The following is a 133,346-nucleotide window of genomic DNA, read 5'->3' on the forward strand; positions in this document are numbered from 1 at the left end:
GATGTCTAATAAAATAGAAGAAGTGTGTTTGTCATTAGCCTTAGCTGCCGTTCATTGTCTCCGCCGGAGGCGGAGAGTATGTTTTCGCTTCGTCCCGCCGTGTGTTCACCTCCCTCCTAGCCAAGCTAACATTGGTCAAGCTCCACGTGACACATGTCAATATGTTGACACCAATGCCTTTGATTGGCTAGAGGGACGCATGACGAAATAAAATCCTATAAATAGGTGTGTCACTTCAAAAAGCCATCATGTTTTTGAAGTGAGGTAAGACAGGATCAATCAGTCTTGATTGGAACAGTACCTTCCAGTACAAATCACCCGTCCGTGCGTGTGTGTGTCCCTCTGAGAACACCTAACATTGGTCAAGCAAAGGCGCAGAAGGCCAAAGCTAAGAAAGCATACTCATCTACAATAGTAACACAGAAGAGGACTATAGAGTTGAATTGATCCCACAACAAGGCCGAAGTCTTAATACTGTAACAATTGGCCACCTTGATCAACTACATTATGTAGCACTAGAGAAAACTGACATAGATCAAACACACCAATCAACTGCTGAAACTGTTCAAGACAATGAAGATGAAGAAGACAGACAAGCATTTGAACAAACCAGTCAATTACGAGGACTCCCATATGACACATTGCTTCAAGAAGAACATTTTTTAGATGCAGACACTACATATTCAGTCGCCCCTGCAGAACACCAAAAACCACGTGCATTCTACCAAGACGACCCGTTCTACCAAGACGACCCGTGCTATTGAAATAGCACAGGTCTGCTGGCGGAGACTTGTGCTCCGAGGAGCACATTTTCTAGTTTTACTTTCCTCTTCATATATATCCTCTCCTTTCCTCTCCTGTCCTCTCCTCTCCTCTCTAATATTTGCCTCTCCTCTCAGTGACGGATGTGAGAATGCTCCTTGATCTACCAGTGGAAGAGATTCTGAAGAATTCCCAGAAGGCAATGACTACCATGGGAGAGTGGGAGCTGATAGACATCACATACCATAAATACATCCTGGCTTTTGAGGATACCGGCATCGATGAGCTTGCATTCCATGTATGTTATATTCTGTGGAAAATGCTGATAGCGGATATTATCATTAATATTATTGTGATTTGTAGTAGTAATAGTGTATTGTTGAGGCCAATAGTTGGTTAGAATAAAGTTGCTTTGTCTATTTAAAAGTACAAACCCGCCAGCCCAGCAGTGAACCTATAGGAATGGTTTGTTTTTGTCCGTGTAGATCAGGGTGAGGCGCAGAGCTACTCTCTACGTGGTGAACCTCATCATTCCCAGCTGTTTCCTCATCACAGTGGACCTCTTCAGCTTCCTGCTTCCTCCCCAGAGCGTCGACCGCTCCTCCTTCAAGATGACCCTCATCCTGGGCTACACCGTCTTCCTCCTCATCATGAACGACCTTCTGCCGGTCACTGGAAACACCATACCTCTCTTAAGTCAGTATACAAGCTGTCACTGTCCAGGCGACCTGCATGAGAACAATGCTATGTTGTTGACTCCCAGATGCAGTAAGGTGCATCACTCCGTCTGCTCTCCTTCTCTCCCTTTTATCTCTCTCTTCCAGACGTGTTTTTGTCTCTCTGCATGGCTCTGATGGTGGCCAGCCTACTAGAGACCATCCTCATCACCAATCTCCTGTGTGACGCCAGTTGGAACATCACTCCGGTCCCCCGATGGGTCCAGGTGTTGGTCCTTCGTATCCTGGGCCCTCTCGTATTCCTTCCTCCAAAGCTCAAAGGAAACACAAACTCAGGTATGGGAATAGTATGGAGAGTTACTTGCAATTATGGGCATTCAAATGATATTTCGAAGTAAATCCTCCTGAGCATCCGCTGAATTGAGAGAAATGTGTGAGCCATGAGGGCCAGATGATGTCAGTTCAGAACTTTGCCATTTGTATAGACCCATGCAGTTCATTCAAAGTCAGTGATCAATTTAACTCCCATGCCCAGGTATGTAACATTAATGCCATGTCCCTAAACAAAACAAAATAGCCTTATCTCTAGTGACAGTGGTGGACCAGGCTGATGAGAAAGCTCCAGAGGAGAGGGGGCCAGAGGTGGAGGATAAGGCCCTGGAGGAGATGAGGAGGCTGGGTAAAGACCTCCAGGCCATCCGTCTCCAGGTGGACCAGCAGCTGACAGGGAACCAGAGCTCTGAGGAGTGGGTCCAGGTGGGTTTCATCATTGACCGCCTGCTCTTCATCTTCTACATCCTCTTCATAGCAGTCAGCTTCATTACCATCATCTGTATCTGGGCCAACTCATATGCAGCCAACCTGGCAGGGACATAAATGTTTGTTGAAATGGCTCAATATGTCATATTTTTGTGTTTGGCTTTATTTCTGTGACGGCTTTGTTGGCTGGAACTCAAGTTAACAATATTGGACACACACAGTCCCATAGAATTAGATTAGTAATTTAAAAACTATAAGTAATTTGATGTGGTGTCATTGACATGGTTTTGTGTACCATTGTAGAATAAAAGAAAACTAGTCAATGCTAAATAAAAGTCCTTGAAAACATTGTAATAGTTTTTGATGATTGTAAGAAGAAAATTCACACATTCTTTGACAGATACTGGATTATAGAATACATGAAAAACACTTTTTAATGGACAACATTTCCTCAGGTAAAACAGTAAGTGAAGAGTGACCTTTTATCACCATATCTCAGGGGTAAACGTACTGTATGTTGCATCTTATAACATCATGGCAAACTTTCTGTAATAGAATGATCCCAATGTTATGTGGATAATTAGCCAGCTCTTACTGATATCAGTGATAATAATAAAAAATAAGGAAAATAATTAAATAAACATAACTTACTGAATGAACAATTGAGCATCTGTTCATTTTAATCATTGCCTTTCTTGTGACACACCATGAATGCCAGAATTTGTAAAAATGGAAAACTACAAAAGGCAAAACAACACATATTCTACCGTGTAACCCATAACAATTGTTGTACTGTAATATCATTATTTTTAAATGGGTGCCACTATATGCAATGACATTTGCCATATGTTATCTAACTTCCCCAATGAAAAAGTATTTAAAGAAAAGAGTATTATTGTACTAGTATGTTTTGCTATATAACTGAATTAGAGGTAACTGGTTTAAAACTAAATGATGCATGCCTACTGGCTGCTGAAGCCATGATAAAGTAAAAGAGACCCTCATCCTGAGTTAAGTCAAATTAATTGTTCATCAGCTAAACATATATATATATATATATATATATATATATATATTCCACAAAGTAAGATACAGTATCCAATCACGAGGAGCCAGAAAAGTATTCGAAAACTGTTTTTTTTGTGGTTGTCTCCAAATCATATCACATTTTCAAAGACTAGAAGAACCGGTGTTCTAAAGCAAAAACTGAGCTCCTTTTTAGTATGGTGAGTGCAATTAACCTGAAAGTCATGACATTTCAATTCTCGTTGTTTGCAGTGTCGACGGATCACACAGGTAAAGATTTTCTTTTGTCTTTTCTATCCAAGATAGAGTAAATGCACTCAAGCTGGCAAGTGAATTTAAAATTCCCCAAATATTTAGACTTAAAGCTGCACTATGTAACATTCCTCCTGTACCCCGGATTTGAACCCGGTTTGCTGCGCAGGTGCAGATTTTTTTTTACCATTGAGCTAATAGAGCCTGCTTGCTCAGGCGATACATTGAATCTTGACTATCATGTCAAAATATGTGTCAGATCCTGTGTCTAGGTGAGACATGACCTTTGAGTTAACTGTTTTTAACTAGTTTTTATTTTGACCCTTTAGCCTATAAGGGCCCATGTAATTGTTTGGTTGCCTTTGCTGTTTTTATGCCATGTTTTTAAATCCTGTAGCACTTTGAGATTTGCAAGAATGTGCGTTATAAATAACATGTATTATTATTATTGTCTCCGCCAGGCCGAAAGGCATGGCGAGAGAGTATGTTTTTCCCCCTGTCCGTCCGTGTGTGTGTCCGTGTGTGTGTCCGTGTGTCCGTGTGTCCGTCTGTGAACAGCTAATCTCCGGCACCGTTGGCTTGATCGCAGCGAAACTGTGCACACACACTCCCTGGATGCCAATTCAGAACCTCTGCCCCAAATGTTTTGCATGGGCCTGTTATAGCGCCACCAGGAGGCCGCTTTTTGCAAAACACATTTTTTGACAGTACTCCTACAGATTTTGTCCAAACGTCACACAAATCGGTACACAGTATCTCTATAGTCATTAAACAAAACAAGTTTTTCATATTTTTCATATTCCATCCTGATTGGCTCAAAATGGCTTCCAAAGTTTGCAGAAGTGCTCCGTGTTGAACAAAATGCCTCAAATTTTGCACGTACATTCCCACTAGGCCGAGGAAGAAATGCCACTTCAATTTTTTCAAATCAGCCTCATGGTGGCGCTATAACAGGCCAATTCGTGTTTTTACCCTTAACTGCACCGATCTGTTTACATCTTTGTATGCGCACTCCCAACAGGTCAAGGAAAAACCTTTGCCCTGCATTTTTCACATCTGCCTTTTATAGCGCCACCAGGAGGCTGACTTATGTTAAACACATTTTTGGATATTACTCCTTCAGATTGTATCCAAATTTAACATAAATCGTTACACATGATCTCTATAGTCATGAGATCAAGACTGATCTGTTTGATTTTTCATATTCCATCCTGATTGGCTACGATTGACATCTAAAGTTTGCAGGAATGGCCCGTATTGAACTAAATGCCGCAAATCATGAACGCAGCGTCCGATGCACATTCACACTACGTTGAGGAACAAATGCCACCCTTTCAACATTGCCCTATTATAGCGCCACCAGGAGGCCGATTTTTACTAAACTTGATTCATCACGCAAACCGGTACACATTATCTCTATAGTCAAGTGATCAAGACGGATCCATCCGATTTTTCACATTCCATCCTGATTGGCGAATTCAGAACATTGCTGGTCCACACCTACCTGACCTGGCGGAGACCTGTGCTCCGAGGAGCACTTTTTCTAGTTATCATTATTATTATCATCATTATTATTTGACACAATCTGAATGTCTCAATAAAAGAGCAGGGAGATAAAATACAGCCACCCCAATTGTATAAGTTATATTAACATACTTAAAAAAAGGTTACATGGTGCCGCTTTAAATTAGATTTAGATTCAGACGGTGGAATTTTTCAAGGCTGAACCATACCAATGCGTTGCTACAGTGTACTCTAGTTGATAATGTGTACTCAATGTTAACGTTTTAGTGCCAGCTGCTGACTGTCAAGCATTCTCAGGTTCTGTTCATCTTCATCTCAGTGCTCACACTTGGTAAGTTTACTTTCCAAGACTTCCTTTATTGTTGCTATACTGATCACATTATGGGCCAAGAATTGGTCCAGCAACCCATACTGATTGATGGATACTGTAAATATAGATGATCAGGTTGGGCAAGGAGGTCAACGACAAATACTTGGTGATCATTCTTATCGCATACCTACAGTATAGGGCATAGCAGTGTCGGCCATTTTGTGGTGCCACAGATCGAAAGCCCATTCATTTGTCTCATAGAGATTTCCAAAAGTGTTTATATTCATTATTTTAAGCCTGGAACCAAGCCATCCAGGCTCCTGGTGAATCATGACCATAAAACATTTGATTCAGTGTCAAAGAATATTTGAAAAACGCAAAACAAAGGGTATTTATTAAATATAGCATATGATACAATTAAATATTCAAATATTTGTTGACACAGAATAAAATATGTATTGGTCATGATTCACCAGGAGCCTGAATGGCTTGGTTCCAGGCTTAAAATAATAGATCTCTCTGGGAAAAATGAATGGGCTTTCTATCGGTGTAACCACAAAATGGCTATGCTATGCCCTATAGCCTTACAATGATAAACGAGCATCGACACTGTAAGTTAATAGATCAACCTTATTGTCAGCGAGGAACTGCCCTAGTGAATGAAATTATATATATATCCACAGGGATTTTCCAAAAGTATAGGGGGGAGTTGGCTAAGAACACAGAAGTTGTTGCTGGCTTTCCTCGCCTTTGATGGTATGCATTGCTCCCAGTCTGTGAACCATTAAGGCATCTGTTTTCTACACAGTGTTTTGGTACTTTTGCATCCAGATAAACTCCAGTGTCTCCTCAGCTGAGAATTCTATCAAACTATTATAACCACCAGCTCAGTGGCCCTGTGGTTAGAGTGTCTGCCCTTCATTTGGGAGGCCGGGGTCCAATTCCCTGGCCGGGTCATAAAAAAGACTATAAGAATGCGAACCAATGCCTCTGTACTTGGCACACAGCACCAAGGGTTGGATTGCGGGTAAGTCCCTGCGACATACTAATGTCATGTCCAAGGGGTGTACTTGTACATCATGGCTGGGGATGTGCTTGTACTGTAGGTCAAGAAACAGGAGACAGGCTCCTGCCACATGGCTTGGCAATGCTTTCTCTCTTATTTATCAGAAACGGTGTTTGGCGGACGAGTTAAGTCCATGTTCGACATGGTAGTTCCTTAAGTAGCAAGGTTGCTTGTGGTGGCACTTTAGCTGTCCAGGTTTGTCAGCGGCCTTATAACCCCTAGGGAAGCTAGTGGTAGCTGACCGTTATCACTTCCCTAACCCAGAGAAAATAAAGAATGGGTATCATACATCCATTGTGTTCTGTCAGGATTCTGTCCAACATCAACATTCAGCTCGCCAATATTCATACACAAGGAGAAATACATGTAGGAACGTAAACTTCAAACATGTTTGGCCCAAAAGATTTGATCTTCTAGCAGCTCTCCCATTGGAGAGATTTGACACAACTGGTATGCTAACAAAGTGTCCTGGTTCTTCCCTCCATAGCTCCATGCAATGCCATGATGTTGAACTGTTCTCGACCTGAACTCCCTGCTCTCCTTGAGGCTCTTGGTCCTGTTTTCAACCTGAACTCCATAAGACCTGTCGCGAATATGTCTACACCAACAAATGTCAGAATTGGCTTCACTCTTTATGGCATTCTTGGAGTGGTAAGGAGATTTTTTTTTGCTGTGTGTTCTAGCTCATACGGTAGGTGCTGCATGTCCGTATAATCTGTAGTCTGTACAAAGCAGATGGACAAATTGAGCTGTGTTTGAATGCAGCACTTCATGCGGTAAATGAGATAACATTGAAAATGCTGAAATATCAATTTTAAATGATTTAAAGAAATTATGTATTTTTACGGCGTGGCTCTGCAAGATGCTGGCCGTCTATGTGTGTGTCTGTGTGTCCAGTGCTAATCTCGTAAACAACCGCTGGACCAATCAGTGCCAAGCTTTGCATGCACACTGCCAGAATGCCTATGTTTAATACTTTTAACTTTATTTTTTATAATGGAGGGTAATGGGGCTCTTATCAAGCTGAGATCCGGCAGGTCATACATCATTGATATGTCAGAGACCGGTGGTTCCCAAACTGGGGGTGTCCCCAGTTGATTAGCTTAATGTGCAACATTGTTTTCTCACTCAACAGTAAACAAACCAACATACCAACATACAACGCCTCCCACTGCGAGGCATTGTGAGCATGTAGACCGGCTACTTTCACAATATTTATCTGTGGAACCGAGTCAAACTAAACGTAAAGCCTATATTGTGCTTATAAGTGCTTGTCAGGGTGGGGGGTCCCCAGTTCAACTAGGATTATTTTGGGGGGTCACAGCCTTAAAAGTTTGGGAACCCTTGTCATAGACGACTGATGTCACTGACTAGCCACATGAAGTCAGAAATCCACATTGGAGCCATGCTGTGTGCATCCTGAAATCTACATTGGAAGTTGATGTGATGAATCTATTTGATTCTATTTTTCCAGGATGAAAAGGCCCAATTGCTGACAACATATATCTGGCAAGACCTAGTGAGTACTCAATCAATAAAGAAAATTCTCAGTCAGAATTGACTGAGTTTTTTACATTTTCAGCAGTCACCCAAACTCTCAGAAGTAAGCACAAAATGTTGCATACAACAAAAGCAATATAAGAATATTTTACAAAGGCCAGCTAGTAATAAAAATATCTATGCATGGTTTAATCCCAGAATTTACAGTGCCAAATGAGGTCAAAGTTCCTTTGAACAATAGCACCAAATATCTATTGGCATTAGTATCCTGGAAGTTTCCCATTTGTGATAAAAAAAAAAACTGTTTAAAAACCCCAAAGACATCGAACCAGTGCATCTAGGCAAATGCCTTGTTCAAGCCGCCTACAAGCGCCCTTGTAGGCTAAGGCAGAGTTCTGGCAATGTCCGAGCGAGTCAGCGAGTGATCAAGGTGTCTATTTGCTGCTCTCTGCTGGTAGATCTGTCTTATGTGTTTAAAACCGCAGTCAGACAATTTATTTGAATGAAAAATTACAAAATAAAAAAATAAAAAAACACGCAAATCGCTGGCACAGGGGTGAGTACATTATGAATAAACTCTGGCAGGCAATGTGTTAATACCAAATTGGCCAAAGTGTCAAATATTACATAAGAAAGAGGCAAACATTGTGAAAATAGCCAAACTACGAGCTAATGCCTTTTAAGACCTTTTTAATACCAAATTGGCCAAAGAGTGAAATATTACATAAGAAAGAGGCAAACATTGTGAAAATAGCCAAACTGCGACCTCCTTGAGGTCCCCAGGGCAAGAGTACCATACCCGGGGCGATAGAGCTTTTGCTTTCGCTGCCCCAACCCTATGGAATGCACTCCCCATTACTCTCAGAGAAGCCCCCACCCTCCAAACCTTCGAAACCGCCGTCAAAACCCACCTCTTCAATATGGCTTTCCCCAGCTAACTCCACCCATCCTTTCTCATCATTCCACTGTTTATATTGATTTTATTCCTTTGTCTTAGCTTTTCCTAGTGTATTTTTTCCCCAATTAAAGTAGTTTTTCCATGCCGCTATAATAATTTGAGATATTATTATTATTCATCGTGATTTGACCTTTTTCCCAAATGCACAGTGTTACATGTAATGGAGACAGACAAAATCGGCCACACATACATTAACATATCTGCAATTGTTGTCTGTTTTAGCTATGGAAAAATGAGTTTGTAAGCTGGGATGCAGATGAGTGTGGTACTGATGAAATTTCCCTGCCAAGAACAAAGCTTTGGATGCCAGATGTGGTGATCAATGAATTGTAAGTTTCATCTACTGTGCAGTTCAGAGTTATTTATATAGGAAACATACAGCCCAAGATCAAACTGTAGGGGCTGCAGCATCAGTCAAAATCCAAACCTAGGCCTAGATTTGACCCACAGTATTCTGTAAATGTCCAACTGAAATGTCAGCACTGCACATGCAGGTTTCAAAGAAATGTTGGACAGAGCCTGCAACCTCAAAGGAGTATTTCAAAAATCTTATTTTCTATCAAGTAGTACACACCCCAAGCCTTGAATTCATGGAGCTGTTTTGGTTTTTGAGTCGACTCCGCCGGTCATCAAAATATTGGCTCAGGAATGTGACAAAAAACTAAAAAAATCTCCAAAAATCTCCATCTCCATCCAGTAATTGTTTGGGTGAACTACACACAAGCAACGTGGGAAGCATCATTGTCTGCAACCAGGCCTATATGTCTGCACTCTGCAACCACATCACTCCATAAAATAGAATGCACCATCCACTATGGTGACTGGTACAGAAAGTGGCACAGTGGCCACCCATAGAGTCCCTGGAACACAAACCATGTGCTCCTTGTGAGCCACCAGGACCCAAGGTTGAATCCAAATCCTGGCCTTGTCTAGCCTGCGTCCCCTCTTTCTGCCATCATCAATGCTGTGTTCGCCTTCCTTGCAGTATGGAAGAGAACTCCGCTCCTTCTGTTCCAGATGTGTATCTGTACAATGATGGCACTGTGTATGATGCTCAGCCATTCAAAGTGATCAGCTCTTGTAATCTCAACGTCTACACCTTCCCCTTTGACGTCCAGAACTGCACTTTCACCTACAACTCCTTCATTCACCGTAGTAAGTGCTAAATTGTCCATAGAGATACTCAGTGTGGTTTTTCCACAAACCCTTTCATTACTTGATGTAAAAAATGTTATGAGCCACAAGAGGCCTTAAATGTAAAGTCTTCACATAGTTTAGAATATGGATTTAATAATATTGTTTGTGTTTTCCTCAAAAGACCACTGACTTGAGTTTTTCTTTCAGTATCTGCCATTCAGTTGGAACTGGCCTGGCCTATAGAGGAAATTCAGGTGTATTCTCTGGAAGTGCTTGCGACCATGGGGGAGTGGGAACTGGAGGACATTACCGTAGAGAAGCCACTGATAAGAGGCACTGATGATGACATTGACCCTTTTGATGTGATCTACTTCTATGTATGTATTTATTATAGTAGTATTAAAAGTGCATTTTTTTTACTTTTCTGTTTAGCTCAGTCCTGGTCTCCACTTGGGCCATAGTCGTAGGAATACAGGGAAAACATTGTTGGTGACATTTAACTTTTGGTTGCTTAAAATGTTGAGGATTTAGCATTCTGTAAGCTCATTCTACAGTTATTTTGTTGGAAAGAAAATTCAGAAACTAGTAATAATGTCAAACCTGGAGGCCATTATCTGTCGATATAAAATGTTTCTACATACCTACGTTTTGGGTAAATTCATATAATATCTCAAAGAGTATCCTCTTGTAGATGGAACATAACATCTCTCCATTCAGATCAGACTGAGGCGCAGGGCTACTCTCTACGTGGTGAACCTCATCATTCCCAGCTGTTTGCTCATCACAGTGGACCTCTTCAGCTTCCTGCTTCCTCCCCAGAGCGTCGACCGCTCCTCCTTCAAGATGACCCTCATCCTGGGCTACACCGTCTTCCTCCTCATGATGAACGACCTGCTGCCCACCACTGGAAACAACATACCCCTCATAAGTTAGTATTATTATCCAACAAGTAATTGTTGGATAATGAATTTTGTAAAATGATGACCCTTTGATCTTTGTATATCTTGCTACTGTTGGGTCGCTTATAACATTGGCGATCCTGGAATTTATGATCAATTGCTCCTCACTTGCACTTATAGCCTGTGCTTGACTCCTAACGTGAAAGAAAGTGAGACTGACATTTGGCGAAAATAGCTGTTATTTTCGGCAAATATATTTTCTGTAGTAATACTGTAGTTCTAGTAAAGACCCCTGAAGGACTCAGGTCAATTAAATAATAGGGCAGTAGTTAGTTAAGCCTCTCTTCTATCCTCTTCTTCCCAGATGTGTTCTTCTGTCTCTGCCTGGCTCTGATGGTGGCCAGCTTACTAGAGACCATCCTTATCGCCAATCTCCTGTGTGGGAACTTGTCTCCGGTCCCCCGGTGGGTCCAGGTGTTTGTTCTACACATCCTGGGCTCTCTCGTAGGCCTTCCTCCTAAGCCTACAGAGCAAGGAGGCACCGTCATCCAAAATCCTGAAGCACAAGGTAGCATGCCAGATGTAATTCATAGGGCTAATTACATATACTGTACTGTATATGTACGACCTTGTCATACACATATATGTATTCATATTAATTTACGAGCTACTGGTCCATTGATGTTGAATGTTACAACTCATTTGTCTGTCTACTCAGCACGCAAGGATACTCAGCACGCGTGCTTGTATTTGTAATGTTAACGTTTCTTGTGTCATATCAGTCATAGAGTAGGCCTACAGTATTTTTTCACAGTAGAGTTCAAAGACACATTAGTGCAATCTGACAGGTCTAATTGTGTGTGTGTGTGTGTGTGTGTGTGTGTGTGTGTGTGTGTGTGTGTGTGTGTGTGTGTGTGTGTGTGTGTGTGTGTGTGTGTGTGTGTGTGTGTGTGTGTGTGTGTGTGTTTCTTTTTTTGGTTGATATTGGTGTTTACTAAAGAATGAGAACCAACATGGGGCTTGGCATTATTTACTTAAAGCCCTTCCATTCTGGTATTTTTGTCCTAGTAGTCCTGTGTAAAGTAATAAAGGCCTTCCGTAAAGCTGCTCAGCATGTTTAAAAGTGTGTTATGATTGCTTGCAAATTTCAAGAACTCATCCATAAAGTGTGTAATAAATAGTTTCCATTATGTCAATCCAACCACCCTTTATAACACCAGTTGGTACTATATATTACAGAAGATCTTTGTGCAAATCAATGTAAACTGTCCATGCTCTTCTTTACACTGCCATGATAATGTGTTGCTCCGCTCTCCTCAAAATAGAAGCAAAAGCCTGCCCTCTAGTGGGAGTGGAGGACGATGCTGATGAGAAAGCTCCAGAGGAGAGGGGGCCAGAGGTGGAGGATAAGGCCCTGGAGGAGCTGAGGAGGCTGGGTAAAGACCTCCAGGCCATCCGCCTCCAGGTGGACCAGCAGCTGACAGGGAACCAGAGCTCTGAGGAGTGGGTCCAGGTGGGTTTCATCGTTGACCGCCTGCTCTTCATCTTCTACATCCTCTTCATATCAATCAGCTTCATTACCATCATATGTATCTGGGTGTTGTCATAAAGGAAGTTTTAAGTTCATGTTTTGACATGGTTGCTGTGCTATTTCTTTGGTAGAATATATATATATATATATATATATATATATATATATATATATATATATATATATATATATATAATAGCTGTAAAATAGCACCAGTGCTCAGCAACTTCCGTGGGTAAATAAAGATTAAAAAAAGATGGGGGAAAAAAATATCAAATGACAAATTAATAAAGCACTTAATTAGAATTTCATCACTCACTACGCATCCATTTTCACATTATTGCTATAATGTAGACAAAGCTTGGCTTAGCTTCAATAGTGTTCTTGTTGATTATATTCAGGTAGCCTGCAGCAACTGAAATAGCACTGCAGATGGGAAGTCTGTTTGTTTTGTGATTTTTCTCTTCATTTCTCAAACCTACACAAAATTTAGACATGGCATACTTGACTTTGCTAACTAGCACTGAGCCAAAATATTACTTGAGACCTGAAACTGAGACAGTGTACCTGGCTTTGGAATTTTGATTTACTGTAACATGAAAATGTAATTAAATTCTGTATGTCAGCCCATGTCTAGTGAAGACCTATAAAGGCCCACTACTCAGCTTTTGGACATTGGCTGTATTTGTCAAATTGGACATTTATCTCTTGCTCCTTGTTATGGTTTTTAGTCATGTTTTCCTGATTGTTTAGTTTTGTACCCTTGTAGAAGGTAAAGCGGACATCACAAAAGAATAAAGGTCTGCACAACAGCATTACTCCTAAGTGTTTACTTTAAAACACACATTTCGACCACAATTGGCCTTCATCAGGTGACATAATTTGTGACCCACCCCGTCCCTCCTCCCCTCACTTCCATCTCGTCTTTATAGTTGAGGAGACTGTCCTCAGGTGTCTCTTGTGTATCTTATTTTGTAGTAGTGTTCTTGTGTTTCCTGTCTACCTTTGTAGCACTAGCTGTTAGCTGTCTTGTTGATTATTAAGCCTTTGTCACCTGTGTCCTGTTCGCCTCGGCCCAGTGTTGATTGTACCTTGACTTCCACCTGTGTCTTGTCAGTTACCTGTGTATATAATTTGGGTTTTGTTTGGAAGTGGGTGTCTGTGTCTCATCAGTTCCTTTTACTATCAACTCCGATCTGTTTTTCTACTAATGGTGGAATTTTAGAAGAACTCTGGCTTTGAAGATAATGTAATGTTGATGTGCTGATGTACCCTAACTAGTGATATTTCATGAAATGTGGCGGGGGGGGGGGGATCAGCCATGCTGTCAGAGACTACTTCATCAGTAATGGATGCAAATGCAGAGATAAACATCTGGCGTGCACACACACACACACACACACACACACACACACACACACACACACACACACACACACACACACACACACACACACACACACACACACACACACACACTCTACACTTATACAGGTAATGCGTACGACACATTGGCCTAATCAAATATCTCTGAGGCTGTTGAGGGATTTACATACAGTGCAGACTAGTTTAGGCATTCATGAATATTGTTTTCTTTGCCATATTGAACATACAGTAAACACTATTTCAGAGAGCAAAATACACAGAGGAAAACAGATGGGGACTATACTTTACAATACAGGACCACTACACCACCAGTGTTCTCCACTCGTTAAATTGTGCAAGGAGGATTCGGAAAGACAAGTCATTCTGTCACCCTCGATTGGAGGAAGAAGAACCATAAATAAATAGAATGTGATTTGATCCGCTAACTTCTGCCATGTTTTACTTGCAGTCTAAGAAACCTGTCCTGAACACATTGAAATTTAAAAAAAAATTGCGCTCTTGTGGCAGATAAAATGCACCAGTTGGGCATGCATGAAGACATTAAGCGACCGGGCATTCTGCTCCAGCGCCCCATGCCTGTGGAATGCCCTCCCGACCAGCCCTACAATCCACCAATGTTTTTAAAAATGGATCCAAAACATACCTTTTTAACAAAGCTTTTGCTTAGTCTTTTTTTTTCCTAGATCTACTTTTTACCCCAAGAAGGGTCTAATGTTTTTTGTTTCTAGTTGTCTTGCCTTTGTTTTTCATGCCATGGTTTTTAAACCCTGTAGCACTTTGTGATTAGTAAAAATGTAAAGTGCGTTATAAATAATATCAGATGCACCTTATTTTAACATTGCATCGCAGCTTGCTTTTTTAAACACTGCTGGTGCTGCTGGTGCTTTGTGTTTGCCTGATGGAAAGCAGCAAAAACATTTGTCTCTGTTTTTGGATGGCCTCCAAATGCCGTCCATGTTTAGTAATCGTCTCACTTTGTACCCTTTTCTATTTAACCCTTTTTTTCTCCCCAATTTAATTGTTATGCCAATTAACACTGTAGAAATACAATAAATTCAAATTCAGGTTCGCACACAAACTGAACATCATCTCACCTCCAATTGTTCAGTTCTTAGACCAGGGGTCTTCAACAGGGGGTCCGGGAGTCCGGGACCATGGGGTCCTCAGAGTTACTACAGGGGGGCTGCCAAATCTTTGTGTGATAGGAACTTTTGATTCTTTTTATTTACATTAATCCTTTTGAAGACCCCTGGTATACAGTATATAACAGTGCAATATAAGTATGTTAAGTATATTTGACATCAGACTGTGACCTAAAGTTCCTAAATGTTTACTTCTTTGAGATTAACAAGGAAAGAAAAGCTGGTTTACCACATGATTTGTCTTAAGGTAAGTGATTATTTTCTGTTTATCAAAGAACTGGAGAGACAGGGAGACTCCCGTTACTGAACAAACACACTATATCAATCATTACTATCAGAATATACCCTAATATTACCCTACCATTCATTACTTTCAACCTGGTGTCCCTACTTTGGGCATGTCATCAAGATTGTTTGAAATAATTCAATATTTTAATCTCAATTATAATTCTTCACAATGCTTATTATGTTGTTAGATTAATGTATTAACTAATCAGTTAAATAATTAATGCATTCATTAATTGATTGATTATTTCAGTACAATCACATGCAGTGAGTACATCTATAAGTGCATATAAGTAGTGCGTACAAGTGCTATCAGGAATTACTGAGTGCTGTAGGTATTATTGTCAATCAAAACATAACACATTTTGTAGTGATTTTGTATTATCACTCTACGTTTGGTGTACACTAATGAAATGAATAACAACTAGAAAAAGTGCTCCTCGGAGCACAAGTCTCCGGCAGGTCAGGTAGGTTATTATGGCCTCCTGGTGGCGCTATAATAGGCCAATGTGAAAAGGGTGCCATTTCTTCTTAGGCCTTGCACGGCAATCGGACACTGCATTCTTGATTTGAATCATTTTGTTCCAAAAACGTGGTTTGCTAAATTAGACCTGCTGGTGGCGCTATAACAGGCCAATGTGAAAAGGGTGGCGTTTCTTCCTCGGCCTAGTGGGAATGTGTGTGCAAAGTTTCACGGAAATCGCACGCTGCGTTCATGATTTGAGGAATTTTGTTCAAAACGGACCTATGTTGCAAACTTTGGAAGCCAATGTTAGCCAAGTAGGATGGAATATGAAATATCGGACACATTCATCTTGATCACATGACTATAGAGATACTGTGTACCGATTTGCGTGATTTTTGGACAGAATCTGAAGGAGTAAGAGCAAAAAATGTGTTTTACAAAACTCAGCCTCCTGGTGGCGCTCTAATTGGCATATGTGAAAAATGCAGGGCAAAGGTTTTTCCTTGGCCTCTAAGGAGTGTGCGCGCAAAGTTTCACACAGATCGGTGCAGTTATAGCTAAAAACGTGAATCGGCCTGTTATAGCACCATCATGAGGCTGATCTGAAAGTTTTCAAGTGACATTTCTTGCTGGGCCAAGTGGGAATCTATGTGGAAAATTTCACGGAAATTGCATGCTGCGTTCATGATTTGAGGCATTTAGTTCAAAATGAACCAATCCTGCAAACTTTGGAAGCCAATCTTAGCCAATCAGGATGGAATATGGAAAATCGGACAGATCTGTGTTGATCACATGGCTATAGAGATACTGTGTACCGATTTGTGTGTTTTTTTTTGGTGAAAATCTGTAGGAGTAATATAAAAAAATGTGCTTTGCAAAAGTCGGCCTCATGGTGGCACTATGACAGGCTGATCTGAAAAATGTGGGGCAGAGGTTCTGCTGTGGCATCCAGGGAGTGTGTGTGCGCAGTTTCACAGCGACCGGGCCAACAGTGGCGGAGATTAGCTGCTCGCAGACGGATGGACGGACGGACGGACAGGGGGCAAAACATACTCTCTCGCCATGCCTTTCCGCCTGGCGGAGACAATAAATTGAAATGTAATGCAATTGAAATGGAGATAAAACATATCGTGGCTGTCGGTTGGAAACCTCATATGTCCAAAACTGTTACTTTTCAGGATTCAAATTCAAAAATAGCAAAAAATAGCAGCTCTACAAGCTCAAAAGCTTGTAGAGCAAGCTATATATACTTTTGTATGACACTGACTGTTGTATGATGAAGTATGGCATTAATGCCCTACAGCAACGATGTCAAATATGCCTATACTCCAAATATTAACTTTTTTCTTTTAACTATTTGTTGTACTTTTAACTAGGATTATGAGGAACACATTTTAAAGGGATAGCATGTCGTGTCTTCAGCTGTTGTCTTCCTGAGCCAACCCTTTTCCTTCTCTCTCTTCCTCTGTCTCCATGTCTCCCCTCAGTCCCTCCACCCTGTTTGTTTAAAGCATCACATGTCTGTCTGTAGGTGTGAACAGCCAGCGGTGATGTACTGTCATACCCTAACACTACAACCTGCTTCAGTGGCGCACTAAACAAACACAATAAAAACGACATCCTTGTTTGATTTTCTTTTATCAACATTCACTGGTCTTAAAAAAACATGAATAGATATGCATATGAAGCCGGATTGCGTGACACATTTTAAATTTGTCACGCAATGACTAATAGCCAATAATAATTATGGCTGTCAGATCAATAAGTAAGCAGTTTCCCCATGTCATCTAGTCCAACAGGAATTAGTCGTGTAAGTCAGTGGTCCTCAAACTTTTTCATGTCAACGACCCTCAAATGTATATATTTTGCCACGGACCCCCATCTGAAACTATTTCCTGCCAGGGACTTCATAAAACAATATTAGTCCATATTAGATCTGCTATTTTCAGATTTGCACTATAAAATAGGATCAAAGTGGTTAAACTGATTTTGATCTTAACTCATTTGGTTGGGGACCAACTGGACCCCTAGGGGTCCCGGGACCCCACTTTGGGAACCCGTGTCGTAAGGATTCTCCATCTTTCCGATAGATGTCATCTACCTGGCAATTCTTACTCCCCGGGTTCTATCACCCCGTAATCATACCTCCCCCAGATTGCCCTTTCCCTCTCTGTTCTAATATGCTATTAGATGCATTTTATGTCTTTTAATTACCTTTTTATGCTTTACGTAAAGCACTTTTGCATTTTGTGCATGAAATGTGCAAACAACGTTGCCTTGCTTCGGATGGTTTTGTGTTGACAGTCATGACAGCCAGGAATTTGGAATGTTGACATACATTAAACACCCAAGGCCTGAAGTCGCTCCAAGAAGCTTGTTGTGCAATCGAAATACTATTTACATACATTCTCATTATATGAACTGTGTACTGTATCAGGATTCAACCAGTTCTACAGGAACTAATATTAATATCAACTCATCTGCAGTGGCGTTTTGGTCGATACACGGGACACCACAGCGTAACACTGGATTTTTTTCACACGCACGCGCAAGGTAAGGCACGGTACGCACGTGCACGCTAGAACGCATGCCCCCTAGATTCACAAGCAGCTGTTATGCAAAGTCTACTTTGCATAACAGGTTTACCGGTGGCGGTGAGCGTCCCCATACACGGTATAAAAGCAACACAGCATTATGGCTTCAGTTCTGCTGTGGTGGTATCCTGTCTACACGCAACAAGAATGCCTCCAACAAAGAAGAAGAGATGTTTCCTACTACTACTTATACACCCGTAAACCTAAGTAAAATGTATTTTAATCACATACATTAAAGTCATTAGAAGATATTTTCTAATGCAGGTCTCCTCACGAGTTGACTCAAATCAGCTGTTCCGTGTGCATGTGCACATGTAGGCACGCGAGTGCATGTGACGTCATTAAAATGTCGTTCCCCTGAAAAAAATATCACCATTACACCACTGCTCATCTGTATGATAGAGTGAGACATTTCCGCACTGGTGTTGGGTGTGACATTGGCTGGTTGATGATGTCAATAAAGTTATTTGAAGCACACGGCCCAACATATTCTGATATCGATGTGATCTACCTTTCTCAGAAAGACAACAGACATCAAATGTATGGATTGTATGGTTTAATAACCTCTAACCTTGTGTGTGTGTGTGTGTGTGTGTGTGTGTGTGTGTGTGTGTGTGTGTGTGTGTGTGTGTGTGTGTGTGTGTGTGTGTGTGTGTGTGTGTGTGTGTGTGTGTGTGTGTGTGTGTGTGTGTGTGTGTGTGCGCGCGCCAGGGTGTTGCTGGAAATGAGCACTTGTGCTCAGCTGCTACCCTGGGTAAAATAAAATAAAATGACTGTAGTCGTATAAGTCTTGCACAGAAGATGGTGTTTTATTTTAATGTTTTACAACTTGAAAGTTTGTTTTCCTTTTTTTATGAACAACAGTTATTTACTATGTATATCCTTTGTCTGCCATTAATCACATAAAAATTGTGCAAGATTCATGTAGTATCAAAGGTTCTTGCATCAAAGGTTAATACATATATTTTAATAGTCTCTGATATGAGTAGGTTTAGGTTTATAGTTTATTGTCATTTTTATGGTTCACATAAAAACTAAATTGTGTATCGCACATCCACCGCAATATAAGCAGTGTACAATAAAAAAAACTACGTTCAAATTTAGCTTAAACAGTTTAAAATAACAATTAAACATCTAACCATTTAACTAATTTAATTTATTAAATTGTTTAAAAAAGAACAGTTAAAATGACTGTATATACATTGACACATGTTATATTTACGTTTGCAATTACTTTAGAGTTGCAATTACAGTTTATTTTAATGTAGGCCTACAGTACATTCAGCAATTCAAACCTGTCAGCCCTGTGACGTTTGTTTCCTTAGGGTTTAGCTACAGTAGCTGACTCAACTGACAGACAGGTAACCTAGTGGGGGGAGTGGATAGAGGTGGAGTTAACCACCTATCTCCACCCATTCCTTGGCTGTGAGAGGTGTGTAACCACCAGACCAACCAGAGAAATTTCTTCAACTATTTTCAGTCTAAATGTATGACACATCATGTGAAAGCTTAAATAAAAGAAAAAGAAAAGAAAAATGACTGAGCCCAACTTGGGGACCCAAGCACCAGCTGTTGTCACATGATGAGGTGAGTCTGACATGGCTTATAGTTTTAACATTACACTCATTACATTCAATGTTTCATGTCTGGTACGGAGACAACTTGCCATTATGATCTCTGACAAGCTGATGTCAAATGTTTCTAAATATTTTCTAATACATCTCAGAACTTTTATACTTGTGTACGAATGTCTATCATCTGCTCCTTTCCATGTGAATGGTGTGTGTCTCCTTATCTCTTTAATCTGTATATGAATGATTTATCATTCATACATCATCTTTAATTTATCCCCTTATACTGTATGTATGCAGATGATTTGGTCATCTTTAGTCCATATAGTGCTGGTATTCAAAAGCTTCTGAGAATAATGCTCTCTATAGGTTTGATTTTGATGTAGAATACAACACAAAAAAAGAGTAAGATCATGATTGTCCGATGTAGGGAAGACAGACAATCAACCATTCTTGACTTTACTGTAAATCGCTCTGGATTAAGAGCGTCTGCTAAATGCCTAAACTGTAAACTGTAAACTTGTATCTGTCCAGCACTGTCCTTATTGAGTGCAGTCAGTGAGATTATACATATTTGGGCCATATTATCTCAAGTGACCTATCTGATGACAAGGACATCCATAGACAGCGTCGGAAGCTGTATGCTCAAGCGAACGTGCTGTGTTGCAAATTTAACGTGTTTAATATGTTCAGTACCTTTTTAGAGCTTTTAGTACACCTATGTATACAGTACTGTTCCACCTGTGGTGTCGCTACAGACAAGACAGCATCAGACGATTCACAGTGGCTTACATCGACTGCATGAGGCTGCTGCTGGGAGCTCCAAGAAGCTCCAGTTCAAGCCATCTCTGTCGGGTTTAATTCAAAATCCAAAATAGCAAAACAAGCAGATCGACAAGCTCAAAACCTCAAACTTGTCGATCTGCTATTTTTTACACTTTTGTGTGATGCTGTATGATCAAGTAGGGCATTACTTTACGAAAAAAACACAAAAAGATAAAATTTGGAGAAGGTTTCTGCGCGACAGCAACAATGTAGCCTACTTTTCCCGTTCCTAGAAATGTGGTGGAGTCAAAAGTAAAGTATTTATCTTTGAAATGTAGTGGAGTGAAAGTCATGTATACAAAAATATAAATGCTCAAAGTTCAGATATTCAAAAACAGCAACGATATGTTTGTTAGTGTAAAGGTCACACCGGCGATTATGCGAATATACGTAAAATTCGGACTCGTTCCGAATAAATGAAAGACGCTTTTTCGCTCCGTGGAAGCTTGCATTGACTTTATAAGGTTTTTAAAAAAAACTTATTATTCGCATGAAAAAATCGCCCCCGGTGTGTAAGGAGCTTCAGGGCTACATGCTCTACTGTGCTACGTAATCTTCATCATCGCTGTCATAACCGACCCTATACGCAGTTCTGTCAGGTTCTCCTCTAGACCAGGGGTCTTCAACAGGGGGTCCGGGACCCCTAGGAGGACCTCAGAGTTACTACAGGGGGTCCGCCAAATCTTTGTGTGATATGATTTTTTTTTTTTACCTCAACCACTTGAACCCTAGCATCTCTTTTCTGAGGAGAACTTTAGCCAAAAATAGCCGATCTACAAGCTTGTAGATCTGCTATTTTTTGGCAAAGAGGTATAGAGGTGTAGAGGGAAAAAAGAGCAGATCAAGAAAACAAAAAAAGTTTAATCTGAAACACAATTTTATACAATATAGAGGGGGTCCCTGCTTCATCTGTCTCTCAGCTAGGGGGTCCTTGGCCTGAAAACGTTGAAGACCCCTGCTCTAGACTGTGGAACCACATGTCTGTATGCTAGAAGCTGAACATTGTGGGGTTTTTGTCCATTTCTTTTTTCTGTTATTTAATTGTGTTGTTGTTGTTTTTTGGTTTTTTTTATCGTGATATTGATCTCCCCTGGTTCTGAAATAAAGATTGAATTGCATTGAATATAATCGACTCAATTAAAATCTTTCTCAGACGCCAGAGATGACGGATCTAAGGAAACCTGTTGAGTTCGTGTTCATCGGTGTCTTGCTGCTTCACGGTAAGAAACACTGAAATGAATGTTGACCAATCTACAGTTTGGTACCTGGTACAGTCATTACGTAGGTGAATTGGCTTCTCAGTTTGTCTGATTGTCTCCACATTTTGGCCCTGGCTATTTAAGATACTACTGATGCTATGCAGGTGAAATGACAAAATGATTACTGTATTTATGTGGTGTCCTCCTCAGCTCAACACAATGACATTCCCCCAACTTAAAAACTGAAAATCATTGTAGATCCATTACAACTAGAAAAAGTGCTCCTCGGATCCAGGTCAGGTAGGCTATTGTGGCCTCCTGGTGGCGCTATAATAGGCCAATGTGAAAAGGGTGCCAGTTCTTCTTAGGCCTTGCACGACAATCGGACACTGACTGCATTCATGATTTGAGGCATTTTGTTAAAAATATTTGTTTTGCTAAATTAGACCTGCTGGTGGCGCTATAACAGGCCAATGTTAAAAGGGTGGCATTTGTTCCTCAACATAGTGTGAATGTGCGTGCAAAGTTTGACCGCAATCGGACGGTGCGTTCATGATTTGCGGAATTTTGTTCAAAACAAGCCAATAATGCAAACTTTAGATGTCAATCTTAGCCAATCAGGATGGAATATGAAAAATCAAACACAACCGTCTTGATCATATGACTATAGAGATCATGTGTACCGATTGGATAAAATTGGAAGGAGTAGTATAAAATAATGTGTTTTACATACATAAGTCGGCCTCCTGGTGGCGCTATAAAAGGCAGATGTGAAAAATGCAGGGCAAAGGTTTTTCCTTGACCTCTAGGGAGTGTGCATACAAAGTTTTACACAGATTGGTGCAGTTATAGGTAAAAACACGAATCGGCCTGTTATAGCGCCACCATGAGGCTGATTTGAAAATGTTCTAATGGTATTTCTTCCTCTGCCTAATGGGAATGTGTGTGCAAAATTTCACGGAAATTTCATGCTGTGTTCATGATTTGAGGCATTTTGTTCAAAACGGAGCACTCCTGCAAACTTTGGAAGACATTTTCAGCCAATCAGGATGGAATATGAAAAATCTGAAAAACTTGTTTCGTTTAATGACTATAGAGATACTGTGTACCGATTTGCGTGATTTTTGGACAAAATCTGTAGGAGTACTGTCAAAAAATATGTTTTGGACAAATCGGCCTCCTGATGGCGCTATAAAAGGCCCATGAGAAAAATTTGGGGCAGAGGTTCTGAATTGGCATCCAGGGAGTGTGTGTGCACAGTTTCGCTGCGATCAAGCCAACGGTGCCGGAGATTAGCTGGTCACACACGGACGGACGGACACATGGACGGACAGGGGGAAAAACATACTCTCTCGTAATGCCTTTCAGCCTGGCGGAGACAATAAAGGAAATCATACAGTAACACCTACGCCCAAGGCCTACTGTAGGCCTATGCAGCCTCTTATTTCTAACATACGTACAGTATATTACTTGAGCAAGAGGTTTATACTTTCCCACATTATGGTTCAGTCTGTGTCAGCTTGCCAATATCCCCACTGTCTCAGTGCCATAGAGTATTGGGATGATTAATGTGAATTCATGTCTGATCCATATATAATTAACTTATTGTTTCCCCATAAATCCAGGTTGGGCAGCAGCATTGAATTGTAGCAGTCCAACTCCTGAGTCTTTGTTTAAGGCCCTGGAGGATAGTGTATTTAATAAGAAACTCATACGTCCTGTAAAAAACTTCACAACACCAACAGATGTTTCCGTTTCTTTTACCGTAGTGGGAATTTTAGGAGTGGTGAGTACAGGTTCTTTTTTCTTTTTTTCCCAACATTTTCATTTCTGTACTTACAATAATCTTTGTTGTATTTTCTCTGTACTAAACATTGAAATTATTGTCTCATCTCTAGGATGAAAAATCCCAGTCACTAACAACATTTCTATGGCAAATTCTTGTAAGTCCTCTTGACCTTTTTATATTTTTTGCATCAGAATTGATAAAAAAAAAAAAAAAAACTTTAATGGAATCAAGTGGATCTCCGGATCCGCATGGGAACAGTGTAGCCTAAAAACATCCCTGTCCCATAAAACTAAAATACAGCGAAATGGCAATGTGTTTCTGCAGGTAGACACCACTACTCCAGTGGCTGATGACAGCTGGTATAGAGGGAAATAATGGGTAAAACATGTTTATATTGTTTTGTTATGTTAACACAGGGCAAAGTTACATGCAAAGTCTTTAAATATTTGGCACTGATCAGTTCAGCGGTTAGTGAGATGAGCTCCAGACACACAGAAAAACCTTTTATTTTTGATGTAACGTCCCCAGTGTTTCCTGTTGTCCTTGTAGTTGTTGTCTGTCTTGTCTCTACCTGAGTCACCTGTGTCCTGAATGCCCCAGCCAATCCCTGTGCTGATTGTCTTTGACTTCCACCTGTGTCTAGTTAGTTCCCTGTGAATATACAGGTATGTGTGTGTTTCTGTAGATGTTTGTCTCTGATCCTCTGTTTATTTGTTTTTGCCGTCTAGTCGGTTCTTCCACCCTGAGTTTTCTTCTTCACTTCCATTTGGACTCCAGAGTTTTTAGTCTGGGTCAAGCTTAGCTCTGGTCCAGAGAGAACTCGCTAACGCTCTGGACCAGAGCTAGGTCGAGCTTAGACAAACCCTGACAGGGGCGACGATTTTTGTCCACGCTATTGGGTGTGCAACGCATGCGCGCATGCATGTGCGGCCAGTGCTTCGCGGTTATTTTCCGGGTTTGTTACCTTTTGGGGGTGGGGGGAGTTTGTTACCTTAATGCGGTTAATTTGGTTAATTTGGTACAAAGAATGTACTCCATGAAGTGAAGATGTCAGAGGTTTTTTTTTTTTGTGATGAGTTTGTGATGGGTGCTCATCATTTCCCCTGGGTGCTTTAGCCCCGAGGCACCCACAGTATCGGCGCCCTTGAACCCTGACACCTACAGTAGGCTGCAGTTCATACTATTGACAAAGCACTACATGGATACTATAGTGCATTGTCAATATTTGCATAAGGTTTACTTTGAAAATATGGGACAGCTATCCTTGCTATTTTCAAATCTGTCTATTTATAAAGTTGTGCACACACATGTAAACAATAGTTTAATAATTTCTGATTCTATCTAGGAGTGGGACATTGAGGGTTTGAGCTGGGATGAGAGAGAATGTGGGGCTCGGAGAGTCTCTGTCCCTCGGGAGAACCTGTGGATTCCAGACGTCCGCATCGGGGAGTTGTAAGTTACTTCCCCCATTTTATGAGTTCTGAAAAAGGCGGCACACTCCTATTTCTGAGAAATGCTATGTTGACTATTAGTCAACAATGTTGACTAATAGTCAACATAGCATGTTGTGGCTGTAGGCTGAACTTGTAGTGCAGGTCTTCAGATGGGTGCTGCGCGGCCCGAACATCTAGTGTGACGCGTCGTACACTTCGCATCGCAGATCCACCTTACAGCCACCTCACAGTGTGAGCGAGAGTATTGCGTGAAAGTAGGGCGAAGTCGCTTATAATTGTCGGACATGGCAACACTGTGGTGAAAAGTAAGGCAAATTCGCCTATAATCAGAGGACATGGCAACGCTGAGTGTCCTGTGCTCCCCTCTTTCTCTGTCCCTGTGTGTCTGTCCCCCTGTCTGTCCAATAAGGTTCGGTCCCACATAAAATTGCCTAGTTGGGTTCCACCTAGGGCCCAGGTAGAACCCACCTAAAGCCCACATGGGCAACCCAGTTGGGACCCACCTCGGTCCCACATATAATTGCCTAGGTGGAGCCCACCTAAGGCCCAGGTAGAACCCACGTATAGCCCACACGGGAAAGCCCAAGTGGGCCCATATAGTTCAGCCCACCTTGAAACCATATGGGTCCCATGTCAGCCCCACATAAATTGCCAAATTGGGGCCCACCTAGGGCCCAGGTAGAACCCACTTAAAGCCCACATGGGCAAACCCAGTTAGGACCCACCTCAGTCCCACATAGACTTGCCTAGTTGGGGCCCACCTAGTGCCCAGGTAGGACCCACCTATAGCCCACATGGGCAACCCAGTTAGGACCCACCTTGGTCCCACATAGAATTGCCTAGGTGGGACCCACCTAAGGCCCATATAGAACCCACTTATATCCCACATGGGCATCCCAGTTGGGACCCAAGTGGTTCCCGCTGACATTGCTGACATTGGGCCCATATGGCTTAGCCCACCTTGAAACAATATGGGACGCAATGGGCGTGCTGGCTGGGTAGGCTGGCGTGAAAGTGTATAATATTTAGAGAAATTGAAAGTTTCAAATAGAGAAGTAGTAGTAGTAGTTGTGAATTAGCAAACTGGAGATTTAGTGATTTAGACTGAATGTTTCCTTTAGCCTCATTGTGTGCTAATGCACGCAACTGTTAAGGCAGGTTTTATTTTTGTTGTGTCTCATAACATCCTTTGTCCGTAAACAACATAGGCGACCCGTCTGTGCCTTGACTTCACCCGGCCCCCGCCCCTTTGCCTGCAGTGTGTGTCTCTCTCTCTCTCTCTCTCACACACACACACACACACACACACACACACACACACACACACACACACACACACACAGCACGGAGAAGTTCTACAGAGTTCTAATGAATTAATAAGATAATATAACAGCGTATCCGCGCGCCTGGTGTAGCCGGTATCATTGATAATCACTTGGATCTAAACAAACGCGCTGTACGCACCACGCATACGCTCGCTTTGAAAAGTCTGGTGTAGATCGATCGGCCGATCGATCGGCCGTGTTGTGCCCCCCCCGAGTATTTTTTTCTCTCCGTGTCTGTGTCTCTTTTTTAAATCGAATGCTAAAATTGCCATTTGAATGTAGTTTAAAAAAAAATACATATTTTTTAATTTAATTTTATTATAGTATTATATTTTTTTTCCTGACCTACCAATGCGAAATCATCATGTCATCATGTTTCCCCCTATAAACGTCACTTGAAAGTTACGTTTTAGAAATAGTTATCACAACATAGTTATCTATATAATAGTTATCACAACAGCGAACGCTGAAAATCAGCTGTGCAGCCTGTGCTTCTCCTGTCTGTCTGTCTGTGCACTCGTTGCGCACAGCTGTGTGTCGTTCCTTCATCAAGTGCAGGAGCTGTACTGTAGCCCCGCCCCCGGCTGATGCAATGCTGTGTGGCCTTGTAGATCAGCTGTGTTCTCTACGCGAGACAAAAGCAGGCACTTGTAGGCAGGAACACATGCAGACATTATTTACGTGCGGTAAGAAGTTGTTGCCTAATATTTCTCTCCTCTTATAAAAAAAACGAAAATGAACTAACTATATAAATTAAAACCATAACCATAACTATAAACTAATATAGTTGCTTTCACAATTTAGTTTAGCCTGTTATTTGAGCATTTGTATGTGTAAACGTATGTGTTTATTATTGTACTACCATACATAATTGTATATAATTATACATTATGTAAAATGTTCGAAAATATTCGAATATTAAAAATAATAAAGCATTGAAATTCGAATGGGATTATAGAGGAGAACTGACAGCTCTACTGTGTGTCCGTGTGTCTCTCTCCCCCCCCCCACACACACACACACACACACACACACACACACACACACATGCTCTCCTTGTCTCTCTCTCTCCTCCTCTCTCCCTCCCCCCTCTCTCTCTCTCCCCCTCCCTCTTTCTCTCGTGCTCTCTCTAACCCCTCTCTCTCTCTCTCTCTCTCTCTCTCTCTCTCTCTCTCTCTCTCTCTCTCTCTCCCTCTCTGTCTGTGTCGCTGTCTTGCACGTCAAAGGGTGCTCACTATCTCGCAGATGATTGGCTGTTCAAAACGGACCAACCGGAAGTAAATTGCGAGATGAAATATATAGCACTTTATGATTATTAGAGAAGGAGACACATGTGAAGGTGGAAAATGAAATGTAGGAGATTATATAGTTTTGCATGAGCGATTTTTGTGGCAAATTGTCAGTGCTTTGGCCGTGAGTTGTTCCTTTAGGTTCAGGTTCCAAAGGCGCGCGGGCTCTCTGATTGGTGTGGCAAGATTATAGTATGATGCATTTTGCTTCAGTGGAGGAAAAGGAAAGAAACCTTGTTTGTATTTATTCTCCAAAAGGAACTTTGCTGATTGATGAGATCAATAATATAGTGTGACAAAAAAAAAAAACATCTTCAGCATATTTCTCGAATATTGATGTCGCAAAACAGTGACTTAAAATGTGCCGTTGGCCCGTTTCACATCATCGGGTGAACATTCAGTGTGCAACATTTCACAGAGACATACATAGAACATAAGGTTGTTCTTGTTGTTGTTGATCTGCTCAGTTAAGAAAATTAAAGTTTTTCATTAATATGTTTTACTGTTGAACTTAAGCGTACATTAACCTAAACCTAACTGTCTTTCTCTTCCCATTCCTGTTCCATGCCATGTTTTCCTGTCCTGTCCTGTCCTGGTACAGTATGGATGAAGACCATTCTCCCTCCACTCCCTATGTGTACCTGGACAACAAGGGCCATGTATATGATGATAAGCCCCTCAGAGTGGTCAGTTCCTGTCGCCTGGAGATCTATGCATTCCCCTTCGACATTCAAAGCTGCAGCCTGACCTTTGGTGCCTACCTTCACTTTGGTAAGACTAAAAATCACAACGACAGGATAAGAGGAGGCTATATATTCTCTGTTGAAAAATGATGAGTTTGAATGAAAAAATATAGCTGCAAGTAGAAATAGAAGGCCCGAAGGGTGCCGTCCTAATAATAATAATAATAATAATAATAATACATAACAATAATGACACATTTAATTTAAAACACCTTTTAAGTCACCCACTTTACAGTCATAGCAAAAAAATCTGTCATTTTTGTTATCTTCTATTTTTGTAGCTGCTCATATTATGATGAACATCCTCTTTAAAACACAAATCTAATTAGTTGAATTGTTTTATTATTATTATGTCTGAGTGTTTGTTTGATCAAAGTACATTATTACATTATATTATATAAACAAAGTAGTGTTTGTCTTTATGAATCGTTTTGTTCACAGGAATATGTAAAAATGTTTCATACAATGATTAGAACAGTGTTTCTCACACTTTTTAACTTCAGGACCCCATAACTCTTAGAGTGTACAAATGGAACCAAATGGACCCGTAAGGGTCTTCCCTAACTTCCCTTTTACTCAAGTAAAAAATCTGAGTACTTTTTCCACCACTGACCACAACCTTCATCTCCAGAAGAAACACATTAGATAATTATGTATTAGACATAATTGTATTTATATATTATTCGTGTTTCAAATCAGGGGTTACCAAACCTTTTCAGCTCAAGACCCAAAAGATAGATTTGTTGTTAACTTAACACAACAATACATTATGAATCAAACGTTTAAAGCACCACTATGTATGCCACATTGGACACAAATAACATGGCAGCCAACATCTTTGACTTCATTACCCAAGAGTCTCTGTAAGCATGTCTGGCAAAGACGCACTGTGATTGGCCAGTCTTCACTTTGACTGGGAGTTCTGCCTTGGTGTTGTGGTAAACTGAGCCCATTTTGGAAGACGGAAGCAGACATGTTTCTCTGGGTGGTAATAAATCACAATCCTTTACAGTCCGAGGTAGTCATTTCCAACAATCTTTTTATTGTCAAAAAGGCAACAAATACAGGGTTCAATGTTGTATTTCGCATCTTTGTTCATGGGACCTGCTTTGTCCTGTTGAACGTGACAACTGTGTGCAGCCGAAAATCACAGAGAGTCCTGTTTTTCCCAATAGCACCATGTTATAAGCAACCAGATATTCCTCCTTCTGACCACTCACAACACAGATTTTATAGAACAATAGACCTTCTTGGGCAGGCCTTCTCAATCGGCACAAGGAATTAGCATCTCACTTGGTTTAAACATGTGACAATTTACTTTAACCCTTATCTATAAAACTGTACCTTTACACAAGCTCATATTATGCAATCTTTGTTTAACACCTTATTACCTTCAAAATAAGACCACACATATATGTATCCAACTTTGTATGAATGATTTAGACAAAAAGAGATGATTTAAAAGGGGACTTGGCGTTTTCCTTAGATTCAAGAAGAAAAGTCTACATGCAACTAACTGGCTTCTCCCCAACCACATTTGTTCACACTTGTGTACTTACTATAGAATAAGCTTTTACTGTGAGCTAGTTATAATTTACAATAATTCAGTTTAAGTCTATTTCTTTTAACAGCTGGCTGTAGAGAGAGAGAGAGAGATGGCAACATGCGTGATTAGATCGCATAATTACAATGCCTTTTTGGGAACAAAGAACTCGGCTGGGTGTGGTCTTTTAGGTTAGCACCTAAGACAATAGACAGGATAGCTAGACTGTTTACCTTAGTTAGATCACTAAAGCTGTTCTCCCCCACTCACAACCCTCTGGCCTCCTTGTTTTGGTCTCACTCTGACATGGAACTTCTTGACAATTTGTGTTCATAATGTATTAATAGCATATTAACTTCATATTCATCAGTCTTGAATACTGATACACGACATATTCCCCTCATGGAGATATATTAATACATCTCCACAAAAGGATATTCAAGACTGATGTCACTTGTGTAGGTATCAACTAGAATCTGTTTTAACCAAAAGACAACTTATTCTATTAAAATGGTCAATCCGTAACCCCTCAAGACTGTTGAATTATAAAAGTGACTCATCAACAAACATTGTACATCAAACACACAGAACTAATATCGCTGTACTCTCAGCTGGACTTCTTTTCACAAAACCCAAGAAAAAGTCAAGTTAATACAAACATCATTATTACAAGTTGGCAGTTACATTGTGTGGACAACGCGCAAATACAGAGACACAGCTCTGCTCTTATTTTTTCTATTCTAACGAAAGCAATTCATTCTTTTGACCGTCCATTTTGCACAATTTGACATGAGGCATAAGTACGAATTCCCTGGACATGCTGATATGCAATCTGCAGATTTGCACACATCATAGCCCAGAAAACCTTTTGGGAATTTTTGGGAATCACACAAGAATTGTCATCCTAAGGGTGTTGCTTCTGAACCGAATCACAGCTATTTCAGTACTTGACTTGATATTGACAATCAGGATTCTCTTATCCATACCTGATCCGTACGGGTGCCCCTCTTTTCATATGATCGAAAGAAAGTGTCATGCCTTTCAATTTGCAGATGCAACTTGATGTGTCACGGGTAACTCCTATAGGTACCTGGGACTTCCAACCGCTGCTGGTTTGTCAGAAACTATTGTAGATCTGTGACGACAGAGGTGTTGCACCCTGGCCTTGGCAAGGTGTTTTGCAGGGCCGATGATGATGAGTTGACAGGTAGCTGGTGGTCGCCACTTCCTGCTAGATCGGTAACGCGGAGATGAAACGGCTGTCAGGTCTGGAACTCTCTCCTCCGGTGTGGCCGGTTGAATCTCATGCAGGCTGTATCCCCACTTCTCCCCTCTCGACCATGGTCTGTGATGGTCACTGGTAGGTGGAGAGATGTGAAGATAGGGTAGCTGTGGTTCCCTGGAGGTAGAAGTCCAGGCGACCTCTGTTTGTTCCGGGTCAGCTATTCCCTTCTGCATTGTCATCCTGGTCCAGATGGATGGCTCCAATCTCAGCACCTGCTTTATTTCTCCTAGTACAAAAACAAAAGTCCACCTATACCTGCTCCACAGAAGCTAAACAGATACCTAACTGCTTTATTACTCATACATTCAGGGATTAGTCACTCATAGACGCACAGTTTAACTCATGCTGTTAAAATTAGAGAACCTATCATCAAATTGTTGACTGCTATCTGATTCTTTCAGACAGTATATTCTCCTGCTGATCCATTCGCTCCTTCATACATTGTACTAACTAAATTCCAATATTAAAGTGATCTTTCCCGCCTTATCCCTATTTTACTCTTCTAATTCCTGTTGTACTTTGTCAATCAATCGTTCCATTTAGTTTATTCATTTACCACAGCTTTCTCCTTTTTCCATATATGACTCTTGTATTTTCCTAATAATAAATCTCCTATTTTAAATCTTTTACTGCATCTTATTTTGCTCCAAATTTTCCTGACAATTATTTCCAAAGTTTGTAATTTATTTAAGGACAAATCTCTTAATTTACTGTGATTCTCTTAGAGTCCTGGTTAACTTACTATTTGTTTTCGTTTTTTAAGCATGTTCCAAAATGTATTTTGCCATGATTTGATAATTATGAGAATATTCCAAAACTGTGAAGTCTAAAGGACAACCACAGAACTATATTTTCTTTAAATGAGCATTTTTCCAAAAATAAACTGACAATATCTGCAACCTGCATACTCTATAATTTTGTTACAATTTAGTAGACTCTTGAAAGCATATTTTGCTAAATCATTATCAAATATGCTCCCCTCAGGCCACATTAATTAGTATTTGTTCAAATCGTTTCAGTCACAAACATTTGTCATTCTATTTCATTTTCTAGGCATACAGCTGTTTTCACAAAAATGTTAAATTCTCCTCTTACTATTCTGACTACTGAAAGTATGTTTTACACTGTACTTCCCTTCCTTGAAAATAAAACACAAACGATGGATACCATTATGTTGGTCACTTCAGAGCAGTTCGTTCAAAAGGAAACTAATACTAATGTAATATTGTATGAAAAATGTGTCATTCTACACAACACACAATATTCTACAACCAGTATTACATATAAACTTTTAAGCATTGTCAATACAATATAGAAAATGGGTGTGAATTTGGTCAACACATGTACACTCTATGTACATGCTGTAATACATGTATTATCGTGATTTCTGTTTAGAAGCTGTAGCAAATGTAAACAAAAGGTATTAGGCTATATCGCCAAGGATAGGAATTTTTGAAGCTCAATTTAAAAATACTTTAAAAATAATAACAATAATAAAAGGTCATTTTTCTAGAATTAAGACACTCTGGGACTACACTAAGCCCCTCTAGTTACTTCTAAAACTGAATCAAATACAAATCAAACATTCTGAGCGTCTAATAATTTTAAAAGTCTGGTCGATACATTACTTCTTCCAGACAGGAACTGTCTTTATTAAGCTGGCACAAGACACTCAAGCCATACTGACAATCATCACTTGTATAGGCCATCTATGAAATAAAGGATTAATCGTTAACACAACAGACAAACAATGTTAATTCAAGCATTCTTAACACACTAGACCTAAAAAATACTACTAAGGTAACCTCGTTAAAACTAAGAACTGTTAGAAGGAAGCAACTCTGTCACCATGAAAATAATGTCAAAAAGACCTAATCAACTGTCATTAATGGACAGGCTTCATATTTTGACCGCCAGGGGGAGCCAATCTGACAATGTCAGCTCAGCCCCCTCAGAGGTAAAATACACTATCATGTCGTCAAATAGATCACTACCACAGGCAACACGTCATCACGTAATGATCACGTGACGGTCCGTGCTTCCAGTGGGGTGAACTTGTAATTTCTCTTTACAATACTCTAACCAAAAAACGTATTTCAACTTATTCTTAGCCACCAGTGGTACGTCACAAAAATCGAGTATAATTACACGTTTGCAGCTTCAAATCCTACACATTCGTGTCATTAAAAATAGTAACATAGACTGGTTAACTGTTCATAAATTGTCATTCAAATTCGGGTTTAATCTATTTAAGAATATCTACTTTCCTTTAACATATCGATCTAAATAGGTTACTAAACGGTGTGATAATTCCTCTCATCTACCCGTTGGCAATGTCCATCAGTTTAAAAGGACAGAAATAGTCTCGAATGGTTGTGCCCCATCAAATAATCACTCATAATAAACAATTTTAATTTATACCTCTAGTAGGGTTTTAAAGCCACTTATAGCACCACTCTTAAACACCTTTCAGATATTATGGGAAAAATATCTCATTGTGGGTATTTAAGCAGGCACTCGTTTTTATCAAATTTATCCTAGCATTTACTATTTAGTTACAATCAAACAATTCGTTTTAAATTCGACGCATAATCACTTCTTCCCACAGCCCAGTGAGCCAAAATGCAATACATCTGTGAATTGAACCACACAGATGTAAAACACCTTAGCCCAACCTACAAAGTAACCATGACTAAGTTTAAACATATTACTACAGAATGCCATGGTGACTCCAAAGGCACACAACAGAATCCTTTCCTCTGGAACCAGCCAGAATGAGGGACCCTGGGGTCGCATACCCCAAGGTTACTGTGTGTGCACTAAAAAGACCATATTTTAACATAAAGACAATGTTCTCCATAGCACACAGGTTAATGACCAGACCATTAAGGAATACGGGCGTGGATAAAGCACGCAGAACAGGCCAATAACAAACCATTAAACATACTTAGACACAATACCTTAACTACCCTAATTTGAACATCAACAGTGATTTTCGCCAATTTAACTCATTCCTCACAATAAACAATACAGCCATCATCCCAACCTCACTCCACCTTCAAGAACCGAGAAACAATCATTCAATAAGCACTCCTACCATACAGTTCACATGAAACAAACACACAACGTTCCCACCCGACCGCTTAACGACTATTTAAAGAAAAACAACGGTAAAACATCTCAACGAAAATTAAGGCACTGCTCCACACTCACGTGTCAAAACAGACAAATAACACCATTACAAAGAACCTTCAAAACAACAGAAACCTGATCCGTAGTTTCTTAAAAAGACAAGTCTTCCTATTAAAAGAAAGAAAGCTAAAAAAAAGCTTCATAAACAAAACAGTGTGAAAAACTAAACGCCATCTTGTGCTTAAACACAGTCAAAAGAAGCCTTTCCCACACACGAGAGAACGTGTGTCCTTGTACAACTACAGGGTATAACGTACAATTATTCTAAATGTAAAAATAAAAAATTAATACTTTACTCCCTTCAAAGATCTTATTCCATCAAAACTAAAGGAATCTCGTACAAGCGTTGAGATAAGGAGATATTACGAATGTAATATACATAAGAAAGTAGCTTTTAAGTTTTTAAAAGTTAAAACTCCAAACTGCGTCTCTCCGGATATGACGTAGAAACGCGGAAGTCAAGACGCGTAGAAAAACTACATTCCCGGCCCAAAAACTACAAATTGCGCGTCTGGCCCGAGTGAAAGCTCTCACACAGAAGAACAAAGAATGAGCTATGCAAAAAATACCTTCCCCCTCTAGAATAAACAACACGAAACAGTAGGCCTACACTGCTCTAAATTTAAACCTCCTATCCTCACCTGTTCACAAAGTCAAGAAGCAAGACGCTTCTTTAATCCTATAAACAGCCACATTCTAAAACTGGCTCCTAACCAAAACATAACCGTTCCATTCGCCTTCGTAGGTTTCCAAAAATCAAATCCAGCTTCATATTTACACAAATTTCCACTCGACACAATAGGCCAAGATAAAAGACACAGATAAAAAACACCTAAGTCCAAACAAAGTTTTAAAAGCTTATCATACTCCACTCCCCTCTTCAAAACATTATACCTATTAACAATGTTTTGAGAAAAACTCATTCATTCACGAAGAAAAATTGGAAACGAACCCAAGCTACTGTGTGCACTAGCAGCTCAAGTCCACAGTCACTTTAACAATACAAAATCATCCGACGCTAAAAAGCAACACAATAGATAGAGAGAGAGAAAGAGAGAGAGAGAAAGAGAGAGAGAAAAAGAGAGAGAGAGAGAGAGCCGTAGCCCTACCCGAGACCCATTAACAAACAGGTCACAAACGCTACAAGCAAAAATCCACCGCGACGCTTGGAAACAACATATGCAAACATGCACAACGAGTACCAGGAACCAACTTTAAGTGCCATCAGTGGGCTGCCCTTACATTACATACTTATAGACATTCTTACCGAACCGAATATTTTCCACAGGCCTCTCTGTCAACCTTAAACGCTGGGATACAATGTTGCAAACTGTTTCACAAAATAAGCTTAAAATATCGGTATTTAGAAACGTGTCGGCTTAAATCACTGCGTAGCCATGGATCACATGACGCTCGTCTGACGATAACGGCAATACTGGAAGTTATTCCCCGATAAAACAAGCTTAAAATATAAAACAACTCAGAACACCCTATCCAGCTCTTTCATACCTTCACTTCCTTTCATAACCATGTGGAAATATCCGGGGCGCTCACGTATATTATAACTAGCAAGATTAAACACCAATAGTGAGAGTCTAGATTTACAAGGCTCTATTTTATCACAAGAGCCCTCTTAAACCAGATGTGTTTTTTACACTTTCTGATCAGATCCTACGTGTAATTAATGTCTAGCTTGAACCCCTAGAAAGAAATTAGACGCTTTAATGTACCACGACAAATCAAAAGTCCATTTATACTATCCGAAATGCAGTTTAACCCAGACACGGCTTGAACCCCCGTGAAGAGATCGAACACTTTTTTGTGGTACACGGAAACGGTGAAACACACACTTCTACGCTCCCTGTGTCAGTGTCTCACCAATGCGTGCATGAAAACATACACTCCACAGGCTCCAAGCGGCCTTCAAGCACGCAACTTAAAACCACACAGAGACATCATCCATTTCCGCCGGAGCCAAAATGGCCCATATAAGGTTTTTTTTTTTCCAACCGCCATAAACATGGACAAAGTTTTAACATTAGAGGTACAATTCACACATACCTTCAACGAAAACTTTGTAGAAATGTCCCGTGTTCCAGCAGCAAAGGGCCTAGCTGTCTCGCCAATAATTGTGTGGTAAACTGAGCCCATTTTGGAAGACGGAAGCAGACATGTTTCTCTGGGTGGTAATAAATCACAATCCTTTAAAGTCCGAGGTAGTCATTTCCAACAATCTTTTTATTGTCAAAAAGGCAACAAATACAGGGTTCAATGTTGTATTTCGCATCTTTGTTCATGGGACCTGCTTTGTCCTGTTGAACGTGACAACTGTGTGCAGCCGAAAATCACAGAGAGTCCTGTTTTTCCCAATAGCACCATGTTATAAGCAACCAGATATTCCTCCTTCTGACCACTCACAACACAGATTTTATAGAACAATAGACCTTCTTGGGCAGGCCTTCTCAATCGGCACAAGGAATTAGCATCTCACTTGGTTTAAACATGTGACAATTTACTTTAACCCTTATCTATAAAACTGTACCTTTACACAAGCTCATATTATGCAATCTTTGTTTAACACCTTATTACCTTCAAAATAAGACCACACATATATGTATCCAACTTTGTATGAATGATTTAGACAAAAAGAGATGATTTAAAAGGGGACTTGGCGTTTTCCTTAGATTCAAGAAGAAAAGTCTACATGCAACTAACTGGCTTCTCCCCAACCACATTTGTTCACACTTGTGTACTTACTATAGAATAAGCTTTTACTGTGAGCTAGTTATAATTTACAATAATTCAGTTTAAGTCTATTTCTTTTAACAGCTGGCTGTAGAGAGAGAGAGAGAGAGATGGCAACATGCGTGATTAGATCGCATAATTACAATGCCTTTTTGGGAACAAAGAACTCGGCTGGGTGTGGTCTTTTAGGTTAGCACCTAAGACAATAGACAGGATAGCTAGACTGTTTACCTTAGTTAGATCACTAAAGCTGTTCTCCCCCACTCACAACCCTCTGGCCTCCTTGTTTTGGTCTCACTCTGACATGGAACTTCTTGACAATTTGTGTTCATAATGTATTAATAGCATATTAACTTCATATTCATCAGTCTTGAATACTGATACACGACAGTGTCTTAGCAAATGCCAGGATCAAACTCATTGTCTCCCCTATACATAGTAATTCAGGGACCCCCCTGAGTCTATACATGGAAGGATGATTGTTATTGCTTAAGCATAACTTTATAATTTTGTGGGACATAATATGCTATATAGTTGTTAAAAAGTTACATAGTGCTGTGAAAATAGCAGATCTACAAGCTCAAATGTGTGTGTTCTCTAGGGTTCAAGTGGTTAAGAATCACGTCTGATCTTCATGGATATGGAGAATATTTTATAATGCGAGGTGTTCTGCCAGAGGTAGAAGCCGTTGGGGTTGTTGAAGTGACAGCTGTGGTCGTCGTGCCAGAATGCACCGTGATCCTGGTTAGCACAGTTCTTGTTCCACTGCTCCTGGTTCTTGTCGAATGTGGAGAACTTGCATCCATTGCGATGTGTCATGGCGTCCCCCGCGCCTCCCTCCTTGAAGCCCGACACCTGCGACAGTGGTGGACAGTTAACAAAATACATTTAACTTGAGCGCTGTTTACTTAAGTACAATTGTTTTAAGTATCTACCAGGCGGCAAGGAAGCTCCGCTGGATTTGAAGTCCAGGAAGTTATTCTTTTAAGCGTGCAGTTCCCATTAATGGCCCATCAGATGTCACTAATTCACCTCCTGCTGGTGTCTTTACACTTGATTTTATTACTTTGTGCTTTCAATCGCTAGTTTAAAGTATTTTTCAATTATCATGATGTGTTTAGCAAATTATGGGCCCATTATTTTTTTAATTAATGATGAAGGAGGGTATGCTTCTAGGGCTTCAACTGGTTCTACTGAGTGAGGACCCGCCCTCGCTGCGTTTGCAGCCAATACAAGTCGTTTCCGGTTGCTTTTCCGGATCAGAAGTTCCAAGATAGAGGATTAGAATTTGCCGAAAAAGTGGCTTCAAAACGGGTCTGTAGAAACCAATGGGTTCCCTTTCTCCATATTTTTTACAGTCCATGAACTGTACATTACCTGAGTAAAAAAAAAAGTTTGGGATACAAAAATATTGCACTTTTGACTCCGCTACATTTCTAGGAAGGGGGCAAAAGTACATTATGAATTAACCACTTAAGCCCTTAATTAAGCACTTAAGCCAGTGTGCCTCTACTGGTTCTACTGAGTGAAGTGTAGAGCATTTGTACTACTCCCTGCTGACAGGTGCTGCCCCCAGCCTGTAGGAGTATTCACCTGTTTCCTAGGCTGTGTGTTTTCCACTTCCTGTCGATTTGAGCCAATGAAATCCAATGAAACTGGTCAGATGACCAATGATATCCAATGAAATCGACAGGAAGTGGAAAACACCACACCACAGCCTAGGAAACAGGTGAATACATGCTGTAACAAGCATCACCTTCACCGCCCGGCTTCCCTTCCCCGGCCACGGGCCAATTTTGTTCGTATAATAGACAAAGTCGGATGCACAACGGTAGTCCATAATGTTTTTTTTTACAGTCTATGGCTGTATGTAGATTTTTCTTTTGACCTGCAGCTTGTAGTCGGTCGCCTCGGAACCAACGGTGAAGTGGGAGTAAAAAGCGAAGGCCATGTTCCCCTCAAAGTCCTCCACGTCCAGCCTCAGATGGTAGCGCTGGTCCCTGGTGAGGAGATGCATGTGGTCCAGTCCCAGCCAGAACTCGGCTGTTAGAGGGGGGGGGGGGGGGGGGGGCAAAGTATATCGTCACTGTCAGGCAGAAACCTTATATCTAGGTATAATATATATCTATGACATTTTACATGACAATTAATTGTCACACAAAAATCGCGATTAAAGATTTAATTGTGTTTTTGTTGTTGAACACTGGAACATATTAATAGAAATTACATTTTAGGCTTTGAAATTGCACAGGGCAGACAAATAACTTAAATATCTCTGCTGTTCGGCCGGAACCAGCTAAATCCAAAATGGTAATTGTTCAGGAAATGAAAAACAAAATATCAATTTTTCAGAAAATGAAGAAAACCTTATATCTTTAAAACAAAGCAATACTGCCTCATTAAACTTGGTATTGTGACTTTATATATTATCAGATACTTGCATGTGTCATTATATTATCACCACTTTACCCAAATCCAGTGCAAGTGGAGTTAGGAGGTTTTGTCCATCATTGATAAGAACAGCTGGCAATGGATCTCAAAGCTCACAACACATCACAACGCATTGTGAGCTTGGAGATCAGCTATTTATGGTGAGCGCCATTCTCATATACTATAGATCAAGCTGAATTCTGTACTTAAACAACTTTTATTTTAACATGCATTGTAAACAACCATGGATCTAACTGTTACCACTGTTGTTCTTCTACAGTTGAGTGCAACAAACAATTCTGCCTCAATACTCAATCATGTATTTAACAAAAGCGATCATGGCACACCAACAATAAATAAATGGCATATAAATACAAAATACATTCATGAAAAATAGAATCTGTCAAATCTGTAGCCTAATGCACTAACAATAACAACCACAGTTGAATTTACCTATCATATACCTATCAACATTTTATTATCACACTGTTGTGTGTTGTGTGTTGCGTGTGTGTGGTGGGTGTTTCTTAGTGCTTTAGATTGTCATAAAAGCTGTGAAAGTCTTTTGGCATGATCTCCTTGAGCTCTTGGAGATGTTTGAAACAAACTCCTGCACACACTCATTCTCTGTCCATTAACATTTAAAAAGAAAACACGAGCAGATGACCTTTGTGAAGACACCCTTCTCCTCTTTACTGGGGTGACATCTATCAAACCTTGCACATACATTCTCTTCTCTTCCCAGTTTATGTTCTCCCAAAAGCATTGAAAAATCTTCTCCCTGTCTGCCTCATACAGAGCAGAGCTTCTCGAGAGCCTGAGAGGAGGTGGGAGTTGTTTGTTTTTGACGGACAGTTTGAGGGTCCAATGGAGTTAGGAGTTTTCGTCAGAGGCGCTTTTTAATACTTTTCATATGTTATTATTTAAAAAAAAATTACACAGATGTAGAGGGGGTTCAATAGCGTTGTTTATGAAAAAAAAAAAAAAAACTGAAAATGGAGTTAGCTGGTCCCGGCTGGACACTGACGATATACAAAATGATTGACATATTTAATAACTTTATACTTTCCAAAAAAACGTGGAAATAGCCGATCTACAAGCTCACAATGCACAATGAGCTTGTAGATCGGCTATTTCCGCTACTGTTGGAAAATGTATGAACATTTTTCAACATGGAAAACGATTATGACGATGATGCAAAAAGGATTATTGCGATTATCTCAAATAATTGTGGCTAGGCGATTATGTAATAATTGTGAAAGGCCAATGTATGTCCACATTTCAACTTTTTATGTTTTTTTGTTTGGTTTTTTGTTAATTAAAACATTGTCATACTACAGTGTCGCACAAAAGTAGAACGGCACATCCGCATTCCTTGAGTGTGGAAGTGCCAGGGACGGCGCCATTTGACTGGAAGGGTACCAAACGTTTGACGTTTTTGCGCTACTCGCCTGCAGGGTTTCCAAAGCCGTCTTTGTACTGAGCCCAGGGTCTGTGGAAGTTGACATGTCCGTCCATCCTCCTCTGAATGACCGTCCATCCTCCGTCTGTGTCCATGTCACAGTACACCTGCATGGGGGTAGGACAATGACCAAAGGACAGTACAGTACATTTACTTGAGTACTGAGTACCGACTTGCTGTTAGGCAGGAACCCAGCTCCATATTTTTACTTTTTGCGTTTTTTTCCCGTAAATGAATGCCCTACTTGATCATACTACAGCGTCACACAAAACATCGAAAGCAGCAGATCGGCAAGCTCACGACGCGTTGCGAGCTTGTCGATCCGCTATTTTTGCTATTTTTTAATTTAAATTCTGAAAAGTAACAGTTTTGGACATGAGGTTTCCACCTGACAGAGACGATATATCTGTACTTTACCCAAGTGTTTTTATTTATTTCAAAGACATAATATTGTACTTTTGACTCCACTACTATTTCTAGGGAAAAAGGACATTTAACCACTTTAGCCCTATTTCTAAATCGAGCAAAAAAAAGCAGATCCACAACCTCACAAAGCGTCGCGATGCAACGTTTTGTGAGCTTTGCGTTTAAGTGGTTAATTGTCTCCGCCAGGCCGAAAGGCATGGCAAGAGAGTATGTTTTACCCTCCGTCCGTCCGTCTGTGTGTGTCCGTGAGTGTCCTGTCCGTGTGTTACCAGCTAATCTCAGGCACCGTTGGCCCGGTCGCTGCGAAACTGTGCACGCACACTCCCTGGATGCCAATTCAGAACCTCTTTCTCAAATTTTTCACATGGGCCTGTTATAGTGCCACCTGGAGGCCGATTTGTGCAAAACCCATTTCTTTACATTACTCCTACAGATTTTATCCAAACGTCATGCAAATCGGTACACAGTATCTCTATAGTCATGTGATCAACACGGATCTGTCCGATTTCCCATATTCCAGCCTCATTGGCTAAGGTTCGCTTCCAAAATTTGCAGGATTGGTCCGTTTTGAGCAAAATGCCTCAAATCATGAACGCAGCTTGCGATTTCCGTGAAATTTCACAAACACATTCCCACTGGGCCAAGGAAGAAATGCCACCCTTTTTCACATTGGCCTGTTATAGCGCCACCAGCAGGTCTAATTTAGCAAAACAAATTTTTGGAACAAAATGCCTCAAATCATGAATGCAGTGTCTGATTGCCGTGAACGACCTAAGAATAAATGGCACCCTTTTCACATTGGCCTATTATAGCGCCACCAGGAGGCCACAATAACGTACCTGACCTGGCGGAGACCTGTGCTCCGAGGAGCACTTTTTCTAGTTCATAATGTACTTTTTCCCTTCCTAGAAATGTAGTGGAGTCAAAAGTATAGTATTTATCTTTGAAATGTGGTGGAGGGAGTCATGTAGTATCCAAAAAATACAAATACTCAAGTAAAGTACAAAACTACAGTAGTAGTGAATATAAATATACTTATTTGTGTCCAGAACTGACCTTGAAGGGTGTAGCGTCGGGGTAGATGGTGTAGACTCCACTCTGGGTGGAGACATTCCTGTATAAGTATAAAGTTGATGAAATATGTCAGGCATTTATTTTGTATATCGTCTCTGTCGGGTGGAAACCTCATATGTCCAAAACTGTTACTAAAAAACTAAAAAAATAAAGAAATACAAATAATAATAAACAAAACTAGAAAAAGTGCTCCTCGGAGCACAGGTCTCCGCCAGGTCAGGTAGGTTTTTGTGGGCCAACAATGTTCGGAATTTGCCAATCAGGATGGAATATGAAAAATCGGACAGAACCATCTTGATCACTTGACTATAGAGATAATGGGTACCGATTTGCATGATGATTGGACAACATTTGTAGGAGTAATACAACAAAGGAAAGTTTTGAAAAAATCGGCCTCCTGGTGGCGCTATAATAGGGCAATGTTAAAGGGTGGCATTTGTTCTTCAACTAAATGCGAATGTGCTTGCAAAGTGTCACCTCAATCGGACGCTGCGTTCATGATTTGTGGCTCAATTTTGTTCAAAACGGGCCACTTCTGAAAACTTTAGATGTCATTGTTAGCCAATCAGGATGAAATATGAAAAATCAAACAGTTCCATCTTGATCACATGACTATAGAGATCATGTGTACCGATTTGTGTGAAATTTGGATAAAATGTGAAGGCTTAATATCCAAAAATGTGTTTTACATAAGTCGGCCTCTTGGTGGCGCTATAAAAGGCAAATGTGAAAAATGCAGGGCGGATGTTTTTCCTTGGCCTCTAGGGAGTGTGCGTGCAAAGTTTCACGCAGATCGGTGCAGTTATAGTTAAAAACACAAATCAGCCTTTTATAGCGCCACCATGAGGCTGATGTGAAAAATGTCAGGTGGCATTTCTTCCTCGACCTAGTGGGAATGTGTTTGTGAAATTTCACGGAAATCACAAGCTGCGTTCATGATTTGAGGCATTTTGTTCAAAACGGACCAATCCTGCAAATTTTGGAAGCGAACCTTAGCCAATGAGGATGGAATATGGGAAATCGGACAGATCCGTGTTGATCACATGAATATAGAGATACTGTGTACCGATTTGCATGACGTTTGGATAAAATCTGTAGGAGTAATATAAAAAAATGGGTTTTGGACAAATCGGCCTCCAGGTGGCGCTATAACAGGCCCATGTGAAAAATTTTAGGCAGAGTTCTGAATTGGCATCCAGGGAGTGTGTGTGCGCAGTTTCGCAGCGACCGGGCCAACGGTGCCGGAGATTAGCTGGTAACACACGGACAGGACACACGGACACACGGACGGACGGACGGACAGGGGGTAAAACATACTCTCTCGCCATGCCTTTCGGCCTGGCGGAGACAATAAACAAATAAAGTAAAGTAAAGTTAGTTATATTATTCATTACGTTTATTCTGGCATTGAAAGTAGGAGAATGTGTTGCCCAAAGGCTTGTGTAAATATTTAGTTGTTACTTAGAGATACGTTACAACTAATTTGTGTGGTGCAACAGCTTTCATTTTAGCAATGCAGTCTTGACTTAGAAGCCATTTACTCTATAGCCTCAGATGCCCATGCGTTGTTGTTTTTGTTTAGTCTTTTTTTAAATGTACGCTATAACTAGGCAACGTTTGAACTTAGTGCATTGATAAGAACAGCTGAATGGACCTCCAAGCTCACAATGAGGTGTCGAGCCTGGAGTCAGCAAAACCTAACCTAACTTTTTAGGGTGAAGTTTTGTAGTGTGGGTGTAGCAGAAAGGGGGGGGGTGTATTCTTCATTGATTATATAAATCAACATGACAAAAAAATATTTATCCAAAAAGTCTTTAATGTTTTCATTTATGCTAATTAAAAAGGACCATCACCCTTAAAGAAACAAAAAAAACACTTTCACAATTCACAACACAATAAAAAACCCATAATTAAATCGCCATTATTTGAGTGACAATTAGTGGTCCAGTAAAATGTCATAGATGGTGACAGCAGGCCTACCTGTACATGACAGCGCAGTCCTGCAGCATGGACAGGTCCTCACAGTGGACGCTCACAGACACACACACCACCAATACAAATAGTAGCAGCATCATCTTCACCAGGTTCTATCAATCCTCTCCTCACGAAAAAATACCTCTATCCTCTCCCTTCTGACGAAAAATAAAAATGATTCTCTTCTCACAAAAAAATATATAAATCTGTGCGTGTGGAAAACAATAAAAAGAATTTCACCAACTTCTTTACACCCATAAGCCTGTGATGATGTGACGACAACAATAAAGCTGATTGAGATTCTGAGTGAAATCTTTCCGTGTGTGATCCAGATCAGAGTGACATGTGAGAGCGTGTTGAGAGAATGCTTAGAAGCATCAATGCACCAATGCACTTCTAGTTCTAAACAATGACGTATCCTTATTCAGCCACACCCTGCTTCACAATCACAAGATCCACAGACTGTGGTGGCAAGTAACTAAGTAGGCTGCGTTTATTTAAGGACTGTACTTAAGTAACATTTTAGGTACTTATTATTATTTTACTTGAGTATTAGCATTTTTTTATACTTGGCAGTGGCAGTGGTGTAGAGCAGTGGTTCTCAAGCACCTTTGGCTCAGGGCACCCCATAATATAGCACCGAACAACATAGCACATAACATAACACCAAGACAATACATGAAGTCCCCAATATACACACAAACCATCCAATCAGTGAAGCATTTTGTTTAAAAGCAATCGTGAATAGACAAAACTATCTTTGTCCAGATGGCATGAGATGTATGACGATGTAAGGGATGTTCAAGGGATGTTCTATTGTGAGTGCTAAAAGTGTGATGGCCTTATTGTTCATATCAGAAAGTGTCGGTGAAGGAATACTTATTTTTGTTGATTAATTGAAGTTAATAGGAGACCAATCTTAACAAGAGCAAAACCATATTTAAAACATTATCTTTGAACCTGAATCATCAGTAGGCTCATTAGTGATTAACACTGAGAGTTGTTTTGAAGTTTATATTATTATTTTATATAGTTTTATTTTGGTCTCCTACCGCAGCAGCAGTATCAGCAAATATTGAATTATTTGTTCAGGAATGAGACAAAAACTAAATAAATCTCCATGAATTCAAGGCTTCATGGGGTGAGTAATTGATAGGAAACTAGAAAAGTGTGCTCCTCGGAGCACAGGTCTCCGCCAGGCCGGGTTACCTAGCCAGGGCCCGCAAACTTTGGTCATAGCCATTTGGAATGGAATCTGAGAAACGGTGATGTGCGATATGGGTGTCCCCAGATCTAATATGATTTATTTTGGGGGGGGTCCCCAATTCAACTATGATTATTTTGGGGTCCCCAGTTCAAATATGATTTTTTTTGGGGGGTCCCCAGTTCAAATGGGATTATTTTGGGGGGTCCCCATTTCAAATATGATTATTTTGGGGGGTCCCCAGTTCAAATAGGATTCTTTGGGGGGTCCCCAGTTCCAATATGATTATTTTAGGCGGTCTCAGCCTGAAAAGATTGAAAACCACTGCCCTAGACGCCACTGCATGACCGTCATGCCTCTCCATCAGACAAATGAATGGACGCGCCGGCAGTAAGCTGGCATCACCAGGCTTTTCACGTGGGCCACGTACAGCAGGGTGGAGATACTGATAGGTATAGGGCTGGCCCTGGCTGCCTTGAGCAGCCCCTGATGTGGGTGAAAAGTGCCTCGCCTAACGTCGTACATTTCAGCCTGTCACACAGTCCATGGTTGTTGTCACAATTTGCCTATCAAATCAAATGGATGCAAATTAACCTAAACCCAAATCTAGCTGTAAGGCTGTAATGGTCTGCCTTCCCTCCTACATGAACAGTACACACCTTTAAACTGAGACTTGCATAGATAGACAGACACAATATAACGATCTAACAACATACTAGGGAACCAACTACCAGACACACTCAACAAAAATTGAAATGTTTCAAACACAAACAAACACATGTACTGACTCACTTTTGCGCTGTAAAAAATACAAATAAAGTTTCCTGAAATGCTGGTTTGACTTGTCCCAATAAATGTTGAGAATGCTTCATCTAAAGACCATATAAAGGGCACTCTTTATTGAGCACGTCCCCAACATAAACACATTGCTGTGGCTCAAATTTCAAATGTCGGGAAGCCAATAAATCCTTTTATTTTTCATTCCACATAATGCATGTGATCGTTAATGAGGAAATCACAGGATACATTTAATTTATGTTGCAATCTATGATTTGTTGTGTTATTTTATCAGTAGTTTATAAATGTAAATGTGCAATTCATAATGCATATTTGTAGGTAGGGGTCTGTGGAGACAACAAATGTATACCCCGAGCTTAGGGAGTTTAGGAACCCCTGGCATAACAGCAATGGTGTCCAAGCACTAGAACTTGACGGTCCTTTGGAAATGTTCCATACCTTATGAATGTGTCTTGTCACATGACACTGCAAACAATCACCCCTTTGACCCATTGAGACCTGATCCCGATTCTACAAATGCCTTCTAAATCAGTAGTTCTCAAACTTTTTCGGGCGAAGGACCGCCAAAATGATATGTATTTGGCCATGCCCCCCCCCCCCCCCCCCATCTGAAAATGTGTTGAGCCAAGAACCCCCAGAAATGTTTCAAACACTTTCAAGATTTTTCAAAAATCTTCAAAAAAATCAGATGTACAAGCTCGCAGTACGGCACGAAGTGACGCGCTGTGAGCTTGTAGATCTGATATTTTTGAATAGCCAGCGCTAAGATCTTAAATGAAATGCATTACCGGTTTTAGTGGGTTAATCTAGTATTATATTTTTTATTTAATTTAGTAGTTGTTGTATGCAGCGTATATTTCAATATAAAGATATAACCACATTCCTGCACATTTCAGATAAGACATCAGTCAATTAATTAACAGGATCTGCAAAGTAAGAATATTTTTGTCTTATAGACGATCTTATATATTGTAGATATATGTTTTGTGGTGTTTTTAGAATTTTAGAATTTTAACTAGGAGTGGATATAGTTTCAATCATGCATTTTATGTATTGTTGAATGACAATAAAGCTATTATATGTATCTATCCATCTATTAACAGACTAGATTTACCCAGATTTGGCACAACAAAGGGAATGAACTGCCCTAAAGAAACACCTTCAGCAGACCCCCCCCCCCCCCCCTGTGCATGCAGCCTCTCACACAACTGATCGGTCCATGGTTGTTTGCCTACAATTTGCCTATCAAATCAAATACACTGCTCAAAAAAATAAAGGGAACACTTTGATCCCTTAATTCTTTTGAGTTTTTTCATGAACTGTGTACATACTGCTAACACAGAGCACCAGAGCAGTTCATGTTTCATTGCAGTTGAAAAGGCTTTAGAAATGTGAGAGAGAAACACCTGCCATGGATCAATGGAGTGAAATTTTTTGTTAAAACTTTCTATACACGTTTGAAGGACCATGACAAAGACTTTTAATGTGTGATAAAGCTGAACGTCATGAAACCTTTAACCTACCCCCCCCCCAAATACATACAAAATAGCCTATAAATCTAGTGGCTTTAATGAATAGACTATAGTAAAGATCCAGTGAATGGGCCCTCCCCAAATCTGCCTTAAAATTTGAGGGCTCTGACATCATCGTTAGGCAGGGTTTTTTCATTTTTTCTCATTGTACCTTTTATTTTCTATTGCACCTCTGTACTTTTTGCAAACTGTTAATACATGTTTCAATCAATCAATGATGGCGGCTGCAGGTGGAGTGCAGGTGGAGAGCAGACGCCACCCTGATCATTAAACATGTCAAAACAAAGACAAACAAAAGTTTGGAAACTGAGAAGTAATACGGAGGAAAACGGAGACGAAGAAGCAAGAATGGCATCAAAAAATAAAGCCAGTAATGCAGTGGAAGTAGAGCTGGAGGAGATAAGAAAATCTCTGAGCCACATGTCAGTGGAGATTAGCAGGATTGCTAACCAGCAAACCCAGCTGGTTGCCCTGGTGGAAGAAGTAAAGAAACTGAAAACACTGGTGGAAGAGAAGGATGCAAAGATTGATGGCCTGGAGCGAAGAATTGACGACATGGAACAATACACAAGATTGGAGGACGTAATTATAACAGGAATGGAAACAACACATCGTTCCTATGCATCCACAGTCAGAGGAGGAGACGCTGAGGACACCCCCGCTGTGGAGCTGGAAACGCTGGAACGGCAAGTTATAAAGTTCCTCCAAACACAGAGTATAACCATACAGAGCACCAATGTTGCGGCCTGCCATACGCTTCCCAGGAGGGACAAAAGCGCAAAACCAGCTGTAATCATTCGGTTTGTTAATCGGAAGCACAAGGTTGAGCTGATGAAACAAGGAAAGAAGTTAAAAGGAACAGGAGTCTACATGAATGAGCACCTCACCAAAAAGAATGGAGAGATTGCCAGACATGCACGCCTGTTAAAGAAGCAAGAGAAGATTCAAGGAACGTGGACACGCAACTGCAAGGTGATGATACGGCTAAATGGAACACCGGAGGAGGCCAAAATCATCACGATAAGAGAACTCAAGGAGTTGGATAAATACAGATGAGTTGTATGGACTATTTGTTTTGTATTTTCTCTTTATTAGGCTATTGTTTTTTGTTTTTGTTTTTTGTTTCTCTGCTACTGTCGGAATCGGACTATGGACAATCTGATCACTCGTTGTGGCGAAGCGAACGGGTCTCCTCTGGGACACGGACCAGTGTACCAGCGGTAAACTCAGGCTGTCAGGTCTACTGGGCAGGAAAATGTGGGTTGAATCAGTCTGGCAAACAAATCATTGACTACTATAATGACTAAAAATGATGTGAACTTTCTGTTTCCACTTGGAAACGAGTCAGGCGATGATGAAGAGGATTTTACCGACGTGGCTGCTGGGGGCAGCACGGACGATCACCCGCAGAGACTGTTTAATGGGTATGATGAGCACATGAATGAGTATAAAATATCTGATGTAGCAAATGACATTGACCCTGAAAACCATTTTTACAATAACCTAAATATAAATTGTGAGTACTATACAGAGGAAGGTTTCAATAATCATGTAAAAATGGATGATGCTTTATCAGTAATACATATAAATAGTAGAAGTTTATATACAAAATTAAAAGAAATAAAGCGCTATTTGTGTAAATTTAAAAAATGTAATGTAATTGCTGTATCAGAAACTTGGCTAGATGAGGAAAAATCTAAAGATATGCAACTGGAGGGATATGAGTTGTTCACAACAAATAGGACTGGTAAAACTGGAGGCGGTGTGGCGTTATATATTGACACGGCTTTAAGATGCAGTAAGGTAAAATCTATGTCAAAAACCATAGAGAACATTTTGGATTGTGTAACAATTGAAATAAACCTTGAAAAAACATCAAATATCATTATTAGCTGTATATATAGAACACCAGGAACCTCTGTGGATATTTTTAATGAACAGATAGCTAATATGTGGGACACAGTTAGTGAGAGTAAGGTCAAAATTATCTGTGGCGATACCAACGTGGACCTTCTAAATCCACATGGAAACAAGAGAACAACAGATTTCATTAATACAATGTATAGCAATAACCTATTTCCAGTAATAACAAAACCTAGTAGAATCACAACAGAAACAGCCACACTGATTGATAATATATTTACAAATAAGATAGAAATGAATATCGAAGCAGGACTACTCTTACATGACATAAGTGACCACCTTCCTGTATTTGCTGTATTCCAGAATGTCCTTAAGACAAAGAGGGAAAAAAATACAGACATTTATCATTTTATTAGATATAGAACGCCGGAAGCCATTGCAGCCCTTGAGTTGGACCTGATTAATCAAAACTGGAATGAGGTGTATGCCACCAGTGATCCAAACCAAGCTTATGAAGTATTTCTGTCCACAGTGATGATGTCCTATGATAAACACTGCCCATTAAGAAAACAGACTAGAAAGCACCACCATGTGGACAAACCATGGATTACAATAGGTATAGAAAGTGCATGCAAAAAGAAAAATGTTCTATATAGAAGATTTCTAAAATTAAGAACCAAGGAAGCTGAAAATAAATATAAAATATATAAAAATAAATTAACAAGTATTATGAGATTAAATAAAAAGGATTATTACCATAAATTATTGGAGCAAAATAAGAGTAACACCCAGGGTATATGGAAAGTACTAAACAACATAATAAGAAATGGTGCTAGTAAAGTAGAGATACCTAACTATTTTGTTAAAGATCAAAATATAATTATAAATAAAAATATAGATATAGTAAATGAATTCAATGACTATTTTGTAAATGTTGGTAAAAATTTAGCAAATGAAATTGCGGAGCAGAGAAATGGGACTGGAAATTTGAAAATTGGAGATACTATGCAGAACAATCTCCACTCCATTTTCATTAGGAGTGTAGAGGAAAAAGAAATACTTGACATTGTGAAAAAATTTAAAAACAAAAAGTCCAAAGATTGGATGGGTATTGACATGACATTTGTAAAAGATATCATACAATGTATTGTGAAACCACTGACCTTCATATGTAATCAATCCTTCCAAACAGGTATATTCCCCAATAGCATGAAAACAGCCAAAGTTATTCCAATTTTTAAAAATGGAGATAGACACTTATTTACGAACTACAGACCCATTTCCCTGCTTCCGCAGTTTTCAAAAATCTTAGAAAAATTATTTGTGCACCGACTAGATAATTTTATTGAGAAACATAACCTCTTGTGTGAACAGCAGTACGGCTTCAGAGAAAATCGGTCCACCTCAATGGCAGTGTTGAATCTTACAGAGCAGATTTCCACTGCCATTGACAACAAGGAATTCACAGCAGGGGTGTTTATTGACCTTAAGAAAGCTTTTGACACAATTGACCATGAACTATTACTTATGAAATTAGAACATTATGGTATTAGAGGGGTTGCACATTCATGGTTAAAAAGCTACCTTGTAGATAGACACCAATATGTACAAATCAATAATGATAAATCTAATATGCAGAAAGTAAAATGCGGAGTTCCACAAGGATCCGTTTTGGGTCCCAAACTCTTCATTTTATTTATTAATGATATTTGTAATGTGTCAAACCTTCTGAATTATGTTCTGTTCGCGGATGACACAAATTTATTCTGCCAGGGGAAAAATCTGGAAGAGCTTCTGAAGACGATGGAAAGGGAACTAAACATACTAAAAACCTGGTTTGATATAAACAAGTTATCCTTGAATGTAAGTAAAACAAAACTTATGATATTTGGAAACAAAAAAATCGAAAATGAAGTCACATTGAGGATTAATGATATTACTATAGAAAGAGTTTATGAATATAAATTTCTTGGTGTGTTAATTGATCATAAACTAAGTTGGAAATCTCATATAAATCATGTCAAAAGGAAAATGTCAAAAACCATTGCTATATTATATAGATCAAAAGAAATGTTAAACCAAAACTCATTATACTTACTGTATTGTTCCCTTATAGTTCCTTACATGACATACTGTGTGGAGGTATGGGGAAATACTTACAAAACCAACGTTAAACCAATTTTTATCCTACAGAAAAGAGTTATACGAATAATTAAGAGGACAGAGTACCGTGAGCCTACCAACGCCTTATTCATAAATCTACACACGTTAAAATTTTGGGATATGGTTGTTCTCCAAACCCTGTTAATTATGTTCAAAGCTTACAATAACTTACTTCCAGACTGTCTTCAGAGGCTGTTCGAGACCAAAAACACCCATTATGAACTCAGAAACACTGGTATGTTTGAAGCAACATGGGCAAGAACCAATACTAAACAACACTGTGTATCAGTAAAAGGAGTAAGTTTGTGGAGCTGTTGCGATAATGAATTGAGGAGGTGTAGATCGATCTTTGTCTTTAAAAAAATGTTTAAAACAAATATTATAAATAAGTATAAAGAGCTATTGTGATCATGTATTATTTTGATTGTTATATAATGATACTGTATAATAATAGAAATAAAACAGAGAATAAAACAAAAAAAGATACAAAAATAAATACAAAAAAGAAAGTAAAAATAACAAATCATGTATTCACATGTATAACCATATGTGTGAACATGCATTGTATTATGAAGCCAAAATCTTTGTCCTGTTTTTCTCGGTATTCTTTTTTTCTTCTCCTTCTAATTTAACTTTTGTGAGAATTACATTGTTTTTCTTTGATTGTCATGGATGTATTTTATGTTGAAAGGGTAGGCAATATAAGCTATGTAGCTTCAGCCTATACCTTTTTTTGGTCACAACTATGTCATGTATTATTGCTGCTGTTGTTTTAAGAAAATAGAGCATACTGTTTGCATAGTGTACAAATGACCAAAAATAAAAACTTGCAAAGTGAAGTGAAAGTGAAGTGAATCAATAAAAAAATAAGCTGGCCACACCCTGCCATTGTCTCTCATCACCCTAAACCCTAATCCACAGTCAGTCTCTAGCTGCTCACACACCCTGGTATTTAATATGAGTCATAATACATCTCCACAAAAGTCTCTCAGTGCTCTCCCAGTGCCTTACTGTATGCTTCAGTGTACTGTACAACAGTGTCTAGTCCAAAACACAGCAGATCTACAAACGCCTTGCATCTGGCTTGTAGATGTTCGGCCTGCCACACTGTCATACGACAAAGCATAAATGTCCGTCCAAAATACCATGCTGGCATGTGATCGACATTTTCACCAAAATGTTGTTTCCCCACGGATATACAGGACATGATAGAGGTCAATAATAAATATTAAGAGAAACATTGACCTATAGCCCTAAATGTACACTAATATAATTTATCATCTAAATACACTATACACAAAGTGGGGTCCAGGGACCCCCAGGGGTTCCAGAGGGTCCACAGCTAAATTTGTTAATATATCATCAACATCAGTTTAACCACTTTTTTTTTACCTTGAAAGAAATATGACAAATTTTGAATATTTTTAAAAACATTTTAATACCACACATCTTGTATGGAGATCCCTGGCACAAACTATTTCCGGATGGGGGTCCACGATAATTTGGGGGTCCTTGCCATGAAAAAGTTTGGGATACCCAAAAAGTTTTATATTAGGGCAATGTTCAAGGGGTGGCATTTGTTCCTCAACGTAATGCAAATGTGCGTGCAAAGTTTCACCGCTATCGGACGCTGCGTTCATGATTTGCAGCATTTTGTTGAAAAAGGGCCACTCCTGCAAACTTTAGATGTCAATCTTAGCCAATCAGGATGGAATATGAAAAATCTAACAGATCCGTCTTGATCACATGACTATAGAGATCATATCTACCGATTTAAGAGGATAAAATCTGAAGGAGTAATATAAGAAAGGTTGTTTATATAAGTCGGCCTCCTGGTGGCGCTATAAAAGGCAGATGTGAAAAATGCAGGGCAAATGTTTTTCCTTGGCCTCTAGGGAGTGCACATACAAAGTTTTACACAGATCGGTGAAGTTATAGGTAAAAACATGAATCAACCTGTTATAGCGCCACCGTGAGGGTGATTTGGAAAAGTTCAAGTGGCATTTCTTCCTCTGCCTAGTGTGAATGTGCGTGCAAAATTTCACGGAACTTGCACACTGTGTTCATGATTTGAGGCATTTTGTTCAAAACGGAGAACTCCTGCAAACTTTGGAAGCCATTCTTAGCCAATCAGGATGGAATATGAAAAATCGGAAAGACCTGTTGCGTTTAATGACTGTAGAGATACTGTGTACCGATTTGTGTGACGTTTAGACAAAATCTGTAGGAGAACTGTAAACATTTTTTTTTCTCCAAAAAGCGGCCTCCTGGTAGCGCTATGGCCCATGTGAACAATTTGGGGCAGAGGTTCTGAATTGGCATCCAGGGAGAGTGTGTGCACAGTTTCGCTGCGACCAAGCCAACGGTGCTGGAGATTAGCTGGTCACAGACGGACACACACACACACACACACACGCACACGCACACGCACACACGGACACGGACGGATGGACGGGATGCAAAACATACTCTCTCGCCATGCCTTTCGGCCTGGTGGAGACAATAATAATACTAATAGTAATAATGGTGCTATAAAGCAGGCTAATCCTGAGACAGAACTCTACATACGTGTTTTAATTGTTACATAGTTTTTTACAGCCTTCTTGTGGTGCTGGCTTTTAACCACTTAAACCCCCTGTAGCCTAATTCTAAATTACATTTTGATAGCGCAGAAAAAAACAACCAGTGTACATACAATATGTTTGTGGTGTGGGTGATGGCTGATTTAGGCAGTCACACCTGAGCTGGATCCCACAATGTTCATCGCAGAACCTGTTTAAACAACACAGATTTGCAGATATACAGTAGATATAGCCACAGATGTCTGTTAGTATGGCCCGGCTTCTAATAGTAGGTAATGAAGTCCTACTCACACTGGTGTTACACTGTGACCGAAACGTTGACAGGAATAAAAACCCCAGAGCAGCTTTTGCAGAAACACCAGTGTGACGACTTCATTTCCTCCTGTTGAACTGCATGTTTGTCCTCCTGCACCTGGATGTGGATGCGCGACACATGGTCCTGTTTCACCGGTTTCTAACTGGGCCATATAGACACACAACACGCACCATAACAACACAAACACACAGGTTGGGATAAGGCGTTTAGCCTAGGGCAAGGAGAGGAAAGTACAGTGGTTGGCAGAATGCGGTTGGCAGGGTGTGACTAAATGCTACCACTGAAATGTGATGAGCACAACAGATGAAAATAAAGTTAGGTGAGCCACTGTTTTTTTCCCCCCACATCAGAAGTGGGCCGGTCAATGCATTAAATGCCAGTGCCAAATTCTTGTCCCTGTTATGCCTGTTTGATTAGCATTTTTCAATCGATTGCATTTTCAATCGATTGCTATAGCGCCCCCCCTTTGGCCAATCAAAGTAAGATTGTCCATGTGGCATGCCCCTGTACCATTCAGCAAAGTTTCATGAAAAGCGACTGGGTCGTTATGTCTTAATTGCCCCCCAAAACAAATGGCTGAAGAAAACTTTATGCATATATATATTTTTAATCCCATGGAGTTCGAATGTAACTGTTTTTCATAAAATTCTAAATGCCGGAAGATCTAAGAGTCGGAGAGGGAGTCATAGGTCACAGTGGAAAATGTGTTCCTCATGAGGAGACGCACATGTGTAATGAAGTTCCATGGCTGTAGGTTAATAAGGGCTAAACAAATACAATAGGGTGCCTTATTCTTTACTTCTTGTCGTGTCCACAAGAAATTCAGTTACATGGTGCTTCTTTGCTAAGCACTACATGTTTAGCCCTCTAATAAAATTTAACAAATATAACAGGGTGCCTGCGCACTACATGCTTGGCCCCCCTAATAAATCTAGAAAGAAAAAAACTGTTTGTTAAATGTCGTTCCAGCTGCTGACGTAAGGGTGGTTATGGGCGTCACAGTCCAGGAGATCCTGGAGGAATCCCTAGATGTGATGAGGACCAGTGGAGAATGGGAGCTTGTAGATGTTACAGCAAAGCCAACCCTGCTGGTTTTACCTGATGGGAACTACCAAGAGGTGGAATACCGTGTAAGGAGAGTTCCATTTTGCCAGGGAATTTCCGACTTAGGATAATACTATTTTTCAAATAATTTCATTACCTGATACTTCAGTTTTTTATTATTATTATTATTATTATTATTATTTACAGACACTGATGGCCATAGAAACATTACTTTTCCTTGTTCTGTTTTGTGAATTTGTATACACAAGTTCGAGACAGTAAAGTAAAGTGGTGAAGGAAAAGTTTATTCCAATATCCTTGATCCTAGGAACTCAAATTAATTTAACGGCAAGATATCTCTGTAGGCAAACTGTATGCAAAATAAATGTCATCTTTCCCAGACTTTGTTTTTGCATTCCCCTCAAGAAAGCGAGCCATAAAAGTCTCATTTCACATTTAAGTTCACATTGAACAGACATACGATATACGACAGACATCTTACCAACCCCCCTCAAGATGATGATGATTCAAGTTTCTTTATTAGGATCAGTGGTGTAAAGTAGCTAAGTAGCCTACATGTACTCAAGTACTGTACTTGAGTATTGAGGTATATTTACTTTACTTGATTACTTACAATTTTCAATCATTTTACTTACTCCACTACATCTCAAAGGCAAATATTGTACTTTTACTTCACTATAATTATTTGAAAACTTTAGTTATTAGTTACTTTGTAGATTTGAATTATTATTACAAAACATACATTAACCTCTTCAGCCCTATTTAAACTTTGGCCATTTAAAAATAGCCGATCTACAAGCTCACAACGCTTTTTTACAAGATTTTAATACATTTTATACATAATGAAACCTTGTGAAACGGGACATTCTGCATAATGTACATTTTGATGCCAATACTTTTGTACTTTAACTAAGTACATTTTGAATACAGAACATGTACTTGTAACAGGCTATTTCTACAATAGGTTATTGATACTTTTACTTAAGTAAAACATTTGAGTGCTTCTTCTATCACTGGCAGGTTTACCGATAACAAGATAACGACATGCCCGTTTCTCTCACTCAGGTGGTTTTGAAACGAGACCCCATCCTCTACATGGTGAACCTCATCGTCCCCAGCAGTTTCCTGACCGCAGTGGACCTGTTCAGCTTCCTGCTTCCTCCCCAGCATGTGGACCGCTCCTCCTTCAAGATGACCCTCATCCTGGGCTACACCGTCTTCCTCCTCATCATGAACGACCTGCTGCCCAGCACTGGTGATGATACACCTCTCATCAGTGAGTGACTCATAATATATATATATTTTTTTGTATTATAATACAGCAACGATATCAAATATCAGGTATGACTGACTGGCAATTTCTGGTCCCTTGATCAGATTATTATTATTATCACATTATTGTGTGTCAATGATCAGACCCCTTTCTGAAGTAAGTTGTAGCACAAAACGAGCATGAACGATGAGTGGAAGACGATGGGACTAATATGTCCATTGTATCTTGAGTGCAACACTTGAACCCCTTACTTAACCATCCTGGTTAGCTCTACATATAGTAGGCCCCTTATCAGACCACGTCACACTGCATTACTCAGGCATATGTGCACAGGCAGGTTGCAAAAGAACCTGACCAAAGTCACGTGTAAAAAATGCATTCCATTACACTTTCAGTTTACACTTTCCAATGAGGCGGAAGAAGACTAAAACGAGTACTGTGACCTCTCGTTCGTGTAAAGTAATTCCCAAACCAATTGTCACAGAAAATGAGGGACAACTAATGTCAATGCGCGGCTGCTCATCGCGGAGACTCACTGGCCTCACGGCTCGGCTGTCCCTGAACAGCCAGGATGTTTTGAGTGAACCAAAACGAGCACTTCTCAAAACAACTGGTTTGGGAATCACTTACATGCAACCCTGCATGCATGCGTGCAGTCTCAATGTTTATATACAAATTATTGGTCCAAACATACTTTCTCTTACAGCTCCAACCTTCAGTTTTCCCTTCTCTGTTCCCACTGTAGATGTGTTCTTCTCCATCAGCCTGGCGATGATGGTGGCCAGCCTTCTGGAGACCGTTTTTATCACCAACATCCAGTACAGCTCCAGCCATCTTCCCGCCGTGCCTCGCTGGCTCAGCATCGTAGTGCTGCGGTACCTGGCCCGTGTTGTCTGCCTCCCTGCTACACCACAGAACAACAGGGTCACGGTCCTGATCAACCCAGATTCTCAAGGTAATTATCGAGCAAATCAATAAGCTGTAGTTCAAAACAGTTTGATCCTCTGATCCTCTACTTTAACATAAAATGAAAACAAAAAAAATTAACATTTTCAATGATCCCTCTAATTAATCTAACTAATTCCTGCATTTGGTAAAAAAAAAGTCTTATCATGGGACAAAAAAGAGATTGATTCGTTATCCTTACAAATTTTTCAATCTGAATAATCTTTGTATATTATAATATAACAATACCTTGATAAATAAGCACAGTACAATGCTGTTGCATGATTGTAATTTTAATAATTATGCATTTGTCATTGGCAATGAAACTGATCTTAACCCATTTAGACCTGGAACCCCATTACGTAACTATACCTTTCAAGCCTGGGACCCCTTTTGTGGTTCTTGTTGCTATGTGCAGTAAATAGCAACATGATTTTTTCAGAAAACTTAGGTCAGGATTTAGAAGGCATTTTTAGAATAGGCATCACAATCATACTGATAGTAGCGTTCAGCGTTGATCAGCGTTCTGAAAACTGACGTTCTGAGAAAATAAAAATCTACATTAACAGGCATGATTAAACCCTGATGTTGTTGATTATGGCTAGAGTGTATTTCCACGTAGTTTTTGCTCTGGACACAACACTCAATAAATGAATGACTAGGGGCACGGTGGCGCAGTCGTTAGCTCTGTCGCCTCACAGCTATAAGGTCCTGGGTTCTGGGGACGTTGTGGGCGCTGGGGGCGGGTTCTTTCCTCCGCATCATCATTGCCCATACCCTAGGTGAGGTCCAGGTGTGTCCCCAATCTCCACGCCACTCCTCCAATTTTCTTGAGCACACCAAGCCTTTGAAGTATAGTGGAAAAACAGTACAGCAACATGATTGTCCCCGACCCCTACTGTAACATCACCCTACTTCCCCTTTTCTACTCAGTGACAGTGAATAGCAAGGATGTCCAGCATGGTCCCGTCACCAACGGAGGACCTCGCATCTACATCACAGCAGCGTCTCAGAACACCCTCGACACTCCAGGGTCTCCAGTGAAAGCTCTCCCAGTAGACCCACTGAAAACCCCCCCAGCAGACCCACTGAAAACCCCCCCAGCAGACCCACTGACTCTGACTCCTGCCCTGGAGGAGCTGCTGAGGCTGGGCAGGGACCTCCGAGCCATCCGCATGCAGATGGACAAACACTTCCAGAGCAGTAAGAGCTCACAGGAGTGGCACAAGATAGGGCAGGTCATAGACCGGCTGCTGTTTGGACTCTATATCGTCTTCATCCTCATCAGCTTCATCACCATCATCATCCTCTGGTCCTTTCAAGGTGCCCGCCACAGGCATCACTGACAAAAGTGGTGCTAGTGTGAGCGTAGCCCGTTATGGAGGTTGATGAATAAACATCTTTGCTGGATCACTCAGTTTACAGGGGTGGCAAATAGGGTTGACCATTATTTTATATTCCAGGGTCCCCAAGCTGACAAGGGCCCTCAGAGATTTTATTATCTGATGATAAATATTCTGCATCGCTTGTGATGCTGTATATCGTCATATGGCTCAAAAGTGCTTCTCCTGCCTGCCCAGCTCAATAGAGAATGACAGTAACAATAGTAATATATTACTTACTACATATTACTTGTTTAAAAAGTAATATCACCTCACACACTCTATTAATCCATTGTCTTAAAAAATATAAATACTAGTATCCCACAAGGATTGAACGGATGATTTGACATTTTCGGGGAATCTTGTTGTCTTGTTGTCCTCATATGATGCAATCATGTACGGGTACAACATACAATACCACAAGTGTCCTGCAACATATTAATGAGAATGTCATCCCGACACTTTATGAGTCACCAACATTATTCAAACTATTTTTTTAAAGATTCATTTGTGTATTTTAGAATATGTTTTTACATTATAATGAAACATATGTAGGCTATATATATTTTTCTTTAAAAACAAAAAGGAAAAAAAGAGTGCCACGGACATAGACAAGTCTTGCCACAGACATGTTTGTCTATGTACGGATATGTTGATGATCATCATAATCCATGGTAACCCTCCATCCACAGCCTAGGATCTCCTCCAACCTAAAAGTTAGCTCACGTCTGATCAAAGTTAGGTGCCTTCGCATTAAACTATTGTGACACTGCATTCAATTACAATCCTGACATGCCCTTCATTAATCACTCATCATGTAGGCCTACATATCTTTTTTGTCTCTCAAGTTTCCTTGTTCCTTGTTGGCATTTTATCCTTGATGTTTCCGTGAGAAGCATTTAACATGTAATTATTATGTCTAATAAATCATTGTAGCTTGTAGGGTGTGTCTTTTTCCATTGTACATGTGCATGCCTTGGACATTCTCATCAACAGAGAATACCTGATCACCTTAATGGAATCCACTAGCTACCATACCGTGCCAAACCAAAGCTGGTAGAACTTGATCTCCTTCTGTCCTCAAGTAACACTGTCTTTTTTTTTTTTTTGTGACCAACTTTTTTTATTTTATCTTTTTTTAAAACAAGCTTTCAGAGGTGACAGACATTATATCACATTTGTGTGGGTAAGCAGTTCATACAGTTACTCACAGTGACATACGAAAGTGTCTTTTCAGTTCATATAGTCATGTACTGTATCCTCTGATCATGTGGCTGCTAGAGAGCCCAGGTCGCTTCTTAAACCCCCCGCCCCTACCAGACCCCCGGGTTCGCACAGACATTTTAGGACGGTGAAACCATGATGTATACATATAAATAATAAGATATTTTTTTTGATAATGCAATGAAGTGAAAAATCAAAGTAAATCATAATTGTGTTTGTTAGATAATCTTGTTAAAGAGTGAATGGAAGGGAAACAAACAAAACAGCACAAAAAAAATAATAAAAAAAAATAACAACATTCTTTTTGTTCAGTCTCAGATGTCAGAGTACATGTGTTCAACCTAGTGGAGTACTGTTTTAACCTTCTGGGCCGCAGTAAGTAAAATTTGAATCGATTCTGTCCTTGCGCCCTGTGCTCTAGCACTGGATGCCTCTAATCTCAAGACTTCGTAGAAGGACAACTTCCAACGGTAAATATTGAGATTGTGAGGTGGTTTCCATCTCATTACAAGCATTTTCTTTGCTGCCGTTAAACCAGCCAAAAACACTCTCTTTTTATGAGGTGTTAATCTTAGAGATGAATCATCATTTAATAATAGAATGTGTGGCAAACAAGGTATATTTATCTCCATTATGTCAGTGAGAAATAGTGCAACCTTGGCCCAAAAAGCTAGTACTCCTGGACATTCCCACATCATATGTACATATGTTCCCATGGCTCTTTGCGGACATAGAGAACATAAAGGACTTTGTAGATGTTTGATTTGGCAGAGTTTCCTGGGTGTCAAATAAAATCTTTGTATCAGTTTGTAATGAGTTAGTTGATTATTATAATTACGGGAAGTTAACGGAATATTATCCCATACATTCTGCCAATTTATGCAGGCGTTATAATCTTTTAAATCTATGTTCCAGACAGTGATATTTCCTGTAATTTTGTTTAATTTTCCTTGTATTTTATTATATATCCCGGAAACAAAGCCACTCTTAACATTTATGCCTCTTACTATAAGCATCAAGGGATGGACTAATAAAGGTTGATTCCATGGGACACCATATGTGCGCATTGCAGTGCGCAACTGTAAATAAAAAAAGAAGGATGTACTAGGGACATTATAGATTTGTTTGAGCTCTTGAAAAGATCTGAGGCCGTATTCGCTGTATATGTCAGATAGTTTGTGAATACCTCGTCTTTGCCAATTGGGAAATGTGACTGGTTTCCCACCCAACAGTAAGGAGTTATTATCAAAAATAGGGGTATCTAGGTGCCATTTTGTGTCCCACTGTCCCATTTCGGCAATATGTTTCCAAACATAAATTGAATGTGCTATAATTGGGCCGAATTTAGTCTGGCAAAAGCTTTGGGATAGACCAGAAAAGAGGATATCTTTGAATGTATATGGAGATACAATGTGCTTCTCCATATTTACCCATGGTACCTCAGAATCATTATTGAACCATCTTAGCAATGGCCTGAGCATAAAAGAGAAATAATACTGTTCGAAATTAGGAACCGATAGCCCTCCTGTCTTCCTACTGTTTTGGAGTGTAGAGTTGCTAATTCGTGGATGTTGTTCGCGCCATATAAATTTGAATACTAGCCCCTGTAGCTTCTCCCAGAATCCTGGAGGTGGTGGTAAATGAATCATGCTTACCAGAAAATTGATCTTGGGGAGAATATGGGTCTTGACTACTGAGAGCCTGACTGAGAATGGAATTAGTAATAGTGACCAACGGTTTAACTCATCAGATATTGCCTTCTTAAGACTTTTGTAATTTTTTGTCACCATTTTGTCAATGGATGGGTATATATCTATACCTAAATATCTGAAGCAAGAACCCACTGGTATTTCTGTATGTAACTGGGGACTACTTGTTGCTGTATTTAGGGGGAGTAAAATTGATTTATTCAAATTGATCTTGTAACCTGAAATAAAGCTAATTTTTTTGATAATATCTAAGACTACAGGTAGGGACCGTGGTGTATTGTCAAGGAATAATAACAGATCGTCTGCGTACAGAGAAATGTTATGGTGAGTGTTATTTACTATTATGGGTTTTATTTCGGCACAATTTCTAATTTTTTGGGCTAAGGGTTCAAGAGATAACGCAAATAATAATGCGGAGGCGGGACAGCCCTGCCTGACGCTACGTCTGATAGGGAAGGGTGTGGAACACTGATTGGATGTGATAACCATGGCCGTTGGATTATGATATAAATTTTTTAGCATATTTATGAATGTGTCCCCAAATGCCATATCTTTCAAAGTGTGCCATAAATACCCCCATTCCAACCTATCAAAGGCCTTTTCGGCGTCGAGAGACAACACTGCACATGGTGACACTTTAGGAGCCTTGTCAATAATATGTAAAAGTCGTCTTAAATTATCTGATGCAAATCTTCGTTTAACAAATCCAGTTTGGTCTGGGTGGACCATTATTGGCAGTATCGTCTCTAGACGCCGAGCGAGTACCTTGGCATATAATTTTAAGTCTCCATTGAGAAGGGACAGTGGGCGATAGTTAGCGCAGATGTTTCCATCTTTTCCTTTTTTCTGTATCAGTGTGATAATTGCAGTACTTATGTCTCTATTAAAACTCCCCTTCATAATGGCTTGTTGGAACATCTCGAGTAGTATTGGACCCAATTCTTCCCAAAAGGTCAAGTACAGCTCCGGTGGGATACCGTCGAAACCTGGTGATTTCCCATGTTTCATTTCTTTCAGTGCATCGTATAGTTCCTCCAGGGTAAAGGGAGAGTCCATTAAAGTTATTTGTTGTTCTGTTAATTTTGGCAGATCCAAGTCTTCGAAAAAGGAGTCTAAATCAGCTTTTGAGAATTGGGCTTCAGATGAAAACAATTGTTGATAAAAAAGTTTAAATTCAAGATTTATTTTGGCCGGAACGTTTATCATCACTCCTTCTTTATTTTGGATTGATGAAATATCTGCTTTCTGTTCGTTATATTGAATTTTCCTAGTCAACACAAAGCTTGGATTATTTCCATTCAGATACTCAGTTTGTCTCGTTCTGTGAGCTAGAAACTCTGCTTTTTGTGCCATTAGAGCATTTAGTTCGGACTTCACTTTCCAAAGCTTCCTTTCTCTTTCTTGATCGTAGTTGTTTTGTTGTTCTGCAGTTAGCAAGGAGTGTCTACTTTCCAATCTGGATATTTCTTGGTGATGGGCTTTGTTCCGTGCTGAGGCAAATGATATTGTATTATTGCGGATAAACCCTTTAGTTGCATCCCATAGAAATCTTACATCTGTAACGCTATTTTTATTGATATTAATGAAAGGTCTGAAGTCCGATCTAAATTGCTCACAGAATGATGGATCCTGCAGTAATGTTAAATTAAATTTCCATCTAGTAGCTCGTTTTGGACAATTTTCAATTGTGAATACACACAGATTGGCATGGTGATCTGATAAGGGCATATTAATAATGTCAGTTTTTTTAACACCGCGAAAAATATTAGCAGATATAAGTATATAATCTATTCTTGAAAATGTTTTATGTCTATTCGAAAAGAAGGTGTATTGTTTTAAACTTGGGTTATAATTTCTCCACACATCGATCAATGAATGATTTGACACCAGATTTTTAAATGCTGTTGTAGATGAGTTAACTGAGGTTGGCCCTGACTTATCCAGGTCTGGTGATAAAACTGTATTCATATCTGCACCAAAAATTATCCCACAATCTGAATATTTTTGTAAAATTTGTGTTAATTGAGCATAAAAAGCAGAGTCGTAGGTGTTAGGGGCATATGCTGATAACAGCAGTATCTCTTTGTCACTTAGAATACCCTTTACATAAGTAATTCTGCCATCTGAATCATTTCCTTTCTCAATAGAATTGAATTTGAGTTTTCTAGATATTAGAATTAGTACTCCTTTTGTTTTATTGGTAGCGGATGAGGAAGAAACAACCATGTATCTATTATTTTCTAATTTTCCTAAGTCTTGTGACATTATGTGAGTTTCTTGTAATAGAGCTATATCAATCCTTTTCCTGTCGAGATATTCGAGACAGCTGCTATATTTGATGTTCTTGTTTATTCCCTGTACATTCCATGAGAGTATATTTATTTTTGCCATGATATATTCTGTAGATTAAAATTTCCTTTGGCAATTGTTATTATATATATCTTGGAATTATTCATGGCACAGTAACAGAGGGGTTTCTATTTGCATTAAATTGTCGAGATATAGAATAAAAATAAATAAATAAAATAAATAAATAATATATAAACATCATGGAACCCTTCCCTGGTCTAGCATCAACCCGATAGCCTCCCACCACCCCTCCCCCCCGAAGACGGTCACGTGGATAGAATACCTTAGTATTCTTATTCCACATAGCCACCTTCCTACCTCCCATTCTCTGCCTATTGCAGAGTTGTGACATGTTGGCTGGTCAAACAGCTCCCTCTACTGGTCTCCCTGTGTTATTAACTACCTGCATTACAGAAAAAAACAAAATCAAGAGGGAAACAGAGGGAGAGAATTTCCTTTTTCTTTTTCTTTCTTTCTTTAATTTAAGATAAATTATATTAAGTAAGGAGAGTAATGTCCTGGGTGATATTATCGTCCTCACTAACCATGATGCCGACAACACCGTCCAAAGCCGCACTAATGGTAGTAAAGATAGAAAATAAAAAATCCCAGAAATAATAATTCACCTATCATAGCTACCACTAATACAGTCATTAATAACATAATAATAATAATAATAATAATAATAATAATAATAATAACAAAAATAAGTAAGTGAGTATATAAACTATGAGAAACTAAAACAAAATATGTGTCAAACAAATACTAATAATGATGATAACATCAGTGATAGAGGGATAAAAAGAGTAATGCTATGGGTGATTTTATCGTCCCCATTAAGCATTGATGACAACAACACCATCCCCTGCATCACTAGTGGTAATAAAGATAAATAATACATTTTAGAGAAAGTAAAACTACTAGCAATAATGATTCACCTAACAGTTACCACCAAATCATCACTAATAAAATTAATCATATTAATAATCACAAAAATAAATGAAAATAAACCATAAAAAACTAAACAGAAATGTCAACCACATCGGTGATAAGGAGGGGTAAAAAGAGTAATGCTGTGGGTGATATTATCGTCCCCATTAAGCATGATGACAACAACACCATCCCCTGCATCACTAGTGGTAATAAGATAAATGATACATTTTAGAGAAAGTGAAAAAAGTAACACTGTCTTTTGAAAAGCCAGCAATCTCTATATTAGCTATATGACGTATAATACGCACCCACTCATCTTTGAAGCTAAGTGGCCCTTTTGAGCTTGAAGCACTGTCTGTACTGATGAGACTCAACTATTATTATCCAAAATAATTAGGATTTAATTTGTTGGTCGTTAAGTGGCTCAGTAGTTAATGCAGACATACTATTGTTTTAAAATGTGCAGCACATTGGAATAGACCCTATTAAATCGGTACACAGTATCTCTATAGTCATTAAACGAAACGAGTCTTTCAGATTTTTCATATTCCATCCTGATTGGCTAAAAATGGCTTCCAAAGTTTGCAGGAGTGCTCCGTTTTGAACAAAATGCCTCAGATGATGAACACAGCATGTAATTTCCTTGAAATTTTGCATGCATATTCCCACTATGCAGAGAAAGAAATGCCACTTGAAAATGTTCAAATCAGCCTCATGGTGGCGCTATAACAGGCCCATTCGTGTTTTTACCTATAACTGCGCCGATCTGTGTAAAACTTTGTAAGCGCACTCCCTAGAGGTCAAGGAAAAACCCTTGCCCTGCATTTTTCACATCTGCCTTTTAGAGCGCCACCAGGAGGCCGACTTATGTAAAACACATTTTTGTATATTACTCCTTCCGATTTGATCAAAATTTCACGCAAATCGGTACACATGATCTCTATAGTCATGTAATCAAGACGGATGTGTTTGATTTTTCACATTCTGATTGGCTAAGATTGACATCTAAAGTTTTCAGTAGTGGCTTGTTTTGAACAAAATGCCGCAAATCATGAATGCAGCATCCGATTGCGGTCAAACTTTGCACGCACATTCACACTATGTTGAGGAGCAAATGCCACCCTTTTGACATTGGCCTGTTATAGCGCCACCAGCAGGTCTAATTTAGCAAAACTCATTTTTTGAACAAAATGCCTCAAATCATGAATGCAGTGTCAGATTGCCGTGCAAGGCCTAAGAAGAAATGGCACCCTTTTCACATTGGCCTATTATAGCGCCACCAGGAGGCCACAATAACCTACCTGACCTGGCGGAGACCTGTGCTCCGAGGAGCACTTTTTCTAGTTTCCTTATCATTCAATGGTCAAATGACATAATTGGCTCCCCCCCCCCCCCCAGCAATATAGTTATGTAAGGTTATGATGGGCTTTATAATAATGATCTGAGGAAACACTGCATTTGATCAACTATGTCGATCATCACACGCTGTACAGTTATGATACAAATAATACTTGGCTGACTGAAGTCCAGCTGCCTGGGTTTTATCAGGGTTTTAACGATTCTACATGTCTCCTAAATCCCAACAGTATTCTGAAAAAACTTATGTTTCTATATCAGTGGTGTCAAGGACCCCCAAAATGATATGTATTTGGCCGCGGACCCCTATCTCAAAATATTTTGTTCCAGGGACCCCCCAGAAGCAAAGATTTGAGTTAAAAATGTTCGCTTTAAAAATATATATATATTCAAAGATTTGCACACATTTTCACGATTTTTCTAAAATAGCAGATCTACAAGCTCATAGCGCGACAAAGTGTAAAATTTCACCTTTTTAGCTCAAATCAAAAATTCCACGTCTTAATGGGTTAATAGATAGGTTGTGTGATCCAACAGTAGATGAGGTTACTACGATGCAGAGATAAGGCTGCAGAGATAAGGCTGCGTACAGACAAAGGGACATTATGTCATGTCATGCACATGGAAACCGTGGAAGGGAACACACTGTCGGGTCCTTCTTAGGCCTGTCACAATTATTACATAATCGTCTAATCGCAATTATTTGAGATGATCGCAATTATTTTTGCATTATCGTCATAATCGATTCCATGTTGAAAAAAAATCACACATTTTCAAAAATTAAAAAAGCAGAAATAGCAGATCTACAAGCTTACAACGCGTCACTTTGTGACACGTTATAAGCTTGCCGATCCGCTATTTCTGCTATTTTTACATGTATAAAATTATCAAATATGTCAATAATTTCTTTGTATATTTCAGTTATTTGTCATATTTGCCCCTTGTGCAATTTTTGATTACGGAGCCTAAAAGGCTTCATTATGTTCCAATGTTCAACGGCCAAACACACAATTACATCATTAATCGCAAGTATTTGAGTGAAAATTAATCGTCTACTTAAATGTGTAATCGTGACTGCCCTAGTCCTTCTAACAGCAGCAACTGACAGTAGTAAATGTCGTCGGAAACTACCGACAAAACTCTTTTAGAGTGCAGGTTGATTCATGTAAAGCCGTGGCCTAACTAACGCATATTAAACTGGGTCTCCTTGAAATTAAAAAGGTTGAGAATCTCTGGTGTGCGTCAGTGGTGGAAAAAGTACTCAAATATTTTAATTAAGTAAAAGTATCGATACTGCAATGTAGTACTCTGTTACAAGTCAAAGTCCGGAATTCTAAATTGACTTGAGTAAAAGTACAAAAGTATTCCCAGCAAGCACAGTCAGGACCTGGACGAATCAGTGACGTCTCGATTGGGGCTAGATCCAGTCAAACCAAGACTAGTCAGATCTGGCCCAGAATACACCTGATTTCAACCAAAATAATTCCTGACCACGAAAATGGACGTCCTGGATGAATCAGAGAGAGTCCGATCGAGGCCAGATCAAGTCAAATCATAACTAGTCAGATCTGGCCCAGAATATAACCTTATTTCAACTAACATAAATCCCACAGACAGAATACTTTGCCACTGAAAACTACTCATAATGAAATAGTTGTAATTGAGCCCTTGCATGAACCTAGTTGTGACACTGCATTCTTTAAATCCTGTCATGCCCTTTATCCTTATCTAAACACTCATCATGTACGTACAGTATGATGGTTTTGACTCTGACCTTTATTTTTCCATTGTTCCACATATCTTTCATCACAACTATGCAAGGTCTAAGACTTCCTCATCATGATAGAAGATTTCTCATCAAGATATCACCGTAATGGAAAGAAACCACAACTATCGAAGCTACCATTGGTATGGTAGAACTGGTAGAACTTGATCTGCAGCTGACCTCAAGTAACACTGTCCTCCGATAATAACCATATGACCCGCACCCAAATGGCCCTTTGCTCATGTAATGTGTGATGGAAGCACTAACTGTACTGATAAGAACCAATTATTGAAATCCCAAATACGGAATAGACCACACTCATTGAGTGCCAGAATTATGTTATCCCAGTGCCAGAGATTTTTCAATTTATCTTAGATTTTCAAGTAGTCACAGAATTTTTATCTCCAGTATAATCGATCCACTGATGGGTGCTAATCACTGAGGGTTGCACTGTGTGGTTTCACAAATGTCAACGAGGTCATCGCGACCTTGTTGACATTAATTGTCTGATGTTGAAAATAGCATGTCTGGGTCAAAAATTCATAGTAAAAAAAAAGTGCTTAGGAGCCGAGATACAGCCTTTTTCAGTAATAAGTTAAACAAGGAGTGAATGGAGCATCAAATCTTCAGATAATGATATCTTGGGTTCTGAACATTAAAAAAAAATGAATATATATACACGTCATTGGCACTTTGCGCCATTGCGGTAAAACATGTGAAACACGTCAATGGCACTCAATGAGTTAATACTTGTCTTAGCCTCTTGGCAGTCTTAAGGTTTTCTTCAGAATAGGTAACCTCTTTAACGCTGGCATCCACATTTTGGGCATGTCATTATAGGTTAAGTAAATAAATAAATAATTAGAAACATTTCCGAAATGTTTTGAAAATACCAGATCTACAATCTCTCAACATGTCAAGATGTATTGTGTTGTGAGCTTGTCGATTGGCTTTTAAAACAATGGCTTATATTTATTTGTTATTCAGTGGTTAATGCAGATATACTATCATTGTAAAATGTCTAGCACATTGGCATAGACAACATGGCACATTAGGAGTTCATTATGTATTTCTGGTAAAAAAAACAAAACAATATTGATCAATTATTTTGTATGTCTGTGGCAAAAATAGAATATCGATGAAAATGTCCATCACAAGCTTGCATGGTGATGACCCCTGACCCTAACATATTGCTGGCTTACTAACAACATACATGCATGCACACTGATCAACGTGTTTGTGTACTGCACACGTGTGTGCTGCTATAATAATAAATACAATAGCGAAACCAAATAATATTAGTTTTAATTAAGAACGTGTACCATTAAAGCCAGGATTATGTTCTTAATCGGGGTTGATAGCAGGAGTAAAATTACAACTCGCGGACCTTGAGTCCGGGAGGAAAATGCGATCCTCTGTTCTATTCCCACAGCTTGGTCAGTGCCGTGGCCACCAAGGCTACGTTAAATCACTGCAGTTCAGTCACTTTTACTTTGAAGAGGAAAGAAATCTACTGCTGGTAGCGACAGAGTAACCTAAAAAAGTGTGCTCCTTGGAGCGCAGATCCCCGCCAGGCCGGGTTGCCTAGCCTAGGGTTCTCAAAATTTGGATGACAGTCATAGCCAATTGGAATTAAATCTGCTAACTGAGTGATACATTTTCCTCACATGACTGCGATCCATAGATACTATGTACCAATTTGTGTGACTTTTGAACAATATTTGAAAGGAGGACTAGCAAAAAGTGTATTTGGAAGAAAACGTGAAATGGGGAAAATCTAGCCTGGCACAAATGGCCAGGGCCTATATTTGGAGTTGCATCATGATCCAAGGCATCCAGAGATTTTGATTGTATGACCTACGGTTCAAGAGTTATTGATGCCTTTGTGTGTTTTTAAACTTAAAACTTATTAATTGTGTCCTGGGGGAGGGGGGGGGGTCTCTTAGCATTTCTTTGAATTTGATCATTGTTACCTTTTTCTTGACTTTTTATGCCATGTAGCTCAAGATTTGAAAGAACTGGTGCAGAGTTTCTTCCTTGGCCTACTGAGAGTGCATGTGCATACAGTTTCATGCCGATCAGTCCAACGGTGCCGGAGATTAGCTGTTTACAGACAGACATAACAATGTGTCCTTGCATAGATTGACTTTTCAAAGTTAAGGGGGCAAAATGGAATGAGTCTTTCCCAACAAAACATGGACGAACCTGAACCAGTGAGCCAATGAATGGGGTTTGATCAAGTCCTATCATGTCTAGTTAGATCTGGTCCAGAATATCACCTTATTTCAACTAACATACGTAAATCCTATAGAGAAAATATATGTTTCCACTGAAATCTCCTAGACAGAGAACTAAATCGTTGTAATGGTCAAATCACGTTTTTTTTTAATCCTGGCCTGTTTTTATTCAAAGTCGGATTATGTGTGACATGTGTGACACAATAACATAATTTGCACAGATGTAGGCAACAAGCTGATTTCATTGGAAGATTTTGTGGACATTCAGGACTAAGATATCACAGCAGATATGGATATGGGGATGATCTTTGATCTAGATTTACATCATTTACAGGACGTCGTCACCATGACAATCAATGTATGACGCCTTTTTACGGCAGTTTGGGTGATCAAAATGTTGTTTACAATGTCTTTCAGTGATGTTCAGAACTAGGCCAAATCATGGCCGATATGGGGATGATCTTGACATCATCACTAGGACATACAGTAGTATGGACGGCTTTTTAGTGACCTAAAACAGCCTGATATACGGCCAGTTTGGGTGATTATAAAGTTGTTTAGATGACAGAATCAGAATCAGAATCAGAAGACTTTATTGCCATGACATGTGAACATGTTAGGAATTTGATTTGGTACAGCGGAGCACAGTTTACAACAGACAGAAACAACACTCCCCAACACCACAGCAGCCATGGGCGGCGCTCTCTTGGGCGGGTTGCCCGTTCCCTCATTGCAACGAGTTTTGGACGGGGAGCGGGGGTGGGATAGAATGGGGTACAAAGGCAAAAAAAGCACTGCTCGCACGCTCTGCTCCCAAAAGGGGCAGAGCGTCCGAGGAGCAAAAAAAAAACACCAGGGTGGAGTGGGGAGCGGAGCAGGACGGTGATAGGAGCGGGGGGGGGGGGGGGTGCGAAGGCATGTAGTGCAGACATGTGTGTGTGTGTGTGTGTGTGTGTGTGTGTGTGTGTGTATGTGGAACTCTGTGACATGTCCTTGGGCTTCACCCAGTTCAGAGCAGTCTCTTGGCTGATGGCAGAGCTTATCGCATGTTGTTGTTGTGCGATAGCAGCGAATTGTAAGGCTGCGTGAGACGTCCTTGAATGGCTTCCGAACCAAAGTCATAACACCAGGTGTCCATGAGGGGGGCTGGTGGAGGGGGGGTGGGTTCTTGGTATGGGTACGGTTCTGGGGAGGGGGGAGGGGGGGGGGGGGGTGGGCATCTTCTTCTCTGCATTTCGCTGGGTGAAAAGTCCAGGTTTTTGGCTTGGGGGGGTCCAAATCGATCCTAAAAATCCAAAGCAGACAATTTATCTACTATTTATCCAAATGTGGGCCTTCCAGTCTGTCCATGCCCGCTCTGATCATGGTCAAATAGCCTTGCAGCGCGGTTATGTCATCATAAGATTTAAGGTTATGTCATCATAAGATGACGTCTTGGAAATGACGTCAAAATCAAGACGTCATGATGACGCCATGATGACTCAATGATGACTCAATGATGACGTCCTCCGGTGACGTTCAGTACTAGGCCAGATCACAGCCGATATGGGGATGATCTTGAAGTCATCACCAGTACATCATATGGACGGCTTGTCAGTGACCTATAATGGTGGCTAGAGGAAGTCCATTTCCCAGCATGCACTGGGGCACCAAGGACTGTATTGTTCTTATTTGTGTAATTATTTTAATATGGGAATGAGTATTTGGGTTATGTTATGGGTCATTGTGTTTAGTGTTTTGTTGTGGTGTTATTTGGTGATTTATGTTTTTATATGTAAATTTGTTAGTAAAACCATGAGTTTAAATGTCTGTTCGTTTAGTCAGTCCCTCTCCCCTTTTCGTATTTATGTATAGTATGTGTTGATATGGGAATGTTGAAGTTGGTTGATCCAATAGAGAGTTGTCATGGCTCTTATAGGGAACCCTACTTCAGGCCTATACAAAACATTGCTTTTCGACACTATGCTGCATGCAATCAAATCAATATCAGCCAGTGTCTTGTATAAATGAACATGACGACTTGACACAAAGTCAGGTAACGTTTTGGTGACGTCTTACAGTGACGTTCAGAAATAGGCCAGTCACAACCGATATGGTGTTGCTTAAATGACGTAATTTACAGGAAGTAATTTATGCGACTTTTTAATCACCCAAACTGAATGTCTGTTTTAGGTCACTAAAAAGCTGTCCATACGATGTCCTGATGATAACGTTCAAATCATTCCCACATCGGTCATGATCTGGCCTTGTCCTGAACGTCACCGAACAACGTCATCATGACGTTCAGGACAAGGCCAGATCACAGCCGATATCGGATGATTTTGACGTAATTTCTAGGACGTCATCTAAGTGGCTTTTTCATCACCCACACGGGCCGTAATAGCGGCTGTTTGAGGTCACAACAAAGCCGTCCATAAGATGTCCTGGTGATGATGTCCAAATCAGCAGTCTGCTTCAACCCACTTGAGGTCTGAATGGTGTTGTTGTCTCCGCCAGGCCCGCAAGGCATGGCGAGAGAGTATGTTTTGCCCCCTGTCCGTCCGTCCGTGTGTCCTGTCCGTCTGCGGACAGCTAATCTCCGGCACCGTTGGCCCGGTCGCTGCAAAACTGTGCACACACACTCCCTGGATGCCAATTCAGAAAATTTCACATGGCCCTGTTATAGCGCCACCAGGAGGCTGATTTGTGCAAAACCCAATTTTTTATATTACTCCTACAGATTTTATCCAACCGTCATGCAAATCGGTACACAGTATCTCTATAGTCATGTGATCAACCCAGATCTGTCCGATTTTCCACCCTTTTCACATTGGCCTGTTATAGCGCCACCAGCAGGTCTAATTTAGCAAAACACCTTTTTGGCACAAAATGCCTCAAATCATGAATGCAGTGTCCGATTGCCGTGAAAGGCCTAAGAAGAAATGGCACCCTTTTCACTTTGGCCTATTGTAGCGCCACCAGGAGGCCACAATAACGTACCTGACCTGGCGGAGGCCTGTGCTCCGGGGAGCACTTTTTCTAGTTAATTATTATTTTAAAAGATTTCTATAGATTTCCATAAAGATTTCATGAGTTGAAAACAAATTCAAATGTTTTAAAAGATAATCAAATAATCAAAGAAATTCCCTAAATTAACATTGTCACCTGCCGTGCCCTTTTTCAATGCTCACTAAAACGTGCGTCAGCGGCATGCAAACTACAGTCCCTGTCACTCATCAACAACCACAAAACTAACATTGGGTCTCATATGTTTGTCCACACCCAGACAGTCACCAGGGAAGTGTCTGTTGACACTCAGGTACAGTGTTAGGCCTGAAGTCGTTCCAAAAATCTGTTACAATACAAACTAATATTTACATACTGTATACGGTACATTCATCCCATGGAACTATGCATGTAAATATTAGTTTGTGGGAAATGCCCAGAAGTCAAAAGTGTCAGGCCAAATAATTTAATGAATATAAAAAACAGTTTTCACTGGGCGTGATGAGGTGAGGTGAGTGAAACATTTTATTTGTTTGTTCTACAGTCAGTATTTAGTGTCTGGTACAAAGGGAATTGATGAGTAATTCTTTTTAGGGAACACATCTTGCCACACTGACACAAAACAAGACGGAACGGACAGAACTTTTTTTTGTTGCTTTTTTGTTGTTGTACACCCCCCCAAAAAAGAGACTTGAGCGATGAAGGATCTAAAGAAACCTGCTGAGTTCATTTTCTTCTGTGTCGTGTTGCTTCACGGTAAGAAACTGGCTTCTCAGTTTACACTCCACATGTTGGACCTAGCTATACTTTCGGTCAGACACCTCAGATGCCATACAGTATACTTTTGAAATGTATGCAAATAAATGACAATAGGATAAGTTATTTATCAATGATATAGGATAAGCAGTGAAGTGAGTAGTGCTACAAAGTAGCTAGGATAGCAGACATCAAACCTAGTATATGTGGTATAAGCTCAGGGTATCAACCAGTCGGCAACGATTTGAAGGTGATGAGGGCGATGCCACCCCCCTTGTTTGCAAAATGACCTAAATGTATTGCCCTTGTTAACCTTCCATCACCTGATGGAGACTAGTGGGCAATTCAGATACGACTTCAGTTGCACCAAAAACATATTATCGTAGCAGGCAATGCATTTATTTGGATTATTATGCTTTTGCAGATACAGGCGTCATGAATGACATGGCCTATTACTGATCTGAGGTACTAAGAAATAGCCTATACACTGTATATGAAACTGACTGTATGTATGTTTGTATTTGTCCTTGAGGATGAGCAATGCAACTGACTCAGCATAGGCATAGACTATTAATGTGAATTGATGTTGGAAACATTAAATTCACTTGGCATTGGTTTCCCCCATAAATCCAGGTTGGGCAGCCGCATTGAATTGTAGCAGTCCAACTCCTGAGTCCTTGTTTAAGGCCCTGGAGGAGAAGGTATTAAGTAGTAGTAAGAAACTCATACGTCCTGTAAAAAACTTCACAACACCAACAGAAGTAAGCGTTCATTTTACCATGGTGGGAATTCTACGAGTGGTGAGTAGCCTACCTGGCTATTTCTTTAACATTTTCATGTCTGTCTGTACAGGATGTCATATAAACGTATGTTAACTCAGCCTGTGCAGCTCCCAATTATTTTATTGGATTTAGTTTGAGTCAGTAATTTTCCCCCCTGTTTTCTGAACATTCTCTCTAGAATGAAAAAGCCCAGTCACTTACAACGTTCCTATGGCAAATCTTTGTAAGTATTCACGTATCAACAGCAAAACACGATTCAATACATTATATTTCCATTTTCCTTAATTAAACATTAAAGCATTGGAGTTGAAATTGAAAAGATAGTAGAGCATCTTTAAGGAATGACATCCATCTTTGAAAAGAATTTGTCCCCTAAAACATTTTTTTCTGGTTTCTGATTCTATCTAGGAGTGGGACATTGAGGGTTTGAGCTGGGATGAGAGAGAATGTGGGGCGCGGAGGGTCTCTGTCCCTCGTGAGAAGCTGTGGGTTCCAGACATCCGCATTGCCGAGTTGTAAGTTCTCCTATTTTATGACAAAAAGAATCAACAACAAAAAGCACTGCCTTCTTCCAGTTCAAGTCCACGCAACCCCTCTCCTTATTGGATGAAATGCTATGATGATGTGATGTTTTTTGCCAGTCTTCAGATGAGTGTCATAGGTTTAATACTGTAGCTTTGATAAGAGGTGCTGAAAATGGCATTAATTATGATGAATTATGGCTATGGTTTTAGGGATTCAGTGGAGGAAATGTGACTGGTTGATTGATTGATTTTCTGTCGGTTTGACAAAATTATAATTTTATAATAATTTAGTCCTTTTTGGTGTTGTTAGGGTATTTGTCACTGTGCACCTAACTATCAGGAGCAAAGGGTGCTATTAATACAGTGCCTGGGGAGCAGTTAGCGGTTAAATGTCTTGCTAAGGGTCAGTAAGACACATAGACTGGGCAGACCGTCTGGGCAAACCGGTGACCTTCGCATTCCCAGGTAGGGTTGGGATCCGGAACCGGAAACAACATTGAAGAACCGGAATCGGTTCCATCACATTTGGAACCGTTTCCGGAGCCGGTTTATCACACTGTCATAGCTGGTATGTGGACTTCATTTCTGCTATATAATTACTATACCAGTGGTTCTCAAACTTTTTTATTTGAAGGACCACCATCTGAAAGTTGTTTGGTTCCATTTGTACACTCTCAGAGTTACAGACCTGTAAGGGTCCATTTGGAACCCCCTATAGGAATCATTAAAGGGAATCGTTAAGGAACCGGAATCGTTAAAATCCTCAAGGATCCCAACCCTATTCCCAGGTGGCCTCTCCCACTCAGCTTCTGCTGCCCCCTCTGTCGTGGAGTTTTTGATTCTTTATCACAGTGTTTGCATTTATATCTATTTTATTGTTGAACTTTTGCGTACATTAAACTAAACCTAAACCGGCCTTATACCATTCGATTCCATTCCGTTCTTGCCTGCTTTTGTCCTGGTGCAGCATGGATGAAGACAACTCTATCAACACTCCATTTGTGTACCTGGACAACAAAGGACATGTGTATGATGATAGACCAGTTACAGCGGTCACTTCCTGTCACATGGAAATCTTCAGGTTCCCCTTCGACACTCAGAACTGCCCCATGACCTTTGGATCAGCAGGTGACAGAGACAAGACAGATTTTCAAATATATATTCTCTGTTAATATATATATATATATATATATATATATATATATATATTTTATATATATATATATATATATATATATATATATATATATATATATATATGTGCTACAGTATGATTGGAAAACCAGTCAGATTGAAAAAGGTGCACTCGTTTTCACCGACGGAGGCGTGCCGTCTGAAGGCGACTTGAGCCACGAGAGGCACCGCCGAGCGAGCTTAGGCGAGCGAGTTGCCGTGCCAAACGTTGCAAAGTCACCTTCAGCCGACTCAGCGCTGTCCGAGTTATGTCCCGATAGGGACAGAATCGTAAATCATCATAGTCTCGGTACCTCCGAGACGTCAACACAACCTTGCAGGCGGTCACGCGGTCCCGGGTGGTGAACTCGAAGAAAACAAGCACTCCTTATTCAATCTGGTTCAAACTGGTTTTCCAATCATACTGTAACATATATAAATAAAAATATAAATATGGGTGTAACGCCTAGGATTTGAACCTGGGTCTCCATCTTATCCACTTCCCCCTTGGCCAGGGGAGGTATTAGGCTTTAGTTCATCAGGCAGCGTCTCTGAGCCACTACTGCTACACTCACCCCCCTTTTGACCTCCCCCAGCGGGAAACCCGATCCGGTATATATGTATATTGTCACTGGGCAACCCATGCCCTATAGACACTAAGGACAGCCATTTAGGATAATTGTTTTGTGAATCATTTGATGCCTTGAAATGCATTTCAGGTTTGTTCAGAAAATATGTAATTGTGTAGTCTCTCATGGGCCATGCTTAGCCTTGTTTGAGTTGATGATGATGCCAATTACTAATTGTGGGTGGGTCTCACCTGGTATATAATGGAGGCTGGAAATCTTAAGTGAAGAACTATGCCATCTAAATTGAACACACAACACAACACAACTGCCTTTTACAGAACACATACAGTACAACAACACTAACACCACTACCTTTTGATCTACACTTAAAACTGTGGTTGCAGCTTCTGACGTAAAGCTGGTTATGGGCAGCACAGCCCAGGAGATTTATGCCGATTCCAGAGATGTGATTCGGACGAGGGGAGAATGGGACCTCAGAGACATTATAGCACAACCATCCACACTGGTCGTCACTGAGGGGAGCTTCTCAGAGCTGGAATTCCATGTAAGAACACTTCAATTTGGTCTGGGAATTTCTGACTTATAATAAGATATTACTTATCTTAATTATTTTTGATTAATAATAATAATAATAATAATAATAACATGTTTTTTTTTTTTTTTTTAGAATTCAGAATTCAGAAATGTAAATAGCACGTGGTACAGTCAGACATTAAGTCTAAAATGATAACAGAAAAAAGTCCTGAGTTTCCATTGTGGTCCTATGTATTCAATTCCTCAACACAGCATAAAATATTTACACAATAATACATGTCATCAACAGGCCAATTTAGAAATAGACCAGTGATACACACCATTTAATGGATGGTGTCAGGGCATTCCACATTTTGTTGGTAGAGTAGTAGAAAGAGAATTTTCCCATATTTGTTCTAAACATGGGTGGAGTAACATAACTCCTCAGCAATCATTTCTGTCTTCTGTCGTCGACGTTGGTTCTAAGCCAGCAAATGATAAATTAACTAATATAGCTGCAAGCAGCAATAATACGGGGCCAGTGAATGCAGAAAGAAGAAAGAAAGAAGCAATGATAAGTAATATGCACAATAAGCCATAGAAACATAGAAGACTGAACTTTAGAGAAAGAAGACCATGCAATTAACAAATGAGCATTTTAAACCCTCACTAACTCTAACCTCAGTAAAACTATGCCTACCCCTAACCTCAAGAAATACTATGCCTACGAATGCCAAATCATGATCACCTCAACACATCGTCGGGGACAGGGATCAAACCAGTGACCGGACTCATAGGCTGCCTTTCTTCTCATTGAGCTAGAGATATGATAGCCCTGGTAGTGTCTGTTGATATATATAAGTCTTTCCGTCCCTGATGGACCAAGCCTCTGTTTGGCTAACTACTCTAGATCACTGGTTCCCTACCCATCTACCGATAGAGAAATTGTACGTCTCCTCGGAACAGAAACTGGTGAAAGTAGACGATCTACAAGCTCACAAAACGTTGCTATCTGAAAGGTTGTGAGATTGTAGATCGGCTATTTTCTCAATGAAGTATGTCATACAATGAAAAAACATACTCTCAAATAAGCATTTCATGTTATCTTTAACAATTGCACATATTCATTGATACAGTCATGTTGTTTGCATTGCACTTTAAATGAAGTCTGCATGAAGTGAGCCTTGAACCGGCGACCTTGCGGTTGTCAGGCAGATGCTGTAGAGAGAAGCCATTGGACCGACAGACCTGAACTGGTGAAAAAGGAGCTCATACAGATGATACAGTTTCACGCAAATAGCTGAAAAATCCTGGGTTTAAGTGTTTTTCAAACTGCTCAAAAGTGTGGACAATCTAAGGGCGGAGCTTACTGGTCAAAGTGATAGGTGTGTACCTCATGAGTCAAGGCACAAGTGTAAGCAAGTTTCACGACTTTCGGCCAAACGAGGCATGACTTATGCCTGTTTAAGGTTTGCATTTTTAAAAAAATGCTATAGCGCCCCCCTTTGGCTAATTGGAGTAAGATTGGTTTCAGTGATATTTGGAATGACCCTCTACATTACTGCAAAGTTTCAAACAAATGTGAGTCTGCATGTGTGTGTTAGGCACAGATGAATAATTGTCATAAAACTGCAATAATTCAAATCTATCTCCTCCTAGGATTTTTGAGTAATCTGCACGAAACTTTTTACACATGAACTTTGGACCTCTGCCGACAAAACGTTAGTGGCGGATTTTCCATAAGTGAAAGAATTAAGCTTTTAAGAGCCAATGACTGTTTTTCATATAATTCAAAATGGTGGGAGATCTAAAGGTCAGAGGTCAAAAGTCAGAGTGTGAAAGTTGTTCAACATGAGGAGACGCAAATGTGTATCCAAGTTGTGTATCCAACTCATGCCCTGTAGGTCAAACAGGGCATGAGTTGTACCTGTTCAAAGTTGGCATTTTCAATTGAGTGTGAGAATTATTTCTTGATTGTTTTTCATGACCATCTACCATATGGCCGAGTTTCGTAAAAAGCATATGCACGGTTAAGCCAGAACTGCCAAAAACGGCAGAAGAAGAAGAAACAGAATAATGCCAATAACAAAACGGAGCCTTGCTCTGCAGAGCCTGGCCCCGTAATAATGCCAATAACAAAACGGAGCCTTGCTCTGCAGAGCCTGGCCCCGTAATAATAGTCTATGCCTTATAATTATATCTTGGCAGAGGATTTTCATAATTTGCTTGATGTGCTTCCTGAGCTAGGTGAAGGCAATTTACATTCTATTGACCTTGATCCCTTAACCCATTAAAACCTGAGGCCGATTCTACAAAAAGTTTTCTGAAAAACTTATGTTGCTATTGTCGAGTCGCTATGTGTACCACGATATATTAGTAATATATATAAAGACGGAGAGCCAACACGATGCTGCGGTAGGTCTGGTGTACTTTATTTAAGTGTCCCCAGGTGCCCCAGCGCTCCCTTTCAAAGGTTCCTACTACAGTATATAAGCCAATACTACAGCTATATCAGTGGTTCACAAACATTTTCATGTCAGGGACCCCCGAAATTATATGTATTTGGCCGCGGACCCCATCCCCAAATATTTTGTTCTAGGGAGCTTGGATATCTACTATTTTTGAATAGCCAAAGTATAAAATTACACAGATGTTTTGCCAGTTTTAATGAGTTCATGTATTAGCAAACTATTTTTGCAGGCAAACGTATACAAATGTCATCTTTCTCAGACTAGTAACCACCAAAGAGTCAATAATTTTTCTGCATCATTTTTACTGACCCTCAGGTGATACCTGCTGTTTCTCTCACTTAGATGGTTTTAAGAAGAAATCCTATTCTCTACGTGGTGAACCTCCTGGTTCCCAGCTGTTTCCTCATCACAGTGGACCTCTTCAGCTTCCTGCTTCCTCCTGAGAACGTCGACCGTTCCTCCTTCAAGATGACCCTCATCCTGGGCTACACCGTCTTCCTGCTCATCATGAACGACCTGCTGCCGGCCACCGGAACACCAACACCTCTCATCAGTGAGTGACTCATGTAATTACAGGTTATAACTTATAACCTGTAATTATAACTTATAAGGTGTTGCATCATTTGGCAACTTTAGATTAGCGTGTATTCACAACGAGGCTGGAAGAGCAAGTTTGTTCTACCATCATAGTGTCCAGAGCATAGACGTAAAAGAATATGGACAGCGTCACGCCATTGGTTTCTACAGACCGTAAATGAAGCCTATTTTGCAGCGATTTCAAATCCGCCATCTTTCTATATCCGGTTGATATCCGGTCCAAAATGCGGCCGGAAATTAATGCTATTGGCTGAAACCGCAGCGAGGGCGGGTCTTCATTCGGTAGAATCAGTAGAACCAGTAGGAACCCTAGAAACATACCCTACTTTATCATTAATTTGAAAATAAATGGGACCATAATTTACCAAAACGCATATCATGGTGATTGAAAGAAGACTTTATTTCAAATCTTTTTTATTGTGAAGCACAGGGTTATATTATACATTTCTACTAGCGTCTGGAAGCATAGCCTTATGACAATGTTTATTAAGGTAATAAAATCCAGTGTAAAGTTTGTCCAAAAACCCATCCACTTGAACAGAGCCTAATTGCTTCAGCGAGATTACAGGCCAGTCATATGAACTGCCACACTTCCTATATAGCCTCAATTTACAAGCCGGATGCTAGCCCCTTGGTCCAGAGGCACAATCCACCTGCTGATTTCAAACCGGTAATATATAACAGGTTAAAGTGATTAAAGGGATATTTCACTTTCAAACATGTTTGGGGTCATTTTGACATTTACTCATGCTTTTGTGGGTACCCCAGACCGTTTTGAAGTTGCTTGATTCAGTATTTAGATATTTGATATTCATTTTATCAGACACGCCGCCTACAAACCCCTTGTAACTACAAACCCTTGTAACTAAAAACTACAAAACTTAATCATGATAGATTCATCTAACACCCATCCTTGGTTTTGGTGACTGATATTGTCCTTCTAATGTGTGAGGGGGCGTGTTTGAAAGATCTAAAACTAGTTACCAAGTGCACAATTTGTATGATTTTCTACATATTCCCTGCCAGCTTATAGCCATTTTAAGCTCCCGGCAGCCATCGCGAACGCCATCTTGAAAATGTTCAAGATGGTTAGATGCTTCTGGATCAAGCTAATAATATAATATATACAGTATATTCATATGTATTAATTGCTCACTATCACTATAGACATATATATTATATAAAGCTTACATAACTTTATTTGTCTACAGCATATTTAAATTTCTTCTGTTTACTGTACCTTGTATTGTATTCCTGAAACTACTGCATTTGTTTGCATTTTTCTCTATAGGTTAAAGGCTAAATAAATGCAATTCAATGTTCTGTTTTTACAACTGATTTACAAACAATTATTTGGGGTTTCGACCATACCTATACCTATCTAATATTGGAGTTATTGCAAACAGACAAACCTTATGCCCGTACACCATGCCAAAAATCTAAACCTTGTCACCAAGTGCACCATTTTTATGAATTCCCTCCCAGCTATTCATTTTTTATAATTGTTGGGAAAAAGAAATTAAATATTATTACAATAAAAAAAGTAATTAAAAAAACATGGCCCCCTCACGCATTAGGAGGGCAGTATGAGTCACCAAAACTAAGGACGGGTGTTGAATGATGAATCTATCATGGTTAAAATGGAGTTTGAAGTTACAAGGGTTTGTATATAGGGGCGTGTCTGATAAAATGTATATAAAATATCGAAATACTGAATCAAGCAACTTTAAAACTATCTGGGGTGCTCACAAAAGCCTGAGTAGACCTCAATGACCTCAAACATGTTTGAAAGTAAAATATCCCTTTAAACTGATTTTAATGCTACATGTATATCAACACATTTTGCTGGGGACACAATGTCCATAAAAGGCTTTCAAAGACAAGAAAGGCATTTTATGCATCAAAAGCATAAAATAAATAAAACAAAGGAAAAATGTAAAAGTAAATAATGATAATCATCATCATTATTGTTTTAAATCATTATTATAAGACAGTACACTTTTCTTATTATCATCTTCCAAACAGCCACTAGGGAGAGAAATTAGTGTTGAAGTTGAGAAGTGTCCCATTTCAAACACTAGCCCCCTATATGGCTCTTCCAGGGCACTACAAAAGTGACGGTAGAGTCGAGGGGGATCACTGGAACTTTCATCTTCAGCTTTATCTTCCAACCCTCAGTTTTTCCCTTCTCTGTCCCCCCTGTATAGATGTGTTCTTCTCCATCACCATGGCTATGATGGTGGTCAGCCTGCTGGAGACCCTTTTCATCACCAACATCAAGTGCAGCTCCCGCCAACACTCCCCCGTGCCTCGCTGGCTCAGGACCGTGGTGCTGAAGTACCTTGCCTACGTCGTCTGTCTCCCTCCTAAACCGCCCGGCAACAGAGTCACGGTTATGATCAACCCAGATGCTCAAGGTCAGTGGTGTACAGTAAGTACTTTACTGTAATTGTACTGTACTTAAGTACAATTGTAGGTATTTTTTATTTGAATACTTTTACTTCTACTCCACTACATCTTAGAAGCAGATATTGTACTTTTACTCCACTAGAATTATTGGACTTTAGTTACTAGTTACTTTGTAGATTCAGATTATTATTACAAAACATACCCTAACCACTTCAGCCCTATTTAAGCTATTTGAAAATAGCCGATCTACAAGCTCACAACGCGTCGCATTGAGACACGTTGTGAGGTTGTAGCTATTTTCAAAGATTTGTATACATTATGAAAACTTGTGAAAGGGATATACTTTTACTTTTGGTACTTAAAGTATATTTTGATGCCAATACTTTTGTCCTCAAGTCCATTTTGAATACCGGACTTTTACTTGTAATAGAGTATTTCCACATTGTGGTATCGATACTTTTACTTACAGTAAGTAAAAAATGTGAGTACTTCTTCCATCACTGCTCAAGGTAATAATGGAGCAAACAATGACATCAGTACTCACAAGAGACTGCTACTGCTGATCAGGGACAGATTAAGACTCATGGTGGCCCCTGGGCCAATTATCTTTTAGGTTCCCTAAAAGATAATGTGTCGGTCAAGAAAACACCTGCAGACATGTTATCGCACAGGATTTGGATAGTACAGTCTATAACTTAGGTCCTATAATATATTATATTTATTTGCATTAAAAATGTTTTAATAAAATCTTAAAAATACTATACAGCTAGTATAGAGGGATATTAGTGCTGTAGGCTGAGGGGCCCACATATTTGAGCGATAACATTTATTAAATGTATTAGTATCATTAATATTTACATTTACAGTAGGTAAATTGTCAATGGGCCTTGTGGCCCAGGGCCCCTGGTAGTCACTGGTCCGCGGGCCGACAGATACAGATATTCATGATTTCCCGCTTCTTGGAAACCGTTGGTCTGTCCGAATAGCTGTTTGGCTCTGCACACCACGGGGTCATATGAGACACACTGCAAGTTTGGGACAGAAGGTTCGTACACTGTCTGAGTTATGCCAGGGACAAATTTTGTGTGACAGACATACAGAGATTCTATAAATTATAATATAGATGTCACTTCAAGGTTGTATGAACATTTTGATTCAGACAGTTCTGCTGATCCTCCTGCTCCTATGTTGTTCATTTGTCTTCCTCCTCTCGTTATTTTGCATCTTTCTGCGTTTACTCCTTCCTTCTGAAATTGCCCAGCACCAACCATTATTGTGCAGCAGCTATAAGTTTCCGGACGGCTGAGGGCCGGTGACTATGTTTTCACCCCTGTCCGTCCGTCTGTCCGTCCGACCGTCTGTCAGTCCGTTTGTGAACAGCTAATCTCCGGCACCGTTGGACCGATCGTCGTGAAACTTTGCAGCCAACTCCCCATATAGTCCATTTGTGCCAACTACGTTTTCCACCATTTTGCATGTTTTTTAAAACACTTTTTGCTACAACTCCTACAACCTTTGTCCAAAACTCACACAAATCAGCACACATTATCTCTGAAGTCATGTGATCAAGATATATCAGTCAGGTTCCTCATATACCATCCCAATTGTCCATATCAGCCTTCTAAAATAGCAGCCCCTGGGTAGACAACCCGGTCTGGCGTAGACCTGCGCTCTGAGGAGTGCACTTTTTCTAGTTAGTGTGGTTGCCCGAATAGGGCTACCACACTAACTAGACTATAGTACTCTAGACTATAGTACGCTATTTCTCCCAGTATTTTTTCCCAATTTCGTGCCATATGTCAAATTCACCGGCTTCATCGGGATTCCAAGGCTTGTACTTTGCTAAGAGATATGTTGTATAGTTTAATTGATATTGATTTATTAGTGCATTAAATGTCCCCATCCACTTTAATGGGAAAATGAAAAAACTCCCATTCAAGTATTTTTATCTCAGAAACCGTAAGGGCTACAGTTACAAGACTTGGAGGGGAGGTTCATAGTCCAGTGCAAAATATAGCCATATAGGCCACGCCCATTTGCGTCTGGATAGATTTTCTGCCATTTTGAATTTTATTCAAAACACAGTTTTAGCTCCTCTTCCTACAGATTTTGTCCAAATCTCACAAAATTCGGTACATATGATCTCTGGACCCATGCAACAGCCCACTTTAACTTTTGGCCTATAACTCTTGAACCGTAGGTTGTACAATAAAAAAAATCACACCCAGTGTGAAGTGAGCGGTGCTATTTATGAGTTATTAATTTCATCATGCATCTCGGTAGCCAATCACAGCACGTCCTGCGAAGTGACGTGCTTGCATTTTTTACATTATTATTAATTTCATCATGCGTCTCGCTAGCCAATCACAGCGCGCCTGCGAAGTTTGAAGTTAATTTCATCATGTGTCTCGCTAGCCAATCACAGCACGTCCTGCAGAGCTTAGCCTATGGGCGTGTTTTCCACAGCATGGCGTCACAGCGAAAGACAAATTTTCGTGACGGAAAGAAAAACTTTCACCACGGATGGGTCCTAAACCCACTTATACGAGTGGTTACACCGCTCAAAAATGCTAACTTTGCATTTCTAGTCACATACTGTATAAAAGGTCTTATTAATGCATGTCAATAACAGCCCCAAAAGTCATACTGAAGGAATAGCCTAAACATTCAAAAAAACATTCACACAAGATCTAAAGTGGGTGTTTATCACCTTAGTTTACCTTGGAAAATATTCCATGCAATAGGCCTTTCAACTCTGTGGGGTGAAAACCAAAGTGAATGATGACAGATAAATCAGTGTAATGTAAAGTTTTTTTTAAACGTGTTTTTACCAAACTCATTTAGGTTCTATGAAATTAGCACGGAGGTATGACCACTAGATGTACTGTGTCTGAGCATGAATTCATGTTGTTGAAGGTTGTGTATGCTCTCACGCAATGCCAATACAATCAAAACAAATACCTGAGACGATATGGTAAGATTTACAGCTTTATCTTCCCTGAAACCAACAACCAGTCCTGTCTCTGCAGTCAGGCTCATGACCTGCCTTGAGGACATCAAGTGTTGCATGGCACACACCTTTGTACAGCTGCAACGATGCAACAATGAAGGCAAGCTGGAAGTTGTCCTGTTTGCCTCCCTCACGGTCACTCCATCACAGGGAATACTAACGGTCAGACCAATTGCCTGTTTTTTTTTTTGCCTGTTTTGAGACCAATTTACAGAAAACCCCAGATTTGCTGTGAAAGCCTGAGTGCTCAAGCTGGGGTATTTTTGGGGATAGAAGAGAGGTAGGGGAGACCAAAAACACACAAAAAAGAAGAAAAAGTAAAAATTCATGGTGTAGTCCCTTTAAAGTAAATTGTGATGCGCGCGCACACACTGGGAACGCACATGCGTCCCCTTCGGTTCTAAAATGCCCTCTGTGTCCCTGTGGCAACCTGTCCACACTCGTTAAACCCAATGTGATACACCTTGGTGAGATGTTTGATTCTGCCTTTAAGTTTAACAAGCGGGTAAAAGCAGTAGAAAAAAATCAGTGTTTTTTTTCTAGCTTTGATTTGATAGCCATTTTTCTCTAACATAGACTTTGAGAAAGTCATCGAGTCCATTTTTTTGGACTGGGGGGCTCTCTATATTGGGGCCTATTTAGTTTTAATTTAATTAAGGGTCGGCTCTGGAACAGTGGGTATCAGTCGGCCCATTTTTCTAGAGCCCCCCCCCCCCCTGATTCTTGGGCCCCTGGGTCTGGGGCCCACTAGGCCCGTTCGGGATCCACCACTGCCAAGAGCCAGAGCCTCTGTATGATGTCACAGTTATTAACGTTGCATTTCTTGTCACATATAAAGAGCTTAGTAATGCATGTCAATAACAGCCCCAAAAGTCATACTGAAGGAATAGCCTAAACATTCACACAAGATGTGACAAGAAAGAAACATCATCAAACCTTTGATACCTGAGTGTTTATCCCCTTAGAAAGAAGCGATCATCATACCGTTGAAATGAGTGTTTATCCCTTTAGTTTACCTTCACAGAGGACAACAATAATCAACTCTGTGGGGAGAAATGATGACAGATAAATGAGTGTAATTTATCACTTGTTTATATATATTTTTTACCAAAGGTGACTCATTGAGGTGTTATGAAATTAGCCTGGAGGTATGAGTGCCTGTTTGTTTAGATGTACTGTGCCTGAGCATGATTTTTTTTTTTTTTTAGATTTACAGCTTTATCTCATCTATTCATCTATTTCCGTTGTGTTTGCTCTCTCTCTCTCTCTCTCTCTCTCTCTCTCTCTCTCTCTCTCTCTCTCTCTCTCTCTCTCTCGCACTGATGGAGGTCTGAGAGAGAGAGAGACCTCCATCAGTGCGAAGCCCTATTGAAATTGCAAAGATTATTCTTTGCAAGAAATGACACAGCCATAACTCCAGTACCCAGCATCAAAAACCTACAAAACTTCCTAGGCACACTTAGACGGCCAATAGGGACAGGCTGTAATTGCTTAAAGGGATATTTCACTTTCAAAAAAACTTTTGTTCATTTTATCTTCTACTCAGGCTTTTGTGAGCCCCCCCCCGACCGTTTTTAAGTTGCTTGATTTAGTATTTAGATATTTGATAATCATTTTATCAGACACGCCCCCTTCCTATACAAACCCATTATAACTTCAAACTCAATTTTTAACCCGTTAGATTCATCAAAAACACCCGTCCTTGATTCTGCTGACTCACCCTGCCCTCCTAATACGTGAGGGGGCCGTGTTTTTTCGCGAACTTTTTTCATAATTTTTTTTTTTTTTTTATGTATTTAATTTTTTTCATTTTCCAAAAAAAATATTTAAAATAAATGAAAAAAGTTATCAAAAAAACACGGCCCCCTCGCGTATTAGGAGGGCAGGGTGAGTCACCAGAACCAAGGACGGATGTTTTTGACGAATCTAACATGTTAAAAATGGAGTTTGAAGTTATAATGGGTTTGTATAGGAAGGGGGCGTGTCTGATAAAATGAATATCAAATATCTAAATACTGAATCAAGCAACTTAAAAACGGTCTGGGGGGCTCACAAAAGCCTGAGTAGACGATAGAATGACCAAAAGTTTTTTTGAAAGTGAAATATCCCTTTAAGCTATGTAGCCTAACTTTGTATCGTGGACAGAGCTGTGGGGGCCCGTTCATCGCTGCTTGCAGCTTTAATTAGTGTGGAGGGCAACCAGAATATAGTACTCTTCCGACTTTATTAGTGTGGTTCAAATTTCTTTTTAGATAAACTTTATTTTGGCGCGGTACTCCTCCCACAGTTTTTTTCCCCACACTCGTGCCATATGTCAAATTGACCGGTCTCACCGGGAATCGCGTGCTATAATTTTGCTAAGAGATTGGTTGCATGGTTTAATTGATAATGATTTATTAGTTCATTATATTTTCATTTTACACTTTAATGGGAAAATGAAAAAACTCCTATTCAAGTATTTTTTTCTCAGAAACCGTAAGGGCTAGAGTTACAAGACTTGGAGGGGAGGTTCATAATTTAGTGCAAAATTATTACAAAAATAATTACACCAGTCGGCCTCATGGTGGCACTATAACAGCCCACTTTACCTTTTGGCCTATAACTCTTGAACCGTAGGTCGTGGAATAAAAATATTTAAAACAAATTCCCTGGATTCCTTGGGTCATGACGCAACTCCCCATATAGGCCACATCCATTTGCGTCTGGATAGATTCTCCGCCATTTTGAATTTTCTTCAAAACACACTTTTAGCTCCTCCTCCCACAAATCGGTACACATGATCTCTGAACCCATGCGATAAACATATCCAAGCGGCAATTTGATAGTCCTTACCGTTCGTCCGTAATTGGCTTCCAAAGTTAGTGGGAGGGGCCTGTTTTACAAAAAATGCCATAAATCATGAACGAAACGTCCGGTCAATCCCAAATTTGAATCACATGTCAAGGGTGGTTTACTCAACGAATTCCCAAAAGTATTTCCACTTTGATCTATAGGGGCTCCACAAATGCGCAAAATGTAACCGTTTCATGCTCAATCCTCTCAAAATGAAATGCAAGAGATCTCAGGAGTGACGTGACATTATAATTGTTCCGTTACATTTATGGGAGGGGCCTATTTCTTTAGTGGAAGGTGCTTATATCCTAAAATCAAAACGGCACGTATCACGAACGCAGGATCCGATCGGCACCATCGAATCGCACGTCGCGCAGCCTCCGACTGTATTCTTCCCGGCGTATTCCTCACGTCCCGGCGGCTGTGACCCGCGACTGGCGTCGGCGCAACCACACTTTGCAATTTCCCAGAATTGCAAATATTCTAGTTCCACTTAGTTTTTGGCACCGGCACTTAAAGGGATAGTTCACTCAAAAAATTGCTTTTTTTCTATCGATTAGTCACCCCATGGAGACTTGAATTCATGGATATTTTTTTTGTTTTTGTCGTATTCCTAAGCCAATAATTTGATGTCCAATTTGATGGGCAGCGGTTCCGGTAGGAGACACAAAGGAGACTCTTTGTGTCTCCTACCGGAACCGCTGCCGTTCATCAAATTATTGGCTAAGGAATGCGACAAAAACTAAAAAATATCCTTGAATATCCAATTCTCCATGGGTTGACTAATCCATAGAAAAAAAGTCAATTTGGGGGTGAACTATCCCTTTAACTAATGGCTAGTGCTGGGAAACCAGCATCACCTTACTGTCCCCCTAACATTCACTTTCCCTTTTCTACTCAGTGACAGTGAATAGCAAGGATATCCAGCATGGTCCCGTCACCAACGGAGAACCTCGGATCTACATCACAGCAGCGTCTCAGAAGACCTTCAACACTCCAGGGTCTCCAGTGAAAACCCCCCCAGCAGACCCACTGACTCCTACCCTGGAGGAGCTGAAGAGGCTGTCCAGGGACCTCCATGCCATCCGCATGCAGATGGACAGACACCTCCAGGACGGTCAGAACAAAGAGGAGTGGCACAAAATAGGGCTGGTCATGGACCGGCTGCTGTTTGGATTCTATATTGTGTTCATGTTTGCCAGCTTAATCACCATAGGATGCTTCTGGATCGAGCAGTGAATAATATATACAGTATAATATGTATTAATTGCTCACTATATCACTATATACATATATATTATATAAAACTGTATATACATAACTTGTTTATTTGTCTACACAGCATATTTTAATTTCTTCTGTTTACTGTACCTTGTTTTGTGTCTTCCTGAAACTACTGCATTTGTTTGCATTAATCTCTCTAGGTTAATTAAAGGCTAAATACATGCAATTCAATGTTCTGTTTTTACAACTGATTTGTATGTGATTGATTGTCAATCTTGTCAAGAACAAATCCATATGGATTAGTGTATAGGTCCTACACTAATGAAGGTCTGACCATGCAGGTCCACGCCAAAGCATTGGACTGTTTTGACTGCAAAAGTAGTGTGCAATATGTTCAACTCCTCTCTGACACACCTGCAAAAGAAGGGCCTGGATTTGCAACTTTTTTTGTGTGCAGTGCAATACACATGGTTTGCAGTGGTGTGACGGTGTGTGCAAAAATATTGGAGGTATGATGTTAATACGGTTATTGAGATTATGCTTCTCCTTGAAAAAAGTGTTATAGATACTAATCTGGGGTAGCGATCTAATGATCCATTCACACTGTAAACCCTGGTGAATTATTATATCCACTCTGGAATCTCCTAGAAAGGAAAAAGTTCACAAACAAGTGAATACCGTAAGTGTTTCTATAGCTCCTTTATACTACCGCGTGCCGCTGCGAGGGAGAGTTTAGATATGCAGGTTAGTTTAAGATTCCCCGAAATTCAACCTGCAAGAATTTAAACACAAGCCTGTTAAAGGTTACCACATCCCTCATAACTAATATTATTATCAGAACAGTCAGTATTCTACTGAGGATCTTTGTGCAAATTAATGTAAAGTGTCAAAGATCATTACACTGTAATTAAGTGTTGTTCCGCTCTCCTCAAATAGAAGTGAAGGCCTGCCCTCTGGTGGCAGTGGAGGACAAGACTGAAGAGAAAGCTCCAGAGGAGAGGGGGCCAGAGGTGGAGGATAAGGCCCTGGAGGAGATGAGGAGGCTGGGTAAAGACCTCCAGGCCATCCGCCTCCAGGTGGACCAGCAGCTGACAGAGAACCAGAGAAGTGGTTTCTTAACTATACAAATGTTTGCAGAATATTCGCCTATTATGACTTATGGCTCAGAATAGGAATGCTGGGGTTCATGTGGTTACTCCATCGTACAACGGTGTCACACCACAACGTGTTGTGAGCTTGTAGATCTGTAACTTTTCACAATTTCTCAAAAAATATCAAAACATGCCCAAAATAGGGAAGATATCCTTTACAACCGGCTTCATGCAAAAACAACAAGCTACATTCTGGTGAGTTTACTGTTGTAATATGTTGGAGGTGTGACCTGCACTCCAGTATCTGTGCTGAACTGTACTGATTAATCAGCCGATGTACTATGAATCACCCCGTTCAATGGAAAGGAATCCAAATGTCCCCATTCTATGGGGGGAAATTGTACAATCTCTACAACAGTGGCGTACCCACTGTAGAGGCAGGGCAGGCGGTCGCCTGCCCAACTAAGATCTCGCCTCCCCTAAAAAAAACAAATAACACGCAAATGTCATTGCGTGCTTATTGTCCTCAAAGTCACGCATCCAACAAGCTGAACTGAGCAGATTGGACTTAATGTTCCAGAGATAATGGCCAAAACATATTGAAAACGTCCACTTTCCGGTTTTCGATCGCCGATTTTCGATTGAGTTTACATTTCTTTTTGGGGGGAGGGGGGCGAAAAATCTCGCCTGCCCTAAATGTAACTCCTGGGAACGCCACTGCTCTACAACCCCGCTCACCCAGGTTACACGAATGACTCCCAAAACCCCATTTGATGATAAGGCTTCTCCATGGCCTGTTCTCTCGGCCACCCACCTGGGGACGGGGGTTACACTAATTATTTCCAAAATCCCATTTAATGTATTGGATTCTCCATTGGGGCATATGCTGCCACGTGACCTGTCTGCGGACACCTGTCGAGACCGTAACTCGAGCGGCGCTGAGTCCGTTGCAGCGGACTTCGCAACGTGTGGATTAATTCTAGTATAGCTCCATAAGCATGTAGATAATGCTTGGGAGTCATGCTCTCTACTTTATTGTTTATTTTGGATCCCCATTATTCCTCACCGCAGTTAAGGCTACTCTTCCAAACATAACTTCTTCACTAATCACTGCTTCCTTTAATTTCCTTTTGAAGCTTGATTTATTGCCTATCCTTATTATATGTGGCGGTAGCCCATTCCAATCTATTACTGCTCTGTGCATTACTGTTCTCTGTGCATTAGTTCTTGGTAAAGGCAGAGTAAAGTGAACACCCATATCCATTTCTAGTATTAGCGGGTTGTATCAAGTGTTGCATTGGTCATTGCACGCGGTGACACGCCTCCTCACCAGTCTTTTGAGCAGGAGCACCGAGCACGCACATGCATGGATTAAGAACAACCCTTGAGTTCACACCTCAACTAAGTTTACAAAGGCTGCCGACTGCCGGATGTCGCACCAGTGCGCGTGACATCTTTAAAATAGCGTCCCACCAGAGATAGATTCACCAATGCAACACTGTAACAACCAGGCACAGATTATCCATAGAACTTAGTGGTGCTTAAAGGGATAGTTTACCCCCAACTCCTGGTTCTGTGTGGAAAAAGTAAAACAAATAAATAAGAGAAAATAAATAAATACAAATTTTAAATTAAAAAAAAATATTTCTTTTTTTTTTGGGTTGGAACTGAAAAACGGGAGGGATTGTACCCTGACATGACGTCACGTCAGGGTGCAAATCAGTTTGGCCTGTTTTGAGACCAATTTACAGAAAACCCCAGATTTGCTGTGAAAGCCTGAGTGTTCAAACTGGGGTATTTTTGGGGATAGAAGAGAGGTAGGGGAGACCAAAAACACACAAAAAATAAGAAAAAGTTAAAATTCATGGTGTAGTCCCTTTAAGTTTTAGGTGAGTACGTTTAGGCTTTAGTATCTCATGTGCTGTGTTTGAATAAAGTAGCCTACAGTTGTTAATGTCATATCTTGCTGTCTCTGTCTGTCTGTCTGTCTGTCTTAGTGCCACCATAATGTACACTGAAAAAAAAATCAGAATGAGATATTCTTATTAGGAATACATTTGTACTGTGCATATCAGTGGCGCGGGAAGGGGGGGGCTATGGGGGCTGCAGCCCCCCTGGTGATGGGAAGAAAAACATTTTTTTTTGTTTTTATAATATATATATATTTTGGTCTTATAAGAATGAAAACAAACGCCAGCCATGGATCATAGCGGTCTGTTACGGTCATGGATGAACTTCAACCTGGTGTTTGCACTGTCTTTCTGCCTTTTTGTGTGGGGAAAAACAAAAGATCGCGTCGCGCGGGCGCGAGGAGTCCCCCCCCATGCACAGCCCCCCTAGGTATTTAGGACTTCCCGCGCGCCTGGTGCATATAGCTGAATAGGATGGGGTAGGTCTACACTACTGTATTTTAACAACAGTCATAATGGTGGTACTTGGAGTATTTTCTGAGGTGGTACTCAGTATAAAAAGGTTGAGAACCACCTGCTGTATTAGATTTCAAGAGGTGGGGCCATAGGGTGGGTCTACTTGCATGATTGTCACATCACAGTTTGGAAACCAATCCTGGTTGTGATGATGTGTGTTTGGTGGGAATCTTTTAAGTTTAATAGCCATAAAATGATCTGACTTGAGGTTATAATTGGCTTTGCACAGAAACATCCGGTAAAAATACGTTTTACTTTTTGAAGTACATTTCAGAGCCTGTACTTTTTTACTTGTACGGACGACTTTCTGTACGGGCTAGGGGGGGGCGCGACTTGAGTGATGGACCGAATTTACCCAAATCCTCTTGTCATCACAAACGTCATAACAAATTGACACAGGGAAGCACAAACGAATGGGGAACACAATTGACAGGTGCTTGTGATTGGTGCGGGGTAATGAATCACTCCATCTGCCAATTGTGTGTCCCAAACATTTGTGCGTCCTAAAGGAAGTTTACATATATCAGTCCTGCACTCATTCCAGCCCCCCTCGCCCCGTACAGAAAGTCGTCCGTGTGCAGCTCGTGGAAAAGTGGAGATATTTGACTAAACACACGTTTTCTGGCAGAACTTTCAAATGGATATGAAGGACAAAATATGACTCCAAGTCTTAGGAATTAATTATTGGGTGAGTACAGACGGAGTTTAGAGCACTTTTATGGCCGCGCAGATCGGCACTACACAGTGCGTCGACGAGGGTGATCTATGACTGTGTATTTGAAATACATGAAATGTATGTAAGATCACAGACATTCTAGGGCTAGCATTTACCCAGCCTAAGGAGCAGACAGTGGCTGTCATTAATACGGCAGGGAGCAGTTCTACTTGGACTAATTATTTATTTGTATTATTTATTTCCAACAGGTCCTTAATGTTCAGCAATACAAAGTTGTAAAACGTCTGCAGTCTGAATATTACTGAAGATCTTTGTGTGTAAATCAATGTGTTGCCCTGCTTTGCTCAAAATAGAAGGGAAAGCCTACCCTCTAGTGGCCAATGGAGGACAGGGCTGGTGAGAGGTAGAGGTAGAGGAAAAGGCTGTGGAGGAGCTGAGGAGGCTGGGTAAAGACCTCCAGCTGTACCAGTATATTACAGGGAACCAGAGCTCTGAGGAGTAGGCCAAGTCCATTGACCACCTGCTCTACATCCGCTTGTGATGACTCTCAGCTGCTGCCATGTGGGCTTTGCTGTGTGATTCACCTGTCTCTCTGTTTACTCTGCAGGTGGGTCATTAGCATAGCTTGTACTGGTAGCTTACAGTCGTAACGGCAATCTAACCTCTCATTCTGTTCCTCCTTAGAGGCTTATGTTATGTTTATTTTATTGAGTTCCAGAGTTTTGCCCCCTTTATTGAGAAGGTAGACTGTCCAAATGAGTTCTTTGCACATGGGAACAATACAACCACCATTGGTGGAAGCTTGTGTAGTTGCTCTACTTCAAACTCCTTTCCACAGCACTGTACATATCAGACAACAGTGCAATCGATAACAATAATGACATTATTATTCACTGTTCAGCAAGGCCTATTTTTTTAGGTGGCTTATCAGACTTTTCCCAAAGAGAGCCGCCCTTCCACACCTCAGTGTGCTGTAACTGTGCCAGCAGGTCAATTATGTAAAAGAAAATGGTGATAGTTGTGTGAGTGAGAGTGTGTGATGTCTTGTTCTATTGAGGTTGCAATGTGTGCAATGGCTTTATTGTTTAGCTCTGCAAAGTTGTGTTTGGGGAGGTCAAATCCTTGTAGCAGTGTTGGTTTAATATGCGTGTGAATTTGGCCTGTCAGTGATGCATAAGATGTTAAAGAAGCAGGCAGTAGAACAGTAAAGTAGGTTGGGCTGAATAATGCTCTGGTCAAACAGTAATAATAATAACTAGAAAGTACTGTTTCTGTGTTGACAGTATTGAGTATTGATAGTTTTATAAGTGTTAAATGTGTTAGTATTAGTACTGTTAAAGGTTTTAAAGGTTTAATGTTCTAACGGTTTTAAATGTTCTAAAGGTTTAAGGTTTTAAAGGTTTTAAGTTTTAAAGGATTTAAAGGTTCTAGAGGTTTTAAAGGTCTAAGGTTCTAAAGGTTTGAAAAGTTTTAAAGGTTTTAAAGGTTTTGAAGGTGTTAAAGATTTTAAACGTGTTAACGTATTAGTAGTGTTAAACGTTTTTATAGTGTTGACAGTGTTGAATAGTGTAAATGTAGTTTTTTAGGTGAAAGCAGTGGTTGCTAGGGTCCAAGAGGCGGTTGCTAGGGTCGAATAGGTGGTTGCTAGGTAAATGGTAAATAAATGGTAAATGGTGCATTTATATAGCACTTTTATCAAATGCGCTTTACATAGATTGTGCATTACATTGTAGGGTCTAATAGGCGGTTGCTATGGTAAAACTGTGGTTGCTATGGTCTGATAGCCGGTTGCTAGGGTAAAACAGGTGGTCTCTCTATGTCTCTCTCTCTATGTCTCTCTCTATGTCTCTCTCTCTCTCTCTCTCTCTCTCTCTCTCTCTCTCTCTCTCTCTCTCTCTCTCTCTCTCTCTCTCTCTCTCTCTCTCTCTCTCTTCTCCATTAAGACTAATGTTTCCCAAACCCATTTGTGGGTTGCGGATCCATTTTTGTGGGTCGCGAGTGAATATCCCTTTATTTTTTGTTTCCTAAAATTCGTCATTAATTATTATTATTTCAAAAAAAATCTAAAGATTTCCATAAAGATTTCAGGAGTTAAAAACAATATATTAAAAAAAAAATGATAATCAAATAATCAGAGAAATTTCCTGAATTAACATTGTCACCTGCCATGTGCTCACTAAAATGTGCGTCAGTGGCATGCAAACTACAGTCCCTGTCTCTCATCAATAACCACAAAACTAACATTGGGTCTCATGTTTGTCCAAACCCAGACAGTCACCAGGGAAGTGTCTGTGTTGACACTGAGGTAGGCCTACAGTAGCCGTCAGGCCTGAAGTCGTTCCAAAAAGCTGTTGTACAATACAAACAAATATTTACATAATGTATACGGTACATTAATCCCATGGAATCATGCAAAAGGTACAAAGGATTATTATATATAGGAGAGGAATTATTTTTAGAGAACACATCTTGCCACACTGACACAAAACAAGCTGACGGAACAGACAGAACTTTTTTTTTGTTGCTTTTTGTTGTCCCCCCCCCAAAAAAAAAACAACTAAAACAAAAATTACATTCCTAAAGAAAATCGTGGAATGAAAATTGCTGTGCAGAGACTCGAGCGATGAAGAATCTAAAGAAACCTGCGAGACTCATTTTCTTCTGTGTCGTGTTGCTTCACGGTAAGAAACTCTGGAATGAATGTTAAACAATCTACAGTTTCGTAAATTAAATGGCTTCTCAGTTTACACTCCACATGTTGGACCTGGCCAGACACCTCTGATGCCATACAGTATACTTTTGAAATATATGCAAATAAATGACAATAGGATGAGTTATGTATCAATGATATACAGTAGGATAAGCAGTGAAGTGAGTAGCTAAAATAGCAGTCATCAAACCTAGTATCTGGCTAAATGATATACAATAACAATAACAATAATCTAAATAACAACTTGGCATACTGTACATCTATTGTTACAACGCTGAGTTGCGGTATAAGCTCAGGGTATCAGGGGTCAGTAGGCGACAATTTGAAGGTGATGAGGGGGATGCCACCCCCCTTGTTCGCAAAATGACCTAAATGATTTGCCCTTGTTAACCTTCCATCCCCTGATGGAGACTAGTGGTTCGATTCAGATACGACTTCAGTTGCACCAAAAAACATATTATCATATTTATTCTGATTATTATGATTTTGCAGATACAGGCGTCATGAATGACATGGCCTATTACTGATCTGCAGGTACTAAGGAATAGCCTATACACTGTATATAAAACTGACTGTGTGTAATATATATGTTTGTATTTGTCCTTGAGGATAAGCAATACAACTGATAAAAAGAAATAAGGAGTGTTATATGAGGTGGAGTAGGGAAAAGGGAGACATGTTACTCCTACTGTCTACTATACATACTGTCAGAGTTTGGAATGCATTATTGTGAATTGATGTTGGAAACATTAAATTCACTTGGCATTGTTTTCCCCATAAATCCAGGTTGGGCAGCAGCATTGAATTGTAGCAGTCCAACTTCTGAGTCTTTGTTTAAGGCCCTGGAGGAGAAGGTATTTAGTAAGAAACTCATACGTCCTGTAAAATACCTCACAACACCAACAGATGTTTACTTTTCTTTTACCGTACTGGGAATTCTAGGAGTGGTGAGTAGGCCTACCTGGCTATTTCTTTAACATTTTCATGTCTGTCTGTACAGTATGTCATATAAACGTATATGTTAACCCAGCCTGTGCGGCTCCCAATTATGTTATTGGATTTAGGTTGAGTCAGTAAATGCATTTTCCCCCCCTGTACTAGATCTTGAACACTGAACATTTTCTGAACATTCTCTTTAGAATGAAAAAGCCCAGTCACTTACATCACACCTACGGCAAATCCTTGTAAGTGTTCACGTATCAACAGCAAAATATGAATTCAATACATTATATTTCCATTTTCCTTAATTAAATATTAAAGCATTGGAGTTGAAATTGAAAAGATAGTAGAGCATCTTTAAGAAATGACATCCATCTTTGAAAAGAATTTGACCTCTAAAACATTTTCTGGTTTCTGATTCTATCTAGGAGTGGGACATTGAGGGTTTGAGCTGGGATGAGAGAGAATGTGGGGCGCGGAGGGTCTCTGTCCCTCGTGAGAAGCTGTGGGTTCCAGACATCCGCATTGCCGAGTTGTAAGTTCTCCTATTTTATGACAAAAAGTATCAACAACAAAAAGCACTGCCCTCTTTAAAAGTCCACACAACTCCTCTCCTTATTGGATGAAATGCTATGATGATGTGATGTTTTGTGCCAGTCCTCAGATGAGTGTCATAGGTTTAATACTGTAGCTTTCATAATGGGTGCTGAAAATGGCATTAATTATGAATTATGGCTACTAGTCCATACCCGTGGGGGATATGCGATGATCTGGCAACCCGGGAGCCATTCATCCCATAGCTGGGCAGCCGTAACCATGGTGACATTCTTTGACACAAAAACGCTAATAAACAGCTGAGATTTGGTGATATCGAAAAACGGCCTTCGCAGTTCCGTGCACAGATTAATTGCTCCAGCCACTGAGGAGAATCGGGCAGACAGTTTTGGCCTCACCACCGACCACCCACCAACCTCATCAACCTTTTGTGATATAATAAGTTAAAACAGTTAGCGGTTAAATATCTTGCTAAGGGACAGTAAGACACATAGACTGGGCAGACCGTCTGGGCAAACTGGTGACCTTCACATTCCCAGGTAGGGTTGGGATCCGGAAACCGGAAACAACATTGAAGAACCAGAATCGGTTCCATCACATTTGGAACCGTTTCCGGAGCCGGTTTATCACACTGTCAGAAAGCTGGTATGTGGACTTCATTTTTGCTATACAATTACTATACCAGTGGTTCTCAAACTGACCACCATAACTCTGAGAGTTGTTTGGTTCCATTTGTACACTCTTAGAGTTAAAGACCTGTAGGGTCCATTTGGAATCATCAATCATAGGAATCATTAAAGGTTTCATGATATTCAGTTTTACAACACATTAAAAGTCTTTGTCATGGTCCTTCAAACGTGTATAAAAAGTTTTAACTGAAAATTCCACTCCAGTGAGCCATTGCAGGTGTTTTTCTCTCACATTTCTAAAGCCGTTTCAACTGCAATGTCAAAAGTAATATTTTTCTGCGGGTGTCGCTGTTGAGGGATTTTGCCTGTCAATCATCGCCTCTGCTCCGCCCCCCCCCAAAGGAAAGGATAGGGGAGGGGAGGGGCTGGGAGGAGAGGGGGCGGGATTAAGTGACTATGACATCAAAGTCAAGGGGCCAATCCCAGATTACTTTTCAGCCTAATTATTCAGAAAACCCCAGACCACAGAAGATCCACTGAATGTTCAAAGTTTTTTGGGGTGTAATTGAGGTCATAAAACCCCCCAAAAAACATAACAAATTAAAAAAGTGAAAATGAATGTCATAGAACCTTTAAAGGTAATCGTTAAGGAACCAGAATCGTTAAAATCCTCAAGGATCCCAACCGCGTGTGACGTGTGTTGTTTTCCAACCCGATCGTAGTACAAGTTACGATTTAGTTACTGCCTCTCACATGAGCGAACCGCTTTAAATAACTCCCAAACCCCTGCAATACCACATGGTTCCGTGGAGTGCAACACTAAGCATTAGACTTCAATCCCAGTGCCTCAGGATCGAAGTTCCACATGCGTCACAGAAGGGCGTTTCCAAGTTACTAAGATCGGGTATGAAAATGACACACGCATCCTAACCCTATTCCCAGGTGGCCTCTCCCACTCAGCTACTCGGCTTCTGCTGCCCCCTCTGTCGTGGAGTTTTTGTTTCTTTATCTCAGTGTTTGTATTTATATCTATTTTATTGTTGAACTTAAACCGACCTTATACCATTCCATTCTATTCTTGCCTGGTTTTGTCCTGGTGCAGCATGGATGAAGACAACTCTCCCAACACTCCCTTTGTGTACCTGGACAACAAGGGACATGTGTATGATGATAGGCCAGTCATAGCGGTCACTTCCTGTCACATGGATATCTTCAAGTTCCCCTTCGACATTCAGAACTGCACCTTGACCTTTGGATCCTACCTTCACTACGGTGAGAGAGAGACAGAGACAGACAGACAGACAGACAGACAGACAGACAGACAGACAGACAGACAGACAGACAGACAGACAGACAGACAGACAGACAGACAGACAGACAGACAGACAGACAGATAGACAGCAGGAGACAGAGACAAGACAGACTTCTTATATATATTCTCTGTTAATATATATATATGTGCTATAGTATGATTGGAAAACCAGTCAGATTGAAAAAGGTGCACTCTTTTTCACCTACGGAGTCGCGCCGTCACGAGTTATGTCAACATCATAAATCATCGTTCCCCCTAGTCTCGGTACCTCCGAGACGTCAACACTGCCTCGCGTGCGGTCATTTTGATTCGCCTTCCTGACTGGAGGTCCCGCCCTAGGTCCTATAAGTCAGGGGGCATATCCAAAACCCCACTTCAATTCCTTTCTCGTCTGAAGCAGAGCTTTTCTCCCCCAGTTTCGCCGTAGAATTGTTAAGCTTAACTAGGTTTCAACAGACCAGGACCGAGTTCTGGACCGCAAGACGCTAACAATTCGGTGATTCAGACTTCCACCGATAATTCCACGGTCCTTTTCCGTAATATTCCCGGGCTAGTAGCTCAGGCTCGCTCCTAGTGGGTATTACTAGTTAGCTTTATTCACTAACCGTTAGCTTGCTAACTCCAGTTTAGCCTAGTAGCACTCGTTAGCACGGAAAGCTGGCGAGTGGCTAACACACGATAGCTGTTAGGCTAGATCACACTGTAGCTCGGTTAGCCCCAGGCTAGCCTTGACTCCACGTGTTGCGGCCTGCTAGCTACCAAAGCTAGCTCGATGGGAAACTCGTGGTTGGCGGAGCCTTCCCCGCCACGACCTCACCACCACCTCCGGACCCTCCAGTGAAGGTCGATCTGGAGGAGGGCTCGAGTGATCTGTCGGGGGCCGCGGCAAGGCCGCTCCGTGCACCATCCCCAGCCTTGAATTGGGGATGTACAATGGAGACGGCCGATCCGCTGTACGAGGAGGACCTGTTGGACCACGTCTTCGACCCACTCGAGGACGAGGCCCTGGATGAATACGACGGAGACACCCAGATCTCCTTCGTTTCTCCAGAGGAGGAAGATGAGGACAACGCCCCCCCCCCCCCCCCCCCCGCGTTCCACCGAGCAGCAGAACACACGCTGTTCCACCGAGCAGCAGAACACACAGGCGTGGAATGGCCCCGTCCAGAAGAGAGGGTCGCACCGCAGGCCTCCCTCCTCGACGGCATAGGTGGGGCCAGGGCAAAGCGAGCGACAAAGGACCTTATTCCCCTTACGCTCGTCACCCTGGAGGCTCTCCACAAGTCATGGACAAAGTCATACTCTTCACCCACTCCGTCCCTCAAGGGCCTCGAATGCCTGAAGGAGCAGGAAGAGGGGCTGAGCAGCATCCTGCAGATGGAGATGGCCATGGTGGCCCACCTCTTGCCTTCGGGCTTGGGTGGCCTGGCTTGCGGGCCGAGTTTCTCATCTAAACAAGAGATTTCTCTGCCCTCAACAGAAAGGCTACTCGGTTCTGGGCGCGGGAGCGCGCACCCTGAATTCCTCCGTGCTCATGGGGGCATCAACCACGGAGCTCTTCAAGGCCGCGAAGGACACCCCCACACCGGAGCAGATGCAGGAGCTGCGTCGTCTGAGCAACGAGTCTCTGCATCTGACTGCAGCAGCCCTGACCGTCATCGGCCGCGCCATGGCATTCCTCGTCACCACGGAAAGGGCGAGGTTGCTGGACCTCTCACGTCTCTCCGATGCGGAACGGATCAGCGTCATGGACCAACCCGTGAAGCAGGCCGGTCTGTTTGGGGACGCCATCGCCACCCGGATGGCCGACTGGAGATCGAGGCAGGAGCAGGGTGAGGCCTTCAGGGCCTCCATCCCCAGGAGGACACCACAGCCCACCGCACCTGCACCTCTACGAGGCCCGACACCAGCGTGTGTCACCTATAGGTCTCCCGTGTGGAAAGCCAACATCTTAGCCACTAGCCTAATTCCCCCTTGGCCATGGGAGATATTAGACTTTAGCTCATCAGGCAGAGGCTCTGAGCCACTACTGCTACACTCACCCCCCTTTTGACCTCCCCCCACCGGGAAACTCCGGGTATGTATATGTATATATATATATATATATATATATATATATATATATATATATATATATATATGTATATGTATATGTATATACTGTATACCACATATACGGTTTTCTTTTCTTTTTTAATTACCTCTCCTTTCTAACTGCCCCCCGCCCGCTCGTTGACCTCCCTTTGAAAACCGATGGCATAGAATCGATGCCATCTAAACTGAAAGGATATCTGCCTGTTACAGAACACACACATACAGTACAACAACACTCACACCACTACCTTTTAATCTACTTTAAAAACTGTGGTTGCAGCTTCTGATGTAAATCTGGTTATGAGCAGATCAGCCCAGGAGATTCACATCAAGTCCAGAGAGGCGATTCAGAGGAGGGGAGAATGGCGCCTGATCAAAATTGTAGTGCATCCATCCGGCACTGAGGGCTACTCAGAGCTGGAAGTCAATGTAAGAACACTTCCATTTTGTCTGGGAATTTCTGACTAATAATAAGATATTACTTATAATAATAATAATAATAATAATGATAATAAATGTAATAATAATAATAATAATAATAATAATAATAATAATAATAATAATACCTTAAAGCCTCACTATGTAACCTTTTTAATGAATAAAATGTAATTTTGTCCAATGCATGAATAAACAATACAACTTGGGGTGGTTGTATTTTTGTCTCCCTGCTCTTCTATTGAGACATTTAGATCGTGTCAAAGGTCATGTCTCACCTAGACACAGGATCGAATGAACACGAATTTTGACCATCAGGTCAAGATTACATTTTTCCTCTGAGCAAGCAGGCTGGCTCTATTAGCACAATGGTAAAACGTTCAGCACTTGCGCAGGAAACCGGGTTCAAATCTGGGGTAGAAGAGGAAAGTTTCATAAACACGCACGCTACTTGGCAACACATTTTTTATTTTATTTTATTGAATACTTTATTAGTCCGAAATGTAAACAGCAGGTGGTACAGTCAGACATTAAGGCTAAAAAGATAACAGAAAAAAGACTTGTTTCCATTGTGGTCCTACAGTATGTATAAATCCTTTAAATCCTTTTAACAGGTCGTTCATGAAAGTCCTTGCGGTCTTGTTTCCAATGAGAACCTGTGAGCAATTGGGGTTAAGAGTCTTGCTCAGGGACAAATTTCATATCATCGGCACATATGCTGGGATAGCCTGGAATCGAACCTGGGGCAACCAGGGCCTCTGGTTCCCTAGGCGGGCTCACTAACCACTCAGCTATGGCCGCCCCGTATTCCATTCCTCACATAGCATAAACAATTTAGACAATAATACATGTCATCATCAGGCCAATTTTGAAAGAAACCAGTGATACACATCCTTTAGCTCAGCGCTACTCAACCCGCGGCCCGCGGGCCGCATGCGGCCCGATCGCAGCGTCTTGGCGGCCCCCCTCATGGTTTTTTTTTTTTTTTTTTTAAGCACAGGATAAAAATATACATTTCCGTTCAAATATATGGGTTGCTAAAACATTTTTCAAAAACAAACAGACATACATACAGGTGCGTCAATTGTTACAGGTATAATGCATAGTTTTCTGTGCATTTCGGGTTTTTGGGGGGGTTTGACCCCCAAATTTTTCCGGCCGCGCGGCTTTGCCGCGCGCCCAGGATAGGTGTCTGCCACTGGACATACACACAACACAAAATAAACTGGTACAGTGAAAAGAATATGATGTCAAAATGTACATTTTCTTGTGCGTTACAAAATCGAAAAATCCAAAATAGGACCGTCATTTTTATGGCGGCCCCTTGGACTTTTGGTATTTTGCTGAGTGGCCCCTGAGCCATCTTAAGTTGAGTAGCCCTGCTTTAGCTCATTAACTGCCAGAGTAATAGTGTGCCACTACTGCCAGCGAAAACGAGCGATTTTACTGTAGGCTACCCTAAATCATGGAAGATTCTCTGTGACCTCCGCCTTCACGGAGATCGCCTCATGGGGGTGTCGTAGTATAGGGGGGAAAAAATTTCAGCTTGCGGTAATCCATTGCACAGCTGTGGCCATTTGAATGAGGCTTGTTTTTGCGGGGTGGGGGGGATAATAATAATGCAAAAACCGAAGTATTTGTTTGCATTTGCTCCCCCCCCCGCCCCATATATTGTCATAAGCTTTTTCCCCCCCCCATATATTTTCATTAAAAAAAAAGTGCCATATATCGTATCGTATCGATGTCGTGAGCCCAATATCGTATCGTATCGTTTCATGAAATTACTATATCGGCACACCCCTAGTCCGTATGTTTGAGCACGGCCTCAACAGCTGCAACACAAAAATGCAACCAGTTACACTAATCCAACACAAACGTGCAACACATGCGCCACTTAAAGACTGCACACACACGCGCTGGTCAGCACACCTGCGCGTGAAGGGCGCATGTGTGCATACACACACGCACGCACGCACGCGCGCCTAACATGCGGACCTGCGAGGCACACACACAAGCCAGCACTGCACACGTACTGTACGTGCGAGCGCGGGCACACACACACACACACACACACACACACACACACACACACACACACGTAACATGCGGACCTGTGAGGCGCACCGTGCACACACACAAGCCAGCACTGCACACGTGCGAGCCAGCACTGCACACGTGCGCGCACACGCACAGTCGCACACGCACACGTGCAACATGCAGAACTGCGACTGCGAGGCGCACCGAGCACACACACACAAGCCAGCACTGTATACGTGCGAGCCAGCACTGCACGCGTGCACACACACGTGCGTAATATGCAGACGCACCGTTGCTCCGATCCGCACCAAACTTGCCACCAACACAGGTCAGAGGTCTGCCATCACAATAGCCACACCAGGGACCACGTGTGGCACCCAGGGCCCTGGGTGCCATTGCTCCGCCCCCTCTGTGTTCCTATTGGCTGGCCTTTAAATATCCATAACTCCAGTTCCCAGCATGCTAAACCTATGAAACCTGCTACTGTAGGTGTACTTAGACGGCCACTAGGGACAGGCTGTAATTGTTAAGCCCCGCCCCCTCTGTGTTCCTATTGGCTGGGCATTAAACAGCCATAACTCCAGTTCCCAGCATGCTACACTTCCAAAACTGGCTAGGTGCACTTAGACGGCCAATAAGGACAAGTTGTAATTGCTAAAGCCCCGCCCCCTCTGTGTTCCTGTTGAAAAGCCTTGAAATGAATGGACAGGGATTTATCATTGTTCCTCTACTTCATATTTTTAAAAGACGTCAATTCCGGGTCCGTCGTCAGCAGGCAGTGAAAGCATCATTCATAGGGTAGATAACAGCGCCATCTGGTGGATACCCACTGAAAACACAAATCTCGTCATTCTCGTCAGTGGCAGGCTGCACCCTGGCGGAACCTGACGAGAAATCTCGTCGGTGGCAGGCAAAGAGATAATAATAAGTCTAATTATATCTTGGCAGAAGCTTTTCATAATGCGCGTGATGTGCTTCCTGAACTAGGTGAAGGAAATTGTCTTTTGTTTATATTCTATCAATCTGGGAACCCATCGCCAAATAAAAAAGGAAAAACAGCGCCCTCTGCTGTTTTTTACTATTTTACTTAGGGGGGGCAAAATGGAGCACACGTGCGCAAGGAAACCGGGGTTTTGGTCTGCCTTCAGCCTTTCACTTCCGGTGCTGCGACTATGTTTTCATTCCCACTAACAATATTTCCACACGGAACACTAACACCACTTCTCCCAGAGAACATGGATCGTTTTGGTTATAAGCCCACTTGTTTCTATGATGAAAGAGCAAGTTAAAATATGAATATCTTTCCGTGGTTTTGTCTGCTCCGAGGACGCTATTGTTAAATTAGTTTCGGTTTGTTTCTAGTGGGGAAGGATTGGTACACACGTAAATCCCGCCCACTACATTTGATTGGGTAAAGCGCGGCCTGCTTCCTGATCTGAAGGCACGCCCACTTGTAGGCCAGTGCGTACACGATATGACGACCCCCCCCCCGACAGATTCAAGCGGAGAGCAGAATCTGTTCTTGAGAGATTAATATTCTATTGACCTTGATCCTTTAAATGTAACAGCAAACTATTTTTGTAGGCAAATATATGTAAATGTAATTTTTCTCAGACTAACCTGCATCATCTTACTGACCCTCAGGTTATACCTGTTTCTCTCACTTAGATGGTTTTAAAAAGAAATTCCATTCTCTACGTGGTGAACCTCCTTGTTCCTAGCTGTTTCCTCGTCACAGTGGACCTTTTCAGCTTCCTGCTTCCTCCTGAGAGCGCCGACCGTTCCTCCTTCAAGATGACCCTCATCCTGGGCTACACCGTCTTCCTGCTCATCATGAACGACCTGCTGCCGGCCAGCGGAAAAACAACGCCTCTCATCAGTGAGTATGACGCATGTAATTACAGGTTATAACTTATAACCTGTAATTATAACTTATAAGTTGTTGCATCATTTCAGTTAGACACTTCAGCTCAGGATTAACCATTTGCCATTTATTGCAATGATATTGCATTCAGTTTGGCGTTGTGACTGCTCCTGTGATACTACAGATTACCTGCGCAAGCATGACACAGAATCTGAGATCACAAAACCCCCAGAGCAGAGCATAAGATACAGTTATTACATGAACATAACCTTTCACTTGCATTGTATACCACATATCCTATAATACAATTCGCAAACTTGCGCATGCGTCGCGTGCCACTGCATGCAGTTTGTTTGCAAGCAGGTCGTGTGTAATCGCAAAACTGCTTGCAAGCAAAACTGTGCATGTAACTGCGCATGCGTGGACATTGTCATCCGTTTGCGAGGGATCATCTTTCACCGTGCGGGAGCACCTTCGTTGCCAGATCCGTGAAACGGGCAAGAAACAAGCGCTGCCGTGATCTATGCAAACTAGCCCCAAAAGCGCGCCCAAATAAGCCCAAAATCACTTATACAAAAGGCAGACCTGGCAACGCAGGCTACGCCAATCATGTTCGAGAGATCTACAGGCTATGGGGCAGAGACGCTATGTGCCACACACCGTATCTTAGCAACAACGAAAGCGCTACCTCTCATTGGCCATGTCATGCTGAGGGCAGTTTCCAGATAACAGCATCCAATACTCGCTCAGACACACAGCTCCCTGCCGACATCACAGACGCAGTAACGGCAGGGCTCCGTGATAGTTGGGGAAGCTGAGCTGGACAGCACAATCACCGTCATTTCTCTAATAAATCGCCCTGTCATTCCTATTGTCAAGACTTTTAGGTCACTGCAGCCTGCTACTAATGTAACGAATGTTTATGTCCACTACTGTGATAGCGTTTGTTGTATTTGAATGATTAGTGGCCAGGGGTGCTTAACATGAGCCGTTAGCATGCAGCTAACGCCAACGCACTTTTACCGTAGCATGTAGCTTACGCTAACGTGGTTGTCGTGGCTGACGTAGCTGTGAAATCACGTTGTCAACAATGACAGTTAGTGTGGTGAATGTTACTATTCCTGCTCAGTTAGTCCATTGTAGATGGTGCGCCCACATAAGCCCAAAATCGAGTAGCGTTAGCATGCGGGGGGGCACTGCCAAGTGGGCGCTGCATGGGCACTAGACGTTCTAGACGAACTTCTAGTAATAGTACAATCCACAGAATCATCCATTAGCCCATTTAGACCAGGAACCCCTATCCGTAACTATACCTTTTAATCCAGGAACCCCTTTTAGGGTTGTTGTTGCTAAGTACAGTATAGCAACATAATTTTTTTTGGTAATTTTTGAATAAATATTTGAAGTTTTTCAGAAAACTCAGGTCAGGATTTAGAAGGCGTTTTTAGAATCGGCCTCAGGTCTAAATTAGTTAACATATGAAACAAAATTCCACAGTGAGGAGGCCTGAACTCTGACAGCTGTACGACAAGCTGTGACAGCTTAGCACGTTGAATGAACAGTGAATATTGGACTGCTTAAAAGAACCGCCTGAGTTGCACTGTGGGAATGGGGGCGTGTGTGAGTTAGCTTGTAGCGAATGAGAATGAAGTGAGGTTGAACGTGGACAGACCGACTGACTTGTGAGTGTGTGTATGAATCAACTTGTTAGCGAATGAATGGGGGGGGGGTGGAGTTCCGCCTACCTGAACTATCGCTACGCTGGATTTGGCTGAATTTAAGATTAGCATGTCTTCACAATGGAAGAGCAAGTTTGTTCTATTGTTGTTCTATTCAGAGGCACAATCCAACTGTTAGGCTACTGTTCATTATTCATCTGAACCAAGCACTGTCTTGCTTGCTTGCTTACAAATTGTAGAACCAATTGTAGGTCACTAAAATTCACAATCACCTCTGACAAAATGGAAGTACATTTTCTGGATATCCACATAATGCTTAACAGCAAAGGTTTCAAAACAGTCGCCTATAGAAAACCCACACACATTAATGCCTTGCTGAGAGCTGACAGTTTCCATCCTTTACCCCTGAATCGGACCCCCATATTAAAATATTTTGTGCCCGGTACCACCATAACAAGATTTGTGTTAAATAAAATGTCTAAAAAATATTCAGATAATAGCAGATCTACAAGTGAGCTTGTTAAATCTGCTATTTTCAAACAGCCAATGTATATCGGGTTAAAGTGCTTAACCTGATTTTGATGCTATATTAACACATTTAGCTGGGGACCACCTGAAACTCCCTCAAAGACCCCTGGGGGTCCCCGGACCCCACTTTGAGAACCACTGGCATATGGCATCTGACCAGGTAGCGAAATATGACGAATTGGACATAAGAATGCTTTGGAACATCTAGTAAATGTCTGAATTGTGAATTTGAATAATTCAATTATTTGTATAACACATTTCATACACAAAGGCAATTCAATGTCCATAAAAGGCATAAAAGGCTTTCAAAGACATGAAAGGCATTGTATGCATTAAAAGCATAAAATAAAGATAACAGAACAGATAATAATAATGATAATAAGAACAGATACACCTTTTTGTATCATCTTCCAAACCACTAGGGGGAGAAATGAGTGTTGATGTTTAGAAGTGTCCCATTTAAAACACTACCTATGGAGGTATGGCTCTTCAAGGGCACTACAAAAGTAATTGTGTATAATTGCCAAGGGGGGTTATTGGAATTGGCCTCATCTTCTACCCTCAGTTTTTCCCTTCTCTGTCCCCCCTGTATAGATGTGTTCTTCACCATCAGCCTGGCTATGATGGTGGTCAGCCTGCTGGAGACCCTTTTAATCACCAACATCAAGTGCAGCTCCCGCCATCTCTCCCCCGTGCCTCGCTGGCTCAGGACCGTGGTGCTGAAGTACCTGGCCTACGTCGTCTGTCTCTCTCCTAAACCGCCCGGCAACAGAGTCACGGTTATGATCAACCCAGATGCTCAAGGTCAGTGGTGGAAAGTAACGAAGTACATTTACTCTAAGTACTGTACTTAAGTACAATGTTGAGGTATTTTTTACATTACTGGAGTATATCCTATTTCAATACTTTTACTTCTATTCCACTTCATCTTAGAGGCAAATATTGTACTTTGACTCCACTACAATTATTTGAAAACTTTAGTTGCTAGTTACTTTGTAGATTCTGATTGTTACAAAACATACACTAACCACTTCAGCCCTATTAAGCTATTTGAAAATAGCTGATCTACAAGCTCACAACGTGTAGCGATCAGCTATTTTAAAAGATTTGTATACATTTTTGAAAACTTGCTAAATGGGATATTATGCGTAATGAGTACTTAAATACTTTTACTTTTGGTTCAGTGAGAACCCCCCCACTAGTTGAAGATCAAGCCCTTTGATTTGAACATCTGCCGACCTAATCTGCAACTGTGTATGTCAGGAAGGATGGAGTGAAGACAATGGCCTAGACCTGATGTCTTTCAAGTTAACAATGGAGATGTAAATCGCACTTCACACCAAACTTCTCCTCCTCAGACAGTGGGTTAAGATTAGCATCAGGCCTATAGACGAATCCACAGACGTGCTGCCTGTAGCTGCCTGTAGGCGGCCATTGCTGCGGTGTCACGTCCGCGGAGCGTTGACACCGCAGCAATGGCTGCGCCCAGGGCAGCGCTCCGTGGATTCGTGTATACAACATGTCTGTATGCAAACGTGGACTTTAGTGAATTAATGTTAATTAATAATTAATGTTCATAAATATAAGCAATAAGGGCTAACATACGACACTACCCAGAATGGGCAGCCAGGTGGGCACAAAAACACACTACTCAAGTTGTAAGGCATGTGTGGGTCAAGAAAACACCTGTAGACATGTTATCGTACAGGATTTAGATAGTACAGTCTATAAGTCCTACAGTATATTATATTTATTTGCATTAAAACATTTGAATTAAATTAAATCTTAAAAATACTACCATATACAGCCAGTATAGGAGGAGACTAGTGCTGTTGGCTGAGAGGCCCACATATTTGAGCGATAAAATGTATTTAAAAAATATTGTGTGTGCGGGGTAACTAGAAGGACGAGGCTAGGAGACGATGTTCAAGTTGCTAGCTCAATATTTCTGAGGCCTTGCCGCAGCACAGCTAACCCGATGTTGAGGGTCACTGAACTTAAAACAATAAAGCCCAAGGCTAATAACACAGTAACGTGTGCTATGTCTCTCAGTTAACTCAGTCCAGCATGACAGCACCAACAGTAACAAACAGCCCAACTTGACTTCCTTCTTTTTTCCCTCCCGGAACAACCTGTAGTCAATACCCATACAGTGACACCTCCCTAAATAAAAGGAACAGGACATACATGTATACAAAGTACGCCAGCGTTACAATATATTTATTGTAAATATATATTTACATCTACAGTAAGTAAATTGTCAATGGGCCTTGTGGGCCCAGCCGCCCAGGGCCCTTGGTGGTCAAGGGCCTGCAAGTCAACCGATACAGATTAGATATTCATGATTTTTAGGTTCTTGGAAAACGTTGGTCCATCCGAATTGTTGTTTGGCTCTGCACACCTCGCGGTCATGAGAGACACACGCTCTAAGATTGTTACCGACGGGTCGGACACTGTGAGTTATGCCACGGAATTTTGTGTGACAGATATAGTATCGATCGAAGCGAAACTGTGCACACACACTCCCTGGATGCCAGAGCAGAACCTCTGCCCCAAATGTTTCACATTGGCCTGTTATAGCGCCACCAGGAGGCAGATTTTTGCAAAAAAAAGATTTTGATATTACTCCTACAGATTTTGTCCAAACATCATGCAAATCAGTACACATTATAGTCATGTGATCAAGTCGGATCTGTTTTTTCATATTCCATCCAAATTCGAATTCGAACATTGCTGGCCCACAATAACCTACCTGACCTGGCGGAGTGTCCTTTTTCAAGTTCCACTTAGTTTTTGCACTGAACCTGACCAGCACTAAACAACTAATGGCTAGTGCTGGGAAACCAGCATCACCTTATTGTCCCCCTAACATCACCTCACTTTCCTTTTTCAAACTCAGTGACAGTGAATAGCAAGGATGTCCAGCATGGTCCCGTCACCAACGAAGAACCTCGCATCTACATCACAGAAGGGTCTCCGAAGACCCTCAACACTCCAAGGTCTCCAATGAAAACTCCTCCAGCAGACCCACTGAAAGCCCCCCCAGCAGACCCTCTGACTCCTGCCCTGGAGGAGCTGAAGAGGCTGTCCAGGGACCTCCGTGCCATCCGCATGCAGATGGACAGACACCTCCAGGACGGTCAGAACGAAGAGGAGTGGAACAAGATAGGGCTGGTCATGGACCGGCTGCTGTATGGATTCTATATTGTGTTCTTGTTTGCCAGTTTCATCATCATAGGATACTTCTGGATCAAGCAATAATGTGTATATAAATACACACACACACACACACACATACACATACACATACACATACACATACACATACATAAATACATATAGAGATGCACCGATCAATCGGCCATCACTGTCATAAATTCCGGTTTTATGCTGGTCTTGTGTCAAATTGATACTGCATGGGCACTGCGCAGCAGACAAGTCTTGCGACTCAGTAAACTTTAGCAAGTAGCCTATAGTGACAGCCTACAGATGGTGCTGATTACCATTGCAATGTTAATGTAAGGATATATATTCCATAATAGCAGCATTATAGCCATTGCAATGTAAGAATATTTATTCCATAATCACAGCATTGTAGCCTACTACTCGATGCCGACTGCCGGTCCGCCAGTCGGTTCAACCTTGGCACTGTGTGTGTGTGTGTGTGTGTGTGTGTGTGTGTGTGTGTGTGTGTGTGTGTGTGTGTGTGTGTGTGTGTGTGTGTGTGTGTGTGTGTGTGTGTGTGTGTGTGTGTGTGTGTGTGTGTGTGTGTGTGTGTGTGTGTGTGTGCGTGCGTGCGTGCGTGCGTGCGTGCGTGCGTGCGTGCGTGCGTGCGTGCGTGCGTGCGTGCGTGCGTGCGTGCGTGCGTGCGTGCGTGCGTGCGTGCGTGCGTGCGTGCGTGCGCCTGAAGCCAGGAGATTCAAATGGCACGGGCTGGGTTGGGGGTGGCTATGACATCACTAGGTTTAAATAGGCTATGGGACATTTGGACTGCTCCACTCCTTGTAGTCTCTGTCAAAAGGCGATTTTTAGATGTTTGTCATTACGCACAAACCTTAGGAAGATTAAAGGCCTTTGCAGATAGGGTGCGATTTAACCAGCAGTTTTAACCGCATGCGAAAAGACGCACGAATCGAACTGGGTTCGATTGAAGGATCGCAGCAGCCACTTCCCGCACTTCCTGCAAAGGCCTTCATACAAAATAATAAAAAATCACAACCCATTGTCCTCAACATATGTTTAAAATGCATGTGACCCCCCCCCTCCCCCCACAAAAAAACAAACAACAACTGTCAAACAACATAGATTCAACATTGATTCAATGTTGGCATTTCAATCATTAAATTCTACCATAATACAATGTTGATTCAATAAAATCTTTTCAACATTTAAGGTCGATCCACCATCAATCTTCAACCTTAACCAAAAAGCAAATTTTTTGACCATAATTCAACGTTGATTTAACAACTTTTGCTATCTGGGTAGGTTCTTAGTTTACCAGTGATCCTAGTTTACTGAGGCACTACTACACTGTCTCTCTGCATTTGATGTACGTGTTTACCTTGCTTACTGTAAGTCGCTCTGGATAAAGAGCGTCTGCTAAATACCTAAATTGTAATTCACCCAGTTTGGTCCTCCTCCTACTGACACAAAAATACATCTGATTAAGACCTGATTCACTCTATGAACACCAGAGGGCGTTGTAAAACAACCTCAGTTTCACATTATAAAACATACATTAACCACTTTAGCCCTATTTTATACCTATCTACAAGCTCACAACGTGTCGCATTGCGACGCGTTGTGAGCTGTAGATGTAGCGCCCCTGTAAACAGGGGCAAAGATGAATGAATGAATAGTGAATTCACACGACACGGTGCACTCTTCTCAAACACCGGAGTGTATCTGAGGAGAAAACAGCGCCGTCCCCTCTACAGGAAGCACTGTGACAGACCAACATAATCGATCACCGACTCCAAAACACTCACTAGCCGATCCCAGAATGATGGATCAAGATTATGCTGTACAGTACTATAATCACATTTAAACTCTGCAAAACGAACCCACAATGTTACTTAAAATAAAGGAAATCACTTGAAATAGCTGGACCAAAATAAAGACATTTAAATAAAATACTTTTGACCAACAATAGCTTAATAGACCGTTTTTGTATAAATCAATAAATCAAATAATTTCAATCTATTACACACTCCCCATCAAAACAGATGTCGTCCCCGACATCAGACCAACCATATTGGTACCATCACAATTGTTCCTCTTTACCAAAACAATTTCACATCAAGCAGTTTCTTCTTCTTTTTTTTTCTCTTAAACTACAAACAAAATAACAATAGCAATCGGCTTATTCAAAAGTCCATGAGCGTATGAAAGGCACTCAGTTGTTTCAACAACAGTTCACGAGTATATGGAGCGTGTGTGTATGAGAGCATTCGGCTTATTTCAAAGTCCACGAATGTAAGGAGTGTATGTATGTATAGTATGTTGTGTATAGCACCCGGCTTGACGCAAAGTCCAAGAGTGTAGGATTGTGTGTATGTGTAGCACTCGACTCATCACAAAGTCCACGAGTGTGTGTGTGTGTGTGTAGCACTCGACTTATCACAAAGTCTAGGAGTGTAGTGTAGTGTATGTTTGTTTGGTTGTACGTGGCACTCAGCTTCTCGCAAAGTTCAGGAGTGTAGTGTATGTGTGTGTGGGTGGCATTGGGGCAAAGGGCAGTGGGGCTGGGGCCAGGGCATTGGGGCAAGGGGAATTTGTGGGCTCTTCCTTCAGTACCCGGGAATGGCAGGCTGGTAGTTGAAGGGCTGTTCTGTAGTCATCCACGCACCTGTCCCTTGCATCGGTCCGTAGGGCAGGGGCACTGGAGGGTACCAGTACATGATGTTGCTTGGTGATCCGGCACTATAACAGGCTGGGTGGCCCAGTTGGTCGTATGTGAAGACTCTCGGAGCTCGCCTCTCTCTTACTGGTCGCTGATAGTGCTGTGCTGCTTCACTGTTGTTACTTGGAACAGGTGACGGTGGTGCCGACATTCTATCTTCCATGACAAGCTCCTCTTCAACTTGCAATTCCTCTTGATTCGCTCCTATGTCTTGAGCCTCTTGCCGCTGGGGCATGTTTTGTTGTTGCTGTTCAGCATCATTAACATCCTCTCTGTCTGTGTTCACAGGTTGTATCACAGGCAAAGGCTGATCCACGGGTCTGTAGTAGTATCCATAGTCATCTTCATCACTGTCATCATCATCTTGATTTGTTACTCTTGTGTCTTGACTGTTTTGAGCTGTAACTTTCCTCTTCACTTTGGCAGGTTGTAACTGGATCTCTAGGGGCAAGTTATCACATGGCAACAGAAGATTACGGTGTAGAATCCTACTTCCTCTTCCTTTCCCTTGCTCAGGCACAACTTCATATATCGGCATATCTTTTCCCACCTGACGGATGACTTTGTGGATACTATCTTCCCAGTGGTTTCGCAGCTTCCCAGTTCCTCCTCTGGGGGTCATATTCCTAACGAGGACTCTGTCACCCTCGCACAACACAGAACTCCTCACTTTGTTGTCATAGTTCCGCTTGTTCCTATCTGCACTTTTCTTTGCATTTCCTGCCGTTATGTCATATGCCTCTTGCATCTGTGCTTTCCATTTTCTCATATATTCTTTGTGGTCAGCAGTCCCTGTCTCAGGAGTCAAGCCAAACAGAGAGTCAACAGGCAATCTTGGGGATCTCCCAAATAGGAGATAGAAAGGAGAGAAGCCTGTAACTTCACTTCGTGTGCTGTTGTATGCAAACATGAGTTTGTTCAGTGACTCTTTCCAGTTGGACTTCTGTCTCTCAGTGAGGGTTTTCAGCATTTGCAAAAGTGTTCTGTTCATTCGCTCAACTTGCCCGTTACCCTCAGGGTGATACGGTGTTGTTCTCGAGCCCATCACTCCACAGTTCTTCTGCAGTTGTGCAAACAACTGGTTTTCAAACTCTCCACCCTGGTCGTGGTGGAGACGCTGACAAAAGCCAAACTTCAGGGCATAATCATTGAATATTTTGTCAGCAACACACTTGGCAGATTTTGTTGTTGTGGCGTACGCTTGGGCAAAGCGGGTGTAATGATCGACTATCACCAAGATGTATTCATAGCCACCTTTACACTTGTCTAAATGCAGAAAGTCAATGGATACTAATTCAAATGGCTGTGTTGTGACAATGGAGTTGAGAGGGGCTCTAGTTTCTCTACAGGGCTTTTTCTGTTTAAGACAGGCACAACATCGGGACATGTAGGTCTCTACCTCTCGTTGCATTTGTGGCCAGAAGAAACGGTCTCTTACCAGTGATGTTGTGCGTTCCACACCCTGATGACCCATGTCGTCATGGAGTTGTCTCAGGACTGTTGTCTTGTACTTTTCTGGTAGGACAAGTTGCATTCTGGTGGCAGTCTTTCGGTGCAATATGCCCTCCCTATCTAAACTGAATTTTTCCCACTCTCTGAGGAGACGTTTGCTCTGTGCACTGAATGATTTAAGCTGCTGTCCCACAGGTCTTTGATCTGACTGTTTGCAGTCTATAACAGGGCCAATATTCAGGTCTTCTCTCTGTGCCTGACAAATCTCTGCTCTTGAGAAGGGTGTAGGTGTCCCCTCATCTGTTCCTACACACCCTAGAGCCATCATGCACCATGCTGTTTTAGAGTCTGTTGTTTCTATTGCTTGCACTGTGGCTTGGATTGAGAGGGCGGACATTTCTTCTGTACAATTCTCCATCATTTCCTCTATGTCACAGGGCATCCTCGACAGTCCATCAGCATCACCATTCTCTCTGCCAGGACGATATTTGATGGTTAGATGAAAGTCTGCTAGTTCAGCAACCCACCTACTCCCTGTGGCGTTCAGCTTGGCTGTGGACAACACGTAGGTAAGTGGATTGTTGTCCGTGTACACAAGACAAGAGGAAGTCATCAAATAGTCTCTAAAGCGGTCGGTCACGGCCCACTTTAAGGCTAGGAACTCTAGTTTCCCAGAGTGAAGATGATAATTCTTCTCCGCTTTGGTCAGTGTGCGAGATGCATATGCTATGACACGCAGCTTTCCCTCCTGTTCTTGATACAACACTGCACCTAGGCCCTGGTTTGATGCGTCTGTATGCAAGATGAATGACTTGTTGAAGTCTGGAAACCCGAGGATGGGGGGCTCAACCAGACAATCAATCAATTTTTCCAGTATCCGTTGATGCTCACCAGTCCAGGTGATCGGTTTATTTGAAGGTGTCCCTCTGTTCTTCCCTTTTCCTTTCGTTGTCCATTTGTTGCTGCTTTTCTGTTTATCTGCTCCAGGTTCCGCTTCAAGCAGGGCATACAGGGGTCCAGCAATACGGGAGAAGTCCCTTATGTACGAGCGATAATAACTGAGGAGGCCCATTACTGCCCTGCACTCACCCACAGTTCTTGGTCTCTTCTCCTTTAAGGCCCTCACAGCCAGCGTATCAGCAGGGTCCATTTTACTGCCTCCAGCGGACACAATTCGCCCCAGGTAGCGAACCTCACGCCTGAATACTTCACACTTACTGGGTTTTAGCTTGATGCCGTGTTGCCGGAGTCGCTGTAGTACTGCTCTCACATCTTCCACGTGGTTCTGGAATGATCTGCTGAAGACCAGGGTGTCGTCTAAGTATGGAATGCAGATTTCATCTCTAAGCCCTTCCAGACATTCCTCCATGCAACGCTGGAAGGCCGCTGGAGCGTTCATCAGGCCAAAAGGAATTCGGATCCATTCATAGAGACCCCAGGGAGTCACGAAAGCTGTCACAGGTCTGCTCTCTTCGGCCATGAAGCCCTGATGATATGCTTTCCCTTGATCTAGAAGCGAGAACCAAGAGTTTCCTCCTAGGCCATCCATAATGTCCTGTACTCTAGGAATAGGCTGTCGGTCGGGGAGAGTTTTCCTGTTTACTTCACGGAAGTCAATACACAGTCGTAGACTCCCGTCTTTCTTACGAACACAGACTACTGGTGATGCATATGGTGAATTGGACTTCTTGACCCAGCCCTGTGCGATGAGGTCATGTAAGTAGTCTTTCATTTCCCTGTAAAGTGGCTTGGGCACAGACAGGTAGGTTCTTGCCACAGGTTCAGTGTCTTTAAGGGAAATGCTGAGTTGCAGTCTTTCAATGCGTCCAATATCATCATCCGTTTTTGAAAATGAGGCACACTCCTCTCTCAACATCTGGTGAGCTATCTCTCTCTCAGGCTCGCTAAGGTGGCTGAGACTGACAGGCGGGTCCCATAGATCAGTTGTCATGTTCTCTTCAACCCTGATGTGACTCATGCTAACTGGAGGAGGGGGGCGGGACCCCTCTAGGATGGAAGCGGGGTACAGGGTCTGAATATTTTGGACAGTCCCAATCACAGTTTTTCCTGCTAACACTATATCATGGGCTGTGGGGTTCTGCACACTTACAGTAATGGAGGGTCTGTTGTCTTTACTCACTCTGACAAGGGTGTCACAGATTTCGAGCCCCTCTGTCCAGCGGGGGTTGACATCGGGCTCAAAGATCAGTGTGGTATCTTCAGGTGGGGAATGCATCTGAACATAACACTCAACTTTGACAGACATGTGTTTAGGTATATTGATCCGTTCCTTCTTTGTCTTCACAGCATATTCACTTCTCTGTTCAATGCTCACTTGCTGTACAAAGGCTTGAGCTTGCTCTGGTTCAAGGTTGGGGAATACTGCTCTCACTGTATGGCTCAGGCGTTCTCTGTCAGTAGCATTGGACTGTTTCAATTCACTGTCTATAATTAGTTCAATGACATTGGACCCAATGATTGGCCGGCCAAGTTTGTTTCCCTTCATTACAAGAGTGGGGACATTAACTGAAGTAGAAGGGGCTCCCCCTGAGGCTAAGCTAAACATTATCTCCACCCAACCCACATATGGCATGTTCTCCCCATTTGCTGCTACAATATCTAAAGTGTCTGCCCTGTCCAAAATTTCAGAAATGTCTCTTAGTCTTGTGTGGGGTAGGTGCACTTCTTTCCATAGCTCATCAATGATTGTCACTTGAGAACCTGAGTCCCACAAAGCCTGAACCCCTTGGCCTTGCATGTGACAGTCAATCAGACACTTTTTGCCTACTAGTGGAGCTACTTGGGCCTGTTTCTCTCTTCGGGGGGCAGTGTTCACAGTCATACATGAGGGGGGTGAACAATTTACTCGGTGCATGGTCCAATTATTAACTTGACATGGTTTAGAACAGTAGAGGGCCTTTTTACATTTTGCACATTGTTTCACACTCTCTTTTTTCACACTGTTTTCCACAGTGCACACAGTGCTGGGACATTGCTGTGTCACTGGTCACTCCCTGCCCCGTGCGAGTGACCCCTCCTCGTTTAACGGCTCACCTCCAAACTGTTCCTGTTGTCCTCTTGCTCGACATCCTGCACTGTAGTGTTCACTGCTGCCACAACGAAAGCAATGTGTGCAGTAGTCTTCTGTCCCACGCTGTTGACAGCCGAAACACCTCTTCATCCACCCACGGTTCGGTGGTGGAAAGCTGCGTTGTGGGGCGAACCTCTGTTGATATTGAGCGGTTCCTCCTCGCTGTCCTGGACCAGGAGGGCCCCAGTATCCCTGCGGCAGGTTCTGTGTCTGCTGACCTTGAAACTGTTGAACTGGTGGACCATCTGGACCTCTCGCTGGCTGGTGCTGTTGAGGGATGTACTGGGGTTGCGATCGGCGCTGTGGGGGGGTGTACGGGGGCTGTGACTGATGCTGTTGGGGGTTGTATGGGGGCTGTGACTGTGGCTGGGAGTTGTACAGGGGCTGGGACTGCAGCTGATGCTGTGGGGGGTTGTACAGGGGCTGGGACTGTAGCTGGTGCTGTGGGGGGTTGTACTGGGGCTGCGACTGGTTCTGTTGGGGGGTGCACTGAGGCTGCTGCATAGACTCTCTTATTTGGGACACTTCAGTTTTAAGATCTTTCAATAATGCCATCTCAGACCTCATCTCTTCGAGCTGAGAAACTACAGTGGGGGGTAATTTAACAGGGTTTTGTTGAGCAGGTGATTTGTCATTTATTTCAACAGGAGCGTCGCTCGACTGGACTGAATGGATAGTGGCAGGCCGTGGCTGTCCTAATAACTTCTTCTTGTTCTGCCTCTCTGTCTCATAGGCACATGCTGTGTTCATTCTCTCTAGTAACAGTTCATCAGAGATGTCACTCTGTTCGAGATAGGGCTGGAGATCACGTTTTATGCTGTCGTTCTGCAGACCAGTTAACACAGTGTGAAGGAACATGTTCTGCACTAGACCTGGGTCATATTTGAGGCCTGACTCAGCCTCCTGCGAGGCAAACAATATCTTCTGTCTCAGGTCAAAGGTACGAATGAGGAAGTTCTGTGGCGTTTCTTTGATGCCCTGCACTTCAGATGTTAGCTGCTTGTAGAGCTCTGTGGCACTTCTCTCTTGATAATGGGAACGGAGTATGCTCCTTAGAGTGGGGAGGGTTAGGTTAGCTTTCCCCTCTAAATAGCTACGAAGTCCCATGCCAGGAATAATTGCTCTAATTACTGCATCTACAATTTCGAGTTCTGGGACCCCTTTGCTTAGACCATGTTCAATTTGGCGGGCCAGACTTGAAAAGGTCAATCGGTCTTTCTGCCCAGGTTCTCCAATTTGGCCAGATATTTTAAAATCCTTGTGCCATGGGGTAGGGGGATAACTCTGGGGTGGGCTCTGTGTTAACATTCTGCTAGGGGCTGGGGTTTTGATTTCTCTGTTTTCTGGCTTATCTTTCTCACTCTGTTTCTGTGTGGCAGCCAACTGAAGCTGCAAGGCCTCGATCTCTTTTCGTATCCTTTCCTGTGCTTCCTCCTTTTTCTTCTGTTCCTCTTGTAACTCTTCTTCCTGTGTCTTTTTCTGCATTAGGGTGGCAGCTGCCTGGAGCTCAGTAATTTTGTATCTAAATATGAGCAAGTCAGACATTCCATTATCCTCTAGCTTCTCAAGCTCTTCACTCTGTATGTGGTCTGAAATCAACTTAATGAGAGCTCTTCGACTTTTACCAGTCACATGCTCAAGAGCTCCTCCTGCGATGAGTAAAAAGTCACATAGCTCTGCCAGGATGTCTCTGGGCAGCTCAATTAACTCTCTGATTACTTCCAACTGTAGTCGTTCCACTTCTGATGACGCCATCTTTGTGCGGTGTGGTTGTGAACCTGTGTTCAATGATACCTTTTCACCTTTGGAACATAGTAGCAGCTCTCCTGGTATGTAGCAATACCTCAGATGGTCTGCCCTCTGCTCACTGATGATCAGGATACCACTGTAGCTGGTTCACCACGGTGCCCTTGATGACTAGGTTCATGTTGATTTTAAAAAGAGCTGTGTGACGGCAGGGGACTTCTGTAGCTGGAAGAAGTGGACCCACGCTGCACACATCCCGGACGAGCCCCCAAAATGTAGCGCCCCTGTAAACAGGGGCAAAGATGAATGAATGAATAGTGAATTCACACGACACGGTGCACTCTTCTCAAACACCGGAGTGTATCTGAGGAGAAAACAGCGCCGTCCCCTCTACAGGAAGCACTGTGACAGACCAACATAATCGATCACCGACTCCAAAACACTCACTAGCCGATCCCAGAATGATGGATCAAGATTATGCTGTACAGTACTATAATCACATTTAAACTCTGCAAAACGAACCCACAATGTTACTTAAAATAAAGGAAATCACTTGAAATAGCTGGACCAAAATAAAGACATTTAAATAAAATACTTTTGACCAACAATAGCTTAATAGACCGTTTTTGTATAAATCAATAAATCAAATAATTTCAATCTATTACATAGAGCTGTAGATCTCCTATTGTAGATCTGCTGAGCTGTAGATCTGCTATTTTCAACCATTTTAGTACTTTTACTTTTGATACCAATACTTTTGTACTTTTACAATTTTTTTAATTTTTTATTCCAGACTTTTACCCAGGCCCGGCGCCATGGGGGGGCCTGAGGGGGCCTGGCACCCTCAGTTTCAAATTGTGCCCCCTCAGTTTATATTTTAAAATTTTAAAAGAAATTGAATTTTTTTAAAAAAATTTTTATATAATATTTCTTTTGATAAAATCGGTAAAATCAGGCAAAAATAAGAATTAAATAACATTAGCCTAACCTAACCCTAACCTTAAAACCGAAATAAAGTAACAAAAAAATGCCCAAAATCCACCCAATAACCAAAAAAAAAAAAGTGTCCCGCACGGGTCGGGACACATGCACGCGCGCTTCGTGCGCGTGCATGCGTCGCCACTGGTGTGCACCCTCACAATTTTCAACTGCACCCTAGTCATTTCATCCTGGCGCCGGGCCTGCTTTTACCTGTAACAGAGTACTTTTACATTGCAGTATTGATACTTTTACTTAAGCAAAACATTTGAGTACTTTTTCCACCACTGGCTCTGTGTGTGTTCCGTGCATGGTTGTGTGTGTGCGTGTGTACGTGCGTGCGTGCGTGCGTGTGTGTGTGTGTGTGTTAATGATAGAAGAATCAAATCATTATAAAAATGAAATCAAAACAGCACAGGTGGCTCAAATCAACAAATAAATACTTCAAGCAAGCTAATTATTTCCATTTTTTATTCTATGCATTGTGCATGCATGCATTGAAAATGTCCGATCTTTCTAGCGCCTTAATTGGTTCACACCTGTGGCTTAATTAAAGTAAACAATGCTGCTATTCCCCCAGATGACCAGCAGGGCCTGAAATGGCTACAACAGCATGATTAGTGTGTAACAGACACATGCATTTTTTTATTTTTTTTTCTCTAAGATTTAGATTATGTTTTAATTATGTTTTACCCCTTTTTCTCCCCAATGTAGCAGTAGACGCATGCATTTTTAAAAACCCTCCATTGATTTATTTTTCGTTTCATTTGATGAATAATATAAGTACAAAAACAAACATGGAAATCCTCATCTAAAATATGTTTTGATATGATGAAATATACCAGCCACAGTCAATCTGCGTTCGCTTCCAGCGTTCGCGCGTCTTACTTGTATTTTCCAAGGAAGGTTAAGACTAGAACACTTTCCATGAGGTATGGCGCCCCTTTGTGGTTGAAAGAAATTCTTACAGCAAACATAACCTTACTACTCTGGGCAAAATAGGAAAGGTGGGCACTAGGGAAATCTGGGCACCATTTTTTGGGGAAGTGCTACGGGCTGAGTTTGTTCCACAGTTTGGGAGCCAGTAGGGAGAAGAGTCTGGGACGTGTGGAGTGTTATGTTTTAGGGAAGGTCAGACAGCTCTGAAGTGATGTAAATTACTGTGCATTCTGTTAAAAGGAGTTGGTTGCACATAATATGGTCACATTATAAGAAATAAATAAACAAATAATATGCTATTCATTTTAGTTAATATAATGATGGTGGCTGTCTGCCTTTACTACAAAATACTTCTGTTCTAAATCTTAAAGATGATAGAAAGTTCACTATTATTACAATATTTATTTAGTATTAGTTTATTTTGACCAGGGAGTTCTAATGAGATTCAAAATACATTTTCCAAGCTCTATTAAGCCAAGAATGGGCGCAGTGGCATTCTTGGCTAAAGATAGCTTGGAAAACAGTACTGCACAGTAGCTAACAGACAACAGTACAATGTAGTATTGTTTGCTCACTACCCAATAGTTTATGACGCCTTGTTTCCACAGTCAACAGCCATAATGAAACCTTAGTTCCATGCAGTGGTGGTAAAAGTACTACATTTTTTTTACTTCATCAATACTGCAATGTAGAAACACTCTGTTACAAGTAAGTCCAGAATTAAAAATTTACTTGAGTAAAAGTACAAAAGTATTGGCATCAAAATATACTTAAAGTACCAAAAGTAAAGTAGTCATTGTGCAGAATGTCCCATTTCACAAATTCAAAATGTATAAAAAACCTTTTGGAAAAGAGCAGATCTACAAGCTCACAATGTGTCGCGTCGCAATACATTGTGAGCTTGTAGATCTGCTATTTTCAAATGGCCTAAATATAGGACTGGTTTTGTAATAATAATCAAAATCAAGTAACTAGTAACTAAGTTTTCATATAATTGTAGTGTAGTAAAAGTACAATATTTGCCTCAGATATGTAGTGGGGTAGAAAAGTAAAAGTATTGACAATTGTAAATATTGAAGTACTTGAGTACATGTACATACAGTAGTTACTTTCCACCACAGGTTCCACAGGGGATGAGTAGGCATTCTAAATATGCAACACTCACCCTATCTCCCAACACTTAAAACCTGAACCCATCCATATTCTGGGGGGAACATTAGCCCCCAAAAAATAGCAGATCTACAAGCTACCAACGAGTTGCGTTGCGACGCGTTGTGAGCTTGTAGATTTTTTGGGCAAAGACATGTGTAGACGGAGAAAAAAACGTCCAAGTACAGAGCCAGCTCAACTGAGCCAACTGGGCCCAGTTTGGTAGGTCTAGTGATATTTAGCCTCGGAAACCCATGCTTTTTTTTTTTGTTACAAAAGAAAAAAAGCCTGGGGGAGCCATGCAGGAACGATGGTCTTAGGACCTTGTTATCTCCTAACCAATCAGAGTGCAGAGGGGCGTCGCTCTAAATTTGGTGACGTCAGCGTGCTCCGTGCACAGGCTGGGGGGGGGAGGGGGGAGGGGAGGGGAGGCGGGGACATAGATTGGTGAAGGAATAGGAAGCCCCGCACGAATCCGGGCGGCTGTGTTTGGATCCGCCCTTCAAGACCATCGATTGGGCTCGTTGTCTCAGTGATATTCAACTGGCGGCCTGCCGGCCAAATCTGGCCCCAGCGGATCTGGTTGGTTGTATAGGATGACAATTTTGAATATTTTTCATATGTTCATATGTTCATATATTTCATATATTCTTTTTATGTCACCCATAAGAAAATCACTTGGGTCAGTGTTAAGTAAAGTAGCTCAGCTACTTAAGAAAAGTATCTGGTGTTAAATTAAGTATAGAAAGTAAAAGTGCAAGTATCAAAAGTAAAAAATATAAAGACCTTTTCATAGTACAAAGAAACAATACAGCCAGAAATGTTGTCTACTTCTACTACATCTCTACTTCTCTCACTACTTTCAGAATAATGTAGCTTTCAAGTATTTTAGAAGAAAAATAAATCACCATGTATAACTGGATAGCTTGGCAAAAGCTACATCACTACGTTTCATAATTCCATTTATTTATGAGTTTTGAGTGGATATTGTTCTTTACACCAAATAAATGATTCTCCTCATGCATACATACATTAGCTTGTTTTGAGTGGACTCTGATCTTTCAACTTCTCCATCTTCATCCACTTCAAACACATCATAAGAGCTTGTGCTCTTATCAGCTGGGTGCTCAGAACATGAACAAAATACAAAAACCTTTCATTCACATATTCATATGTAAACACAGCCTGCCTCCACCACTCTTCTCACAAAGACGCTTCCATACCAAGAACCGGTGACATAACACACTGTAATATCCACTTCCTATTTTTTTTATATCAAAATCAAAGCCTGTGCACATTAAAGGACTGGCACAGAAATCCTATCAAACATCAAAAGACATGAATGTACTGTACTGTACTGTATATGTACAGTATTATATGGACATGACTTGACATGAAAACTTCTGAAAAGGTAGCTGCAAAGGTAGCAGAATGGAATTGAAGAATGGTGACATCACTCATCCCACTGCTATGCACCTTACGTATGTATCTACTGTAATATCATGTTATATACTGTACTACTACAATACTGCAATATTTCCAGCTCGGGGGGGTGTGTGTGTGTGTGTGTGTGTGTGTGTGTGTGTGTGTGTGTGTGTGTGTGTGTGTGTGTGTGTGTGTGTGTGTGTGTGTGTGTGTGTGTGTGTGTGTGTGTGTGTGTGTGTGTGTGTGTGTGTGTGTGTGTGTGTGTGTGTGTGTGTGTGTGTGTGAAGCATCAGAGAGAGACAGAGAGAGAGAGACAGAAAACAAAATCTTTCCATTGCATTTCATTCTGTATGCATATCCGAGTCCCGTTATTTTAGACCTAAGACTCCTATTTAGTTTTTTTCATTCAGTTGCACGAGGACTTTAAAAAGCCTATAAAAAAAGGAAATCCAGAATGTTCCGCCTACAAGCTCACAACGCATCGCATTTTTCAATACTTTATACTTATACGCCACTACACCTCATTTATATTGCAGTATAGTTACCTATTGCAGCTTTGGTTAGTGTGTCCAGGTCCAGAGAAAAGGCACTCAAGTCGGCCGTCATGAAAAGGCATGACTTTCTGACATATTAACCCAGTTTGAATGTTGAAGAAGCATCCAACAGATAGCCGTTTTAGAGTTGTTAAATGGTTTAAATTACATTGCAAACACAGCAGTGTTGCTGTGCTTTCTGTCTGTCTTGTGTGGGCAGAGAGTAACATTAACATGCAGGGCCCAAAATCGTCATGGTCAATTTGTCCCTATTATTCCCTGGTTTCAGTGTCCAATTCACCGCCCATCAGTAGTACCCATAATATGCTTTGTTTGTTTGCATTCAACAAACTTTCAACAACATTCCACTGCTGATGACGGTGAATCACTTAACTGTATTCTGGGAAGAAAGGGGTACCACCGTGCCTCAGCCAGAACAACACAGGTCTGGTGCGTCACAGGAACGGTACAGAACAGCAGCGAAGAAGGAGAGGACACTGGAGCAGCTTACAATATTTCACTTTCAACTGACTGACTTTTAGATTGTGAACTACATCTTCCTCAGAGTCAGTATATTCTGGATTTCATAGACATTAGCAATTACTCTGATTTGGAGTTCACCAACAACTCGTGTTTTTTCCTCCGTGTGGAAAGCCTGGTGATGCCAGGTTAGTGTTTTAGCCTCACTTTCATGATTCTTAGCTATGTTGTTTTTATATTCAGGGACAGTGTGATTGTCTGCTTGTGTGTTTATAGCATGTTTGTGTTCTATCAGCATGTTGCGATGTGTTAAAGCCTCACTATGTAACTTTTGTAAAGAATACATTTTAATTGCGTCCAATCTTAATGGTAGAGTATGTTAATACAATATATCTTGGGGTGGTTGTATTTGTCTCCCTGCTCTTCTATTGAGCCATTTAGATCGTGTCAAAGGTCATGTCTCAGCTAGATACAGGATCTGAATTTTGACCTGATGGTCAAGATTCAATTTATCCCCTGAGCAAGCACAGGCCGGCTCTATTAGCTCTATGGTAAAAAAAAAACATATCAGCACTTGTGCAGGAAACCAGGTTCAAATCCGGGGTAGAAGAGGAAAGTTAGATAGTGCTGCCTTAAAAGACTTTGCTTGCACATCATGTTGCTGCATGGTGTCTGGGCTGATAAGCCACAAGGCTGTGAGAGATGTCACAGTCTATCTATCTAGGCACGTCTATGTCTAGACGTGCTGATGCGATTGGGAACTTATGTAGATCAGATTTCTTTGAAGATTTTTGACAACGACTAAAACTAAGGACATTTTCTCAATAATTGTAGTTAGTTTAGTGAGTTATCTTTTTTTGGGAGAGCATTGTTTTTATTTTTATTTCAGTTATTTCCAATTCTAGTTTCTGTTATTTTATTAATTTTAGTTCATTATTATAACTCTGATCCTCTGTTCAACAGCGTGAGTGAGTCCTTATCCTACATCAAACATGCAGTGCAATGAATCAAGAATCGGTGGCCAAGCTGTGGACGTCCGCCAGTGTCTCTTCTGGGAACTTTTCTCGTCAAGTGGAGCCTGTCTGGCAGTATTTCTTATTTTTTATTTTGCTTTTTTAATTGTATCTGTTTCAATGAATTGCTACCTCCTGTATTTGACAGTGAGACACAGACGTCCCAACCAACATCATTACGCCATTCTGCAAAATCTAGCAGCGTGTTATCTTTTAATGGCCATTACTCCAAGCATATATCTCCTGCCCAATGTTCTGCAGGGTAAAACAGCAACATTAAGTTACTGGTGCATAAGTTTTGTGGGCATAATGGGCAGTTTTCTGTTAGCGTGCCAGATGACTTTGGTCCTATTTGCGTTAGAGCGCTACATTTTCATTTGCCACGGACCCCACTACCCCAGGATAAAGAAAGGTCACATTCGCTGTGCTTTCGGGGTGATCTGGGGCCTAGTTGGGCTTTTAAATATTAATTATGGAGTTCTCTTCGGTCGCAAGTGGCGCTACGATGACAAGCCCATTGAAACACTGATATGTGACCCGTTTACTTTTGGGAAGCACACAGAGCTGACATCCATAGATATGCTGCAGCTTCATGGCCCGTCTAGCTTCATCATGATTCTGTCGATCGTCATCATCTTCGTCTGCTATTTACAGATGTTTCGAGCTGCGTGCAAGGTGTCGCCAGAACTACAACAGAGCGACTATATAGCTGCATCTACCGTGGCTTTATACCTCGCCTTGGTCTTGGTGCCGATGCTACCCAGTTTCTGCGCTCTCGCCATGCTCTCACTGGACGAAGCATACCCACAAAGCCAGCTCCTACTGATATTTCTGACCACGGTCCCTCTGTTGGTTAACGCCATCCCCCTCTATTGCACCGCAGAGTTTAAGCGCTCATTGCTCTCTCTCTGCCGTCACAGGGAGGATGAAGGACCTGAGAATGTTCAGAGGAGAGAGTTTCTGCAGGGAAGAGGAAGCCTCGATACAGGAACAGAAAGATTGGGTAACAACAATAATAATAATAATAACTAGAAAAAGTGCTCCTCGGAGCACAGGTCTCTGCCAGGTCAGGTAGGTTATTGTGGCCTCCTGGTGGCGCTATAATAGGCCAATGTGAAAAGGGTGGCATTTCTTCCTCGGCCTAGTGGGAATGTGCATGCATTCATGATTTGAGGCATTTTGTTCCAAACGTGTGTTTTGCTAAAGTAGACCTGCTGGTGGCGCTATAACAGGGCAATGTGAAAAGGGTGGCATTTCTTCCGCGGCCTAGTGGGAATGTGCGTGCAAACTTTCAGGGAAATAGCACGCCGCATTCATGATTTGAGACATTTTGTTCAAAACGGACCAATCCTGCAAACTTTTGAAGCCAACCTTTGCCAATCAGGATGGAATATGAAATATCGGACAGATGCGTCTTGATCACATGACTATAGAGATACTGTGTACCGATTTGCGTGATGTTTGGATAAAATCTGAAGGATTAATATCCAAAAATGTATTTGACATAAGTCGGCCTCCTGGTGGCGCTGTAAAAAGCAGATGTGAAAAATGCAGTGCAGATGTTTTTCCTTGGCTTCTAGGGAGTGTGCGTGCAAAGTTTCACGCAGATCGGTGCAGTTATAGTTAAAAATGCAAATCGGCCTGTTATAGCGCCACCATGAGGCTGATTTGAAAAGTTTTAAGTGGCATTTCTTCCTCGGCCTAGTGGGAATGTGCGTGTGCAATTTTATGGAAATGGCAAGCTGCGTTCATGATTTGAGGCAGTTTGTTCAAAACTCACCAATCCTGCAAACTTTGGAAGCCAACCTTAGCCAATGAGGATGGAATATGGGAAATTGAACAGATCCGGGTTGATCACATGACTATAGAGATACTGTGTACCGATTTGCATGACGTTTAGTTTAAAGCTGTAGGAGTAATAGGAAAAAATAGGTTTGCACACATCGGCCTCCAGGTGGCGCTATAACAGGCCCATGTGAAAAATGTGGGGCAGAGGTTCTGAATTGGCATCCAGGGAGTGGGTGTGCACAGTTTCGCAGCGACCGGGCCAACGGTGCCCGAGATTAGCTGCTAACACACAGACAGGACGGACACACACACGGACACACACACACACACACACACACGGACGGACGGACAGGGGGCAAAACATACTCTCTCGCCATGCCTTTCGGCCTGGCGGAGACAATAACTAGAAAGCACTGTTCCTGAAGAAACAGTGTGGGCTCGCTAGGAATGTTGATAGTATGAAGTATTGATAGTGTTAAAGGTGTTAAAAGTATTAAAGTATTAGTAGTGTTAAAGTTGTTTAAGTATTAGTAGTGTTAAAGGTGTTAAATGTTAATAGTGTTAAATATGTTAAAGTATTAGTAGTGTTAAATGTGTTAAAGGTGTAAAGTATTAGTAGTGTTAAATGTGTTAAAGTACTAGGTGTTAAGGTGTTAAAGTATTAGTAGTGTTAAATTTGTTAAAGTATTAGTAGTGTTAAAGGTAGTAAGGTGTTAAAGTATTAGTAGTGTTAAAGGTGTTGAAGAATTAGTAGTATTAATAGTGTTGAAGGAGTAGTTCACCCAAAAAACGTATCTTTTATCAATTGCACACCCCATGAAGCCCCGCCAACAAGCGCTCCCCATCCTTCGCAAACCATCTGTGCTAGAAGGCTAACTTCCTGTGAAAAGCTAGCTAGGCTAGCTTTTCACAGGAAGTTCACAGACTTAGTGATAGTAGCTAATTATTTCTTTCAAAGAATATGAATTTCTATCGAATATCTTAGATACAATGAGATTGAGCTAACAGTTACATTTTGTTTCTCTATGTGTTTGTTTGGGAAAAGCTGGTGTCTAACACACAGCCTGGCCGGACTGGCTGAGTAAACAGACACCCGTCTCTATCAGGAGGAGAGACATCACATTGGCCCACTGGCTTGTCTATCATCTGAATACCGGCCTGTGCGTGATTAGTGGCCCAATCACAGGCTACAGTGGTGTGGCCCAACAGTTCCACCCAATCATATACAGCTGATCTACAAGCCCATAACGCGTCGCTGACTCGACGTGTTATGCGCTTGTAGATCTTCTATGTTCAGCACGACACGACAAGGAATACATGATGAGTCTTTGAGCAGAGAGAGGGAGAAAAAGCATACGGGACGGCACACTTGTAGATAGGACAGTTTACCATGTGAAGGAAGGAGGTGGTGTGGTACGCAAGCACAACAGAAAGACTGTATGCCTTTCTTATCCAACATCATTAAGCATGGTATAACTTTTCAAGCACAAACTAGCGACGCATCACGTTGTGAATGTAGGCTGCCAATAAAAGTAAATAATGGTTTCTATCACAAAAGAGTTGGTTGCTTAGCTATCTGAATAATGTAAATGGGACTACACCATGAATTTTAACTTTTCCTTATTTTTTGTGTGTTTTTGGTCTCCCTTACCTCTCTTCTATCCCCAAAAATACCCCAGTTTGAACACTCAGGCTTTCACAGCAAATCTGGGGTTTTCTGTAAATTGTTTTTTTCTTATTTTATTTTTTTACTTTTTCCACACAGAACCAGGAGATAACATGCATACAAACTGGCTTGTAATCATGTTCATACTTCACCCATTCATAATAGTCCTCTACTACTGCTTCTTTTTTATTTCCTATTCTATGTATATAATGCTTGACTCCTTTTGCGCATTTGATTGAGAACTGCTGCTATTGATTAGTGATTGTATATTCTGCACATTACCTGCACATTTTTTAAGCTGTTACTAAATTAAAAGCAATTTTACCTGTCTAAGACAAGAGCTCTTCTTTCCATTACCTCCAGTATTTTATCATTATTGTATATTTTTCATTGTATATTTGTATTATATATTTTTTTTCTTTTTTACCCAACAACATTTCGCTGCTTGCACTTGTACTTATTTTCATGCAACTTTATTAAGGGGCCAAGGCCGTAGGGCCTTTGGACCCTTATTGAATCTCTACCTTGTATTCTTCCGCCACTTGTTGCAGGTCTGGTTTAACCGTGCAGTAGTTTTTTACGAAACTCTGCAATATGGTAGAGGGCTATGCCAAACGGCTAAGACACAAAACTCACAACTAGCGGCCAAAGGGTGGCGCTATAGCACTCAATTGAAAAATGCAAACTTTGAACATGTATAACTCATGCCCTGTTTGAGCTATTGCCATGAAACTTCAATACTCATATGCGTCTCCTCATGACGAACAACTTTCACACTCTGACTTTTTACCTTTGACCTTTAGATCTCCCACCATTTTGAATTATATGAAAAACAGTTCAAATCGATCTATTCCTGGGATTTTTGATCAATCTGCATGAAACAACTACAAATAAACGTTGGACCAATATCTAAAATCCCAGTGGAAGAGAAGTTTGTAAACTAAAGGTTTTATAACCACTAGGATATAAAGCCAATGAATTGACTCCTGGCACTGTAGGAGTCAGTTCTACCTGCATTTTTACCTGCTTTATTAATTGTCTTAAATC

At 41.2% G+C, this 133,346-nt stretch overlaps 6 protein-coding genes across 8 annotated transcripts in view; 5 read left to right on the forward strand and 1 right to left on the reverse strand.

The window, feature by feature from the left end:
• The window catches only part of LOC308086631 (5-hydroxytryptamine receptor 3C-like), a 10,839-nt gene extending 8,212 nt beyond the window's left edge, over nt 1–2,627 (forward strand). Inside the window, exons 7-10 of the mRNA XM_080430255.1 lie at nt 900–1,060; nt 1,248–1,458; nt 1,587–1,775; nt 2,017–2,627. Of these exons, the coding sequence (XP_080286381.1) occupies nt 900–1,060; nt 1,248–1,458; nt 1,587–1,775; nt 2,017–2,315 (860 nt within the window). The 3' untranslated portion in view covers nt 2,316–2,627. The remainder of the gene's footprint in view (nt 1–899; nt 1,061–1,247; nt 1,459–1,586; nt 1,776–2,016) is intronic.
• A 7,193-nt stretch (nt 2,628–9,820) lies between these two features.
• On the forward strand, nt 9,821–12,479 carry LOC308086980 (5-hydroxytryptamine receptor 3E-like; the record flags this gene model as incomplete). Its single annotated transcript, XM_080430620.1, has 5 exons — nt 9,821–9,989; nt 10,179–10,348; nt 10,689–10,899; nt 11,235–11,438; nt 12,196–12,479. The coding sequence occupies 5 exons, from the start codon at nt 9,821–9,823 to the stop codon at nt 12,477–12,479; spliced, it is 1,038 nt and encodes a 345-aa protein (XP_080286746.1).
• A 7,262-nt stretch (nt 12,480–19,741) lies between these two features.
• On the forward strand, nt 19,742–60,766 carry LOC308087481 (5-hydroxytryptamine receptor 3C-like). Of its 3 annotated transcripts, none has more exons than XM_080431371.1 (10): nt 19,742–19,861; nt 21,824–21,890; nt 23,495–23,655; nt 23,768–23,812; nt 25,004–25,110; nt 28,328–28,497; nt 56,028–56,188; nt 57,189–57,399; nt 58,142–58,351; nt 59,275–60,766. In XM_080431371.1, exons 2-10 carry the CDS (start codon nt 21,833–21,835, stop codon nt 59,685–59,687), a joined length of 1,536 nt encoding a protein of 511 aa, XP_080287497.1. In that variant the 5' UTR covers nt 19,742–19,861; nt 21,824–21,832; the 3' UTR covers nt 59,688–60,766. The 3 variants fall into 3 exon arrangements, with proteins under 3 accessions (XP_080287497.1, XP_080287498.1, XP_080287499.1); XM_080431372.1 differs by having other exon boundaries at nt 23,639–23,655; XM_080431373.1 differs by lacking the exons at nt 23,495–23,655; nt 23,768–23,812; nt 25,004–25,110 and having other exon boundaries at nt 19,751–19,861.
• On the reverse strand, nt 28,655–44,969 carry LOC308087482 (microfibril-associated glycoprotein 4-like). The gene is made up of 6 exons (XM_080431374.1): nt 44,607–44,969; nt 42,609–42,666; nt 41,116–41,233; nt 39,123–39,277; nt 37,621–38,089; nt 28,655–29,395 (listed from the first exon to the last, which is right to left on the reverse strand). The coding sequence occupies exons 1-5, from the start codon at nt 44,699–44,701 to the stop codon at nt 37,847–37,849; spliced, it is 669 nt and encodes a 222-aa protein (XP_080287500.1). The 5' UTR covers nt 44,702–44,969; the 3' UTR covers nt 28,655–29,395; nt 37,621–37,846.
• A 14,213-nt stretch (nt 60,767–74,979) lies between the features above and the next one.
• On the forward strand, nt 74,980–91,267 carry LOC308086981 (5-hydroxytryptamine receptor 3A-like; the record flags this gene model as incomplete). Its single annotated transcript, XM_080430621.1, has 8 exons — nt 74,980–75,037; nt 75,671–75,738; nt 76,228–76,334; nt 77,311–77,471; nt 78,490–78,650; nt 81,433–81,643; nt 83,895–84,104; nt 90,840–91,267. The coding sequence occupies 8 exons, from the start codon at nt 74,980–74,982 to the stop codon at nt 91,175–91,177; spliced, it is 1,314 nt and encodes a 437-aa protein (XP_080286747.1). The 3' UTR covers nt 91,178–91,267.
• Nucleotides 91,268–97,902: 6,635 nt separating this feature from the next.
• On the forward strand, nt 97,903–113,747 carry LOC308086544 (5-hydroxytryptamine receptor 3C-like). Its single transcript, XM_080430126.1, has 9 exons — nt 97,903–98,036; nt 98,852–99,012; nt 99,205–99,249; nt 99,433–99,539; nt 101,291–101,460; nt 103,875–104,023; nt 107,735–107,945; nt 110,732–110,941; nt 113,037–113,747. The coding sequence occupies exons 1-9, from the start codon at nt 97,979–97,981 to the stop codon at nt 113,396–113,398; spliced, it is 1,473 nt and encodes a 490-aa protein (XP_080286252.1). The 5' UTR covers nt 97,903–97,978; the 3' UTR covers nt 113,399–113,747.
• Nucleotides 113,748–133,346: the final 19,599 nt, after the last annotated feature.

This window comes from Gymnoscopelus braueri, assembly GCF_963280865.1.
Source record: "Gymnoscopelus braueri genome assembly, chromosome: 6".
Taxonomy (NCBI): Eukaryota; Metazoa; Chordata; class Actinopteri; order Myctophiformes; family Myctophidae; genus Gymnoscopelus; species Gymnoscopelus braueri.

Excerpts from the sequence above, each read along its gene's own strand:
- LOC308087481 (XM_080431371.1), top strand. The coding sequence starts at position 21,833 with ATGACGGATCTAAGGAAACCTGTTGAGTTCGTGTTCATCGGTGTCTTG. Across the intron at positions 25,111-28,327 it reads GACGTCCGCATCGGGGAGTT|TATGGATGAAGACCATTCTC; the intron begins GTAAGTTACTTC and ends GTCCTGGTACAG. Across the intron at positions 58,352-59,274 it reads GATCAACCCAGATTCTCAAG|TGACAGTGAATAGCAAGGAT; the intron begins GTAATTATCGAG and ends TTTTCTACTCAG.
- LOC308087482 (XM_080431374.1), bottom strand. The coding sequence starts at position 44,701 with ATGATGCTGCTACTATTTGTATTGGTGGTGTGTGTGTCTGTGAGCGTC. Across the intron at positions 42,667-44,606 it reads GACTGCGCTGTCATGTACAG|GAATGTCTCCACCCAGAGTG; the intron begins GTAGGCCTGCTG and ends ATACTTATACAG. Across the intron at positions 41,234-42,608 it reads CCGACGCTACACCCTTCAAG|GTGTACTGTGACATGGACAC; the intron begins GTCAGTTCTGGA and ends ACCCCCATGCAG.
- LOC308086544 (XM_080430126.1), top strand. The coding sequence starts at position 97,979 with ATGAAGAATCTAAAGAAACCTGCGAGACTCATTTTCTTCTGTGTCGTG. Across the intron at positions 99,250-99,432 it reads CACACCTACGGCAAATCCTT|GAGTGGGACATTGAGGGTTT; the intron begins GTAAGTGTTCAC and ends GATTCTATCTAG. Across the intron at positions 101,461-103,874 it reads TGGATCCTACCTTCACTACG|CTTCTGATGTAAATCTGGTT; the intron begins GTGAGAGAGAGA and ends CTGTGGTTGCAG.